The following is a 144,179-nucleotide window of genomic DNA, read 5'->3' as shown; positions in this document are numbered from 1 at the left end:
ATATTTTCGGTCACCGTACTTTCCGGTAGGCGCACACTGCGGTGACCGCTAAGAGGGGTGGCGGTATTGCACCTAGGGCGCCGTACGGCGGCGGTGTGGGCCGTTTTGGGGTCATTTCCGCCATCGCGGACTTTGCACTTCCGCCATGGCGTGGTGCTCGTGCCCGATGGGTCGGAATGGGCCGCACTTTGCTCCTTCGTGCAATGGCGGAAACGCTATTTACGCTGTGGCGGTCCGGTCAGTCACTTTCCGCCAGGGTCGTAATGAGGGCCATTGTGTGCATGGGACAATTTGGTCCAAACAAAAAGTATTTTTAGAATTGTCTTTGCAATATGATAAACTATGCATTTTATTGACATGCTTTTTATAAAATGAAAATAAAATTGATATTTTTAATAAAAATTGTGAGTAGTATGTTGTAATTTAATAGATAATAATACATACACATGAAACGTTTGTTAGGGAGAATTCTCTGTTTAGGCTGAATTTCCTAACCTAGTGAGTCCCCTAGCAGCTTTGCTGGATTTCTGGAGTTTGTTTTTTTCCATCCTGCCAAGAGTGAGACTCTTTTCTCCCACTCTTGGACATGTATGTGTTTATAATTCCTTTGAAATGTCAATGTGTTCGATGGGCTATGGGGTCTTTTACTCCATAGGGTCTCATATGTTTTTCTATGTGTGTTACACCGCACCCTACGTGCCGTAACACTGGGGCGTCCTAACTGACCTCCACCATAGACTCCATACCCGGGGACTGACTACTGTCTCCCCGGGCATGTAAAGTCACCATTGGCTTTACTAGACCTAAATTTACTAACAGGACTAGTACAAACCATCTTATTGTGGACGTACTAGTAGGGGTAATTTGATTACTCCTAAACCTGTTACTCGAGGGGGCACTGTCCCGTCCCCCCTCATCGAGTTTTGGCTGGTGGCAGTGGAAACTACTTGTTATGTTCGACCCCGAACCTAACCCTATGGGATTCGTCCCATTGTTGGAGATTGATACTTTTTCTCGTTAATCTCCAACATACCACCGGTCTACTTATCCTAAATAAGTTTATCGGATGGTATTTTCTGCCAGAACTCGGTTTTTAAAATGGCGTCTGTGTTCGTCTCTGTGACTCCTAAACCAAAGGTTGAGCCCTTTGTTCCACTTTTGGCGGGCCTCTGTACATAGACCCTCCAAAATGGTGCCATTCTGTCTGGGTTACCTCAGGGGTGTGGGAAGGGGTTTAGGCACCCTGGACCGAGTTGCCTTGCCAACTCAGGTCGCACTCTGGAGTGATTGGCCCAAGTGGTGAGCGTTCCCGCTCACCACTTAGCATGTGTTGATTGACAGCTAGGCTGAATGAATGGGGGTTTTCTGCATAAAAGCAGGGCTTTTGGGACTGGATCTTCAGAAGTCGCCACAGGACCTAAGAATCCGACGAGGGTAACGCTGAGCCGACCTGCACGACGACACCTCCGGTGGAGCCCTGCGGAACCGACTCACCACTTCCCGACGACAGAGGAGATCTCCCTGCCGGAGAGTCTCTTCCCCAGGCTGGTGGGAACAACCAGCCCCCTTTGCTTTTTATTCGCCTCAGGATGCAGTGGTCGAATTGCCGTGCAGAGCACCCCGGCAACCGGATAGCCACTACCCCTGTACCGCGACCAAAAGGTGGTGCCTTGTGACGGAGTACTCCGCGGCTGGTCTCTTCCCTGGTGGTGCACCGGACTTCCTTTTTCTTCGACGACGAGAACCTCTCTACTCTTGGCAAAGACCCGACGTGCATCCACCACCAGGAACATCTGCCCCCGCCAGAGCTGCTCTCCACAATAAGGTACCGTGTCCGCCTGGCTTCCCTTTCGATCGGATTGAGCGAGGTGTCTTAATCCTCTCCTTTCCGTTGGGTCGCCTCCAAGCTGTTCTCATTTATAGTTCTGAACTGGTTCAACCTGCCGATAACAATTTGCTACAAAGACTTGAATGCATCTTCTCTAGAGACTTTTTGGGACATCGCGCCTTGCCTCTCTCCGAGTGGGCCTGGCCTCTGAACTTTATGATCTATTGTGATTCTTGCCTTCCTGCCTTGCATTTTATCCGCAAAGGATTGAACTGTGTTGATTTCATGACCTGCCTATCTTTTTCTCTCCCGTCCTAACTAATGTTCGAATGTCATCTAGGTTGAGGTATACACCTCTGTCTGAAAATAAGTGGTACCGGTAGAACCTAGAGTTGTCGATATATTGCTAGGGGGATTGATCGTTTTCTACTTCGTAGAGTAATTGTGTTTGAGTTGTTTGCCGTGATTTTCCTTAGTGTTTTCCATAGATGTTTCGTTATAAATAAATACGTTAATATCTTTACACTAAGCCTCGTTGCGTGTTTGCTTGTCTTGCTGTGAAGAATTGCCCTATTTTGTATACTCCACATACTGCTCAACTTTTCTTGAGAGAAGTCTGACTGCTCAGCCACAGCTACCAAGTGAATCTGTGTGGTACAGACTGCTACCAAGTGGGTTCACTGCCAAACGCCTGTAGTCCTAAATCTTTTGCAGTGGTCCCAGAGGGAACTGCACAGGTTTCTGCCTAACACTGGTGTACAGCGATGGGATTTGTATTGAGTATCCAGTTTAGAGTGCTTTTCGACACTGTAGGATAACTAACCACAAAACTTTGCACAAAAAGCAACTTTCAAAAAACATGTCTACGATGGAAATTTACAGTCAAGAGTCTTTGTCAGGTGAAAATACTGAGAGTTTGCGAGCTCTCTGTAGGCAAGAGAATCTTCCTGTAAGAGGCAAGAAGTTAGAACTAATCGAGAGATTGCTGGCGAACCAAAGTCTGGGTACTGGTTCAGAGGAACCAATCTCCCCAGCAACTGTAGATAACAGTGATGGTGTTGATCTGAATCGTAAGTCTGATGATAGCGATGAAGAGGCTGACGAGGATGGCGAGGCTAACAAAACTGTCTCACCTGCTCCTCTACCCGCCTTACCAGCTGTGCCTACGGGGCCCATACCAGGTCCCACAAGTAACCCTGCTTATTTTGAACTTGAAAAAATGAAGCTCGAACTAGAATACAAACGGTTCTTGGCTCAATCTGAACGAAACCAAGAGCTCGAGTTCAGACGGATGAATGCCCAGGCTGAGCAGAAGCAAGCTGAGTTAAGACTCAGGGAAATAGAACTTAATCACGAGTTAGAGATGAAAAAGTTGTCTATGGAAAATGCTTCTCTCTCCTCTGGTTCCTCTAGGAGCTCCAGTCCCAAAAAACCCCGGATGCCGAAGGAATTAGTGGGTATGTATGAACCAAGATTGGATGTGTTGGATTGGTTGAAACTGTTTGAATACAATCATGGGCCCCAGGACATCACCGGGAATGCTTTGCTTCCCTGGTTGTTCTCTAGGCTCCCTCCTGTTGCGACTGATGTGGTAATGGAGTTGGGGGAGGCGGATAAGACGGATTACAAAAGTGCGAAACTAGCTTTAATAGCTAGATTCGGGAAGACCCCTTCCCAGTATCTTAAGAGGTTTAGAACCCTCAAAAAGCATGATGGTACCCCTTGGGCTACCTGGGTGAGTGAAGGGTTGAAAAACTTAGAGGGATGGATTAAGGGTTACAAAGTGAACACTTATGAGGGAATGAGGAATCTTTTTATGTTGGAGTCTATTTATGATGCCTGTTCTCCTGAGCTCAGACAGCACTTGGCTGATTCGAAGGAATTGGATTCCAGGGAGCTAGCTAAGGCTGCTGACTTGTGGGTTGCCAACAGGGCTACTCATAAGGATTCTGGGGCAACTCAGAAAAAGGATGAGGGAAAACAGCCTAAAAAAGACTCAAAAGAGAATTCTAATAACTCCCATTCCAAAGAGGGCCCCAAACAAAACCAGAAGAGTAAGCCACCGGGAAAACCACAGCAGAATAGTATGCCTTCTGGTGCCAAACCGGAAGGAGGGCAGAACAAGCCACCATTCCAGAAAGCATTTGGAAAATGCTTTGTTTGTGGCTCGACTGACCACGTGAAAGGAGATCCCAGATGTAAGGGTAAACCTTCAGGGGTCCAGCTTGTCTCCTTAGCCTTCGCTCCAGAGGAGGAAGTCCAAATGGCAAGTGGAAACTTTCTACTGCTAGCTGACGAACCCATTGGAGTCTCAGCCAGCGTTTCTTTATTATCTCTGGGGTTGTGGAAACAACAGAATTTAGATGTCTATAATTCTATCCCCGATAATACTAAAGAGTATTATAAGGACAGTGTCCAGGTGAATGGTCAGGAGACGCCTGCCATTAGGGACACTGGGGCCAGCATAACTGTGGTGGATAAATCATTTTTTCAGGCTGAGGATGTTGCTAAGGCACCCAAACGCCTCACCAAGTTAGCTGAAGGGCCTGTGCAGATGCTTCCCCAATTACCAGTTCTCATCCAGTGTAACAACATGACTGTGAAGATACCTGTCAGCATACAGAGTGAGGTACCAGGACGCGTACTGTTGGGTAACGATTTAAAAACTCTCGGAGTTGTATCGCATACTCCCAGACCTCCTAGTAAACGGTTACAGGAGCTAACCAGACCTGCAAGAGAGAGGACCATGCGCGGAACTCTCCAGGAGATGATGAAGAAAGATATCACTCCTGCTCCACTGGAATTGTCGGCCGCTGTCTCCAAGAGATCGGAAGCGAAAGGGAAACCTAAGACTTCTAATCCGAAATCAGCAGCCAGCATTGCCGTGCAGCCAACACGGACTTCCCAGAGGTTGTCCAAAGTTATACCCATAACTCCACCTCCAGCCGAGGCTGAGATGGAGGTACAACCCTGTGTGGTAGAATTAGACTCTGAGGAAGAGCTAATGGAAGGCCAGGAACTCATTGGAGGTCTGGATCCTGTTGACCATCCTGAGCTGCAGTCTTTACTGGCAGAAGGTGGACCCAGCAGGGCAGACTTCAGTAAGGGACAGAGAGAATGTCCAACTCTGGAAGGTCTTCGCCACCAGGCAGAAGCTCAGGCTGAAGGGCAAGAGCCTGGGAAACACAGGTTGCACTGGGAAGATGGCCTCTTCTACAGTGAACCGACCCAGTCTGCACCTGGAGACTACAAACGACTTGTAGTACCCCAAGAGAACAGACCACAGTTCTTGCAGTTAGCCCACGAGATTCCTTTGGCTGGTCACTTGAGTTTCAAGAAGACTAAGGAAAGGCTCTCTCTCTGCTTCTATTGGCCAAAGATAGGGGCCGAAGTAGAAAAACACTGCAGGAGCTGCTACACCTGAAAGATCTCTGGTAAGGTTGGTTCCAAGAATGTGGCACCTTTAGTGCCTCTCCCAGTCGTGGGAGTCCCATTCGAGAGAGTAGGAATTGACATTGTTGGTCCCCTTGAACCTCCTACCTCCTCAGGCAACAGGTTTATACTTGTTGTAGTAGACCATGCTACTAGGAATCCTGAGGCAATTCCTATGAGGACTGTTACAGCTCCGGCTGTGGCTAAGGCCCTCCTTGGTATTTTTACTAGGGTCGGGTTTCCGAAGGAAGTAATCTCTGACAGGGGGTCGAACTTTATGTCCCACTACATGAAAGCCATGTGGAAAACCTGCAGAGTTACTTACAAGTTCTCAACGGCTTACCACCCCCAAACCAATGGGTTGGTGGAACGGTTCAACCGAACCATGAAGAGCATGATAAGTGCTTTAGAGGAACCCCTTAAGCGTAAGTGGGACCTTCTACTGCCATGCCTTCTCTTTGCTTATAGAGAAGTCCCTCAGGAGGGAGTAGGTTACTCTCCCTTCGAACTACTCTATGGTCATCCCTTCAGAGGTCCATTGGCCCTGATTAAGGAGGGGTTGGAGAGTGCTCCTTCCCCCAAGCCAGTCAGAGTGACTGACTACGTGATAGGTCTCCGGAGGAGAATGTCGCACATGAATGCGGAAGCAAGCGATAACTTGAAAGCTGGACAAGCATAGGTCAAGCGCTGGCACGATCAAAAGGCTAACATGGTTCAGTTCGCTCAAGACCAGCTCGTTCTCGTTATGATCCCAACAAGGCAGAGGGCCTTGCAAGATAAGTGGATGGGACCCTTCCGAGTAGTGGGTAAACTCGAAGAGGTTAACTATCTGGTGGACGTGGGCAATCCCAAGGAGGCTCCGACAGTCTTTCACACCAACCGACTTAAAGCGTATGTCTCACGACCTGATGTAGGAGCGTTGCTTCTAGCATCATCCGAGGAAGAAGAAGAGAGTGAAGCTCTTCCGGATCTCCTCAGAGGCTTGCCTTTAGACGAAAAAATTGAAGGAGTAAATCTCTCCTCCAATCTGACACCCGAGCAACAAGAAGAGTGCAAATCGATGTTGAATCAGTTTGCCCCTCTGTTCTCGCTTTCGCCAGGCTTGACCCCTTGGGGCCAGCACGACATACTCACTGGTGACTGTCTGCCGGTCAAGAGCAGAGGATACAGAATGTCAGAGAACGTACGAACCCACATCAAAGGTGAGGTCAGCAAGATGCTCGATCTCGGGGTAATAGAGCCCTCTACTAGTCCATGGTCTAGCCCAGTTGTGTTAGTACCAAAGGCCGGATCTAAAGAACTTAGATTTTTCGTGGATTATAGAGCTCTTAATGCAGTCACCAAGACTGATGCCCACCCTTTTCCAAGAACAGATGAGTTGGCGGATAAACTTGGCGCCGCCAAGTTCCTCAGCACATTTGACTTGACGTCAGGCTATTGGCAAATAGCCCTGACAGACCATGCCAAGGAGAAAACTGCATTTTCTACCCCCGTTGGCTTATACCAGTTTAAGGTAATGCCATTCGGATTGAAAAATGCACCTGCTACGTTTCAACGGATGGTAAACCAGGTTCTGAATGGGATGGAAGACTTCTGCATGGCATACTTGGATGACATTGCAGTGTTCAGCAATTCCTGGGAAGAACATGTAACCCACCTAAGAGATGTTTTGCAGGCTCTTGGACAAGCCAATCTGACCATAAAGGCGAGTAAATGCCAAATTGGACAGAGTAAGGTAGTGTATCTTGGGCATGAGGTAGGCGGTGGAGAAATAAGGCCTTTGCTCAGTAAGATTGAAGCTGTGCAAAATTGGACAACACCGACTACTCAAACCCAGGTGAAAGCCTTCCTAGGCCTCACCGGGTATTACAGGAATTTCATAGAGAACTATGGGACCATAGCTTCTCCACTGAATGTCATCTCCTCGCCCAAATTCCCTAAAAAGGTTAAATGGAACGAGGAGTGCAATCAGGCTTTTGAAAACCTGAAAAAGGCTCTTTGCCAAGCCCCAGTACTCAGAGCTCCTGATTACCGCCAACACTTCATTGTGCAGACAGATGCTTCAAATGTAGGAATAGGTGCCGTACTCAGTCAACTGGATGGGAAAGGTAGGGAGCACCCCGTTTGCTTCATCAGCCGCAAGCTGAAGGATCCTGAAACAAGGTGGGCAACAATCGAAAGAGAGTGCTTTGCTATCGTGTGGGCTTTGAAGAAGTTTAGGCCGTACTTGTATGGTTCTACTTTCGTCATTCAGACTGACCACCAACCCTTGAGATGGTTAATGCAAATGAAAGGGGAAAACCCAAAACTATTGAGATGGTCGATCTGCCTGCAAGGGTTTGATTTCACCATTGAGCACAGGTCAGGGTGTCACCACCAAAATGCTGATGGTCTCTCTAGGATGTATGTCGTCGACTAGAGGTATGAGATTCATCCAGGAGTGGATTAAATCCTCCTGTCCCTTAGTCTGGGGGGGGCGAGTGTTAGGGAGAATTCTCTGTTTAGGCTGAATTTCCTAACCTAGTGAGTCCCCCAGCAGGTTTGCTGGATTTCTGGAGTTTGTTTTTTTTCCATCCTGCCAAGAGTGAGACTCTTTTCTCCCACTCTTGGACATGTATGTGTGTGTAATTCCTTTGAAATGTCAATGTGTTCGATGGGCTATGGGGTCTTTTACTCCATAGGGTCTCATATGTTTTTCTATGTGTGTTACACCGCACCCTACGTGCCGTAACACTGGGGCGTCCTAGCAGACCCCCACCATAGACTCCATACCCGGGGACTGACTACTGTCTCCCCGGGCATGTAAAGTCACCATTGGCTTTACTAGACCTAAATTTACTAACAGGACTAGTACAAACCATCTTATTGTGGACATACTAGTAGGGGTAATTTGATTACTCCTAAACCTGTTACTCGAGGGGACACTGTCCCGTCCCACCCTCGTCGAGTTTTGGCTGGTGGCAGTGGAAACTACTTGTTATGTTCGACCCCGAACCTAACCCTATGGGATTCGTCCCATTGTTGGAGATTGATACTTTTTCTCGTTAATCTCCAACGTACCACCGGTCTACTTATCCTAAATAAGTTTATCAGATGGTATTTTCTGCCAGAACTCGGTTTTTAAAATGGCGTCTGTGTTCGTCTCTGTGACTCCTAAACCAAAGGTTGAGCCCTTTGTTCCACTTTTGGCGGGCCTCTGTACAGAGACCCTCCAAAGTGGTGCCATTCTGTCTGGGTTACCTCAGGGGTGTGGGAGGGGGTTTAGGCACCCTGGACCGAGTTGCCTTGCCAACTCAGGTCGCACTCTGGAGTGATTGGCCCAAGTGGTGAGCGTTCCCGCTCACCACTTTGCATGTGTTGATTGACAGCTAGGCTGAATGAATGGGGGTTTTCTGCATAAAAGCAGGGCTTTTGGGACTGGATCTTCAGAAGTCGCCACAGGACCTAAGAATCCGACGAGGGTAACGCTGAGCCGACCTGCATGACGACACCTCCGGTGGAGCCCTGCGGAAACGACTCACCACTTCCCGACGACAGAGGAGATCTCCCTGCCGGAGAGTCTCTTCCCCAGGCTGGTGGGAACAACCAGCCCCCTTTGCTTTTTATTCGCCTCAGGACGCAGTGGTCGAATTGCCCGTGCAGAGCACCCCGGCAACCGGATAGCCACTACCCCTGTACCGCGACCAAAAGGTGGTGCCTTGTGACGGAGTACTCCGCGGCTGGTCTCTTCCCTGGTGGTGCACAGGACTTCCTTTTTCTTCGACGACGAGAACCTCTCTACTCTTGGCAAAGACCCGACGTGCATCCACCACCAGGAACATCTGCCACCGCCAGAGCTGCTCTCCACAATAAGGTACTGTGTCCGCCTGGCTTCCCTTTCGATCGGATACGTTAATATCTTTACACTAAGCCTCGTTGCGTGTTTGCTTGTCTTGCTGTGAAGAATTGCCCTATTTTGTATGCTCCACATACTGCTCAACTTTTCTTGAGAGAATTCTGACTGCTCAGCCACAGCTACCAAGTGAATCTGTGTGGTACAGACTGCTACCAAGTGGGTTCACCGCCAAATGCCTGTAGTCCTAAATCTTTTGCAGTGGTCCCAGAGGGAACTGCACAGGTTTCCGCCTAACAACGTTTTTTTTTTGGGAAGCAAGGGACCCTGTAAACAAATCTAATGTATCGTTGCTATTTAAAGAGGGTTGTTTAAAGTGGTCCAGATAAACATTTCCTCATGTCTCCCTGAAGTTTGTGAGCCACCAAGGATCTCTGCCTTAATGCCAGTAAGACAGAGATTCTCCTCATCAGCACACCTGCACCCTCCTTTCCAGTCACTCTCTGGACGGCCTCCCTTGGCCCTTTTCCTGATCCCACCTGTGAGGCTAAGAACCTCTGAGTCATCTTTGACTCCACACTCTCCTTTTCTCCTTACATCTCTGATATCTCTAAGAAGTCAAACTACCAACTGCACCTCCTCTGAGGTATTCTTCCTTTTCTCTCCTTCCCCCAGAAGCTCACTGTCTCTAGAACTCTGATTCTCTCTAGGCTGGACTACTGGAACAACCTATTCCTAAATCTGCCTGCTTCTACACTCCGCCCTCTGCAACTCATCCAGAACAGAACTGTGAGGCTTGTCCTTGGCCTCAAGCCCAGGGATCGTATCTCTCCAGCACTGAAATCTCTACATTGGCTCCCAGTGGCTGCGAAGATTAAGTTCAAGACCCTCTGCATTGTCCACAAGGCCTTCTGGGGCCTGGGTCCTTAATACCTCCAACTCTCTCTTCATAAATACCTTGCTACTCAAGCTCTTTGCTCCTCCACCTCCAACTCCCTCAGGTTCAGTCACTTCAACTTGGTGGTAGATCTCTTTCTTCAGCTAGGGCCTCCCTCTAGAACAGCCTCCCTGCCTCTCTGAAACTCGAGGAGAACCATATTTGTTTCCGGAAATACCTCAAGACCTTCCTCTTTGCTTCTGCCTTCTCTGTTCCTCGCCCCTGCTGATTTCCTGTCTGATACTGCACTGGTCACCTGGCTACCCTCTGATTTCGGGCCTAGGTCCCTATCCGCCCAGTTGCACAACAGCGCTGTCTCCCGGCAAAATTTGCACTTGGGTCTGTATCTGTAACTCTATAGTCCCCCATCTGCCGTTTTGGACACATGCTGTCTGTACTTACCCCTGCTCTTGCCACCTGCTGGCCGCACTTCTTGTTATTGTTTTGATCCCATGTACAGCACTGCCCCCCGCCCTTTGCCATGGCCCTTTTCCCCTCCTGCCTTACCTGCACTTGCGCGATCTCAACGTCACTTGGCCTAGTAAGATCGTTGTCTCTGTCCTCCCTCGGTTCCCCCTTCCTTGCCTCGTTGCTCCTTGAAACACTTGTGTATAGGCGTGTTACAAATGGTTTGAATCTCGGCAAGGCCAACTCAGCCTTTCATCCTTCCGAGGTCGATAAATGAGTACCAATTATTTGGTTGGGTTATATTGTTTATTAAATACATGCTCTGTAAAGCACTTTTGATTAAGGCGCTATATAAATAACACATCATTATCATTATCATCATATCATATCATACATCAACTGAGACTGTTTCCTTTTTCACACACTTACGACATCTTCCCATTGTGTACAGTTCCTGAACAAGGACCACACTTGGATGTGGATATGTGTGTCTGCTTGTTGCCATGTGTTGTAATTGCTCGTCACGGAGCCACATGGCGATGCCCATTTCACTGGTATTAGTCAACAGTTAGCTGTGCCATGGGCCATAATGTGCTTCTTAACAACCCTGTTTGTTGGCAATGTGTTCACTGGCAGCATGACCCTTATCAAGGAATGTTGTTTCCAGTCTGCATATGACATGCTCGGATAGCTTGTTGTACATAGTGTGTGGATGATGTATTTCTTATGGTGACATGCCCTGCATTTTGTTGCATGACACATGTTTACTCTAAATACTTTGCACATGATTCCATGCCGTTTTCTGTCCATGTGCAGGTGAGGAGGCACCAGATGCAGAAGAGGAGGAAGAGGATGAAGAAGAGACTGTGGTGCTACAGACCATCCTGAGCCATGCTGCAGTAACTTCGGACTCTTTGGACTCAAGTAGCTCTGATGCTGAACTGGATGTGCAGTCCTCAATGGTGGCTGAAGTGAGTGCACCAATCAGTGGAGCAGTTGGTCCCGTGAGTCTGCAGGGGATCAGGTACCTTCACAAGGCCAGTCAGTGGTGTCACGCCCGTCTGTGGTGGTTATGGCTGCAAGGCTACACTCCCATGTGTTGGTTTCGGGTCCTGGGGCAGATGTACATGGGAGTGTTGCAGTCTTAGAGCCAGAGACAGGAGCAACACAGCAAGGGCCATGCTTCCTTGGATCGGCAGGTGTGGGCCCCGCAGACGGGGCGGACGTGTGCAGCCTTGGTACACAGTGCGGGAGCATCAGATGTTGCATTCCGGACACCAACAGGGTGCTGCCTTTGATAGTTTGGTTGAGGGCATGGATAGGGTGGCCACTTCCATGATCCCTTGAGCAACACAGATGAAGCAATAGCTGAAGGTCATGCCACTCCCACATGCTGAGCATAGAGGCCAACATCAGGGGTCAATTGACAGATCTACAGTGTCTGCAGGCATCTTGCTTGCAGAAGGTTGGGCACACAGGGAAGCCCTGAGGTGTGAGTTGTTGCCCCTCCGAGCTGCATCCTTGAGAAAGATGCAGCCAGCAGAAGACTGTTCCGCCAAGAGATGTTATCATTGAGGCAGACAATCGCAGAGGAACTCCATGCAACCCCTGAGGTTGTGCATAGTGACCTACAAGCCCTCAGTCTGCTGGTTCCTTCATTAGTGTCATGCATGGAGGCTGCCGCTGAGAACCATGCCAGCACACTGCATGGTGAGCCACCAGCAGCACTTCCACTTTCTGATTCAATGCAGGATGGTGGTGCCAGCAGAGGCATGCCTCCCAGTCCTGATAGCTGTTCGGTCCTTGAGCCCATGGAGGGGAATTATACCTTTTTTTTTTATGTCCACCCATCTGGACGTTGACATGCAACCTGCCACTCGCTCCTCCTGGGTGGAGCCCCCCACCCCCCAGTCCATGATGGACATTTTTGAATTTTTTGTAAATTATTTGATACTTTAGTTCACCCCCAGGCCCGTATATTGGCGTTTTATTTTTGAGTTGCCCTTTCCATGTTGTATTATTATTTATTTTCCTTGATTTGTGCATTTAACCTCTCAAAGCCATGAAGTTTGCAGTGGTGGACATGCAGGCATGCATAGTGAGGTCAACTTGCATGTTTGCATGGTGGTTCACAGGATGGCATGTGGGTTCAGTGTTTGCCTCGCATATGTGTGCTGTGTAAATGGTACTTCACTATGCCTGTTGTAATGTCTTTCTCCCATGATGTTTCAATATCCCGTGATCTGGCAGTGACTGCTGCCCCGGCGGAGACACCCTGCACCCTTTGACATCTGTGCTCCGTAAGCCCTCCACCAGGTACAGACCCTCCTGTCACTAATTTGGTGACACAGTTCATGGTGAAGGTGATTCACACCAAGTCGGTGCAGTCAGCGGTTAAGCATGAGCACTGTCTTGCATGTTGAGCATGTGTCATTGGTCACCATGTTTGCCGCATGTGTAACTTTACTTATATGTGCTTTGTATGCTACCTACAAGGGTGGTTTTTTAAGTGGTACTCATGTCACTGTGTTACCTCCCTCGGGCAATTCATCTATGGCCACACCTACTGTGGTGTAGTGCATGTCATTGGCCATCTCCAATCCAGGCCGTGTACTCCTTGATGTGTGATGTGTGTTTAACTTGGCCTTCCCTCTCACTGACCCTCTCTCCCCCTCTCTCTGTTGTGTTATGCTGCCCTCATGGGCAGATAACAATCTATGTCCTGTCACCCTCTTGCACCCTGTGGTCCTTCTGCTGTGGGTTCTCACTGCATAATTCAGGATCCATTGATGTGTTAGATGTGCACATTCTTTTTGTTGTTACTATGCATGCCATTGCATTTAGGGGATGTGTCTCCCGGTGGGTTGCATCGTATGCAAGGTAGGTGGGTACCCTGTGCAGGTAAGTGAAGGGCATTTGTGTTCATCTGCATTTATCTATGGTTTAGTTAGCGTGGGCTAATCCATTCATTCATTCATTCATTCATTCATTCATTCATTCATTCAGCCATTCATGCATCCATTTAGTATGAGCTATGTTTAGCATTATAGTTTGTTTTCAGCTCTTGATCGACATTTGCAGGAAATCTATTCATATATATTTAGCTTGTTATTTTGTATAGCGTACATTCTGTGTTTTAAAACGCTATTGTGGGTTTTGTCCATCATGAATCCGGCTCATGTTGAGCACCGAGAGGGAAATGTGTTTGCAGCCGAACACAGTGTAGATGTTTTCATTCAATCTGTCTCTTGGCAGACTGTGCAAAAATAGCCTTGACTGCTTTTGTTTTAGTTCCTGCAGTTAAAACTATCTTGTGCAAAAAGACAGGAATGTTACACAATATGCTTGCTGTTCTTCTTAGAATAGAATATACAAGAAGATGTCATGTCATCGTGTTCCAGTACACGATGATGCTATGTTGAAATTATGCATGCACGTAGCTATAGAATGCACTCTACTCATGCAATTGTAAAAGGAATGCATCATCGCTCTGTATAATAGTAGATTGCTATTCTGTTCTGCGAGAGGAGGGGGAGGCAGTCTCACAGTCTCAGAGCTGGAGGCTGGCTGAGAGCTAGAGAGCTGGCTGTGGGGGTAGAGTAGAGGTGGGGGTTGGGGTGCTCTGAGGGTTGGGTTTGCTAAAAGCACTCATAGCTAGAGAGTGCTGATTGTTAGTGATTAGTGACTATTGCCATTTGCCATACATTAATAAAGATGCATTATTTTAGCAATATCCAAATTCTATGTCTTTATGATTTTCTTTTTGTTTCCATAGCATAGAATTTTTAGTCTTAAAAAATGATAGACACTTGTGTGGTGTTTCGCTTGGAGTCTTGCACTGTGGGTGATCGCTTGGGATTGACTTGCCTTGTGGGGCACCAGTACTACTTCATGGGTGCATATTTTACAGGGTGTGGTTCTGCTGATAGGGCATGTGTTGTTTCTATGGATTGGTAGGGCCACTGGTTTCATATTCCAAATTGTGGGAGATCCAACTGTGTCGGCCTTTCTTGGGTGTTTGGCAGTGGGTGGCAGGGCTGGCTGGTTGTGGCCTCTGACAGATGTTGATGGTTGTGTTGGTGTGTGTCTCATTGACCATGTGTACTGAGTGACACTTCACATTCCTTGCAATGTTTGTGGGGTAGTGGCTTGATGGCCCATTTGGCCTCTCTTGCTTAGGGTTCCCCAATTATGGGGTGCAAGCCCAGTTACAAGCCACAACTATGGGAACATTGATGCACATTTTTGGAATGCTATGTTGTGTAGCAGCACATTACATTTAGCAGTGTTGGTGGTTTCACATGCATGTCACATCCATGCTGCACCATAGCGTTTGCAGCTTCAAGTCGACCACAGCTGGGTGCATGGTACTGCTGCATTCAATTGAATGCAGAAATGGACCAATAGTATGCTGTCAAAATGAAGTCTGCATTGACCTTGCAGTTTTACTTTGCATCCTATGTTTAGAATGCTTTTATCCTTGCTTGCAGTATCACATTGCTTTGTCTTGTCTGCGTATGTCTTCCATGGCAGTTGCCTCAGTGGCCAGCCTTCCAGTCTGACATTGGCCTCTGTGAATTGATGTGTCAAGCGTTGAACCTGCCTGGAATGCAAGAGGTGAGTATTTGTGTACTTGCATTATTGTACTTTGCGTCACAGCTGAACTCATTCAATATTGACAGTGGGCATCATTACAACTCAGGCGGTAAGGGTTTTACGGCGGCGTAAACAGCGCCGACCCTTACCGCCTGAGTACGAGGTCCCTTAGCGCCATGGCGGACTTTAACACCTTTTAGCAGGTGTTAAAATCCATGGCGCTAAGGGACCATGGAGTTAATTTACGGTGGCGTAATTAACGCCTTCCCCACTCCCATTATGCCCTATGGGGCAAAATGGGAATGGGGAAGGGAAAATGGGAAAATGGGGATTTACCGCCCCGCCAAGGTTGGAATGGGGCGGTAAGTCCGCCTACCACCATGGCGTAAACGTAGTTTACGCCATGGTGGTAAAGTCACGGCCCAGGCGGTAACTTACCGCCTGGGTCGTAATGAGGCCCAGTAACTCTTTCAAGGTCTCCAAAGATGTTAAACCCTTGGCATCTACATCGACTCATCTCTAAACCTATCAAGACAGGTTAACGCATCGGCATCCTCTACAGCATACACCTTCAAGTTAATCACGGCCTGCAGACCATATCTCTCTACACCCAACTGTATCTCCATGGCTAGAGCTCTAGTACTTTCAAAGCTAGATTACTGTAAGACACTTTACCTTGGAACCAGTCAACAGAACTTGAAGAAGATGCACGTTTTGCAAAGCAATGCCATTAGGGTAGCATTGAATATCCCCAGATCTCAAAATACATCTGAGGAATTGGTTACCGGTCAAGCAAAGGATTGCCTACAAAACCCTTTCACTTACCCACAAATGTCTTGCTAACCTAGCACCAAGATACCTGACCAAGAACTTCACACGTAATACCTCAGACCACCCGATGCAATTGGCGTAGGCACACTGCATTAAAGACCCTTACTTTAAGCTACAAAAGGCAGGAGGAAGTAGTTTCCCTGTCCTTGCAGCCAAATAATGGAACACTTTACGCTTACCACTAAGAACTGAACAGGCCGACCGCCCATTCAGGCGGAATGCCAAAACTTGGCTCCTTGCCCAAGAATCTTAGATTAATTTCCCTTTAAATTCTGTCATTTTTTATCTCAGTCAAATGTATATTTTTTGTAATTTGTAAGAATCTTTAATCCTACAACCATGTAATTCTCTTCCTGTAAATTCTTTCCTCACTTAAATGTATTTTTTTAAATCTGTGTAAACAGTATTCATGCCACTGTACCTAATATAACATTCTATGTAAGAAATGCACCCAGATGCCCATGGGCTTAGAGCGCCATAAAAATAAATAAAATAAATTAAACTAAATTAAACTCTTCAAAATCTGCAGATAACTTGCCAACCCATCCATTATGGCCGTACTCCTTCCCAGGCCCTTTTTAATGCACTCTTCTCTCACTTCATTTCCAAAATCCAGGACATACTGAACAGCCTTGTCACGCACTCTTCCAACCCGACCCTCCCCACAACTCACCCTCCTCCTTCCTCCTACTCCTCCTTCGCTCCTGTCTCCCCTGAAGAAGTCTCCAGAGTTGTCAACTCCACGAAGGTCTCTTCCAAAAAGGGTTGCCCCATGCTACTCTAGATCCATCAAGGACAACATCTCCTCTCTCGCCCCTGCTCTTGCTGATCTCTGCAACCACTCCTTTGCTACTGGTTGTTTTCCATCCACCCTCAAGCACTCCCTTGTGTGCCCCCCCTTTAAACATCTGCAGACACTTCCTGCCCAGCCAACCTTCACCCCATTTCCATCTCATGCTTCCTGGGGAAACTGCTCGAGAATTTGGCTTTCCCACAACTCAATACCCATACCAAACTTTTTGCCGGACTACATGAACACCAGTCTCGATTCCCAGCTTTCAGAGGCACGAAACTGCTCTCCTGAACAACCGTGAAGAACTGCTTGCATCCATCGACTCAAGCTCCACTGCTGTCCTCCTCATCCTCCTTGATCTCTCTTCTGCATTTGACACAGTGAACCATTCCATCCTCATAAAAAGGCTCCATGATACCCTTGGTATCTCGGAGCAGGCACTGGACTGGCTTACCTCATTCCTAACCAACCGTTTCTCCAAAACCATTCTGGGACCTTTCTCCTCCCCTACTTCCTCCTCCACCTGTGGCATCCCCCAAGGCTCCATTCTTTTGCACTGGCTCTTTAACATAAACCTTTCCCTAGTGGCACGCCTCATTCCCTTCTTCTTCCCCAAGCTCCAGTGCTACGATGATGACACACGACTCTTCCTCAAACTTCCTACTGATGCCCTTGCACCTTCCTTCATCTCTGATGCTGCTCCACCATCTAGGCCTGGTGCATTGCTAATTACCTTTGCCTCTATGCCAGCAAAACAGAGATTTTCCCTATTGCATCCCCTGCACCCTCCTTCTTCCCTTCTCTCTGGCCTTCCTCCATGGGCTCCCCCCGTGTCCCCACCTCTGAAGCCAGGAATTTTGGAGTCATCGTCAACCCTTTCCTTCATCCCTCATATTCAGTCAAGAAGTCCCACTTTCAGTTCTTCCTTCTTAAAGGAACTCTACCCTTCCCCATCTTCACCCAGAGACCCAATGTTATCCATGCTCTGGTTCTCTCCAGGTTAGACTACTGCAACAGCCACCTCCTTAATCTTCCTTCGTCCACCCTGCGACCCCTCCAGCTTACCCAGAATAGGGCATCAAGACTTATCTTTGGCCTCAAGCTCAGGGACCGCATCTCTCCTGCCCTACAAAGCCTTCACTGGCTGCCGGTCTCAGCATGGATTAAATTCAAATCCCTCTGTATGATCTACAAAGCTTTCTGGGGCCAGGGACCACTCAATGCCTCCTGACCAAATACTCTCCTTCTATACTCCTGCATTCCTCTGGCACCAACTCCCTGCGTGTGAAGCGGGTTGCTAAACAGAGAGCTGCTGATCGATCACTTTCCTTGGCGGGCTCCCTTCTGTGGAATAGCCTCCCTCTCCCTCTGCATCTTGATAAGGACCTCCTTAAGTGCTGATAAACCCTCAAGACCTTTCTCTGCTCATCTTCCTTTTCCTCCTCTCTTCTCTGCTAATCATACAGTAGTGTGACTGATGTGCAGGGCCCTTATGTATCCTTGCGGCCCTGATCCCCCACATCTCTCAGCCAAACTGCTGTCTATATACTGCACTTGCTCCGGTTTACCCTCCCCATGGGAGGCTGCACTTACGTTTGTCTTTTCTTTTCATACCACCCCACCCCAAGCACTTCCCCATGAGCACCTCAGCACCTTTTTCCTTACCCCCTACCCTCTGCACTTGCATGTTCTGAACTAAATGATACAAGAAAAAAACTTTGTTTGCCCCTCGCCTTAGAAATCAATGCGTTGTTCAATCCCACGGGCACCTCCCTTGCGGGGATGCTCAATGAAATTGAGGATGTACTGGTAACCCGGTCAACTGACTGCCTGCATATGGGTGTTCTAATTGTGGGCGACTTTAATTGCCAGTGCTTGGTTAAGGATTTTGACTGGGGTGATCTGGATACCAAGACGGGTGTAGCCTCCACTTCACACATGACAGGGAAATCCAACAATCGGAAGATATGGTCAAATTGTCTTGCAAGATGGGCCTTTATTCAGACCAGTCGCTTAAATCACAGGGCCCTTAAAGATGTCCCCACCTGGTCCAATTCCTTTGCAGCTTCAATCATAGATTATAGCTCTGTGAAGAATGTTGATAATAATTTGATTGGTCCCTTAGATATTGTCAAAACTGAAACAAGTAATCATTCTATTCTAAATATTATACTTACTATTGCCCAATACAGTATACATTCTAGTACAATAGACTCTGGATTGAATAATTGGTGGCTTTGACTAAGTGTCAATGAGAAAATATCACAAACTGTGCCAGGTATCTTTCCAATATATTAGCGTGACTTGAGAAACCCAAGCAGAAAATGATATGTAAACCCATCAATGCACCCTTCCTTTTTAGTAGGGAAAAACATTACAATGAAAATCAGAAGCGGAAATGTGCAATGCACAAACAAATAAGACATTTTCGAAAACATACTTGTCTTGTATCTATGGAGAAAGAGAAACAGAGGAAAGAAATTAAGCAACAATATAGGCTTTGGTGTAAATCATATAGAATTCAAAAATATGACACACCTCACCTATGATCGGCTCTATATTAAGATAATCATCAGCAAACTAAAGAACTCACGTGCAAGTGGACCCGATGGAATAACTAACGGAATATTTTAGAACAATCCTGTACTTTGGGCAGACACCCTGTTCCACTTGTTTACGCACATCATGAGTGACCACATCTCTCTCATGGCGTGGTCAGGTGCAATATTAGGACCAATATTTGAAAAAGGGAATCATGCTGATCCCTGTTGCTACTGGTCTATTTCGCTTCTTGATTTTTCTTCAAAGGTTTTTGATAAGTTGGTGCTAAAGGAATTCCAGTATTGGGTAGAAAAAAATTAATCTACTTAGCCCACTACAGACAGGATATAGGAAGGGGGTTGGAACTATTATGAGTGGGCTGGCACTTAACGCCTGCCTCTCCGATGTAGGATCCTAATCAGGGAGAACATTGTGTGTAGTGGAAATCGATCTTACCTCCGCATTTGACAAGGTAGAAATTAATAGACTGTGGTCTAAAATGTTGAAAAATAGTATTGATCCAGCCCTATTGGCAATAATTCAAATACTCTACTACAACTATTTGACTACGGTGAGACTTAATACTCGGGGAGAACAATCACGAAAAATGTTGTTGACTAAAGGACTCCTGCAGGGGTGGATAGGCTCTCTTTTCAATATTATATAGCAGACCTTTGGGGCGCAAGTAAAGAGTGGGGAGGAGTTGTGCCGATATGGTCTGGATTAAAATAAAATTTTAATGCTTATGCGGACAATATCCTGTTAATAGACTACACACCTGATGGCCTCCAGCGCCAACTTGACGGGGTCAATCAGTACTTGACTGAGAATTCTCTACAAATAAACAAAACAAAATCGTATGATATGGTCAGTACCCCCAAGAAAAATTGCAGGGAATATATGTGGAAAATGAACAATGATCCCATACAGCGTGTCAATTCAATTCGATATCTAGGCTACAAGATTGGGGTGAAGAAACAAATGGAGAAGGAACTAGCTAGCTACTGCGTAGGCTGAGACAATGCAGAGTGTGTAATCTGACTGAGTCTCTGTTCCGCCTGGTTATGTTATGCCCCAAATTCAACCACCAGGGAATATACTACCTTGAACAATTTGTTCACTCAACATCTACAGTTTTGACTAATGATCTATGGTACAGGTTGCTGATGACCTCTCAACTGTCTTTATCAATTGTGTTGATAAAAATGTTCCTCGTTATCTTCGCTGAGATCAACAAAGTTGCTGAGCAAGGAATCTTGGATTTAAACAATGGGGGTCTTTATGACCCAGGGGTTAACCATGGCGCTATTAGCGCCATGGTTGACGCCGGTATTTTACCGATTGCGCCATGGTGGATGGTGGAATTACCGCCCCATTCCAAGGTTGGCGGGGCGGTAATTCCCCATTCACCATTGGCCCTTCCCCATTCCCATTTTTGCCCCCATAGGGCTCAATGGGAATGGGGAATGCAGTAATTACGGTACCGCAAATTAGGGTACCGTAATTACCTCGAAAGTCCCTTTGCGGGTTCCTTCCTTAACGGCTGGTTAAACCAGCCGTTAAGGTGGGGACCCGCAAAGGGACCTTGTAATTAGGCGGTAAGGGGTTAATGGCACTACCACCTTTTACCGCACCGTTAACCCCTTACCACTTGGGTCGTAATGAGGCCCAATGTGTGTTAATGCAAACTCTATCAACTGAATTAAGGAGGATCAGCATTGTGACTGTGTTTTCTGCAAGATTATTTCATTTTATTTGCATTTATTTATTTATTTTAAATTCCTATTTCTATTTTTTTGTTTGTCTTGTCGTTTTCAATTTATTATTGGTGAGTGTAGTGTTGATTTCTGTTATGAATTGTTATAAAAAATTGTGTAAAGGTACAATTTGTACAACTGACAAAAAATAAAATATGCATCGCTGCTGTAATTCAGTGTCTACCTTGCCCTGTCCCCACCCTGTTGCGCTCTGTGTGCTAAAACAGTTTTGCTACTTGTAAAAGCACTTAACAAGTGACCAATAAATAAATCACTACATAAATGGGATCCCATGACTGTGTTCAGTGCACTGTCCCAGTTCTACGCAAGTGATGGCATGCCTTGTCATGTCATATGTGATGTCTTCTCATTTCCATGCAGCATGTTGACTGATGTGTGTGTTGTGTATGTGCCATCGTCTTGTGAATGGGGATATGTGACATGCACATTTGCTGTATGTCATTGAGGGGGACAAGCAGTGTGGGGGTTGTTGTTTGTCAGTGTGTGTGTTTTGTGTGTTTGATTTGCATTCAGTGTGCATGGGTTGCTGCTTGTGTGCTGGGACACATGTTGATGGTTGTCTTGTGAGTTGTTGTTTGCATGTGTTGTATGTCACTGAGGGGGCCCGTGGGTCTTGAGTTTTGGGTGCATGGATGTGTAATCTGCACTCTGTTTCACGTTGTTAATTGCCTTCAGATCCTTCCGTCAGGGAATGATGCCTATTTCATGGGATGAAATTTGATTGTCGACTGCATGCCAAGGGGACAGGTAAGATGTGCATTTATCTTGACCTTTATGGAATGGCTACTTTAGTTGTTGCATGTCTGGATGTGGCAATTCGGGTGTGTCACCCTCTTTGTCACAATTCTAAATTACATCTTGTAAAACAAATTTGGGACAGTGTTTATTGTGGTCATGTTGCCTAATTGAGTAACCTGTGGATCGATACTGCACTGCTTTTCTACACCCCACAATAGTGACATGTTTGTGTGCATCATGTACACTATAGGGCATGTGTGCAGCTATATGGCATTGCGCTTGTTGTATTTTGTGTCCATGTAAAATTTTTGGACAATGTTTGGCTTGAAGCTCAGACATAATATTTCAGGATTTATCGCTGCTTACTCATTTGTAAGTTGATATGTTAGTTAGTGATATGGGATGTTTTTGGGGCCAAAGGGGTGATTTCATTCAACGGTTGGCATGGTGATAGTGGTGTCCTACCTCTTCAATGTGTTTCTCTTGGAAACACAAAAATAAATGTCTTTTTATTTCAAGGTAATACAAACACATTTGCACTTCCAAGGGCACTTTCTCAAGGTCGTTTTTTTTGGCACATTGGATTGGTCCTTTGTCATCATTGAATGGCCGCTGGGATTTGGCGGGATCGTGTGCACTCCACAGAGGAAGGATTTTTCAGTGAAATAAGAATGCACAACCTTGGTACGTGCTGCCTCTCCACATGCCCTTTGCCCAGCCAAGCGCAAGCAGTGTGCATGTGGGTGTGGATGGGGTGCCACCACCATGTCCACCGAGACGCCACGCCGTCACCTGCTGCCACAATGATCCTGCAGAAAAACCGGCATATTACAACACACCAACAGAGTGGTCAAGGGAGTGGAAACCTGACTTGAGCAATCTGAATGTGTGCTGCACTATGCCCGAGTTGCAATATGGGCAGTATTGTATCTTACCTCGGCAGGTATGTTGGGGTTGCATATGGGCATCATCATATATGTGCTCAGAGGGTAGGCACTGTCCCCTGTAGAGGTGATAATGGTCTTCATTGTGAATTGTTGATATAGTCTATTGGTCTGTGTGCAATGCATGTGCATGGCCATTCATACTCACCAATGAGCCATGTGTTGCCATGATTCCCAGCTTGAAGGGCCCAGTGTGGTGGGGACATCCTGAAGATGTAACTATCATGTGTGCTGCCAGGATAGTTGGCATACACTTCATTAATGATGCCCTTGGTATCACACACAACCTGAACATGGAGTGCCAATGTTTCCAGTTGCGGTAGATGTGCTCTGTTGCTCGAGGTGGACATAGAACCACATGGGTGCAATCATTGACACCTAGCACTGTTAAGAAGTCTGCCACCCCATAAAAATCCTAGACCACTGCTTGCCTTTCTGCCGGTGTTCTGGGTTTATAGATATGCCAGCAGACAGAAGGACGTGCAGTTATGATTGCCAACACCCAGTGTAAGCAGCGTGATTACGTGGCTTGGGAGATGCCGCCTACTCTATTGGTGGTCTGCTGGAATGAAACCAATGGCCAAAAAATGCAGAGCAGTAAGCTCCTTTTGCAAGAGGCTCAGTGCTTGGGAGCACATGGTGGGTGATGTGCGGTCATCTTCCCACTCCGTGACCAGGTCGAGGATGGTACGGGGGGAGCATCTATACCTGCCATAGACCTGGTCGTCAAGCATCCCAAAAAGACTGGTCCTTGGGTGGAAGATCTGGTCCCTGACCCTCCTCATCCTCCTGAGTTGTCCCTGGAGGATTGCTGCAACAAATGGTGCATTCATTGTGGCTGTATCTATGTGTTTGTAAATCGCACATGCTTTTTATGCATTTATTAATGTGTGCATTGACATTTACACCTGCTATCGCGTGGTATAGGGGTTTCTGGATATGCGCGTGCTTTTTCAAATACTGGTGTTCTCTGTTCAATTGCATGAATATGTTTGTTTTGCACGCTTATGGGTGCTGCAATTGTTTGAATGTAATGTCCCTCGTAATACATTTCCGCTTTTTCTTCTTCATTTCACGTGTTGCGCCCCCTTTTTAGGTGGCTGCACAGGCCTGGCCGTCCCTTCTCTTGCAGTCTCATGCAAGACGTTTTTCTGGTCTGAGTGAAGGGTGGACTGGCAAGCATTCCCCTCAAGTCCAGGGTAAGCTCTGCGCATTGTGTTCCATGAATCGACGAACGGGGACTTCTGCGTAATTTTTGGGCGCAAATGCCATTTTTTCCACGCAGATTATTCCATGAATCGGGCCCAAAGCCTCCTATCTCAACTGGTCTAGCATTTCTAATGACTCTTCTAATAGAGTGTTACAGTGCTGCAGGTGTTTGAAGAGTACGACGTCTTTTCGTAGACGGTTTTTTTAACACAACTTTTTTTTTAAACCCATTGAATTATTTAGGGGGGTTAGTAAATTATATATATGGGGTGTGGGTGTTTGGGAATAAATATAAATGAAAGAAAATGGGGGTTTATAGGAGAACCCCCCCAAAAATAATGAAAAAAAATGTGATGGTTTTTTTAGTAAAAGACTCGTGGTAAAATATCCTTTAAAAAAACATTGCGCAATGAAATGACATGGAACCGTTTGAAGACTCTGTCTGTTGCTTGCAGCACCTTTAATGGGTGTAGGTCAATTCTACACAACCACTAATCACAACTACAGTAAAAATATAAGACCACATATAAGCCCTGTATTAAATAGCAACCATCGAAAGGGTGAAAACACTTTCTATCCCATTCCATGGCAGAAATCTTTTTCAGTTGCAAAATGGTGGTGTGTCTTCCAACCAAATAAAGGCACTATTACTACTCTAGTCTGATGGGCCGCAGTCCTAATAACAATAAGTCCATAGCCAGGGGAGCATTCCTGCATCAGGTAATGCCCAGGCTCTTTACTAAAGCCCTCACGTTGGTCAGACCTGTAACTATGGGTATGCTAAATATTTGCCTTAAATCCATGGAAGATCTAGTGTGCCCTGTAAACTGCCATTGACAGCTGCCAGTATTTCTGTATCAAGTAGCAGTAGAGTAACAAGAACATTACACAAAATCAGTGTGTTTCCGATTTTAAACTGTTGCACATGGAAACTTCCAATAAACCATCCCAACATTTTACAACCTCTAATTTTGGTACTAAACCCATACTACACCTGTATTTATTGGGAAAATATGCATTGAAAAATCCATACAATTTCTTTTTTACATAATAGGAGTTTGCACAACTAATATCATTCCTATATTCTTTATGAATGTATATTTAAAACTTAAACCAATCAAATATATTTTTCATGAAATTAAACACTAGGTTTTACAAAACAACAGACAAATGAAATTAACAAATGAACATCTGAAAACAATGTACTTTCTCTTATAGATAAACTCACAGTAACCCACTTTAGCAAAATATTTTTTGTAAAAAACACACATTTTCAGATAAACCCACCCAGCCCAAAACATCTTTTTAAAACAAACAGAACACCCCAAAAAGCACTTTAACCTCACCATAAGTGACTATAAAACATTGTAAATAAGATCAGATTTCTACTGCTCTGTTATCATTCTTTTAATTTCAGTGCAGCAAGTATAATCACTGATTCTATATCATGCACCTCAGTGAAATTAATTTTCTTTCCTAATAAACAACTTCCAAGAATTGTTCCCACCGATTTTCTACAGCAGGACCACTTCATTGTTAATACATACAGTAAGATTTAAAAAAAATCACACAGTCCCATTATCAACATATAACTATATCTCAGGGTTTTACCCAAAACGGGGTGTTTTTAGAAATGTAAGATCTGCCATCTTGTGTTTTTCTTGGTCTGCGAGATAGCAGAGGTTATAGCCGAAGTTATCGGGAAATGAAGCTTAGGAAAAAAGCCATTTGCAGGTCAAATAGGATGCAAATGCCATCAGGCTTGAGGTGATGGGGCTAGAGGGCACCAAGTAAAATTTAGGAGTTGGAGTGGGTCTGGGGACTGAGTTTGCAACACAAAGCTTTCTGTATCCTCAGCTATAGCCGCAAATAGCGGACATCTCAAAGCAAACTGAGTCACAAAAACAGCATGTGTTGTGGAGGGAAAGGAAGAGGGCAGGGGTGGTGATGAGGGCATTTGTGGATGGGGGGAGCAGGCACACATGAGGGGGGCACTTGGTGAGGTCCTGGGGGGGGCAGGAAAGCTTTTTTTCAATGCTGTTTCCCAATAACAGTGGTTATAAAGTACTACAGATAGCTGAGGTTATGTGTAGATCTGCATTCGCGGTTACAGATTTTGTTTGAAGATATGTTTATAGCTATAGTGTTGTTGGGGTGAAAAATCACTGCCCATGGCCAGTGACATGATAGCCAACCAGGATTCCCATCCATGGTGTAACCAGGAAATACCCTGCTTAGTTTCAAAGTGAGAAAGAGGCCAGCATCCTCAGGCCATGTTGCCTGATAAATGAGCCAATGTTACAAGACCACTCTGAGAAATGGGCAGGGCTTTTCCTTGCTTTGAATCTAAGCAGGGTCAGTCCTGATTTGAAGCTAAGCAGGGTCAGTCCTGGTTACTTCATGGATGGGAGACAGGCCACAGTCCCGAATGCTGTGTGTTTTTCTAGTTTTAAATATCTTATAACACACAGCATTTTCATTCTTTTTTTTTAAACCGTGCTACTGTCGTTCCTTGAAAGTTTTGCACCATTTTGCCTTTTGCTGAATTGCATTCTGGTATTTGTAGTCTACCAGTCAAGATTGGGGAAATAATGTCACAATTGTACAGTTTTTGACTAGCATAGTCCTAAAAGGATTTATATATTTGAATGACACTATGGTATGTGTAGTTTTCAAGTGATCTTTATTTAGCACAGTATTGTTGAAATCCAGACATGGGCGTGAGACGGGGAAATGATGAGAGGGCAAGTAAGTCATGATTATTTGCCCACAATGTGGCAATAGAGTTTGCAATCCTGGACACTGGTGCAGTTATGTTCCTCTGATTGGGGCTTCTTTTCAGGGCACATGTTGGTGGACAGCGTAACTTTTTATCAGAGGGTGGACGCAACCCTGTGGGTTTTTTGGAGGTTGGCAAGCTTGCTCAAGTATTTGGCTGCCAGGATTTTACTGACGTTGTCATGTTCCCAGTGCAGACACTTACTCACAAGACCACAAACCCTTGCTTTTAAAATGGACAGTGGGCATGACTGAAGGCCTTAGCTAGTGGTCTAGTAGTGTTTGGCCATGGCTGAAGCCCATTGCTAGTGGCCTGGTAGTGTTCTAAAATATACAGTGGGTACAGCCAAAATCTATGGAATAACAAACCCTTGAAATTCAAGGAAAAAACTTTAGTTGCAGGGACGTTAAAGTGAGAACTTAACAAAACAAAACCCCTGAAATTCAGCTAAACCCACCATAACTTTGCACACCTGTTGCACAGCCTAAGACCACAATGATATCATCACATATGACATCACTGATGACATCAGTAATTACATTACAAGAATATCCAGCACTAAACGTGGCCTTCAGCCATGGCCAGTGTGCATGACTAAATATATTTTAATACATTAATGGGCACTAATAATGGCCTTCAGCCATGGACAGTGGCCACAAACATCAGCCATGTGCACTGTATATTTTAAAAAACAAACAGACCACAAACCATAGATGTTGTCCTTCACCAGTGGCTAGAGCCTTCAACCATGTCCACTGTATATTATATACACTAAGCAGCCACTAGCCATGGGCGTTAACCCAATTCTAGACAGTTTCCACAGCTGTTGGCTGTCCCCACTATATATTCTAACACATAAATAGACCACTAGACCATTAGCCATAGCCTTTGAGCATAAGTAGTTTGCACATCTTTTGTCCATGCCCACTGTATATTTTAAAATGCTAACATGCGGTTAGGTATGATCTTCGCATGTGTCCACTGTGTATTGTACAACACTAACCAGACACTAATTATAGCCTTCGGCCATGCTCACTGTATAACATATACACTAATCAGCCACTAGCCATGGACTTCAAAACAATACTATCCAGTGGCCACGGCCTTTGGCCGTGCTGACTGTATTTCTAATACATTAATGGGCACTAGCTATGGCCTTTAGCCATGGCCACTGACTACTGCTTTCAACCTTGCCCAATGTATATTTTAAAACAGTGACAGGCCACTAGGCATGCATTTTAACCATGCACATTGATATTTTACAACACTAACTGACCACTACCTAGAGTGTTTCATGATGGCCAGTGACCACAGCCTCCATCATGGCAAAGTCCACATCGAAATTGTTATTACAATTATCAAAGTTTTTATGAATAATGTTTACAGATTTACACATGTTAATAATTTTGAACTTCAGTACATTCTATACATCCTTCCACTCATCCTGTATGTTTTTGCCTGTATCTCCACCCACCCAACTTATTCCTATTGTCTTTATTCTCACACATTCATCTTATTTCCATGTACTGTCCCTGCACCAGCCTACCACTGTCTTTTGTATCCCCACCCACGAAATCTGTCCCCTCACTCTATATTCCCAACCGCCCATCCTCTACCCATTTTTGTTCCCTACTTCCCTTTGCCTAACATTAATTGTTTCTGCCTGTATTCTCGACATGTTCACTCATTCTACTTCCATCCTTTGTCTATCATCTTCTGTACTCACATCCTACCAATGCCTCTACTACCCCCACTTACCCTACCTATCTCCACACTGTCTATCGCCACCCACTCATTCTACACACAATCTTTCTTTCGCTAACCACTTGCCTTACATTCATTGTATGTACATTCATTTTCTCTATCCATAGCTATTTTATTTCCATTCTCTGTACCCTCATACACCCAGTGTACCTCTACCATATTTACTTTCAATCATCCTACCTCCACCGTATTTACTTTCATTCATCCTACCTCCACCATTTCTATCCCTATACTCTATATTTTCAACCACTATAACTAAATTGTCTCTGTTTCCATCTACTCATCCACCTTACCTAGTTCCTCTGTTTCCCCTATCTATCCTTTCTAACTCTATTTTCTCTCCCCGTGCCCACTTACCCTACCTGCAACCTCTGTGCCCAATCTATCTAATCTAGCCCCCTTCTCTGTAGCTCTATTCATTTACCTTATTTAAATGTTCTGTATATCCACCCTAACTCCACTGTTGATATCCCCAGCCATGCTTCTTATCTGCATTCACCATACTTCTAGCACCCTACTCTCACACTGTTTAATCCAACCCACCCTATCACTACCATTTATTCTTCTACACATACATCCTATTACCACCCTGTTTTCCTTCACCCACCCCACCCCATTCCTTTTATGCCTACCCACTGTACCCCACATTATTTACAGCCATGTACACACTGTACTTCCGTTGTCAATTTTTATCATACCCATGCTAGCTTTACTCTGTCTACAGTTACCTATTTATTTTGAGTCGATCTTCCTTTTATGGAATGTTTCTATTTTAGAAGACTAGGTATGTACGTAGTAATTATAAGAGGTATGAAGAATTTGCCAGGAGGAAGGATTGTTTGCAGGGAAGAAAATCATTCATATCTAGAACTGTGGATGGTCATGTTTCAAGTTTTGTACACACTAATTTCAATGGCAATATACCCATGGCTGTTAGTGATAATATATTTTTTTTAAATGTCCAAATTCAGGTAAGAGACATGTCAATGAATCAATTGAATGGGACCAAGCATATTTAAAGTAAAGGTTTTCAAATTGAAATGAAACATGTATCAATGCAAACAGTTGATGTACTTACAAGTGACAACTTCCATGAAGTGTTTGGCGGAGAGTGGAAACACACTTCTCATACCGAAAGATTTTTTCATGAAGAGAGTTACATTCAACAATGGAAATTAACCCTTGCTATTGATGAGAATGGACGCAGCTATGAAGTACAAAATGGTGTGATTTCTGAAAAAGAAGAAATCCAAAAGACAGTCAGTACTAAGCAGAAAGTTTAGGACAATCTGCAATAAAAGCAAGAAAATAAATTTTCGCATGCACGTGTAATTCTTTGTGCAATATTGATACGTTTTCTTGTAAATTCTCAAAGAGATTTTTTAAAGTTATTCACAAAAATTATACTGTTCAAAGACAAATCAAAATGTGGTAGAAAAGAGTTGCTGTCAAGTTCTTGAGAAAGAAGGACTTCTGGGTCACTCTCTAAGTTGTTTTGATAAAAGCTGATGTACCAGTCAGTTTCAACATATATGGTTGCAGGCTACACATACCAGCAAAATTAGATATCTTCTTGTTAATGTTTATGAGTGCAAAACACCATGTATGTCCCTTGCACTTTTAAATGAAATGCTAATAACTAGAGCTGTTGAACATCTACAATCTACACTTCAAATGATTAGCATGATACATTTAAAAGATTATGGTGTGGTAACAACGATACTGGTAAGCTTACCGGAACTGCTGTTACCGGACTGGCAAACTACGAGTTCTGCTCACGGGTGCCTTTTCTCCCACCGACTTGGCGGGTGGAACGGCACCCGCGAGCAGACAATGTCGGATGCACCGACACCATTCACGAATGGTACCGGCGCACCTGGCCTCCCCATTCCCATTGAGCTCTATAGGGCTCAATGGGGATGGGGAATAATGCATTCCGGCGCATGGCAATGGGCAAATACATGGTCTGCCAGGGCTATAATGGGAATAGGGAGGCCAGATGCACCGGTACCATTCGTGAATCTGACATGGACAAGGCGCCAGAAAAATTTGCAAGTTCAGTGGCAGCCTGCCGGTTTTACCGGCAAGGCTACTGCCGAACTTGTAATTAGACCCTTTGTATCTGTTGATGAAACACAGTAAGTAGAAATGATGATCCTATGCTTTCAAATGAACTAATTTGTCAAACGTTCAAAATAAGTATTGCAATGTTTGAGCTGTCTTCAAGTGAAAGACCTGACATTGTTTGTGTGTCTTGTAGACACACTTTCTATAAAGCACAAGTACAACTAGTGTACGTTCTGGAGAAATGTATTGTACAAGATGTATGGAAAGACCTCTCTCTTATTTGTTCGTAGACACAAGTGCAGAACAAGTGAGGAAATATATATTTTCAGACACTGTATTGGGTTTTACAAAAGAAAATGCATACCTTCTAGAAGTGTCCTGAATGACATGGTAGTGCCTGATATCCCTGTTGTGCTTCAACAATTGTTTGAAGTTATTGCATTGTAAAGTGTTTATCCTTTCCAAGTTATTGTTAGACTGCAAACAAAGATGACAAAACTGCCTAAGAAAACATTAGAGCAAGGTGTGTGAGGCAAAGTTGTGTATTTGCCTCTCAATTGGCAAGCACATGTTGACATTCTAGGAGTGAAACGTGACATTGCTGATTCTTTGTTTTAGTAAATGATGTTTCACAAAAGATAAGAAAGCTTGGCAACAGATTATAGACATCAGAAAGGTGAAAGAAGCTTTATAGTATCTACTGAAGCATAATGATTTGCACACAGGCAGTCTGACTGTACCAGATTTGTCTATGCTTGGTGTTGGATCATCAAGCAAGAGTAGTGAACGTCCCACATCTGCAACAAGTGTTGCGGAAGGGAAAAGTTTGAGTGAACAGTAAATATTTATCCTCTACATTCATGTGAAGTAATGAGCAACAGTTTAGAATTATACCAGGTGAAAGCAACAAAAGGTTCACCAATCAGTGTAATATTGTAAAGTCAAAGTTAGGTTTGTACATGGTCTACAACATGACAAACATGAATGTTCTTGTGTCCAATCTCAACCTCCATTGATGTTTGTTAGTGGACAAGTGGGAACAGGGAAATTATTTTTTAATTCATGCATTGGGAGCAATGATACAACATGTAACCGATTTCTTTCTGTCATGTAATGTAACTGCTCCAAAAGATTTAGCAGCATTCAACATAGGAGGTGTTACTACTTTACATTGATGGTTGATGCTACCAGTGGAGCCTGACAATAAGGGGCCGATTCATGGAACAAACATGCGCCGAAAATCTTGGCGCAAGCAGGCGCAAGCGCAAAAAAACAGGCGCACGCGCATGCGTGCGATTCATGGAAGTCCCTGCGCGTGTTTACCTCGGGATGTGCGCCAAACCCGTGCATGGCGCACAAGTCACTGCAACATCCTGAAAGGCGTGCGCGACGCGCACAGTGAAAGCGCACAACCTCGGCGCATACACCAGAAAGTGGGCGGGACACGGGGCGTAACGCGCGGAATGGGGAACAAAGCGCGAAAATAAGGGCGTAACTGGGGATGTACTGCAGGGAAACAGACGGAACACCCACACGCACTCGAACCACCCGTATTCATGGAATCGAATAGGGCAAAGCCACGCACAGCCAAAGACACGCACAACACGAAGGTAGGCGGTAGAGTCCCTGCGCATTACAAAAGTGGCAACATACAGCAATTGGGCCTGTGCGAGTGGGGCACATGTATTGCGGGGGTGCGCGGGAAGTTACACACGCGATTGAGCGGGGTACGTGTATTTCGGTGGTGCACGGGAAGTTACACACGCGATTGAGCGGGGTACGTGTATTTCGGGGGTGCGCGGGAAGTTACACACGCGACTGAGCGGGGTACGTGTATTTCGGGGGTGCGCGGGAAGTTACACACGCAATTCCATCAGGGTACGTGTATTCCAGGGGTGCGCGGGAAGTTCCACATGCAATTCCATCAGGGTACGTGTATTACAGGGGTGCGCGGGAAGTTCCACACGCGATCTCATTAGGGTACGTGTATTACAGGGGTGCGCGGGGAGCACCACACATGAATTGCACGTGTGGGTCCTCCCAGGTGTTCCCTCTACACCCTCCACGGCCCCTGCAGGTGGCTCACACCACAGGGGCCTACCCTGCACATGTCCTGCAGGCACCCCATCCACCATGGCCATGCCCCCCAGCCAACCCATATGTCAACTTGCACTACTGCCCACCAACGCATGTCCCCCTGCACCCCCAGCCACCAGGGGCACCCTCCACCAGGCCCCCACCCATGTCTCCCACCATCCCCCAGCAGTGCAGGGGCACCCTCCACCAGGCCCCCACCCATGTCTCCCACCACCCTCCAGCAGTGCAGGGGCACCCTCCACCAGGCCCCCACCCATGTCTCCCACCACCCCCAACCCCCAGCACTGTGGGGCACCTGCCAGCAGGCCCCCACCCATGTCCAACTCATGTTCCCCACCACCCCCACCCTCCAGCACTGTGGGGCACCTGCCAGCAGGTCCCCACCCATGTCTCCCACCACCCCCACCCCCCAGCATTGCAGGGGCACCCTCCACCAGGCCCCCACCCACATGTCCCACCACCCCCACTCCCCAGCAGTGCAGGGGCACCCTCCACCAGGCCCCCACCCATGTCTCCCACCACCCCCACCCCCCAGCAGTGCAGGGGCACCCTCCACCAGGCCCCACCCATGTCTCCCACCCCCTCACCCCCCAGCACTGTGGGGCACTGTTAGGCGGAAACCTGTGCAGTTCCCTCTGGGACCACTGCAAAAGATTTAGGACTACAGGCGTTTGGCGGTGAACCCACTTGGTAGCAGTCTGTACCACACAGATTCACTTGGTAGCTGTGGCTGAGCAGTCAGACTTCTCTCAAGAAAAGTTGAGCAGTATGTGGAGTATACAAAATAGGGCAATTCTTCACAGCAAGACAAGCAAACACGCAACGAGGCTTAGTGTAAAGATATTAAGGCATTTATTTATAACGAAACATCTATGGAAAACACTAAGGCAAATCAGGGCAAATAAATCAAACACAATTACTCTCTGAAGTAGAAAATGATCAATCCCCCTAGCAATATATCGACAACTCTAGGTTCTACCGGTACCACTTATTTTCAGACAGAGGTGTATACCTCAACCTAGATGACACTCGAACATTAGTTAGGACGGGAGAGAAAAAGATAGGCAGGTCATGAAATCAACACAGTTCAATCCTTTGCGGATAAAATGCAAGGCAGGAAGGCAAGAATCACAATAGATCATAAAGTTCAGAGGCCAGGCCCACTCGGAGAGAGGCAAGGCGCAATGTCCCAAAAAGTCTCTAGAGAAGATGCATTCAAGTCTTTGTAGCAAATTGTTATCGGCAGGTTGCACCAGTTCAGAACTATAAATGAGAAAAGCTTGGAGGCGACCCAACGGAAAGGAGAGAATTAAGACACCTCGCTCAATCCGATCGAAAGGGAAGCCAGGCGGACACAGTACCTTATTGTGGAGAGCAGCTCCGGCGGGGGCAGATGTTCCTGGTGGTGGATGCACGTCGGGTCTTTGCCAAGAGTGGAGAGGTTCTCGTCGTCGAAGAAAAAGGAAGTCCGGTGCACCACCAGGGAAGAGACCACCCATTGGTTTGGGGGTGGTAATCCGTTGAGAACTTGTAAGTAACTCCGCAGGTTTTCCACATGGCTTTCATGTAGTGGGACATAAAGTTCGACCCCCTGTCAGAGATTACTTCCTTCGAAACCCGACCCTAGTAAAAATACCAAGGAGGGCCTTAGCCACAGCCGGAGCTGTAACAGTCCTCATAGGAATGGCCTCAGGATACCTAGTAGCATGGTCTACTACAACAAGTATAAACCTGTTGCCTGAGGAGGTAGGAGGATCAAGGGGACCAACGATGTCATTCCCTACTCTCTCAAATGGGACTCCCACGACTGGGAGAGGCACTAAAGGTGCCACATTCTTGGAACCGACCTTACCAGAGATATGGCAGGTGTGGCAGCTCCTGCAGTGTTTTTCTACTTCGGCCCCCATTTTTGGCCAAAAGAAGTAGAGAAAGAGCCTTTCCTTAGTCTTCTTGAAACTCAAGTGACCAGCCAAAGGAATCTCGTGGGCTAATTGCAGGAACTGTGGTCTGTTCTCTTGGGGTACTACAAGTCAGTTCTAGTCTCCAGGTGCAGACTCGGTCGGTTCACTGTAGAAGAGGCCATCTTCCCAGTGCAACCTGTGTTTCCCAGGCTCTTGCCCTTCAGCCTGAGCTTCTGCCTGGTGGCGAAGACCTTCCAGAGTTGGACATTCTCTCTGTCCCTTACTGAAGTCGGCCCTGCTGGGTCCACCTTCTGCCAGTAAAGACTGCAGCTCAGGATGGTCAACAGGATCCAGATCTCCAATGAGTTCCTGGCCTTCCATTAGCTCTTCCTCAGAGTCTAATTCTACCACACAGGGTTGTACCTCCCTCTCAGCCTCGGCTGGAGGTGGAGTTACGGGTATAACTTTGGACAACCGCGGGGAAGTCCGTGTTGGCTGCACTGGAATGCTGGCTGCTGGTTTCGGGTTAGAAGTCTTAGGTTTCCCTTTCGCTTCCGATCTCTTGGATACAGCGGCCCACAATTCCAGTGGAGCAGGAGTGATATCTTTCTTCATCATCTCCGGGAGAGTTCCGCGCATGGTCCTCTCTCTTGCAGGTCTGGTTAGCTCCTGTAACCGTTTACTAGGAGGTCTGGTGGTATGCGATACAACTCCGAGAGTTTTTAAATCGTTACCCAACAGTACGCGTCCTGGTACCTCACTCTGTATGCTGACAGGTATCTTCACAGTCATGTTGTTACACTGGATGAGAACTGGTAATTGGGGAAGCATCTGCACAGGCCCTCCAGCTAACTTGGTGAGGCGTTTGGGTGCCTTAGCAACATCCTCAGCCTGAAAAAAAGATTTATCCACCACAGTTATGCTGGCCCCAGTGTCCCTAATGGCAGGCGTCTCCTGACCATTCACCTGGACACTGTCCTTATAATACTCTTTAGTATTATCGGGGATAGAATTATAGACATCTAAATTCTGTTGTTCCCACAACCCCAGAGATACTAAAGAAACGCTGGCTGAGACTCCAATGGGTTCCTCAGCTAGCAGTAGAAAGTTTCCACTTGCCATTTGGACTTCCTCCTCTGGAGCGAAGGCTAAGGAGACAAGCTGGACCCCTGAAGGTTTACCCTTACGTCTGGGATCTCCTTTCACGTGGTCAGTCGAGCCACAAACAAAGCATTTACCAAATGCTTTCTGGAATGGTGGCTTGTTCTGCCCTCATTCTGGTTTGGCACCAGAAGGCATACTATTCTGCTGTGGTTTTCCCAGTGGCTTACCCTTCTGGTTTTGTTTGGGGCCCTCTTTGGAATGTGAGTTATTCGAATTCTCTTTTGAGTCTTTTTTAGGCTGTTTTCTCTCATCCTTTTTCTGAGTTGCCCCAGAATCCTTATGATTAGCCCTGTTGGCAACCCACAAGTCAGCAGCCTTAGCTAGCTCCCTGGAATCCAATTCCTTCGAATCAGCCAAGTGCTGTCTGAGCTCAGGAGAACAGGCATCATAAATAGACTCCAACATAAAAAGATTCCTCATACCCTCATAAGTGTTCACTTTGTAACCCTTAATCCATCCCTCTAAGTTTTTTAACCCTTCACTCACCCAGGTAGCCCAAGGGGTAAGATCATGCTTTTTGAGGGTTCTAAACCTCTTAAGATACTGGGAAGGGGTCTTCCCGAATCTAGCTATTAAAGCTAGTTTCACACTTTCGTAATCCGTCTTATCCGCCTCCCCCAACTCCATTACCACATCAGTCGCAACAGGAGGGAGCCTAGAGAACAACCAGGGAAGCAAAGCATTCCCGGTGATGTCCTGGAGCCCATGATTGTATTCAAACAGTTTCAACCAATCCAACACATCCAATCTCGGTTCATACATACCCACTAATTCCTTCGGCATCTGGGGTCTTCTGGGACTGGAGCTCCTAAAGGAACCAGAGGAGAGAGAAGCATTTTCCATAGACAACTTTTTCATCTCTAACTCGTGATTAAGTTCTATTTCCCTGAGTCTTAACTCAGCTTGCTTCTGCTCAGCCTGGGCATTCATCCGTCTGAACTCGAGCTCTTGGTTTCGTTCATATTGAGCCAAGAACCGTTTGTATTCTAGTTCGAGCTTCATTTTTTCAAGTTCAAAATAAGCAGGGTTACTTGTGGGACCTGGTATGGGCCCCGTAGGCACAGCTGGTAAGGCGGGTAGAGGAGCAGGTGAGACAGTTTTGTTAGCCTCGCCATCCTCGTCAGCCTCTTCATCGCTATCATCAGACTTACGATTCAGATCAACACCATCACTGTTATCTACAGTTGCTGGGGAGATTGGTTCCTCTGAACCAGTACCCAGACTTTGGTTCGCCAGCAATCTCTCCATTAGTTCTAACTTCTTGCCTCTTACAGGAAGATTCTCTTGCCTACAGAGAGCTCGCAAACTCTCAGTATTTTCACCTGACAAAGACTCTTGACTGTAAGTTTCCATCGTAGACATGTTTTTTGAAAGTTGCTTTTTGTGCAAAGTTTTGTGGTTAGTTATCCTACAGTGTCGAAAAGCACTCTAAACTGTATACTTGATACAAATCCCACCGCTGTACACCAGTGCTAGGCGGAAACCTGTGCAGTTCCCTCTGGGACCACTGCAAAAGATTTAGGACTACAGGCGTTTGGCGGTGAACTCACTTGGTAGCAGTCTGTACCACACAGATTCACTTGGTAGCTGTGGCTGAGCAGTCAGACTTCTGCTGTGGCTGAGCAGTCAGACTTCTCTCAAGAAAAGTTGAGCAGTATGTGGAGTATACAAAATAGGGCAATTCTTCACAGCAAGACAAGCAAACACGCAACGAGGCTTAGTGTAAAGATATTAAGGCATTTATTTATAACGAAACATCTATGGAAAACACTAAGGCAAATCACGGCAAACAAATCAAACACAATTACTCTCCGAAGTAGAAAACGATCAATCCCCCTAGCAATATATCGACAACTCTAGGTTCTACCGGTACCACTTATTTTCAGACAGAGGTGTATACCTCAACCTAGATGACACTCGAACATTAGTTAGGACGGGAGAGAAAAAGATAGGCAGGTCATGAAATCAACACAGTTCAATCCTTTGCGGATAAAATGCAAGGCAGGAAGGCAAGAATCACAATAGATCATAAAGTTCAGAGGCCAGGCCCACTCGGAGAGAGGCAAGGCGCAATGTCCCAAAAAGTCTCTAGAGAAGATGCATTCAAGTCTTTGTAGCAAATTGTTATCGGCAGGTTGCACCAGTTCAGAACTATAAATGAGAAAAGCTTGGAGGCGACCCGACGGAAAGGAGAGAATTAAGACACCTCGCTCAATCCGATCGAAAGGGAAGCCAGGCGGACACAGTACCTTATTGTGGAGAGCAGCTCCGGCGGGGGCAGATGTTCCTGGTAGTGGATGCACGTCGGGTCTTTGCCAAGAGTGGAGAGGTTCTCGTCGTCGAAGAAAAAGGAAGTCCGGTGCACCACCAGGGAAGAGACCAGCCGCGGAGTACTCCATCACAAGGCACCACCTTTTGGTCGCGGTACAGGGGTAGTGGCTATCCGGTTGCCGGGGTGCTCTGCACGGGCAATTCGACCACTGTGTCCTGAGGCGAATAAAAAGCAAAGGGGGCTGGTTGTTCCCACCAGCCAGGGGAAGAGACGCTCCGGCAGGGAGATCTCCTCTGTCGTCGGGAAGTGGTGAGTCGGTTCCGCAGGGCTCCACCGGAGGTGTCGTCGTGCAGGTCGGCTCAGCGTTACCCTCGTCGGATTCTTAGGTCCTGTGGCGACTTCTGAAGATCCGGTCCCAAAAGCCCTGCTTTTATGCAGAAAACCCCCATTCATTCAGCCTAGCTGTCAATCAACACATGCTAAATGGTGAGCAGGAACGCTCACCACTTGGGCCAATCACTACAGAGTGCGAACTGAGTTGGCAAGGCAACTCGGTCCAGGGTGCCTAAACTCCCTCCCACACCCCTGAGGTAACCCAGACAGAATGGCACCACTTTGGAGGGTCTATGTACAGAGGCCCACCAAAATTGGAACAAAGGGCTCAACCTTTGGTTTAGGAGTCACAGAGACGAACACAGACGCCATTGTAAAAACCGAGTTCTGGCAGAAAATACCATCCGATAAACTTATTTAGGATAAGTAGACCGGTGGTACGTTGGAGGTTAATGAGAAAAAGTATCAATCTCCAACAATGGGACGAATCCCATAGGGTTAGGTTCGGGGTCGAACATAGCAAGTAGTTTCCACTGCCACCAGCCAAAACTCGACGAGGGGGGACAGGACAGTGCCCCTTCGAGTAACAGGTCTAGGAGTAATCAAATTACCCCTACTAGTACGTCCATAATAAGATGGTTGGTACTAGTCCTGTTAGTAAATTTAGGTCTAGTAAAGGCAATGGTGACTTTACATGCCTGGGGAGACAGTAGTCAGTCCCCGGGTATGGAGTCTATGGTGGGGGTCCGCTAGGATGCCCCAGTGTTACGGCACGTAGGGTGCGGTGTAACACACATAGAAAAACATATGAGACCCTATGGAGTAAAAGACCCCATAGCCCATCGAACACATTGGGCCTCATTACGACCCAGGTGGTAAGTTACCGCCTGGGTCGTACCTTTACCACCATGGCGTAAACTACGTTTACGCCATGGTGGTTGGAGGACTTACCGCCCCATTCCGAGGTTGGCGGGGCGGTAAATCCCCAATCCCCATTTACCCTTCCCCATTCCCATTTTTGCCCCATAGGGCATAATGGGAGTGGGGAAGGCGTTAATTACGCCACCGTAAATTACGGTGGCGTAATTAACAACATGGTCCCTTAGCGCCATGGATTTTAACACCTGCTAAAAGCAGGTGTTAAATCCGCCATGGCGCTAAGGGACCTCGGAATCAGGCGGTAAGGGTCGGCGCTGTTTACGCTGCCGTAAACCCCTTACCGCCTGGGTCGTAAAGAGGCCCTTTGACATTTCAAAGGAATTACACACACATACATGTCCAAGAGTGGGAGAAAAGAGTCTCACTCTTGGCAGAAATCCAGCAAAGCTACTGGGGGACTCACTAGGTTAGGAAATTCAGCCTAAACAGAGAATTTTCCCTAACAGGCACCTGCCAGCAGGCCCCCACCCATGTCCAACTCATGTCTCCCACCACCCCCACCCCCCAGCACTGTGGGGCACCTGCCAGCAGGCCCCCACCCATGTCCAACTCATGTCCCCACCACCCCCACCCCCCAGCAGTGCAGGGGCACTCACCACCAGGCCCCCACCCATGTCTCCCAGTACCCCCACCCCCCAGCACTGTGGGGCACCTGCCAGCAGGCCCCCACCCATGTCTCCCACCACCCCCACCCCCCAGCAGTGCAGGGGCACCCTCCACCTGGCCCCCACCCATGTCTCCCACCCCCCACACCCCCCGGCACTGTGGGGCACCTGCCAGCAGGCCCCCACCCATGTCAAAAAACCAACCCCACCCGCCAGCAGTGCAGGGGCACCCTCCACCAGGCCCCCACCCATGTCTCCCACCCCGCCACCGCCCAGCACTGTGGGGCACCTGCCAGCAGGCCCCCACCCATGTCCAACTCATGTCTCCCACCACCCCCACCCCCCAGCAGTTCAGGGGCACCCACCACCAGGCCCCCACCCATGTCTCCCAGCACCGCCACCCCCTACCACTGTGGGGCACCTGCCAGCAGGCCCCCACCCATGTCTCCCACCACCCCCACCCCCACCCCCCAGCAGTGCGGGTCACCCTCCACCAGGCCCCCACCCATGTCTCCCACCCCCCCACCCCCCAGCACTGTGGGGCACCTGCCAGCAGGCCCCCACCCATGTCCAACTCATGTTCCCCACCACCCCCACCCCCCACCACTGTGGGGCACCTGCCAGCAGGCCCCCACCCATGTCCAACTCATGTTCCCCAGCACCCCACCCCCCAGCAGTGCGGGTCACCCTCCACCAGGCCCCCATCCATGTCTCCCACCCCCCCCACCCCCCAGCACTGTGGAGCACCTGCCAGCAGGCCCCCACCCATGTCCAACTCATGTCTCCCAACACCACCACCCCCCAGCAGTGTGGGTCACCCTCCACCAGGCCCCCACCCATGTCTCCCACCCCCCCATCGCCCAGCACTGTGGGGCACCTGCCAGCAGGCCCCCACCCATGTCCAACTCATGTTCCCCAGCACCCCCACCCCCCAGCACTGTGGGGCACCTGCCAGCAGGCCCCCACCCATGCCCAACTCATGTCTCCCACCACCCCTACCCCCAGCACTGTAGGGCACCTGCCAGCAGGCCCCCACCCATGTCCAACTCATGTTCCCGACCACCCCTACCCCCCAGCAGTGCAGGGGCACCCACCACCAGGCCCCCACCCATGTCTCCCAGCACCCCCACCCCCCAGCAATGTGGGGCACCTGCCAGCAGGCCCCCACCCATGTCTCCCACCACACCCACCCCCCAGCAGTGCGGGTCACCCTCCACCAGGCCCCCACCCATGTCCAACTCATGTTCCCCACCACCCCCACCCCCCAGCACTGTGGGGTACCTGCCAGCAGGTCCCCACCCATGTCCAACTCATGTTCCCCAGCACCCCCACCCCCCAGCACTGTGGGGCACCTGCCAGCAGGCCCCCACCCATGTCTCCCACCACCCCCACCCCCCAGCAGTGCAGGGGCACCCTCCACCAGGCCCCCACCCATGTCTCCCACCACCCCCACCCGCCAGCGGTGCAGGGGCACCCTCCACCAGGCCCCCACCCATGTCTCCCACCCCCCAGCACTGTGGGGCACCTGCCAGCAGGCCCCCACCCATGTCTCCCACCACCCCCACCCCCCAGCAGTGCAGGGGCACCCTCCACCAGGCCCCCACCCATGTCTCCCATCCCCCCACCCCCCAGCACTGTGGGGCCCCTGCCAGCAGGCCCCCACCCATGTCCAACTCATGTCTCCCACCACCCCCACCCCCCAGCAGTGCGGGTCACCCTCCACAAGGCCCCCACCCATGTCTCCCACCCCCCCACCCCCCAGCACTGTGGGGCACCTGCCAGCAGGCCCCCACACATGTCCAACTCATGTTCCCCACCACCCCCAACCCCCAGCAGTGCAGGGGCACCCTCCACCAGGCCCCCACCCAAGTCTCCCACCCTCCCCACCCCCCAGCACTGTGGGGCACCTGCCAGCAGGCCCCCTCCCCATGTCCAACTCATGTTCCCCACCACCCCCACCCCCCAGCAGTGCAGGGGCACCCACCACCAGGCCCCCACCCATGTCTCCCAGCACCCCCACCCCCCAGCACTGTGGGGCACCTGCCAGCAGGCCCCCACCCATGTCTCCCACCACCCACCTCCCCCAGCAGTGCGGGTCACCCTCCACCAGGCCCCCACCCATTTCCAACTCATGTTCCCCACCATCCCCACACCCCAGCACTGTGGGGCACCTGCCAGCAGGCTCCCACCCTTGTCCAACTCATGTCTCCCACCACCCCCACCCCCAAGCTCTGTGGGGCACCTGCCAGCAGGCCCCCACCCATGTCCAACTCATGTTCCCCAGCACACCCACCCCCCAGCAGTGCGGGTCACCCTCCACCAGGCCCCCAACCATGTCTCCCACCCCCCACCCCCCAGCACTGTGGGGCACCTGCCAGCAGGCCCCCACCCATGTCCAACTCATGTCTCCAACCACCCCCACCCCCCAGCAGTGCGGGTCCCCCTCCACCAGGCCCCCACTCATGTCTCCCAACCCCCCCACCCCTCAGCACTGTGGGGCACCTGCCAGCAGGCCCCCACCCATGTCCAACTCATGTTCCCCACCACCCCCACCCCCCAGCACTGTGGGGCACCTGCCAGCAGGCCCCCACCCATGTCCAACTCATGTTCCTCAGCACCCCCACCCCCCAGCACTGTGGGGCAACTGCCAGCAGGCCCCCACCCATGTCCAACTCATGTCTCCCACCACCCACACCCCCCAGCAGTGCGGGTCACCCTCCACCAGGCCCCCACCCATGTCTCCCACCCCCCCAGCACAGTGGGGCACCTGCCAGCAGGCCCCCACCCATGTCCAACTCATGTCTCCCACCACCCCCACCCCGCAGCAGTGCGGGTCACCCTCCACCAGGCCCCCACCCATGTCTCCCCCCACCCCCTAGCACTGTGGGGCACCTGCCAGCAGGCCCCCACCCATGTCCAACTCATGTTCCCCACCACCCCCACCCCCCGGCACTGTGGGGCACCTGCCAGCAGGCCCCCACCCATGTCCAACTCATGTTCCCCAGCACCCCCACCCCCCAGCACTGTGTGGCACCTGCCAGCAGGGCCCCGCCCATGTCTCCCACCACCCCCACCCCCCAGCAGTGCAGGGGCACCCTCCACCAGGCCCCCACCCATGTCCAACTCATGTCCCCCACCACCCCCACCCCCCAGCAGTGCAGGGGCACCCACCACCAGGCCCCCACCCATGTCTCCCACCCCCCCCCACCCCCCAGCACTGTGGGGCACCTGCCAGAAGGCCCCCACTCATGTCCAACTCATGTTCCCCACCCCCCCACACCCCCCAGCACTGTGGGGCATCTGCCAGCAGGCCCCCACCCATGTCTCCCACCACCCCCACCCCCCAGCACTGTGGGGCACCTGCCAGCAGGCCCCCACCCATGTCCAACTCATGTTCCCCAGCCAACATGTCATCACAATCTAGATCCCTGGTCCCCATGGTCAGCCTCCAAATGCAAAACATCCACCCGAGTATTGCATCCACCTACTCATAATTGGCAATTACATCACAGAACACCAATTGCAAGTTCCGAAACAAACACACTTCCCTCACATACACCCAATGGGTGTCAGTGAATCTCAAAACCCATATCATGTAATGCATGAAACCAATGTGAATGTACAAAAATCAAAAGAAGCATGTCCGTGAAAAAAAGCAAAACCAAAAATCATATCCCAAAGTAATGGTGTCCAAAGTCACTGTCCACAAAACAAAATCCAATGGGAAATAAAAAAGAAAGCCATTGCTCCATGGCTAAAATGTGAAAGAAAAATACAATCCAACAGTGAACTATGTACATGGGAACAAGCCAGGGTCCATTATCCCAACAAAAGAAAGGAAACCTATCTAACTACACTAACTAATAAAATAAACTATATACAAAAATGTGGCCAATGTCCGAAAGGTCCAAAATAAATCCCCAAAAAAATGAAACCTAACACTACCTACATAACTATGTACAAGGGCAGCGGGCTAGTTTGACGGCTCACTTGTGGATGTCCCGGGCCAGGGCATCATCGAACTCCTGCTCAATGTCCCAGAGGCGGTCCTCCTCCATGGCCCCGAGGGTCTGCAGGGCCGTCGCCGTGTCCACCTCCAAACCTCTGCGGATTGCCTCAGGGCCCTCTGCATGGAGTTCTCCACCCTGACCATTGTGAGCCGTGCCTCTTCCGCCCGCTGCCGCTCTGCATCTATGGCATGGCCCAACCGCTGCCAGACGGAAGACACTCTCTGTCCTGGGTCCTCCTGCCCTCCGGCCGATGCCTGCCCCTCCGATGTTGAAGGCCCCGAGCCTTCATGGCTCCCACCACGTTGCTGCTGCTGCTGTGCCTCTGCCCGTGAACTGCCTCCTGCTGCCTGCACATCCTCTGTATGTGTATGGATGGTGTAGGCAGTTGCGATATGGCTGTGGTATGGCTCATGTGTGCGAGTTGAAATGACATGTGTGTTGGGGATTCTGATGACATGTCTGAGATTTGCCAATGCCACTCATGTATAACTGTCATGTGTGTATGTGTCCATTGTACAGTGCACTGATGCCTGTGTTTTGTTTCTCCCTGTCTGCAGCGTCAACTGATGAAGAGGGCGGAGAAGGTGCTGTGGAGCACAGCGGCGGGGATCCCACCGCCAGCCGGAGACGCAAGGCCCGGCTCCCCTCCCATGTTGTCATCTCGTCGGGGAGTGAGGAGTCCGGTGCCGCGTCCCAGGCCGCAGCTGCCGGGGGGAGGTCCAAGAGGCGGAGGTTGGAGTTGGACTCCTCGGCAGCAGAAGGGGCAGCTGGGACCCCACAGGGCCCAACAGGGGAAGATGCCACTTAGTCATCCAGGTTGGTGGGGGGTTTGGTGGAGGAGGAGGCCGTGCAAGCACCAGAGACGGGGTCTGGAGGTGGGGATCCCACTGGTGCTAGTGGTGCAGTGCAGGACCAGGGATAGGAGGCAGCACAGGCCGCCGCGGAGGTGCCTGTGTGCAATCCTGTCCCTGATCCTGTCCCTGCATCATCTTGCACCAGCAGGGATGCCAATGTCCAGACCCGTTTTCAGGCACGGGATGAGCTCACGTCAACTGGCCTTCCTCTGCCTGCGGACGTGGCTATCCGGGTCCGGGTTGAGCCTGTCCTGACTGGTGTGGCGTTGCGTCAACGGGCCATGCGAGGTGACCTGCAGTCTTTTCATGAGGAGACTGCACGTCATCTCGAATGGCTCGTTGACCACGTCAGCGTGCTGGGACAGGTCACCCAGGCTGGATTCCTCCGTTTGCTGGGGCTTGCTATGACCCCCTCCTCAACTGAACCCCCTACGCGCCAGTCGTCCTCCGTGCCATCTTCCCACCCATCAGTCACCTGGGTGCCCTGTGGAGCTGCCTCTGACGGTGCGGCCAGGCTGGTGGAGGAGGCATCCCTGCCACAGTCGGGAGTCGGACGTCCAGCAGGGGTGGCCACATCTGCGACTGCACCCCAGCCGGCGGAGGATGTGCAGGCAGCAGGAGGCAGTGCACGGGCAGAGGCACAGCAGCAGCAGCAACGTGGTGGGAGCCATGAAGGCTCGGGGCCTTCAACATCGGAGGGGCAGGTATCGGCCGGAGGGCAGGAGGACCCAGGACAGAGAGTGTCTTCCGTGTGGCAGCGGTTGGGCCACGCCATAGATGCGGAGCGGCAGCGGGCGGAAGAGGCACGGCTCACAATGGTCAGGGCAGAGAACTCCATGCGGAGGGCCCTGAGGCGGGCCGAGTGCCTCGAGGCAATCCGCAGGGGTTTGGAGGTGGACACGGCGACGGCCCTGCGGAACCTCGGGGCCATGGAGGAGGACCGCCTCCGGGACATTGAGCAGGAGTTCGATGATGCCCTGGCCCGGGACATCCACAAGTGAGCCGTCAAACTAGCCCGCTGCCCTTGTACATAGTTATGTAGGTAGTGTTAGGTTGCATTTTTGTTTTGATTTTATTTGGACCTTTCGGACATTGGCCACATTTTTGTATATAGTTTATTTTATTAGTTAGTGTAGTTAGATAGGTTTCCTTTCTTTTGTTGGGATAATGGACCCTGGCTTGTTCCCATGTACATAGTTCACTGTTGGATTGTATTTTTCTTCACATTTTAACCATGGAGCAATGGCTTTCTTTTTTATTTGCCATTGGATTTTGTTTTGTGGACATTGACTTTGGACACCATTACTTTGGAATTTTATTTTGATTTTTGTACATTCACATTTCTGTTTCTTTATTTTTGATTCTATTTATGTTTCCTTTAATACATATTTTTTTTGGTGAACTTCAATGTGTGGTATCTGATTGGTTTCATGCATTTCATGATATGGCTTTTGAGATTCACTGACACCCATTGGGTGTATGTGAGGGAGATGTGTTTGTTTCGGAACTTGCAATTGGTGTTCTGTGATGTAATTGCAATTTATGAGTGGGTGGATGCAATAATCGGGTGGGTGTTTTGCATTTGGAGGCTGACCATAGGGACCAGGGATCTAGATTGTGATGTCCTGTTGGCTGGGGAACATGAGTTGGACATGGGTGGGGGCCTGCTGGCAGGTGCCCCACAGTGCTGGGCGGTGGGGGTGGTGGGGAACATGAGTTGGACATGGGTGGGGGCCTGCTGGCAGGTGCCCCACAGTGCTGGGGGGTGGGGGTGGTGGGAGACATGGGTGGGGGCCTGGTGGAGGGTGCCCCACAGTGCTGGGGGATGGGGGTGGTGGGAGACATGGGTGGGGGCCTGGTGGAGGCTGCCCCTGGTGGCTGGGGGGTGGGGGTGGTGGGAGACATGGGTGGGGGCCTGGTGGAGGGTGCCCCTGCACTGCTGGGGGGTGGGGGTGGTGGGAGACATGGGTGGGGGCCTGCTGGCAGGTGCCCCACAGTGCTGGGGGTGGGGGGGTGGTTGACATGGGTGGGGGCCTGCTGGCAGGTGCCCCACAGTGCTGGGGGGTGGGGGTGGTGGGAGACATGGGTGGGGGCCTGCTGGCAGGTGCCCCACAGTGCTGGGGGTCGGGGGGTGGGAGACATGGGTGGGGGCCTGCTGGCAGGTGCCCCACAGTGCTGGGGGGTGGGGGTGGTGGGAGACATGGGTGGGGGCCTGCTGGCAGGTGCCCCACAGTGCTGGGGGGTGGGGGGGCAGGAGACATGGGTGGGGGCCTGGTGGAGGGTGCCCCTGCACTGCTGGGGGGTGAGGGTGGTGGGAGACATGGGCGGGGGCCTGCTGGCAGGTGCCCCACAGTGCTGGGGGGTGGGGGGGTGGGAGACATGGGTGGGGGCCTGGTGGAGGGTGCCCCTGCACTGCTGGGGGGTGGGGGTGGTGGGAGACATGGGTGGGGGCCTGGTGGAGGGTGCCCCTGGTGGCTGGGGGTTGGGGGTGCTGGGAGACATGGGTGGGGGCCTGGTGGAGGGTGCCCCTGCACTGCTGGGGGGTGGGGGTGGTGGGAGACATGGGTGGGGGCCTGGTGGAGGCTGCCCCTGGTGGCTGGGGGTGGGGGTGGTGGGAGACATGGCTGGGGGCCTGGTGGAGGCTGCCCCTGGTGGCTGGGGGGTGGGTTTGCTGGGAGACATGGGTGGGGGCCTGGTGGAGGGTGCCCCTGCACTGCTGGGGGGTGGGGGTGCTGGGAGACATGGGTGGGGGCCTGGTGGAGGCTGCCCCACAGTGCTGGGGGGTGGGGGTGGTGGGAGACATGGGTGGGGGCCTGGTGGAGGGTGCCCCTGGTGGCTGGGGGGTGGGGGTGGTGGGAGACATGGGTGGGGGCCTGGTGGAGGGCGCCCCTGCACTGCTGGGGGGTGGGGGTGGTGGGAGACATGGGTGGGGGCCTGCTGGCAGGTGCCCCACAGTGCTGGGGGGTGGGGGGGTGGGAGACATGGGTGGGGGCCTGCTGGCAGGTGCCCCACAGTGCTGGGGGGTGGGGGGTGGGAGACATGGGTGGGGGCCTGATGGAGGGTGCCCCTGCACTGCTGGGGTGTGGGGGTGGTGGGAGACATGGGTCGGGGCCTGCTGGCAGGTGCCCCACAGTGCTGGGGGGTGGGTGGGGTGGGAGACATGGGTGGGGGCCTGGTGCAGGGTGCCCCTGCACTGCTGGGGGGGTGGGGGTGGTGGGAGACATGGGTGGGGGCCTGGTGGAGGGTGCCCCTGGTGGCTGGGGGGTGGGGGTGCTGGGAGACATGGGTGGGGGCCTGGTGGAGGCTGCCCCTGGTGGCTGGGGGGTGGGGGTGCTGGGAGACATGGGTGGGGGCCTGGTGGAGGGTGCCCCTGCACTGCTGGGGGTGGGGGTGCTGGGAGACATGGGTGGGGGCCTGGTGGAGGCTGCCCCACAGTGCTGGGGGGTGGGGGTGGTGGGAGACATGGGTGGGGGCCTGGTGGAGGGTGCCCCTGGTGGCTGGGGGGTGGGGGTGGTGGGAGACATGGGTGGGGGCCTGGTGGAGGGTGCCCCTGCACTGCTGGGGGGTGGTGGTGGTGGGAGACATGGGTGGGGGCCTGCTGGCAGGTGCCCCACAGTGCTGGGGGGTGGGGAGGGTGGGAGACATGGGTGGGGGCCTGCTGGCAGGTGCCCCACAGTGCTGGGGGGTGGGGGTGGTGGGAGACATGGGTGGGGACCTGCTGGCAGGTGCCCCACAGTGCTGGGGGGTGGGGTGGTGGGAGACATGGGTGGGGGCCTGGTGAAGGGTGCCCCCGCACTGCTGGGGTGTGGGGGTGGTGGGAGACATGGGTGGGGGCCTGCTGGCAGGTGCCCCACAGTGCTGGGGGGTGGGTGGGGTGGGAGACATGGGTGGGGGCCTGGTGCAGGGTGCCCCTGCACTGCTGGGGGGTGGGGGTGGTGGGAGACATGGGTGGGGGCCTGGTGGAGGGTGCCCCTGGTGGATGGGGGGTGGGGGTGCTGGGAGACATGGGTGGGGCCTGGTGGAGGGTGCCCCTGCACTGCTGGGGGGTGGGGGTGGTGGGAGACATGGGTGGGGGCCTGGTGGCAGGTGCCCCACAGTGCTGGGGGTTGGGTGGGGTGGGAGACATGGGTGGGGGCCTGGTGCAGGGTGCCCCTGCACTGCTGGGGGGGTGGGGGTGGTGGGAGACATGGGTGGGGGCCTGGTGGAGGGTGCCCCTGGTGGCTGGGGGGTGGGGGTGCTGGGAGACATGGGTGGGGGCCTGGTGGAGGCTGCCCCTGGTGGCTGGGGGGTGGGGGTGCTGGGAGACATGGGTGGGGGCCTGGTGGAGGGTGCCCCTGCACTGCTGGGGGTGGGGGTGCTGGGAGACATGGGTGGGGGCCTGGTGGAGGCTGCCCCACAGTGCTGGGGGGTGGGGGTGGTGGGAGACATGGGTGGGGGCCTGGTGGAGGGTGCCCCTGGTGGCTGGGGGGTGGGGGTGGTGGGAGACATGGGTGGGGGCCTGGTGGAGGGTGCCCCTGCACTGCTGGGGGGTGGTGGTGGTGGGAGACATGGGTGGGGGCCTGCTGGCAGGTGCCCCACAGTGCTGGGGGTGGGGAGGGTGGGAGACATGGGTGGGGGCCTGCTGGCAGGTGCCCCACAGTGCTGGGGGGTGGGGGTGGTGGGAGACATGGGTGGGGACCTGCTGGCAGGTGCCCCACAGTGCTGGGGGGTGGGGTGGTGGGAGACATGGGTGGGGGCCTGGTGGAGGGTGCCCCTGCACTGCTGGGGTGTGGGGGTGGTGGGAGACATGGGTGGGGGCCTGCTGGCAGGTGCCCCACAGTGCTGGGGGGTGGGTGGGGTGGGAGACATGGGTGGGGGCCTGGTGCAGGGTGCCCCTGCACTGCTGGGGGGTGGGGGTGGTGGGAGACATGGGTGGGGGCCTGGTGGAGGGTGCCCCTGGTGGATGGGGGGTGGGGGTGCTGGGAGACATGGGTGGGGCCTGGTGGAGGGTGCCCCTGCACTGCTGGGGGTGGGGGTGGTGGGAGACATGGGTGGGGGCCTGGTGGAGGCTGCCCCTGGTGGCTGGGGGGTGGGGGTGGTGGGAGATATGGGTGGGGGCCTGGTGGAGGCTGCCCCTGGTGGCTGGGGGTGGGGGTGCTGGGAGACATGGGTGGGGCCTGGTGGAGGGTGCCCCTGCACTGCTGGGGGGTGGGGGTGCTGGGAGACATGGGTGGGGGCCTGGTGGAGGCTGCCCCACAGTGCTGGGGGGTGGGGGTGGTGGGAGACATGAGTTGGACATGGGTGGGGGCCTGCTGGCAGGTGCCCCACAGTGCTGGGGGGTGGGGGTGGTGGGAGACATGAGTTGGACATGGGTGGGGGCCTGCTGGCAGGTGCCCCACAGTGATGGGGGGTGGGGGTGGTGGGAGACATGAGTTGCACATGGGTGGGGGCCTGCTGGCAGGTGCCCCACAGTGCTGGGGGGTGGGGGTGGTGGGAGACATGAGTTGGACATGGGTGGGGGCCTGCTGGCAGGTGCCCCACAGTGCTGGTGGGTGGGGGTGGTGGGAGACATGAGTTGCACATGGGTGGGGGCCTGCTGGCAGGTGCCCCACAGTACTGGGGGGAGGGGGTGGTGGGAGACATGGGTGGGGGCCTGGTGGAGGGTGCCCCACAGTGCTGGGGGGTGGGAGACATGGGTGGGGGCCTGGTGGAGGGTGCCCCTGCACTGCTGGGGGGTGGGGGTGGTGGGAGACATGGGTGGGGGCCTGGTGGAGGGTGCCCCTGGTGGCTGGGGGTGCAGGGGGACATGCGTTGGTGGGCAGTAGTGCAAGGTGACATGTGGGTTGGCTGGGGGTCATGGCCATGGTGGATGGTGTGCCTGCAGGACATGTGCAGGGTAGGCCCCTGTGGTGTGTGCCACCTGCAGGGGCCGTGGAGGGTGTAGAGGGAACACCTGGGAGGACCCACACGTGCAATTCACGTGTGGTGCTCCCCGCACAACCCTGAAATGCACGTACCCTGCTCACACGGGCCCAATCGCGTGTGGAACTTCCCGCGCACCCCTGAAATACACATACACTGATGGAATCGCGTGTGGAACTTCCCACGCACCCCTGGAATACACGTACCCTGCTGATGTCGCGTGTGAAACTTCCCCTGCAAAACGAAATACACGTACCCTGATGAAATCGCGTGTGGAACTTCCCGTGCACCCCTGAGATACGCGTACCCTGCTCGCACAAGCCCAATCGCGTGTGGAAATTCCCGCGCACCCCTGAAATACACGTACCCTGCTGAAATCGCGTGTGAAACTTGCTCCGCACCCTGAAATACACGTACCCTGCTGAAATCGCGTGTGGCACTTCCCGCGCACCCCTGAGATACGCGTACCCTGCGGAAATCGTGTGTGGAACTTCCCGTGCACCCCTGAAATACGCGTACCCTGCTCGCACAGGGCCAATCGCGTGAGTTACTTCCAGCGCACCCCAGTGATACACGTAGCCCGCTTGCCGTGCTGGTACAGGGTTAGCGCAGCCCTATGCGCTGGATTGGGTATATTGATGGCTTTTCCCTGCGCGAGGGGCGTTCTTGGGGACGTAACTGGTGCTGCTGCAGGGTCGCTTCGCCACTGTGCGCCACGGCTGGTTTTGGTGGCTGGAATCCATGAATACGCTGTGCGTGGAAAAGGATTTTAGCGCACGCGGCTGGCGCAGGGATTCGCACGCGCACACTGTGTGCCAGCCGCGTGCACCACTTGTGCGCTGAATTCTATGAATTACCCTGCTAACGTCAGTATCGAAATTGTGTATCAAGTGAAGCACAAGAAGTAGGAAAGGTTCTAAGAAAATGAAATACCTTGATTGTAGATGAAGTAAGCATGGTGTCTCACTTGATGCTAGCTTTCATTCACATTTGCAAATGCAAGAGATCTTGAAGAGTGACTATGATGTTTTGTTTGGAGGTAAACATGTTGTTGTTTTCGGGGATTTGTTACAATTAACTCCTGTGAAAGGCCAATTCGTTTTCAAGATACTGCAATCTAAGGATAGTCAAAAAACTATAGGTAGTATTGGTAATTTCAACCTTTGTAATTGTTTTGCATTCCAGGAACCTACCACTAATACGAGTCAATCTGCAGACTTGGAGTATGCATACATTCTTCATAAGATTTGTATAGGTATCCTTGCGAACATAATGAAAACAGCCTTAAAAGGGAGACTGATTTATAACATGTTTCATGCAGTTGCATTACACCTGATATGTGCACTCTTCTAGTTCAACTCTACAATGCTGCTCTCTGTGAAGCAAGACATTGTAGGGATAACATTGTGCAATGTTTTAGATGGCCATCTTATGCCATTAGGGTTAGATACAAGAGCAAAAGCTCTATTGATGCTTTTCTACAGTTCAATTTCTAAAAATCAGTTTTATAACTGTGCATCAATGCACAAGTACTGTTAAAGAGGACCTTCAATGTAGACATCAAGCAATGGAGCAATAGGACGAGTGGTTGCATTTCACATGTTTTTTCACAGTACAAATATTGAACATATCCTTGTAAAGTGTGATCATGTAGAGGAACCTCATTTGATTTCTCGGACTGCTGCATGTTTCATGCTTTTTAAGGATACCTCTGTGAAAATAGCACAATGTCCATTGTGCTCTGCATATGCCATAGCTATTCATAAATCAAATTGGTTGACTTTAGACACAGCACTAGTTGAATTTCGTCATACAGTGTTCAAAGAAGGAATGTCCAATGCAGCCCTTTCACGTGTAAAACATATTGAAAGTTTATGTTTAATAAACTTTGATTATTCGAAAGTTACAGCTGACATTTCCTGCATTGAAAAATATAACAGATAACATGCACTGTATGCTCCTCACTTTGACCTTATACGTCTTCCTGCTAAGCACTAAGCAAGAAAGAAAATGGGACCAGTGAAGCTAAATTCAAATAAAGTGATTCCTCTTAATTATCAAAACAATGGAATCTAGCAGCGTTGGAAAGTCAATCAAATATGACATAACCCCACTGTAGATTTAGTAATCAAACTGGAGTTGAAAGCTATACAAATGCAGATTTGTGCATGTTGTTTCATATGACACCACTGATGCAAGAAATAGCTTCAACCGTAGACAAGCAACTATGTGTGAAACATTCAATTCCGGCAATGCTAATCCGAAGTATAGTAGCTACTGCAAGTGGAAGTGAACGTTTTCTCAAAATACACAGGAAGATAGTTAAGAATTTGTAATTACTATTTAGAGGTGCTAGTGCAGGAAAGAGTTAGTATACATAGATATGTAGACATTTCGTACGAGTGGAAGCATGAGTATCCACATTATTACAAAAACTAAATTACTCGAGATGTTATGGAAAGGTTTTTATACCTTCCTGTTCCTGATCAGAAATTGTTGTCTGATCTCGTAACAAAACTCTTTCATGATATACAATGTGTGGCTGTGTTTGGAATCTACAGACAACACTGAAAAATCGAGTTTTTAATAAGTACTTTGTAATAATGATTCAGAGATATAGGGGGTCATTACGACCCAGGCGGTAAGTATGCCAACTTTACCACCATGGTGTAAACTATGTTTACACCATGGTGGACGGTGGATTTACCGCCCCATTCCAAGGTGAGTGGGGCGGTAAATCCCCATTTCCCATTTTACCCTTCCCCATTCCCATTTTTGCCCCATAGGGCATAATGGGAGTGGGGAAAGCGCTAATTACGCCACCGTAAATTACGGTGCCGTAATTAGCACCAAGGCGGTTTAGCGCCATGGATTTTAACAGCTGCTAAAAGCAGCCGTTAAAATCGGAATTAGGCGTTAAGGGTTAACGACGACGTTAACCCTTAACGCCTGAGTTGTAATGAGGCCCATAGTCTAGATGGTGGAAAACAGCATATCGGTTAAGAATTGTGTAAATAGGCAGGTTTCTATTTGAAACAAATCTTTCAAAAAGCACACAATTATGTTTCATGAGCAAGCATCCGTTCACTGTGGACATTTCACAACATGTGTGCATACAGAGGTAGATTGGCTTGTCTGCAATGCCTCTATAGTCACACATCAAGCTAGATTGTGAAAGGGTTTAAAGAATGCTTACTTAATGTTGCTAGAACCAAAGGTTTAGAATATGTTTTATATTCTTTGTGAATAAAAACATGCAAAATGGATGTTTGAAACGGTAGGATGGGGATATAATTAATTCATGTAAACTAAAGAACAGATATTTGCTATGTTGCAATACATCATCACTACAAAATATATGTATATATTAGATTGTAAGGATTATATACATTTTACAAAATAACAGCATCATGCAATCTTCTACTTCTGTTTTATTGTGTAAAACACTGTGGCCCTCATTACGACCCTGGCGGAGATCGTGGTGCAATATGCACCATGGAGCACGGCGGAAAGCTGCCGATACCGCCATGGGGGTTGGCGGATTTACCGCCCCATTCCGACCTTGGCGGGGCGGTAAATCCCCATTCCCCATTTTACCCTTCCCCATTCCCATTTTTGCCCCATAGGGTATAATGGGAGTGGGGAAGGCGTTAATTACGCCACCGTAAAATACGGTGGCGTAATTAACAACAAGGTCCCGTAGCGCCATGGATTTCTCCGCCCGGAAAAACCAGGCGGAAACCGCTCCATGGCGCTACGGGAACTCGTAGTAGGGCGGAAGGGTCCGCCGCGAATACCGCTGGCGTAAACCCACTCCGCCAGGGTCGTAATGAGGCCCTGTATATTATAATATATTCAAGTGTTCCCTATAAGCACTGTGTTCTATAAGTGGTTCCATGTATATTATGTTAAAGGGCTAGGGAGTGTAGAGGTTGATAACTCTGAAACAAGTAAACAGTAGGAGGTAGATGCAAAAAAAAGAAAAGTGCAGAGTTTTAAAAATAAATTTGATCTGACCACTAATTCAAATTTAATGGGAGGATTGGGTATAGTTTCTTTTGCTTCTAATGTGTGTAGGTGGCCAAAATAAGGATGCACACAAACTGTACAAGAAGTATTGTAATTAAATTAAAAAGGAAAACAGCCACTTTAAGTACTAGTTGGGACATTCGCTAAAGTACTTCTATTTCAAGTGTGGTAGTTTCTGCAAAAGTCTGGGAATGTGTTCTGTCATTACACTGTGCAGTTTATTTGAAAATAAACTATGATAAAACATGTTTTTAAGAAATATCAATGTATTTGTATAGAGTTGATTAATCAAAACTGTTATTCACTTGGTATGTGTGAAGGTGGCCAATAAAGGATGCACACAGATTTGAACATATTTTTTTAATGAACATTTAGAGATTAAAAGAATATTTGAAAATGAACTTTGCTTTAATAGAAAAAAGGGATTCCACACTGCACACAGGTTTATGTGCAAATAGAAGTATTAAATAACAATATACGTTTTTAAAACATTTCAAAGATGATGCGTAGATTATGAAATGTCATTATTAACGTCTATATATGTATAGGTGGCCAAAACAAGGACATGCAGACTTGCAAAAGGTATTGCAATGACATTACTAAGAAACATAGTGTAGCTTGAATAATGTACTCATTTATTAACATTCAGAGAACTTTTTCTTGTCTTCCTATTATTTCAAATAATGGTACAGCTAGACATTAAAAAGATGTACACTCAAAATAATTGTATGAAGTTGGCATGTCTGTATATTTTTGACGGGGAAACAGATGACATAGGTTATATATTTTGCTTCCCTGGTTAAGGTTGCATAAACTGCTCTGTACATTTTAATATATTTTAAAATTAAATCCAAGTATGTACAAAAATGAAACATAGGCTTTGCGTATATAGTTATTTATTTTTATGATACTCTTAATGTGTATTTATTTGTGCATACAATGTATAGAAACAGCTTTGCGGGTGAAGGAACGTTTGAAATTTCTGTAAATCTATTTAGAATTTGCTGATGCAAAACCAGGTTTGTAGCCACCCAAATGTTTAGTGTAGCATATCTATTATTTAGCAGATTCACACCCAGGAAAGGGTGCTCAGCCAATCAGGTGGCTAAAACGATGGAAAAGAATACACATTCCAAACCTGTTATCCCAGCCACCTCAGGCCCTTCCCTGGGTGGCACCACTTATTTTTTTAATTCCAGGTAGGAAACAAGGAGACTCACCCTGTTGCCTGCCTGCCCCCACCCTGCCCTCAAAATACCCTGATGGTCTATGCCACTCTCTCCCGCCATCCCTACCTACTTGCAGATCTAAAAATCTATTTTCCAGTCCCAGTGCTCCTCCAGTCTCCAGGCCACCACCATAGACATGGAAAAGGAACGTAGTCCCTTTTTCATACGGTGGCAGCCATTTCACTCCCTCCCTTGGGAGATTGGCTATGCCCATCTTTTATGGGGAAAACAAACATTTCAGCTGTGATAAACTCCAGTGTCTGAATGACTTTCCCCCTCATGGTGGTGGGCTGAAATTGCCATTAACGGTCCACAGACATCATCAAGGCCGTTGCTGCACTTGGGCATACCTTGGCGAGGTGTTGCGGGCTATTACCAGCCATGTCAGATCCCCAGCGCAGGGGTGAAAGCTACACTCATTTATAGAAAATCCATGTTTTAGCAATACTTACTCTACATAGTACTGGCATTTTTAGGAAATGTTATTGGGTTCATTTATTATTTTGAATAGTATTGTTTTAGATTATTACTATTTTACAATTGAGTTTAGAGAGTAGAGGTCCTTTTATCTCTCGAATCGTAAGCTTCTTTCATCTACAAAATGATTATTAATCAGAACCTTAATTGGTTGAGTACTCAGAATACTTTTAGTATTCATACAGTAATATGATGAAAGTCACGTCAGTAATCTTTATATTTCTATTATGAAATATATTGTATTGTCTTTCATAGTTGTTATGGCGCTGAGCAGACAAATGAGGCACCCATTAAAGATATTTTGTAAGTTATTTTAAATTACACATCTAAAGAAAATGTTCACATTCTGCTATAAAAAAAACTTTAAATTCGAGGAAAAAACTTTAGTTGCACAGATGTGAAAGTGAGCAATACATGGTAACAAAACCCTTGCAATTTCAGGAAATTGTTTTAGTTACAGGGGTGTTAAATGAGAACTTAATCCAACAAAACCCCTGAAATTCAGCTAAAGCAACCTTAACTTCATGCTGCCTGTTGTGCAGCCTATGCCCACAATGATACCATCACAGATGACATCCCTGATGATATCATTGATAGCATCAATGGTGACACCAGTTCTCCACTCACAGCAGCAAGAATAGAATTCCTGCACACAGACACTGTTTTCTACTGGTTTATGGATGGTCCTACAATCTCAGACCCTGACTTTGTATGCTGGTGCTGTCTCTATGCTGGACTCTATGTTTCTATCCATGATGCTGCTGCACCCTGCTTCTGCCCCTTCTGTGGGATTCACTTTGTCCTCTATTGCCATTTCACATCCCTACTCCCTTTAAGCTCACCTTGTCTGCTGTGATTCTTTCATATGTAAAATTCATATATCATCTTTTATCAAACTACAACAAATCATACCTTCACAAGTAGTAATATGATGTATGTGAAGCTGTTGACTATTTTTCACAATATATGCATTGTTATGAACTATTCTAAGATGCTAATCATATATGTAGAAACTTAACGGTGGTCTAATAATGTGCAAGTACCTAGAGTTATCTTATGCCTGATGCCATCAGTTAAATAAACGTTGTTGTCATATATGATGTTATTAGTGATGTCACCAGTGATGTCATCAGTGATGCCATCACTGATGTCATCAGTGAAGTCATATATGATGGTATTAGTGATGTAACCACAAGATGACCACAATGATCACATCACAGTAGACCTGCCTGATGAAATCATTGATAACATTACTGGTGACATCTCTAATTGATATGATATGATATGATATTTTATTTATATCGCGCATGTACACAAGTGTTTCAAGGTGCGACGAGGCACATGAAGGGAACAGGAGGGAACAAGACAATGATCTTACTATGCCCAGTGACATTGAGATTGTGCAAGTGCAGAGGAGAGGGAAGGGGTGAAGTGCCAGGGGAAAGGGAGGAGGAGCAAGTGCAAGACATAGGATTAAACATTGGAACAAGGAGTGTGGCCACTAGGTGGCAGTGAAGTGTTAAGTGCAGAAAAAATAGGTGTCAGATAAGTATAAGTATGGGGGGGTTGTAGGGTTGCAGATACAGCCCCAAGTGCAGGGTTGCCAGGGGGGCAGTGCAGGTTTGCAACTGGCAGGGCAGGAACCTGGGTCTGTGGTTCAGAGTGTAGCCAGGTAACCAGTGCAGTATCAAACAGGAGATCAGCAAGGTAGTGGAAGAGAGAAGGCAGAAGCAAAGAGAAAAGTCTTGAGCTGCTTTCGGAACCAAAGATGGTTCTGCTCAAGATTCCAGAGGGAGGCACCAGCCGAAGAGAGAGATCTGTCCCCAACTCGTTGCTTGGAAAGGCAACTGACCCTGAAGGAGTTGGCGGTGGAAGAGGGGAGCCTGAAGGCGAGCTGGGTATCATCCGCAAAGCACTGGAAATTGGAGCATAGAGCGGAAATGCAGTGAGCGAGAGGTGCCAAGTATTGGTTGAACAACCAGTGAGAAAGGTTAGACCCCTGGGGAACACCACAGCTGGATAGAGAGATATAGGAGAGGAAGGACCCAAGGTGGACCTGGGAGGGTCTGTCAGGGAGGAAAGAAGTCAGCCAGGCTAGGGCCTGATCAGTGATACCCAGGTTATCATGGAGCCAGTTGAGCAGGATGGCATGGTTGACCGTGTCAAAGGCAGAAGAGAGATCAAGTAGGATGAGGACAGAGGGACGATTAGAATCAGAGGTAGAGAGCAGGTCTTCACGCATGTTCAGGAGAGCAGTTTCCATGCTTCTGTCTGCTCCTCTGAAGCCAGAATGATGGTCATGAAGACAGCCAACAGATTCAGTGTGAAGATTAAGCTGGGAGATAGCCAGCTTTTCCAGGAGTTGGGCCAGGAAAAGAGTGATAGAGATCGGGCGATAGTTAGCCGGAAGGGAGGGGTCGCTGAGGGTTTCTTGAGAGGGGCTGCACAAGAGAGAATGCTTCAGGCAGGAGGGCAAGATCCTGGAGGCATAAGGGTGGTTGCAGAAATCAACCAGGCTGGGGCAAGGGTGTCAATGTGGCCCTTGATGGTTTTGGAAGAAAAGGGAAGAACCTGTTTAGACAAGGTTTTAATAGATTGGAATTGTCTTGAAACCTCATAAGGGGAGAAGAGACGAAAGGCAGAGAAGGGAGGGGGGGTGGTTGCTGGGGGTCCATTGGAAGATGAGAGGGTGGAGGGAGAGGCAGGAGAAGCGGAGAGACTGTACAGTATGGCATGTTTTTTAGCAGTGAAGTGAGAATGCAGAGCTTACAGAGTGCCTGGGAAGGAACATGAGAGGTAGGGACTGCAGCAGGACTGGCCAGCTCCTTGCAGATTTGAAAGAGTTCAGCCGAGTTGCTAGATGCTACAGAAACACTGGCTTGGATGTGAGCTCTCTTCTTGGTGAGGACAAAGAGTCGATATTGCCTTTGGAGCAGGCGGCAGACCAGTTTGCCAGAGGATGTACACGATAGCAACCATTTCCTCTCAGCGACCCTACACTTGTTTTTAAGGGTGACGAAGTCTGAGTCGTACCATGAGTTGCACTTGATTTTAGGCTTCATGCAAATCCTCATGACAGGGGCAAGTACATCGAGAGCATCAGAGATAGCAGAGTGGAGCATGGAAAGGGCTGTGTCAGGGTGTGAGTTGGCCAGAGGTGCAGGAAGGGGAGAGAAAGATGCAGCGAAAGCCTCAACTGACACACGCTTCATTGTTCGAATAACTGAGAAGGTAAGAGGCAGTGAGGGGCTAGGCTTGTACAGAGGGCTAGAGAAAGATGAGAGGAAAAGAGGAAGTGGTCACTTCAAGAGAGAGGAGTGTTGAGAGGGTTAGAGAGGGGGAGGTCTGAGGAGATCAGAACATCAAGAGTGTGCCCTGCAGAGTGAGTCGGGCCAGAGGGAAGAATAGAGAGAGAAAGTCACAGAGGTCGCTAAAGAGTCCACTGGTGGGACAGGAAGCATCCAGGTGGATGTTGAAGTCACCAAGGAAGGGGAGTTGGGTGGTCGAGGTCAGGAGGGAGGAGGAGAGATCCGCCCACTCAGAGAGGCAGGAGGTGATCTGACCAGGTGGCTGGAAGATAGTAGCCACTGTGAGAGAGAGGCCAGGAGAGAAAGAAAGCCTACAGACCAGGCATTCAAAGGAGGAGTAGGCCTCTGTAGGAATGATAGAGGCAGGAATCCACACCAGGAAGATCAAAGCTACACCACCACCGGAGCAGTGAGGACATCAAGATGGAATCACTGATTACATTACAGCACTAACCAGCCATGTGAAGTGGCAACGACATTTGTCAGTGTCCACTGTATATTTGAATACATTAAGGGGCCACTAGCCATGGTGTTTTCCAACGGCCAGTGGCCATGGCTTTTGGCAATATCTACTGTATATTTCATAACATTAACCGGACATTACGAATTGCCTTTCGTCATGCCCACTTTATATTTAAACACATTTAGGGGCCACGAGCCATAGCCGTCATCCATGGGCGGTAGTCACGGCCTTCGGCTGTGCACACTGTATATTTCTCAACACTAACACGCCACTACCCATGACTTTTACCCATGGCCAGTGTCTACACCCTTCGGTTTCCCACCCTGTATATTTTGACACATTAAGGAGAAGTAGCCATTGCCTTCAGTCATAGCCAGTGCACACAGCCTTCAGCCATGCCACTGTATATTTTAACACATTAACAGGCCACTATCTATGGCCTTTGGTAATGGCCAGTGGCCATGGCTTTCGGCTGTGCACAGTGTATATTGTACAATACTAACCAGCCGCTAGACATGGCTTTTGTCCATGGCCAGTTGCTACCCCTTGGCCATGACAAAGGGCACGTACAAGGTGACAGCCTAAATTGTTAATCAGTTAATCAAAGTTTCGTTAACTAACTTATAATTGATGTTATGTATGATGGATATGTTTTTTTTTTTACATACTTCGAGATGTGTAAACCATTGTGTAAACTCACCTTTCAACAGTTTACTCTTCAAGACTTCCTGAATATGAAATGCTTAAGTTAAGTTTAAACAGCATTAAATCAGACGAGTGCGCATTATGTTTACAAAGATGTAACCGGTATGCCAAACCTTATGTGATTCTTTGGGTAGGTCTGCGAATATTCGTAAAAACTTTAAATCAAGATGTAGAACAGTTTTCAAAAAGGGATGTCCGAGAGAAAGAGAAAGAGAGAGAGACAGAGAGAGAGAGGGAGAGAGAGAGAGAGAGAGAGAGAGAAACAGAGAGAGAGAGGCAACTATACGTTATATTTGTATATGTGTACATTCTTCACAAAAACACATACGAACATTATTTTGGTAGTGGAGAATCACATTACAAGAGAGCCTATTTTTTTCATTATGCCAATGTTAAAAAAGTTGACCGGCTAAGGGGCATTTTTCAATTAACCATAATAAAATGAACATACTTAAAATCCAGTATGTGAAACTGTGTCTTTAAATTGATATTACATTTTAAATGTAGAAAGAACACTTTTTTAGAGAATTTGCTTTACAATTCTTTGGAAGTTCAGCATTTTGAACCTGCAGGCCACTTTCATAAAGAGATGCTAATATTGTCCCTTGATATTTATCAAGGAAAGAGGAAACTTGATCGATGCATCTACATTCATAGCACAGATGGGCCTTCTGCTCATTTCAAATGCATACAGAAGAAACTGTGAACTATATTATCAAATGTTCTCTTTTTATAAAGGTTCGGATCCTAGAGTGAATCACTTCAAGGTCCATTTAAAGTGACTTTAGAAAATCTCCAATAACAGATAGAACATACTACAATTAAATAACTTCTAGAATATTAAGAAAGTTATCATCACTCTTTAGAAAATATATTTCTAATATATATAAAATATATTTCTAATATATATAATATATTTAAAAAAATATCAATGTAATCATAAAAATGCATTATTTCGTTCACCTGTATGTGCTCACAGCAAAACCTACACTTCCTTAATTTACGGTTCAAGGGGCACTTATGGTCTCAAAGCAAAGAGGTAAAAAAAACGTAATTTTGAACAAGGAGTGTTCTGTGTTGTGAGGAAAGCAGTTACGAATATTTAGACCACCACTGCACTTGCCAACTGCAAGAGTTGTGGTTCAGGCAAAACATGGCATTTCGTCTTATCCTTCCTCCTCTTACATATACATTTCTAAGACACCATGCAAGTTGTGTAAATGATAAGATGCGCTTAGCTCTGTGTACATGAGTTTGTACTGTGAAGGCTGGCAGGACAGTCTTCCATGCACATAATTCCCAACGGTTATGACATCTGAAACGGGCCTGAATGCATATTTATTACGTGTTAATTCTCAATTGGCATTTCCTGCACTGTGGGCATGTTCCTGGATGGAAAATTCGAACACCACACACACTGCACGTGATTAAGTTATGTGCATGCGTTAGAAGCAGAAGCTTTTTGTGAAATTCAGAGCACAAATACATGGACAGTCAATATATCGCCCTCTGCTGAGTGCAGTGCAGTGATGTGTTAAACCACACCACAACCGTACTGCACGCCAATATTATGACTTAATGATGTATTCATATATTGCAAACATGCGTATTCATGTATTGCCCACTCCCTCTGGTCTTAAGCAGGATTTTCTTAAATTCCGGATGCTAGACTCCCCCCCCCCCCTCTACTCTGCTAATCTCACAGTTGCTTTCATTGGTGTTCAGGGCTCTTATGCATCTGTGGGGCCCTGACCGCCCACACTGCATCGGTCTCAGCTTCTGTCTACCCTCAGCCCTTGCCTCAGCACACCCCCCAAACTGTAGGCTCGCACTTACCGTACGTTGCACTTCACCTGCTGCTCACCACCAGCATGGGCACCCCAGCACCTAACGCCACTGCCCCCTCCCTTCTGCACTTGCACATTCTGAATACTCTCCAGGCGTAGTAGGTTCGTCCCTCTTTTCCCCTCCACTCTATTTAATATTTGTTTATGTATTTAATATGTATCATTCCCATATCCCTCCCAAGTGAACAACAATTAAATAAATAAATACATGTTCCTTACTTGTTCCTTTTTTGCTAACACATACAGTCCAAATCCACTTTCCTTTTCTTTTTCATTCACCCACCCCCCCTCACTTCCATTTGCTTGATTTTTTCAAATGTAAACATTCTCCTACTTTATTTACATGTGACCAATCTATGTAATTCTCACATATGTGTTCTGTCTTTCTGTGCTTCTCTCAAACTCTTACGTCTTCACTTTCTTTCAAAATGTAATATATCTGGTTCCCTGCATCTATAACCAAAAGAACATGATTTATGTTTTGACTATCAACAGGGCTCTACACGTCCTAAAGCTTAGAGCTACCATATCCTCTAAATGGCCTCATTGAAAGACTGAGGATGTTTCTGTTTTTCTGAGACCTCTGGGGAAGAGTTAATGCAGATGAAGGTGGTTTTCACTGCACGTTGCATTAGGGGTTGTGCAAGTATCTGTGTACACTAGGCACATGTGACTCAGGAGCCTTTCTGCAATGCAGGGCACAGCCAAGTGTGTTATGGTGACTGAATTAACGTGGACCTATGTGTCTCTGTCATACAGCAGTGCACCCTTCTAGACACTTCAAAATTAGATGCAGTGTATCTGGAGCGGTGTGTGTTTGTGTGTCAGGGGGCACTCACTCCAATATTTTATTTGGGACATACTATTGTAAGGCACGTCCCAAATCCAACAATAAAAATCAATCCAAAGAGCCAAAAAGGAATGCAGGAGATGCAAGATGCAAAAATGTATTACAACACCACCCGGGCTGGGAATAATAAAAAGACATTCAACATGGCTTCTGAAAATGGCTGCATTTATAGTAAATGTCAGAAGTGAAATGACAACAAATGTTACAGGTTATTCACACATCCCCAGCATGTGACTGGGCATCATCACTTGTAATATAGGTCAATCTATACAATACCTAGCCCTACTGGCATATCCTACCCTTGTGACCATGCTCAGACATCCGTTTATTAATTAATTAATTAACACTGAGAACATCTTCCATCTCATGATGCTGATTGGATGCTTCCCTTCATAAGTTGCATCCTTTAAACTAAATTGTTGATTGGCTGTTCCAGGAGGAATATTCATGGAGTGAGCAACTTTCAACTTAATAGATGCCATCCAATCCCTGTGTGAGATGTGACAGTGTGGCAACACAATGATAACTTTACATCCTTTCTCATTGACTTCATTGGTTGGAACCAACTTAATGTTCCCATCATTATGAACTGTTCATTGACAGTTTAACATTGCAACTCCTCGTTGGAAACATTACTCGCCTTCCCTTCAACACTTCCTTTCTCATTGCTAATGCATGCCTTCATTGGCTCTGTCTTTGTCCTTGTGAGCTGGGGGCTAGGGTGTCTGAATACATAATTTTCTTGTCATAATATGAATGTATATATTCAAGGAAACATCTTTAGTTGCAGGGACGTTAAGGTGATAATTTAACGCAACAAAACCCCTGAAATTCAGCTAAAGCCACCTTAACTTTGTGCCCCCTATTATGTATACTATGACGACAACAATGACATCACAGATCACATCACTGATGTCATCACTAATTACATTACAACACTTATTGGCATTAAGCATGGCCTTCAGCCATGGTCAGCGTGTACGGGCAAATATATTTTTAACACATGAATGGGTACTAGGCATGGTCTTCAGTTATGGCAGAAGTCACAACCTTTACCCATGTGCACTAAATATTTTAAAACAGTAATAGGCTGCCAACCATAGATGTTGGCCTTTACCAGTGGATACAGCTTTCAACCGTGTCCACTATATATTATATGCACTGGTCAGTCACTAGCCATGGACTTTAGCACAATACTGACCAGTGGCTATAATCTTTGGCTGTGCCCACTATATGTTCTGACATATAAATGGACCACTAGCCATGGCATTTGACCTTGAGCAGTTTGTAAATCTTGTGGCCATGTCCACTGTATACTTTAAAATAATAAAATGCAATATGTGATGGCTTTCAGCCGTGCCCACTGTGTATTATAGAACACCAAGCAGCCACTAGCTATGGCCTTTGGCCGTGCCCACTGTATATTATATACATTAACCAGCCACTAGCCTTGGTCTTCAACACAGTACTAGACAGTGGCCACGGCCTTTGGTTGTGCCAACTTTATATTCTAACATATTAATGGGCACTAGCTATGACTATTAGCTATGGACACTGAGTACCATTTTCACTGTTGCCCATTTTATATTTTAAAACAGTGATGAGCTACTCAGCATGGCTTTTAATCATGCACATTGGTATTTTTTAACACTAACCAGCCACTAGGTATGGCCTTTGGTGCTGGGGAGTGACCCCAGCCTTTGTCATAGCCAAATCCATGGTCTAAATCGTTATTAAGGTAAATAAAGGTTGTATGAGCTAACAATGAAGTGGTATTGCTTTATATGAAGAAAGTGGGTGGGAATAATTGTTGGAAGTTGTTTATTAGGAAAGAAACATTCTTGGAGAGAAGTGCTACATTGCAGAATTTTACTTCATTTTAGTAAATGGTGTTGCCAAAAAAGATAAGAACATTTGCCAACAGCTTATATATATAATGGAAACGTGAAAAATAGAATTGCGTTTCTACTGCAGCACAATTATTTATACAATGGCAGTGTGACTCTACCAGACTTGTGTATGTTTGATGTTCAGTAAACAAACTAAACTATTTTTGTTGGTGGATTCCATTGTGAGGACTAGGGATGAATGAGAGTGTTTGGGTACATTTTTCTTCTGATAGTTTCTTCGTAATGGGTCCCAACACATCCAGCATCTAGTAGCAACATTGTGGCATTCTTTCCGAACCAACAAACGAAGAGTTGGAAGGTCTGATCTGCTAGGAGTTCAGGTTCCTACCTGCAGTGTTTTTACTAAAGCAGCAGCACTGTAAGCAACAGTGCCAGTGCTTCAATGATTCCATTCCCATGGAATCATATGGGACTCCATAGGAACAGGAATGTACCATATGCCCATTTCCGCCACCTGCCATGATATGTTGGTGGCACCGGGAAGTATGACGGTTGAAACAGTGTTATATTTTCACTATAGCTGTGAGCGGTGGTTGTGCATAAATAACCTCCACCTATTAAAGGTGGGGCTAGCAACATTTTCAGTATTGCAACAGTATATTTGAAGAGTTGTTATTCACGAAAAGGGATCTTGATATATCAATGTATTGGTGTCCTGGGCCTGAGGTTGGTGTCGACTGCCTAGTGAAGTAACGGAGGTCCCCCCTTGCTCTGTTTTAATCAAGACAGTAAACAGGGATCTGAAAGCACTTCTTCACTTAGTAGGAAGTGCCAGCACACAAATAGTCAACACAAGGTAATTTTGAGAATAGTGTGTATTTGGTGTGCCCTTTTTTGAGACATGTGTTTCGGCGATAACTTTGCCTTTTTCAATCAGGGCTACATACATTAGAATACAGTGGGATGAGTACCATAGCCACAAGGACATTTTATAAAATAAAATAAGTGGTGAATTTAGGCAAACGATAAGTAGCAAATAGATGGTAGTAATTGAACACAATGTGGGTGTCAGCACAGAAAAAGAGGAGCGGGTAAGGGGGGATTGATTTAGGAAAAGAGAGAATACCAATGGGAAATAAAACAAAACATTAATTCAGAAAATATTACAATCTGAGTTTGGTGAACAAAATTAAAGCAAAGTAAATAATTATTTGTTCATGATTCTCGTTATGTAATGATGTAGGGCTTACCTAATAGGTGTGACATTGACTATTTTATTTACAATTTTCTGGTTGGTTCATGGGTTAAATCCCACCTGTAAAAAGGATAATTGGTTTAGCAATTTGCGTGTGTATTGGTAGCAATACTTTCAAAATAGAAATGCCATAACTGGCAATTTGGTTGAGCAATGAGTATTGGTAATAGCTCTCAGCCACATGTGCCCATCGGGTGTGTTGGTAGGGAAATTGTTAAAAGTGGGATGCGAGTGCTGCATACAAAACAAAAAACATCTATTTACAGAAAAGACAAGCACCCATTGATATGTTATAAGGGAAAATTCTTAGAAAGCGGGATGCGAGTACTGCATCCAAAATGAAACTTGTATTAGTACGATGTACAACAAATAATTATTCATAGGGTTTTGCTATAGATTAAACGTTGCGCATACATGTAAAATTGTAGTCTGGTACCAGATGACAGGAAGATTTCGTGCCTCTCGTTAGGCACGGTGCGTACGTGGGCACACTGTGAACCGGCACCAGAGGGCTCGTTTGCAGATATAGATAACAAACATAATTGCGGAATTATATTAAGTCCCTGCATGGCTTGCATCCGAGCTTTGTTCAGTGAGTGGTGCGCCGCTTGATCATATCATGCTTTGGTCTGCAGACCGATACTTCAATGGGTTTAGGACTTACCTTGAAAGTGTCCGTTCAGTCCTCAAGCATCTGCAACAGCTACCGAGAAACCGCGCTCGGTTTTTGCGCTGTGGTTGAGGTGCTGTGGTAACCATAGGCCTTTGTAGTTGTTCATGGTTTCGAAAGGCTAGGGGCCTTGTTTTTTTGCTCTGTAGGAGAGTATTACTGGTCTCTAGGCAAGCTAGTGCCCTGTTTATTTTAAAGGAACGGACTCATTAGTTGCTAGTTAAATCTGAAAATCATAGGAGAGGACTCAAATAAGTATTAGAGATCTCCCTCTGTGTTTAATGTTGTAATACTCGCGCAGTGCCGTTGTTTATGAAAAAAATATCCAATGTAAGTAGACAAAAATACAAAGTAACAATGGGCACCATGTTGAAAGTTTTACCACATTATCCTTCCCGAGTGAATGAAAAGAAATTAGTAATAGACATAACAGGATCATTGATCAAAAACACTCCAGTATCACTAATCCGTTTAAATAATAATAGACATTTCCAAAATGATTAATGGAATGTACAAAAATGCAATTCAAAGTTACGGATGAGTTTTTCAGAAATAGAAATGAGTAGTATAAGACCACAAAGTTTTGTGTCTTGTGTACAAAGTCGTTTTGGTCAGGTGACGTAAAATTATAGCTGCTGGGGATTGGGCACCCTGCTGGGGTGATGGATTAGGAAAAGGTCACCAGGTTGTTTAGAGCATCACTGAGTTGACACTATATAAGTGAGTTATATCTATAGAGAACACTGAATTAGCTATTTAAATAGTTGGCCCACAAATAATTTTCCGTTCTTGGCTCAGTTCAGCCTGCATCAGCTAAATTGATCTAGCACATTCTTGTCACAAAAAGGCTCCCATCTCATTATCAGAGTTCAGGCCCACCAAGGTGGATCTGAATTTACATATAGTTTGTGCCTCTTGTTGTCGTAGGCGTAATTCTTGATTTCCTCCACGTCTGCCAAGGCATATTTTTCTTAGTCCAATAAATGTGATGTTGCATTTATTGCCCATTTGGTGATGTATTTGCCAGTGGACTGTGAGTGGCAGTGTTGCATCTTGGCTGCCTACTGAGGCGAGGTGTTCCCGTATTCATATCCTTAGTTCGCGAATGGTGCTTCCAATATAAATCTTTTGACATATGCAGATGATTGCGTACACAACATATTTTGATTTGCAGTTGATGTTGTCCTGAATAGTTGTTGTTGTGCCATAGTTGTCTGTGAACTTGGTAGTCGGGTCATGCACAAATTTGCACATTGTGCATATCCCACATTTTCTAAAGCCTGATGTTGTCGTGTCTAGCCATGTATTCATTTTAGGTTTGTCTTCCTCCGGCAGCATGAATGGGCTGATGTATTTTCAGGGTCTGAGCCCTCCGATATGTAATAGTTGGGTGGTCATTGGTGTACTTGCCAATATGTTCATCCAATTTTAGGAGATGCCAGTTTCTTCGTAATATTGCACGTAAAATTCCATTATTGCTGCAGTACGTTGTGATAAATTTCACTTTGTTTAAATTACTGACAGATGGTTGTGTTCTCTGTATCAAGGTTGATTCTCTAGTTATGCTGTTTGCTTTCATACATGCAGCTTTGATGTGTCTGGCTGTATACCCTCTTTCTCTGAATCTGTGCTGTAGTAATTTGCATTCTTATTCAAAGATATTTGTCTCAGTACAGTTGCGGCAGGCTCTAATATAGTCCCCTTTCGGGGATGTTGTGTTTAACTCGGCCAAAATGGCAGCTGGTAGAAAAAAAGAGTCAAGTTGACCTCTGTGTGTTTCCGAAAGGTTCTTGTCAAGAGCTTAGTTTCTTCCACATAAATCATTAGGTCCAAGAAATTGATGTTCGTTTTGCTGTTAGCCCCCGTGAATATGATTCTCAATTAATTCATATTTGGCCTCATCCCTAAATTGGTCTAATTCTTCATGTGTTTGAAGAGTTATTAGAAATGCTATAGAGTTTCAGAGAGGCAACTCCATTTTTTGTGGCATTGTCTTTTTAGAGTTGTCATTTTTGTTATTTTATATTTTCTTTTCCAGTTGGACATTTGAATATGTTTAACATTGTGAAAGAAAACACTAAGCGGTGGCCTTTCTATGGTTCCATCAGAAAACTTGAGAACATCAATTATGATAAATCATATGGTGTGAGTATCCTGAGTATCCTGTGATGATGTGAATGATGTGTATTGGAAATTGCACAAGATGGTCTGGTAAACGGATTGCAAGTTGCGCTAACGAGGCTACACAGCTTCACATCTCTTCGCACCGCCCAATTGCATTGTGAGCTCCTCTCTTTCCTTGCTGCACCAACAAAGGAGCCAATGGAACACCGAGATGCATTTACGCGACTATACCCATGATGTTCCACAACACTCGCATGTTCAGAATCCTCCAATAGCACATTGAGTTACATTGACGCAGCTACGCATTACTCTCCAACCAATTATATCACATGCTGTGGCTTCGCTCCTATGCGTCATTGCTAGCTGTGTCTACGCACAGAGCAATCAAACGTTCAGATGTATTGACGTGGCTACTCCCATGCTGTATCATGACACATTACGACATCCATGTGTACGACACCTTCCAATCAGTGGGCGCGGAAGTCTGCAGGCACAAATAATCACAACACACATAAAAAAAAGAAGTTTACATGCACCATTGCTTTCTATACTTGCTAGTGAAAGGGTTTTTCAGGAACCGTCAGCACTTTTGGTACTTTGCCCCTAAATTCTTAATTCTTTTTACCCACTTTTCCCCTAATCCCATTTTCCTTTGTCTTGTGATTTGTTCAGTTTGTCTATTTTATGTTAAACTTTTTTTGTATGCAACTTTTTTCTTTTTTTTGAGGCATTGGGCCACATTATAAATATGGCGGTAAGGTAACAACGGTGCCAGTAGTGCTACCAGCACCGTTGCTACCTTACCGCCATACTTCAACCTGTGCTCGTGGGTGCCTGACAGCCCGCCGGGTCTGCCCTGACAGACAGAGCAGCACCGGCAAGCACAGCAAGTCGGATGCACCAGCACCGTTGTAAACGGTACCAGTGCATCTGACATCCCCATTCCCATTGAGCCCTACGGTGCTCAATTGGGAATGGGGATGTACTGGTTCTGGCACCCACAAAAGGGCAATTACCAAGTCCGGGGAGCGGAATACCCCAGTAATTGCCCATTGACAGGTGCCGGACCCGGTTGCAAGTTTGGAGGTAGCCTTGCCGATTTTACCGGCAAGGCTACCCGCAACCTCGTAACGAGGAGCATTGTCTTTTTCGTGTTGTCATTTTTATTGTTTTACATATTCTAACCACGAGAGTACCAGCAGTGATGACGTTATCATTTGGGTTTTGAATCCATCGCCACTGAGGAAGAAGGCAACTGGGATGAAACCCACTGCTGACAGTTGGTGTTTCTTTAAAGTAAAAGAACACTGTTCTAGAAAAGAGGCAGAGGAGGTACTTTGCACATTATGCAACACAACTCTATGTTGTGGGCCTTCCAATGTTACATCTCAAAGCCTGGGAACATCTATTATGATTAATCATCTAGTGTGAGTCCACTGGGATAATACCGAAAGTGCACACAAATAATAAAAGAAAAATGCATGGGTCCCATTCTGTGTGTAGATGGACATCAGCACCACCTGCAGCACTTCCATTCACCAGTGCAACAACATTACAAACTGCAAATGAAGACTCAACTTCAGCAGCAGTGTCAACTGCACAGACTCCTGTTTTACCGACTCATCTTTCCATGGTGCAAGTAATGTGTAGACGATGTCTGCTGGAATTGGTAGTCAATGGAGGTGCCACATTTGAGGAATGAGAGAAGTTAATCACTGAATACCAGATTGGCTGTCATTCCTATTTTAAGTGCCACATTTCCCCCCTCTTTTTTCTAACAAAAAATAAAAACAAAACAAATAAAAATTAAAATATATGTTGCTTATTAGTTTAATTCCCTTTGTTATATGTTTCATCCGTTTGTGTTTTCCTCCCCTATTGCACCCCCCTCTTTCCTCCCACAAAATGGCCTTTTTAAGTTACAAAAATAGATCAAATTGAAAACAGATTGCAAATATATATATCACAATATCTATTGTAATTTTTTTAATGCAGTTTCAGTAATTAAAATCTCCCAATTGTTTGTGGCCACGGTTACACTGTTAACAGGGTCAGTAGTTCAGCAGCGAATAAACGCACTCCAGTCATTGCTCGTGTTTTCTGCATTAGTGTGGTAGATAGAAATTCAGATTGTCACTTCAAACATTGGAATTAGAAACAGAAAAACAGTTCATGAGAACAGATAATCGAATATTTATATTAACTTGTTGATTCATTGTTCATTGTCTATGTCGTGGGTAGCTTCCAATAGCATGTCAAGTACATCAGATGCTGTTGAATTATTGAACCTATCACAGAATGTATTTTCTTGAGTGATGTTTATATATGCCAATAAACTGTAGATTATATTATATAATTCTATTAAGATTTTTTCTGCATAGTACAAATTTATTAGATGAGAATGAGGTGTTGTTTTAGGAGATTGTGCTATTTTTAGGGTACATTAATTAATGGAGTAGATATTTCGAACATGCAGTCAATTTTAGAAAGAGAGGATTTTCATTGTTCAGAACACTTAAACATTGGCAGACGGTAAAATTGGAACATGTGGAGTTGACACTACTGTCAAAGTTGAGGGTTCTTTAACTATTGGTGTCATCACATTCGTGACATCACCTACTCGATGTGCAGGCAATTTCCATAGACCCAAGCATTTTTATTTTGTGGTGCTCATGCCATTTCCAATATGCATCATCCACATCAGCCCAGGAAACTTACACCAGATTATTTATCATAATTGATGTTCCCAAGCTTTAAAACAGTAGAAGGGCCATGTCTTAGTGTTTTCTTCCATAATGCACAGTGGACATCATCTGCCTCCATTTTAACGCACTATTGGTTCACCTTAAATATCTCAAACTGTCTACACACATTTATATTCTTATGACTTTCTACTTGGTGTTGATGGATTGGGGACCTAGATGGTATCATCAATGCTGTTGCTGCTAATCTCATGAATAGACATGTTGAAAAATGGCACAGCGACCATTTCTCAACAAGAAAAAAAGCAAACAAAAATAGTGACCCTTTCCATAGCAACCATACAAATCAATGTAAAATAAATAAACAAACAGGAATTAAGTGCTAGTTTGAGACATAGGGCCTCATTACATGGTATGCGGTAACCATGGCGCTATTAGCGCCATAGTTGCCGCCGGTATTTTACCGTGTCCGCCTTGGTGGATGGTGGAATTACCGGCCTACTCCAAGGTGAGTGGGGCCGGTAATTCCCCATTCACCAAGGCACTTCCCCATTCCCATTTTTGCCCCCATAGGGCTCAATGGTAATGGGGAAGGAGGTAATTATGGTACCGCAAATTGCAGTACCGTAATTAGCACCAAGGTCCCTTTGCAGGCCCGTTCCTTAACGGCTGGTAAAACCAGCAGTTGAGGTCGGGTCCGGCAAAGGGACCTCGTAGTAAGGCGGTAAGGGTTTACCGGTACCGGTGCCCTTACCGGTACCGGTAAATCCTTACCGCATACCGTGTAATGAGGCCCATACTCCTCCTGTATTAAATAGCACCAATTGAAAGAGTGAACAGACTTTCTATCCCAGAACAATGGCAGAATTCTATCTCAGTTGCACAATTCTGGTCTGTCTTCTGAGCAAATAAAGGCACTGTTACCAATCCAGTCTAATGGAACACAATCCTAATAGCAATACATCCAAAGCCATGGGGGCATTCCTGCATCAAATAGTGCCCCAGGGTCTTTATTAAAGCCCTCATGTTAGTCGGACATGTAAGTATGGGCACGGTAAATATTCACCTTAACTCCATGCAAATCAGTGTATTTCCTATTTTAAACTGTTGCATAGTTTCATAATGTGTGATGGAACATTAGAAGGACCACGTCTTAGTGTTTACTTGCAGAATGCACAACCAAGTATGGGCCACACTGTCCAGAAGACGTTACATACTACTATAACACATAGTTCACAGCATCAATCCCTCATACAGAATTAGTTAAAATGCTCACAAGGCATGGACAAGATCAGAAATATTGCCTAAAAATATTCTTAGTTCTCAAAGTATGCACATGACCTCTTATATTAAAAAGCAATAATTGAAAGGGTGAACACACTTTGGGCCCGATTCATGGAATAATTTGCACAGACAATAGAGGGCTTGTGTGCGAAATCGCACGCAAGCACCAGTTTGTGTATTCATGGAACACAATGCACAGGTATTGCCAGGGTCTTGCGAGGAATCTGCGCTGGTCCACCACGTCACTGTTACACCACAAACTCCTTGCACGAGACTCATAGCGAAGGGGCGTTGGGTTCATGGCAGTCACCTAAAAATGGGGCGGAACAAGTAGAATGGGGAACAACAAGTGAAAATATGGGCGTAACGAGGGATGTACCAAAGTAAAATCCCATACGGGTGCTAAAAACCCATATTCGTGGAATTGAACAGGCTCGCCAGTGCGCAGTAAAATACGTGCAAATCCTGAAGCATGTACGCCATGCGATAGCTGGTGGATATGTCAATGCCCACAAAAATAAATGCATAAAAAGCCTGATCGATATACAACTGCGTGTATACAGCTACGATGAATGTACCATTTGTCGCATCAGTGATTGTGGGACAGCGCAGGGGGAGGAGCATGGCCAGGTTTTTCTACCTAGGACCAGCCTTTTTGGGATGTCTAATGACCAGGTCTATGGCAGATTTAGGTTTCCACCTCATATCATATTAGACCTTGTCATGGAGTGGTAGGATGACCTTACATCACCCACCCTGTGCTCCCAAGTACTGAGCCCCTCGGAAAAGGTGCTCAATGTTCTGGATTTTTTGGCCACTGGGTCATCTCAGCGGACAACTGCCATAGTTGGGGGCATTTCATAGCCCACGCAGTCACGCTGCCTACACCAGGTGTTGGCAATAATGACTGCACGCCTCTCAGTCCGCAGGCACATCTACATGCCCAGAACAACTGCAGAAAAGCAGGCCATGTTCCAGGATTTTTATGGGGTGGTGCACTTCCCTGGAGTGCTTGGTGCCATTGATTGCACCCATGTGGCTCTACGTCCTCCTAGGGCAACACAGTGGCCCTCATTAGGACCAAGGCGTTAAAGGGTTTACGGCACCGTAAATGGCGCTGACCCTTAACGCCTGATTCCAAGGTCCCTTTGCGGGATGGTGATTTTAGCGCCTGCTTTTTGCAGGCGTTAAAACCCATGCCGCAAAGGGACCTTGGTGATAATTACGCCACCGTAATTTACAGTGGCGTAATTAGCGCCTTTCCCCATTCCCATTATGCCCTATGGGGCAAAAATGGGAATGGGGAAGGGTAAAATGGGAAATGGGGATTTACCGCCCCACTCACCTTGGAATGGGGCGGTAAATCCGCCATCCACCATGGTGTAAACGTAGTTTACACCATGGTGGTAAGGGTACGACCCAGGCGGTAACTTACCGCCTGGGTCGTAATGAGGGCCAGTGTATATATCGCAATTGCAAGCATTGGCATTCCATCAAAGTGCAAGTTGTATGTGATGCCTATGGTATCATTACTTCTGTATATGCAAAGTATCCAGGGTCCACCCATGATAGATTCATATTGAGAATGTCACCCCTACACCAGGCCCTGGAAGCTGGGGGGCATAGCAACACATGGCTCATTGGTGAGTACAAATGCTTGTGCACATGCATGCATGTCACACACACATACAAAGACACACCAATGACAAACATTTTTGCCTCAACGAGGTCAGTGCCTACCCTCTGAGCACCTAGATGATGACGCCAATACGGAACCCTGCCACACCACCCCAGGCAAGATCTAACACAGCCCATATTGAAAGCAGAGAATAGTGGAGCGCACATTCAGAGTGATCAAGTCACGTGTCCGCTCCCTTGACCACTCTGGGGGTGAGTTGCTATATGCACCACCAGTAATGTGCAGATTCATTGTGGCAGCATGTGTCCTGCATAATGTTGCAACACTGAGTAGCATACCAGTGGACATGGTGGTGCCCCCTCACCCGCAACCACTCAGCCGCTTGCGCATGGCAGGTCAAATCACACATGGCGAGGCTGCGCGTACCCAGCTCATGGCTACATTTTTCACCTAAAATCCAACCCCTGCAGAGTGCACACAACCCTGGCACATTCCAGGTGCCATGAAATGATGACAAAGTGCCAATCATCTGTGCACACCAAACCACCCTGAGCATGTGTCCTTGGGAGTGCAACATTGTGTGCATCCCTTAGAAATAAAACTAATTTAATTTTGGGTTTCCAAAAGAAACACATAGAAGAGGGACTATGCCACTATCACCATGCCAAACTAGACATCCAATTGCCTGTGCGTCAAGTAAACCATCCCATATGTCATGTTAAAATATTACCAGACTGTGCTATGGTATCTAATGTGAAAGGAGATGTATAATGATATGACATGATATGGCATTTGTAAAGTGCCTATACACAAGTGTTTCAAGGTGCGACGAGGCAGGGAGGGGGGAACAAGGGGAAGACAGACAACGATCCTACTAGGCCAGGTGTCATTCAGATCGTGCAAGTGCAGGGGTAGGGGGAAGGAGGAAAGTGCATGGGGAAGGGGAGGGGGGAAGTGCAGTACAAGGTAAGTAGAATAAAATAAATAAAGGGCCAGCTGGTGGCAAGTGCAAGGTAAGTGCAGACAAGTGCTGGGAAGGGGGGGCTGTAGGGATACAGAGACAGTCCTGCAGTGCAGGGGTTACCAGGGAGGCAGAGCAAGTGGAGAGTGGCTGGGCCCAGGACCGAGGTCGGTGAGAGTGGCCCAGTTGCAGATTCGGTGCAGTTTCAGCGAAAAATTAGCAGGGGAGAGGGAGAGAGAAAGCAGAAGCAAAGAGGAAGGTTTTGAGGTGCTTCCGGAACCGGAGATGGTTCTCAAGTTTCAGGGAGTTTCAGGGAGGCAGGAAGGCTGTTCCAGAGGGAGGCCCCTGCCACAGAGAGAGATCTACCCCCAGCTCGTTGCTTCGAGAAGCGGCTGACCCTGAGGGAGTTGGAGACGGATGAGCGAAGGGCTCGGGAAGGAAGATATTTAGGAAGAGAGAGTTGAAGGTATTTAGGCCCCAGGCCCCAGAAGGCCTTGTGGACAATGCAGAGGGTTTTGAACTTTATCCTCGCAGCCACTGGGAGCCAGTGTAGAGACTTCAGTCCTGGAGAGATACGGTCCCTGGGCTTGAGGCCAAGGACAAGTCTCGCAGTTCTTTTCTGGATGAGTTGCAGAGGGCGGAGAGTGGAGGCAGGCAGATTAAGATAGAGGCTGTTACAGTAGTCCAGCTGTGAGAGAACCAGGGCTCGTGAGACTGTGAGCTTCTGGGGGAAAGAGAGGAAGGGAAGAATACCTCTGAGGAGGTGCAGCTGGTAGTTTGACTTCTTAGAGACGTCAGATATATGAGGAGAGAAGGAGAGTGTGGAGTCGAAGATAACCCCAAGGTTTTTTGCCTTGCAGGTAGGAGCAGGAAGAGGGCCAAGAGAGGCCGGCCAGAGAGCTGCAGGGAAGGAGGGAGTGGGTGTGCCGATGAGTAGAATCTCAGACTTATTGGCATTAAGGCAGAGGTCATTGGCGGCACACCATTCCTGGATAGCAGACATACAGTCAGAGATGAGGGAAGGAGAGGAGGAGGCCGAGGGTAGCCTGAAAATGAGCTGGGTATCGTCCGCATAGCACTGAAAGTTGGAGCAGAGAGCAGCGATGCGGTGGGCAAGGAGTGCCAGATACTGGTTGAACAGCCTGGGGGAGAGATTTGATCCCTGGGGGACACCACAGGTGGAGAAAAAGATGTCAGAGAGGAAGGACCCCAGTTGGACCTGGGAGGGTCGATTGGAGAGGAAAGAGGTCAGCCAAGCCAGAGCCTGACCAGTGATACCCAGGTTATCACGGAGACAGTTGAGCAGGATGGCATGGTTGACAGTGTCAAAGGCAGAAGAGAGATCGAGCAGAATGAGAACACACAGAGTGTTGGAGTCGAGGTTCAAGAGCAGGTCCTCACGGATGTTCAGTAGAGCAGTTTCTGTGCTTCTGGCAGCTCTGAAGCCAGATTGATGGTCATGAAGACTGCCAACAGATTCAGCATGGAAGTTAAGCTGGGAGATGGCCAGTTTCTCCAGGTGCTTGCCCAGGAAGGGAGTGATGGAGATTGGGCGATAGTTAGCCGGGCAGGAGGGGTCAGAAGAGGGTTTCTTAAGAAGAGGGTGCACAAGGGAGTGCTTAAGGGGGGATGGGAAGACTCCAGAGGCGAAGGGGTGGTTGCAAAAGCCAGCCAGGGCAGGAGCCAGGGAGTCGATGTGGTCCTTGATATTTTTGGAGGAACAGGGGTGAACCTGTTTAGACAAGACTTTCATAGATCGCACTTGTCTGGAAACCTCGTCGGCAGAAAAAAGGGGAAAGGCAGAGAAGGAGGGAGGAGGGGTAACTGCAGAAAGGCCAGAGGAAGAGCCATGAAGAGAGGGAGGGAGGTGATAGGAGGAGAGTGAGGACAGGATGTCCTGAGTTTTAGAGATGAAGTGAGAGGCCAGTGCAGTGCAGAGGGCCTGGGAGGGGACAGGAGAGGTAGAGACTGCAGCAGGGTTGGCAAGCTCCTTGCAGATTTTAAAGAGTTCGGCCGAGTTGTTAGATGCCGCAGAGATGCAGGCTTGGATAAGGGCTCTCTTCTTGGTGAGAACGGAGAGACGGTATTGCCTTTGGAGCAGGCGGCAGGCAAGTTTGTCAGAGGATGAACATGAAGCACGCCATTTCCTCTCTGCCACCCTGCACTTGCGTTTAAGGGTGACAAGCTCCGAGTCATACCAGGAGTTACATTTGGCTTTGGGCTTCAGGTGGATTCTCATGACAGGGGCAAGGATATCAAGAGTATCAGATATAGCAGAGTGGAGCATGGAGAGGGCTGTGTCAGGGTGGGAGTCAGCCGAAGGGGGGGGGGGGTGAGAAGGTGGCAGCGAAAGCCCCAACTGACACGCGCTTCATGGGTCGGATGACCTAGAAGGTGGGTGGCAGTGATGAGGGTGGCTTTGCCTGTGGGGTAGGGAGGGTGAGGTGGGAGGATAGAAGAAAGTGATCACTCCAGGAGAGAGTAGTGGAGAGAGGGACGGAGAGGGGAAGGTCAGAAGAGATCAGAGCATCAAAAGTGTGCCCTGCAGAATGAGTAGGCCCAGACGGGAGAATAGAGAGTGAGAGAGAGTCGCAGAGGTCATGAAAGAGTCCCGTGGGCGGACAGGAGGCATCCAAGTGGATGTTGAAGTCACCAAGAAAGAGGAGTTGAGTGGTTGAGGACAGGAGTGAGGAGGAGAGGTCAGCCCACTCAGAGAGGAAGGAGGAGATTTGACCAGGTGGCCGATAGATAGTAGCCACGGTAAGGGATTGGCTAGGTGAGAGAGAGAGAGCGACGGCAGACAAGGCATTCAAAAGAGGAGTAGGTCTGCGTAGGAGTGACAGTGGCAGGAATCCACTCAGGGAAGATAAGGGCTAAACCCCCGCACGGTTGGGCCTGGGCACGGAGAGGATCTTGTAACCGTCAGGTAGGAGTGTGTCAAAGCTGGTGACAGAGCTGGCTGTGAACCATGTCTCAGTTAGACCGAGGACGTCAAGGTCCAGTTCCTCAAGAAGGTGATAGATATCAGAAGAATTCTTGATTGCCGAGCGAGAGTTAAGAGTGGCAATGTGGAGAAGGTTCCCATCCTTGAAGGACTTCCGGGGAGGGGTACAGATCAGAGGTACGCCCTGTGGAGGTGTAGAAGAGGGAGGTGAAGAAGGAGCAAGAGAGGGGGCAGGGAGGGAGAGTAGAGGCAAGGTAGTCAAGGAAAGAGGAGGGGGGAAAGCAGGAGAGGAAAGGAAGTTGATGAGGCGTGGGAAGCGTCTATCAAAGAGGTGAAGGTTGGCCTGAGGGCCTTGGGCTAAGACGGTCCCATTAGCGTAGACATTAATGATGGCCTTAGAGGAGTGGAAGGAGGCCAAGAGGACATCCCAACGGGTGCCACCATTAATGGGAGAAGAGGAGAAAGGAGAGAGCACAGAGACCATATGAAGGGTCCATATGTCAGGCGAAGGCACGAAAAAGAGGATGTCAGTGAGAGTTTCCTTGGAGCAGCCACTAGTGTAGGTGTCAGCGATAGGGAGCCCTGGTTTGGAGACCAGGATGTCCTTTTTAAACTTTTTCCTACCAGATTTAGTGAGGAGAGCAGGATAGCCAATAGAGAAGCAGTTAGAGAAGATAGGCGAGATAGAGAGCACCATGGAGTAGGAGGGAGTGAGGGGGAGGGAAGACAGACGATACGAGAGCACGCAGGCAGGAAGTGAGCGGCAAGCCCTAGTTTACCACATTAAGAACAGTGAGTGCGTATTAGGTACAGAGGCCGCCTAAATTTGAGAATCCTGCGATGGGAGAAAAACCCTAGTTTGCCACATTTCAGAACAGTGAGTGCGTATTAGGTACAGAGGCCACCTAAGTTTGAGAATCCTGCGAGGGGAGAAAAATCCCTGGTTTACCACATTTCAGAACAGTGAGTGCGTATTAGGTACAGAGGCCACCTAAGTTTGAGAATCCTGCGAGGGGAGAAAAAATCCCTGGTTTACCACATTTCAGAACAGTGAGTGCGTATTAGGTACAGAGGCCACCTAAGTTTGAGAATCCTGCGAGGGGAGAAAAAATCCCTGGTTTACCACATTTCAGAACAGTGAGTGCGTATTAGGTACAGCGGCCACCTAAGATTGAGAATCCTGCAAGGGGAGAAAATCCCTAGTTACCACAACTGTGGGACACAGTGAGGTGAAGACACCATGCGAAGAAGTGACCAGGAATAGATGGGGTGGGCCGGGAGAAGGTGGAGAAGAAGTACAGGTGCCTGGCATCCCCTGCAGACACCTGCAGACACACAGGGAGCTGCAACTGTAGGAGCCGCCCTTTGCCTAAGGGGCCCTCAGCCGAGGGGGCTGCCGGGCAGGGGGCTGCCCAGGAAGGGGGTGGATATAGGCAGAGCGAGGAGGGGAGGAGGGTGTGGGTGGGCAGGGAGGCGGGAAGGGAGAGGAGGACCAGGAAGTGGGAGGGGGGAAGCAGGCACAACAACACGCTCAGAGTGCGAAAGCAAATTAAAACTTTCTGCAACAAATGAACTCACGGAGGCCCGCAGGGTCAGGCAGGGCTTCCCTTAGCCTGCAGATCCCTCAGGCTACTGGCGACTGCTCTCCCACGCTCCGATGAACAAAGAAGCGAGCGGGGGGAGCAGCCGTTGAGTAGGCCAAGAGGGAGGCAGCCAGGCAGCCAATCAGAGGGGGGGGTGGGCGGGCAGGGAGGCGGGAAGGGAGAGGAGGACCGGGAAGTGGGAGGGGGGAAGCAGGCACAACAACGCGCTCAGAGCGCGAAAGCAAATTTAAACTTTCTGCAACAAATAAACTCACAGAGACCCGCAGGGCCAGGCAGGGCTTCACTTAGCCTGCAGATCCCTCAGGCTACCTGCGACTGCTCTCCCACGCTCCGATGAACAAAGAAGCGAGCGGGGGGAGCAGCCGTCGAGTAGGCCAAGAGGGAGGCAGCCAGGCAGCCAATCAGATGGGGGGGTGGGCGGGCAGGTCGGCGGGAAGGGAGAGGAGGACCAGGAAGTGGGGGGGAAGCAGGCACAACAACGCGCTCAGAGCACGAAAGCAAATTAAAACTTTCTGCAACAAATAAACTCACGGAGGCCCGCAGGGCCAGGCAGGGCTTCCCTTGGCCTGCAGATCCCTCAGGCTACCGGCGACTGCTCTCCCACGCTCCGATGAACGAGAGTTCATAAATGGCCAATATATAATACAGGTGTCTCAACGCGCTCAACGATATATGGAACAACTACAGGAATAACACCCGCTCATAGAGTTTCATAATATTCTGGACAGGAACAGTAATTGCATACTACACTATCAACAGTGCATGTAACAGTGAATCTGTCAGACAGTGATTCATCATATTTTCATAAGTGCATCAATATGCCATCATGCATGGACCAAGGACAGGATGGAACAGACAGACACTGTATCTGCATGGTGCAATCAGAAGGAGCAAGTGCACACATGTTTAGAGGGGTGTGGTATTTGGAGGGTGGTAACAAGTTCAGGGGGGGTTCAAGTGCAACCAGTCAGTGGATGCTTGGGTAAGTGCAGAGAGATGCAACTCTCTCCGGTCATTCCCCAAATGCAGTGATGATGACACTAGCACACGTCACAGAGGCAACTGCCCCACAAAATGCTGGGGTAGACAGGCATGTGTGAGACCTTGAGGCACATCAAGCAGACAGTCTTCAAGCAGCCAGGACAAAAGGAATGGAGAGAGTGAGAGAGCAGAGGGATTGCTTAGCAGGGAAGAGGGAGAGAGAAGGAAGAGTAGAAGATAAAACACATGGGTAGGTCATGGAAAGCAAAGAAATGAGTCCCCAAACCAAGGGCGATGTGTCCCAGAGGTTGGCCCCTGCTGACGATAAAGTTCCTCTGCAAAAAATCTCCATCAATAACTGGCTCGCCTGAAGAAGGTCAGAATAACATGATGAAATGGCTCTGGAGGGACAGCAATGAGGAATGAACATTAGCAGATAGGGAGTAAGCACACATTAATAGTTGAACCATAAATTCGACCCAGCAAATCTGCGAAACATTCCTAATCCCACAAACCTTGATAGGGGTCAGATGTGCCACTCATTAGACCTGATAAAAGTTAAATGAGGCACACCTCAACTCAAACATCTGCCACTGTCACAGTCCACAAACAGTTGACCATGATACACACTCACAACCAACCATGAAAGCTGGACACACAGTCAGAAAGCACAGTTATCATAATCAGTGAACAGTGGCCCCAGCAAATTATCAGATTAACAAGACCATAACCATCATTGACATCACCCCTGGGTGAGTAATACAACCCTCCAGCAATAGGGACAGAGGTAAAGGTTAGTAAAGGCAGAGTGAAAAACACAGTGCCTCTTTCCCATGCAAACACCACTGAAGTGTTGTCAAATGCCATGCACTCACCTGTCCATGGAACTCACCTGTCTTGCATACGATACACTTCATACATAAAAAAGAGGTAGGGATCGTCCCTTAAAGCATAATGTGGATTGGGACATGTAAAAATTGTTATACCAGTAGTATCCACTATGCTATTGAAGAGAAAAATCTAATATAATTTGAATCAGATTAAGTTATGGTGTATCCTGACAGCGGATATCATATTTACTTTACGCCATTATAAATACTGAAAACATTACTTCTTAATTTGAAAAAAGATTTTTTAATGGGATATTTTTTCTTGTTACTTTTTAATTTTTGATCAAACCATTAATGGCACAGAAATTGGTGAAACAAATTATTTTTCTTTCTAAGAATTGCTTGAACTCAAAATCAATTGAAAGCCAATAGTTTAGGACTTGCTTAAACTCAAAATCACATGAAAGGCAATATAACAAATTTAAACACAAGTGCAAAAAAGAGCTTAAAAACCAAAGATTAAGCAAAAATTAATGAAGTAAAAAAGTTCATCAAGGCATATCTATTCAAACTGGATTTGCACACAGAGAAAACAGAAAAAACAGAGAAAACAGAGAAAACTCAGAAAACTCAGGAAAGCCTTATTGAATAAGGCACCAAATATTTTGGAGTAGATACAGGCAAATGTGAGTGAGAAATGAAGAAAATAGAGCGACCCTGCAGCCTAAATTAGTATTCCAGATTCCGCAGTTCCATAATTGCAGGTCTGCCGACGTGTGCGTGTTTGTAAGATAGCCTGAAACCTCACTATATAGAGCTAGCTCAAAAACTAGTTTAAAATGTAGGCCCTTCCTGTTTATTATGAAAACAAACATCCAGTTCACGTTTCGGATTTTACCCCCTGCCAAGCAAATTGATTATATTGCAGCCTTGCTCAGGGCGGGAACAGGGAGAGAGATTACACTTGACCCAAGTCATAGGTAGGGACTAAAACAAGCCCATGTAGGTTGGGGTTGGAGCCCTCCACTGATAAGGAGAGCGCAGCACGTACCTCCGGGCAACCAGGAAACCAGCCTCTCAGTATTCGGACCGGTACTTGATGGAAGGGATTTAGAGAGCCCTCAAGTTGATGAAAGTCGGGTTGTCGTATGTCTGCCGGCTGAGCTAGTGAGGCACTAAAGCCAGTACGACTCATGCTTGTGTAAGCACTCAAGGGGATGTATGTCTCTCTGGGAAGAATTGCCATAAATGATTCAGCTGATGTGCCTGACTCACATCGAAGAGAGGGCAGGCAGACTGATCAGATTAACAAGACCATAACCATCATTGGCATCACCCCTGGGTGAGTAATACAACCCCCGATCAATAGTGACAGAGGTAAAGGTTAGTAAAGGCAGAGTGAAAAACACAGTGCCCCTTTCCCATGCAAACACCACTGAAATGTCGTCAAATGCCATGTACTCATCTGTCCATGGAACTCACCTGTCTTGCATATGATACACACCATCGGGAGACACTCTACCTACATGGAATGCAATGCAGAGTAACAGCACAAAATACATGCACATACATAATCACAGTTCACACCAGAAAGAAAATATGCATACAGCACAGAGTGCAGGAGCAACACAGGGTGACACAGGGTGAATGGCCATTGACATTGAGTTGTACAGGAGTACAGTGTACCATACCAGAGAGAGGGAGAGAGAGAGAGTGGCACAGAGAGTGAATAACAAGGAAATGACAGAACAAGGAGTCCATGGACTAGCTTACCGATGTACAATGACATGCTGCACAGCACAGTCAGTGCGCCCATTGAGGTATCCATATAGGTATCTTACACAGTGACATGAGCTCTAATCAATTTACCACAATGCCATGTGAGCATGAAAAGGACTTATAAGAGAACCTCCACTTGCAGAAAAGAGGCACAACAATGAAGCATGCCCAACATGCAAGACAGTGCAAATGTTTGCCAAATAACTGGGTCTGCATGTTGTAAATCCCACAGGACCTTCACCAGTATATGTATTTCCTAATTTGTTAAAGGAACGACATTGTCTGGTGCAGGGCATGAGAAGTGTGTGGCTTCAATTTGGTGCAGGATGTTTCACATGGGACAGCAGTCACCCCCACATCACGGATTACTGGAACAACATGGGCAAACATATTAAGTAGTATAATTGACACAGCACCCATGTGCCATGGAAAAACAAAGCTGTGATTAGCTGCACATGCCATCCTGTGCACCCCCATGCAAACATCTAGATGACTTCACTAGGCATGCCTGCATGTACACCACTGCACATGTATTGCCCCTGATGAGTTAATGGCACACCTCAAGGGCAATCAATACAAATAATAACAAACACCAGAACAAGATAAGGGGAAAATACAAAATATGATATGCCAACATCTGACCAGGGGGGTACAAAAAAAGAAAATAAATGTCCATCTTGGGGGGGGTCTTCCTTGGAGGGGGGAGGGGCAGGGTGCACGTGAACACCCACATGTGTGGATTTTGAAAACGACTATTCCCTCCATGGGTTGATGGACTGCATGTCTATAATGGATTTGGAGGGCTGTTGCTGCAGTCATCACCTTCCAGTGTAGAATGCAAAGGTGGTAGTGGTAAGTGAGGTTGACCACGTAGAGCCCTGGCCTGATCCTCCATGGCAGAGGCCAGACGAGACCCCGATGAATGCATGCATCTATAACATGAAGCCTTGGAGGTCCGCATGCAACACCTCACAGGATGCACTGAGTTCTACCAAGATGGTATGAGTCAACAGTTGCATCTGCTGTTCGTACTGTGTTCTGTGGGATGTCTCTAACACTTCCATTGAAGCTCTGAGGGCCAGAAACTCTTGTCTCAGGGCTTCCCTGTGCGCCTGACCCTCTGCAAGCAGGGATGCCTGCAGAGATGTCATTTCGGCCCGTCGGCACCTGTTGCTGGCCTCCATGTGCAGCCTGTGTGAGTGGCATGTAGACCACAATGCCTGCAGCTGGTGCTCTGTGTTTGTTGGGAGAACATGGTATTGACCAGCCTATCCATGCCCTGAGCCAACATCTCATAGGAATCACCCTGTTGCTGTGCAACACACAACATTGACTGCTCCCACACTGTCTCCCCAGCCATGAAACATCTACCACATGTACGTGCCCCACACCTGCTGATCCCAAAGGGAGCATGGCCCTTGATGTGAAGCCACTGTCTGGAGCTGCAGGACTGCATCACCCCCTTTAGTTATCCTTCCCAGGACGGGAAGCCAATACATTGGAGCGTGGCCTTGTAGCCATAACCACCTCAGACGGACGTGGCAACACTGACTGGCCCTGTGAGGGGATGTGATCCCCTGCAGATGCACAGGCTACAACAGCTCCAACACTTGATGCCCTCACCTCCGAAAGCTGAGAGGAATGGACATCCGGTTCACCACCAGAGCTACTGCTATCATCGGAATCAGACTCAGACTGAGTCATGGCCCGGATGGCCTGTAGCACCAGTGGATTCTCATGGGTAGCCACAACACGTCTTCCACTGGGGCTCTCTCTGGGCTCAGGCTCTTGTTCATCCTCTACCTCCTCGCCTGAATCTGGTGGTTCATTACCTGCACATGCATGCATAAAGACATGAAGAATCATGTTAATTGCATCTACTATATGCATTTTCATCACAATGCTGTCCTGCAACACATTGCTATGCATGTTAACATGCCATAATTTGCATACATACACTATGCACAAAAATACCTGAGATCATGGCGTTTGCAGACTTGCCACCACATCCCATGTCCCTGACCATGTAAACACTGTACACATTGCCACCAGACATGCATCTGTGGACGCACGCCTTGTCCCATGGCACAGCTAATAGTAAACTAAAACATGACATTTGTGACTCATTAAGTTTATATGCAACATAACATAACCTACAGGAGAACATGTGTACACCTAATTACAGCTAAGTCAACTACAATTACATCTAACACCAGTGTACCACTGGCACAGGGAGTGCACACAATGTGGAAATGCTCTGAGCGGTGTGTCCCAGGTGTGTGATGTGGAGAGAGTGATGGCATGTGCTGGGAGATAGGAAGAGGAGACAGTGACACACAAGAGGCACAGGGCTGTGGACCCATGCAGAGTGTGTTGAGTGTGGCAGGTCCATATGCATGACTCCAGACAAAAATCTTACAAGGGGCTCAGTGCCATAGCTGTGGCAGGGATTTGCCCAGTGTAGTAAAATACTATGTCACTCATAGCACAATATCCTGCCCGCTGACAGTGTTCATGGAAGGTATGGGTAGCAGGAAACCACCTATGGACATGTGTGGATGGAATTTCTACTACTTGTAGTGCATGATGTGTAGCACGTGCTTCAGACACAAGCACTTGACTGGCATAGCTGAGTCACTAACATCACTGATGTATATAGCCAGATGCCACCTTGTGTTGGCATGCCGGAAATGTCTTTTAGTGTCTGACGGTTGTGGATGACTACTGTCCCAAAGCCATGTTCAACTGATGTGCAGCACACGGGTTGTATGAACTCTGCAGTACAATAAGCATGGGTCAGTACACCATGACATGGTTCACTCATGGCAGTCATACAAATGCAGACAGAAGTGCTACAGAATCATAAACATTTATTTAATCTACATACACATATTCATGTCATGATTCCTGCCCCTCATGTCCCCAGCCCTCCCAGATATCAGGCTGGAGCCAGGCCACAATCACCTACATGGCCCTCAAGGGCCTCTCCATCCCTCCAAAGACCCACTTGGAGTCAGACTTGGCGCTTGTGGCACCAGACTCAATCACTCCCATCGGATAACATTGGGGATTGGACTTGTAGTGCATTGATGGGGACAAGATGGATGCCCCCACATATTTCGGTTCCCAGAACTGCAAGTGCGGTCTAGTCTTTTGGGTGTGGTTCAGCTAGGAGACACCTGGGATACCCAGAGACTATTTAAGCCACACCCAGGCTGATAAACATGCTTTGAGTTTTCTGCACCTGCAGCGTGACACTCACCGTGTTCGGATCGGTCTCCAATAGGCCTGCATCTTTCTTCTGCGCTCAGCTCCTGCAAGAACAAGAACACTGTTAGGAACAGCCTTACCTTGCGGTGCTTCTGCCCATCATTCATCGCTCCTTCTGTTCTGCGGGCATCTTCGGCGGTGTCATTCCTATCCCGGCATGCCACTTCCTAAGGAAAAGGGAAAAGAACAGAAAAAGGCATTAGTAAGCATTCTGAAAATCTTCGCTTATTTTTAAATACTGTACGAGCTTCAAACGCTTACCGAATCCCAGCCTCTCTGGGGGAACTTTGTCTCCGGAACTTCTCATCCATCTGCAAGAGGGAAAAGACACTCCAGGTTAGCGTGGAAACATCTAGAGGCGCTGCATACCGCGCTTACCCACCGGATTTGTTCTTCATAACCAGCATCCACGCTGAAAACGTCGCGGCACCTAAAAGACACAGATAAAGAACTCAGTTCAATGCAAATACGAAAGGGGTGCATCGCGCATCATGCTCTCATTCACCTTCAGTGCTACTCATCTCAGCAGCACGCTGCCATCCCCGGATGCCGGCCATCATCTAAGGAAGGAAAGGAACGAAGTTAGAGAACTGTTCAAAAGACTCATTGTACTTACCTGTCGGACTCTTGCCAGTGAAGTAACTACGCAGCAACGAGCCCGCATCAATCAACGCGCCCCTGCACTGAATGCAGGACAGAGAGCGCACTATCCAAGAAAACAAGTTGAGCTGTGGATCAAAGGGAAGGGTTGGACCCCGGGGAAGAAGGGGTTCAAGCACACAGAGACAATAGGGAGTTAAACTCTACCAATCCTGTGTTTCAGGCCCAGTCTCCAGTCAAATAGCCTCCAGGGAAGGGTTTGAGGTCTTAAGAGGACAGAACAGGCTGAGTGACATCCCCGTGGATATCAGGTGAGCGTTACAATTCAGGATACACACGCTTCATCACTCACCGGACATTTCCTCATAATCTGGCAGGCCTCCCATGCATTGCAGCTGATCCACATTAATGAACTTGCTCATGGACTCTTCATGTGGCGTGAGAACCTGCTCCTGTGGTGACCCACCTCCAGTCACCAGAGCAGAAGCAAGGTTGGCACCCAGCTTCGATTTGGTTTGACGGTGGAGGTCATTCTACCGCTTCATGACCTCACGAGCGGTACCCCTCCATTCCCTGCGGCATTGATGCCATACGTGACTCACTGCCAGTGGACATACGCTGAGCAGGTGTATGGGTGCTCCCTGGCCGCATGCTCATGTCACAGTGGTGTTCGCGCACATAGTCCACAAGGATCTTGAGTTCATCATCATTGAAGCTCCTCTTACACGACGTGCAGTCTCCTTTTCTTTGCTTTGGGTTTGAGCCTTTCCCTGTCCTGTATGCTTCTGCCTCTTGGAAGGTGGTCAGACCCGGTGTGGCTGGGACCACTCAGGGCATTAGGGGCTTGACCACTAGTGGCCTGGGCCATGCCATCACCCACTGATGTTGGGGCAGTTACTGGCCCGCCTAGTCCCTCAACATGGGAGCTGGGTCCAGGGCCTTTAACTTTATGCCCCTTCCCCTTGGAAACACAGACATCTGATTCTGCTGCATGCCCATGTATGGGGGGGACAACAGCAGATACTGCTGTATCTCTCTGACCTGGGCGGTTGGGGGCAGCAGCTGCATCTGCAGGTGCCTAAACCTGGTTGCTTGGGAGAGCAGAAGACCCTGCAGATCTCTGACCCAGGGTGCTGGGGTCAGGTGTTTTGCAGGGACATCCCTTCCCCTTGGACACATGGACATCAGCTGCCCCTGCGTGTCCGTGTACCTGAGGGGGTGACAACAGATACTGCTGTCGCTCCTTGACCCTGGTTGTTGGGGACAGGAGCTGCCCCTGCAGCTCCCTGAACATGGGTGGTGAGGTGAGCAGCATCACCGGCAGCTCCCTGACCCTGGGTGCAGGGGACTGCATCATCACCTGCAGCTCTGTGACCCTGTTGGGGGTGGCTTCAGCTCTCTCTGCACGTCCTCGACCTTGGCCACCTCGGCCACCTCTGCAACCTTTCCCTCTTGGGGCCTTCCCAACCATGGTACAGATGGATTTGTACAACGGGAGGCCCAACAAGCAATTGTCCTGGAAAATAGGAGTGAGGGGGCAATGTACTAGTGTGGTCCAGCAAGGCTCAATATTACCACTGGTGAAAAAATGAATGGGGCGTGTAACGCACAGGCACCCCAAATATCAAAGATGCGTCTACGCGACCCCTCGGTAGCTCTCATGAAAAGAAAATGTGTTACGCTGTGGCACCCAGCAAAACAAAAAATGCATACGCGAAGCCCATGAAATCCACTGTGATGTTAACAACAGGGGTACGCGATACACAGGGGCACTCAGAGTATGAATAATGTGTACGCGACTCAATGTTAGCCTCAGAATAAAAATACACAGAGGCAAATCCCCCACCAAAATAAGAAGTTTGCACTGTCACAGTAGTGAACAAATTGCATGGCACCCTAAACAACTCCAAAGTCCACACGTCCGACCACTCCAACTCACACATGTGATGTAATGTTCTCCAACGCTCTCCATTATCCCGAATATGAACGCCAACACCCAACAGCAAGCGTGTGTCACGTAACTTATGCAATTAGGTCCTTTTTTTTCTGATTTCAGGTTTTTATGCTAATTTCGCATGCAAGGATTAACCGTCACTCTGTTTCCGGCTGCCCACTCGAGAAATATGGAAGACCAACTTTCCTGATTGCAAGCCTTTTTACCTGCCTCCTACTGCCCTGAGCTGGCTCCTATTAGCCATCTGCTGCTGCCTGTCCACTGTGTGTGCCTGCTGCCCACCTGCTCTGCAATTTGAGTGCCTGCTGTCAAGTCATTGCCAGTGCTCCTGTCCTTGGCCCTGTGAACACCTCAGCTGATCCCGAAGATTCCCAACGTGCCATTCCATCACTGCCATTCCGCAGCCCAGCCCCAGGACCACCTTGCCCACCGACACCTGCCTCGGGGATTGCCATGTCTCAACCAACATCTTCCGAGGTTAGTGGCAACCCCATGGCAGCGAGGCAGAGGGCTGTCAACTTCACAGCCAGGGAAGTTGACATCATGGTGGAGCATGTCCTGGGGCATTATGATGCCCTCTTCCCTGGACCAACGCAAGTCGGCAATTATGGACGGAAGCTGATCTGGGACCAGATTGTGGGAGCCATCAATGCGGAGGGGGTGGCACCCCGTGACTACCACCACGTGCACAAGCACTGGAAGGACCTCAAATCTAGGACCCACAGCAAGGCCCTGTGCTTCCTCCATGCTGATGCGAAACGGGGGGGCACAGGCCAGATTGACACCACTGACATGCAGTCCTAGAGAAATTCTACCCGGCACTCCACACACAGATCAGCGATTTGCAGCTCCATCTGGAGTCGGCAGGTGAGTGTCCATGTGTTGCTGGCCTCCACAGTGCATGTGCATTTTGATGCACGGTCGGAATGTGCACCTTAGCCTTACAGCAAGCATGCCTCTTGTACGAATTTCTGTGTGCATGTCGCAGACAGTGCTCTACTTGTGTTCTATGAACCATGTGTAATTTTAATGGTCTTACTTTTGCATTGTGTGTTCTACTGCAGCATTTCACAACGTGCACGTGGTTTATCACATGTGTCTGAGACGTGCCCGTGTGAGAGGTGTGACAGATGGGAGGTGTTGTCAACATCATGAACATGCACAGTGTTCATGTGGATGTGTCTAAGATGTGACTGTGTGACTGGCCATCACTCCTTGATGGGTGTAACAGGTGCATTTCAATGTGTAACCTAGTCTTGTTGCGTGAGGGGAGTCTGATGTGATAGCTCAGTGCACTGCTTGAGGACTGTCAGGTGATGTGTGTGCATGACATGTGTATGGCCCATGGCCCATGATGCATCTGTGTGTAGCATGCACAATTGATGCGCAATTGATCGGTTGTGACAGTGCCATGTTCATGGATGTGATTGTCTGTTGTGAAGGACAGACATTCATGTGTATGTATGTACATTGCATGTACCTTGGTGTTGTGGATGGTGATGATGGGTGTAACCTTTATCAGTGTACTTCGTGCACATATTTTTGGTGCCAAACACACATCGGTGCAGTATCCTGATGTTTGTATTCTATGTCTCCTTATCTACAGTTGTGTTGGAAGAAAAGGGCGGAGAAGGTGTTGTGGAGCAAGGCAGCAGGAATGCCTCCTCCGGGCAGAGACGCAAGGCCCAGGCACGCTCCCTGGACACAAACAGGCCGATTCATGGAATAATTAGCGCGGCGCAAGTGGGCAAAAACGTGCGAATCGCAGTGGAATAGCGAAAATCGCAGTGCAAGTGCGAAAATCGCACGAAAAGCAGCGCACGTCGATTCATGGAAGTCCGTGCGCGAGAAAACCAGCGGATGTGCGATAAAAAGTGCGCCGCGCACGTTAGCGCACAGGCCATCTAACAGCGTGCGCCAGGTCACAGCGAAAATCGCACAGGCCACAGCGAAATTCGCACATAGCGCGGCGCACGCAACAAAAGTAGGCGGAACACGGGCGTAACACTCGGAATGGGGAACAACTTGCAAAAACGTGGGCGTCACGGGGGAAGTACAGGGCACAAGTGCGCGGAACGCCCACACGCTCGCCTACAACACGTATTAATGGAATAGAATAGGGCAAAAAAGCGCACGCTCAAACCAGCGCACAGGCACAAACACGACCGTCACAAGAAAGCAGGCGGTAGCGTCTCTGCGGCTGTAAGAAATGTGCGCCAAAAGGTGCGCCAACAAATAGCACCCATATACTGCCATGATGAATGTCCTATACTGTGGCCCTCCAGGACAAATGACGTGCAAAGGGGTACCCACAAACATGGACACGCTGACAAAAAATACGTGTGCGTGTATACCGGGGTGCGCGGGAAGTCTCACACGCGATTTGGCCGGGTACGTGGATTTCAGGGGTGCGCGGGAAGTTCCACACGCGATTCCATCAGGGTAGGTGTATTTCAGGGGTGCGCGGGAAGTTCCACAAGCGATTCCATCAGGGTACGTGTATTTCAGGGGTGCGCGGGAAGTCCCACACGCGATTACAGCAGGGTACGTGTATTTCAGGGGTGCGCGGGAAGTTCCACACGCAAATAGCCTGGGCGCGTGTATTTCAGGGGTGCGCGGGAAGTTCCACACGCGAATAGCCTGGGCGCGTGTATTTCAGGGGTGCGCGGGAAGTTCCACACGCGAATAGACTGGGCGCGTGTATTTCAGGGGTGCGCGGGAAGTTCCACATGCGAATAGCCTGGGCGCGTGTATTTCAGGGGTGCGCGGGAAGTCCCACACGCGATTACAGCAGGGTACGTGTATTTCAGGGGTGCGCGGGAAGTTCCACACGCGAATAGCCTGGGCGCGTGTATTTCAGGGGTGCGCGGGAAGTTCCACACGCGAATAGCCTGGGCGCGTGTATTTCAGGGGTGCGCGGGAAGTTCCACACGCGAATAGCCTGGGCGCGTGTATTTCAGGGGTGCGCAGGAAGTCCCACACGCGATTACAGCAGGGTACATGTATTTCAAGGGTGCGCGGGAAGTTCCACACGCGATTAGCCTGGGTGCGTGTATTTCAGGGGTGCGCGGGAAGTCCCACACGCGATTACAGCAGGGTACGTGTATTTCAGGGGTGCGCGGGAATTTCCACACGCGAATAGCCTGGGCGCGTGTATTTCAGGGGTGCGCGGGAAGTCCCACACGCGATTACAGCAGGGTACGTGTATTTCAGGGGTGCGCAGGAATTTCCACACGCGAATAGCCTGGGCGCGTGTATTTCAGGGGTGCGCGGGAATTATCACACGCGATTTGGCTTGGTACGTGTATTACAGGGGTGCGTGGGAAGTTACACACGCGATTAGGCTGGGTGGGTCCTCACAGGTGTTCCCTGTACACCCTCGACGGCCCCTGCAGGCAGCCCACAAAACAGGGGACTACCCTGCACACCTGCTCATGTCTCCCACCACCCCCACCCCCCACCATCCAGGGGCACCCTCCACCAGGCCCCCACTCATGTCTCCCACCACCCCCACCCCCCAGCAGTGCAGGGGCAGCCTCCACCAGGCCCCCACTCATGTCCCCTATCACCCCCACCCCCCCGCCACCAGGGGCACCCTCCACCAGACCCCCACTCATGTCTCCCACCACCCCCACGCCCCCAGTCACCAGGGGCACCCTCCACCAGGCCCCCACTCATGTCTCCCACCACCCCCACCCCCCACCATCCAGGGGCACCCTCCACCAGGCCCCCACTCATGTCTCCCACCACCCCCACCCCCCCCAGTCACCAGGGGCACCCTCCACCAGGCCCCCACTCATGTCTCCCACCACCCCCACCCCCCACCATCCAGGGGCAGCCTCCACCAGGCCCCCACTCATGTCTCCCACCACCCCCACCCCCCACCATCCAGGGGCACCCTCCACCAGGCCCCCACTCATGTCTCCCACCACCCCCACCCCCCAGCAGTGCAGGGGGGTGGGGGTGGTGGGAGACATGGATGGGGGCCTGGTGGAGGGTGCCCCTGGTGGCTGGGGGTTGGGGGTGGTGGGAGACATGGATGGGGGCCTGGTGGAGGGTGCCCCTGGTGGCGGAGGGGTGGGGGTGATAGGGGACATGAGTGGGGTCCTGGTGGAGGCTGCCCCTGCACTGCTGGGGGGTGGGGGTGGTGGGAGACATGAGTGGGGGCCTGGTGGAGGGTGCCCCTGGTGGCTGGGGGGTGGGGGTGGTGGGAGACATGGGTGGGGGCCTGGTGGAGGGTGCCCCTGGATGCTGGGGGGTGGGGGTGGTAGGAGACATGAGTGGGGGCCTGGTGGAGGGTGCCCCTGGTGGCTGGGGGGTGGGGGTGGTGGGAGACATGGGTGGGAGCCTGGTGGAGGGTGCCCCTGGATGCTGGGGGGTGGGGGTGGTGGGAGACATGGGTGGGGGCCTGGTGGAGGGTGCCCCTGGATGCTGGGGGGTGGGGGTGGTGGGAGACATGAGTGGGGGCCTGGTGGAGGGTGCCCCTGGTGGCTGGGGGTTAGGGGTAGTGGGAGACATGGGTGGGGGCCTGGTGGAGGGTGCCCCTGGATGCTGGGGGTGGGGGTGGTGGGAGACATGAGTGGGGGCCTGGTGGAGGCTGCCCCTGCACTGCTGGGGGGTGGGGGTGTTGGGAGACATGGGTGGGGGCCTGGTGGAGGCTGCCCCTGCACTGCTGGGGGGTGGGGGTGCAGGGGGACATGAGCAGGTGTGCAGGGTAGTCCCCTGTTTTGTGGGCTGCCTGCAGGGGCCGTGGAGGGTGTACAGGGAACACCTGCGAGGACCCACCCAGCCTAATTGCGTGTGATAATTCCCACACACCCCTGTAATACACGTACCTGGCCAAATCGCATGTGAGAATTCCCGCGCACCCCTGTAATACACGTACCCAGCCGAATCGCGTGTAGAACTTCCCGTGTACCCCTGTAATACACGTACCCAGCCAAATCGCGTGTGATAATTCCCACGTACCCCTGTAATACACGTACCCTTGCCAATCGCGTGTAGAACTTCCCATGCACCCCTGTAATACACGTACCAAGCCAAATCGCGTGTGATAATTCCCGCGCACCCCTGTAATACACGTACCTGGCCAAATCGCATGTGAGAATTCCCGCGCACCCCTGTAATACACGTACCCAGCCGAATCGCGTGTAGAACTTCCCGTGTACCCCTGTAATACACGTACCCTGGCTAATCGCGTGTATAACTTCACGCGTACCCCTGATATGCATGTTACCCGCTTTGCGTTCCTTGTTTGGCAGCCCTGTAGACTGGTCCAGGGTTAGCGCAGCCCTTTGCGATGATTTAGCGATTTTGATGGCTTTTCCTTGCGCGAGGGCGTTCTTGGGGGCGTTACTGGTGCTGCTGCAGGGTCGCTGCGATACTCTGCGCCACGGCTGGTTTGGGAGCCTAAAATCCATGAATACGCTGTGCGCGGAAATCGGTTTTAGCGCACGTGCCTGGCGCAGACAATCGCACGCGGACACTCTGCGCCAGCCGCTTGCGACACTTTTCTGCGAAATTCTATGAATTACCCTGAAAATCTTCAGGAGGCAAGGAGACTCGTGCTGCGTCTCAAATATTGGCCACAGCTGCATAGGGGGTTCAAGATGGCGAAGGTGGATGTCGACTCCTTGGCAGCATGGGGGACAGGTGAGCACACACAGGGCCATCCATTGCAGAAGACTCTGGGGAGGCATCCAGGTTAGCGGAGGAGGTATAGGAGGATGTGCCTGTATTAGCCCAGTCCATGAGGCCTGGCAGGGGTTGTGAGGTGGGTGTGACTGATGCATTCCTGACCCAGGGACATGAGGCTGTGCAGGTCACCGTGGAGGTACCTGTGAAAAAATCCTGGCCCAGTGCCTGCAGCAGTATGCACCTGGCGGCATGCCCTAGGTCGGACCCATCCGCAGGTGTCGGTTGTTTCCACTCAGACCGACACCCCACTGCCTGCAGATGTTGCCATTTGGGACAGAGTGGTACCCCTACTAGTCGGTATCGGGAAGCGTACCGGCGCCATTGGTGATGATGTGCAGGCTTGCACTTGTGTGCTTGCACATCATCACAATGACGTCTGGCCTCTCCTGAAGTGGCTAGTGGCATTCGTGGTCTCAAATTGGATGTGTGGGCAGGCCACATATCTGACCCCTTCCTCGTCTTGTTCTTCTGTGTGCCAGTCGTCCTCCCGGTTGTCTTCCGGCCCAGATACCACCATGGCCCCCTGTGCACTAGTCCCACTCATGTCAGCCCATCTGGTAGAGCTAACATCCCTGCATGAGTTGGGAGTTGACAGTGGATCAGCTGAGGTGGTTACCATGCCAGTGCAGGGAACAAGAGGAGTTATGAAAATGGAGGCACAGGGTGATTTGACAGCAGCAGTCTCGAAGTAGGAGGCTATTGTACTCAGGGCTTCCCATCTCAAGGAGGCAGGTATCCGGTGTCAAACAGGATGCAAATGTGGACGTCAGAACGAGGATGTCTTCCGTGTTCGTGGGAAACGGGCAAGGAATATGGGCACAGAGGCAGTGGGCTTTGGAGGTGAGTGTCACCATGGCCAGGGCGGAGACTGCACTGCATCGGGCAGAAAGGATGGCTGACATCCTCGAGGATACTTGCAGGGAGTGGGAGGGGATGGAGAGATCCATGCTGGAATCCCTGCAAGCCCTCGAGGAGAGAGAGCGGAGGCCCACCTAGGGGAAGTGGATGCAGTCTTTGATGATGACCTGGCCGAGACATTGAGTGACATTGCTGACAAGGAGGACTAGTTCGCTGCCTGTGAGCGTGGTTTTGTAGATATAAGTTTCCTTTCTTTTCTCATTAATATTTGGCGCTTGGATCACTGACATTACTCAATTTATTTGTACATAGTTCTGTAGTTGTAAGTTTCCTTTCATTTTTTATTTGTTTTGGAGTGGACTCTGGACCCTCCATGTTTACTTGTACATAGTTTTTAGGTGTATTTGATGTGTTTTATTTGAAATTGTATAGATTTTTTAGTGTAAACATTTTTTATACACATGGAAGTCTTTATTATTCTATTTTTACATGGACATCTTTTAAGATTATGATTTATGATTTATGATTTTATTGACAGTATGTATAGTTCAAATACAACTGTTTAATATATTTATTTTTCACTCTCACAGTCATTGTCGGTCACAGTTATTTCTTGCAGTGTGCCTGTTTGGTAGTCCATTATCCTGCCCATTATTAGTGATGTGTGTGGTTGCTTACTTGCATGTGTTATGTTCAGGGTTTATTTGCGGGTGACTATACACATGGGGCGAACCGGTGGTGGTGTGTGAAGTGGGATTTGGTGTGTGCACTGTCAAATGGCATTTCCTTTCACATGTGCAGCAGTACTGTGTATTTTGCCCTCACTGTGTTTGTGAATGGGGTGGGGTGACTGTGGGAGTGTTACATGTTCAGGACATTTGCACATGATTTGCTTGCTGCTTTGTAACACACATGTGGTGTTTTCCCCTTTACCAGCATGTGTTTTTACAGTTATCATCATCTCTGGTGTTGGTCAACCTCTTGCACTGGGATACACTATTGGCATTTTTTGGTATTTACACATTGGCTGCACATTGCTGCTGTCTCAGTTTGTGGTACACTGTCTAATTGCCATTTGCTTCACACATGGGCAAACCAGTGATGTGTTCATTTGGGATTATCTTCTAGGCATCACAGCTGAATGAAGCTCAGGCTGTGGGACATCTGGCCAGTGTTTTTTTTAATGTGGCAAACATTGAGGGTGGTTTGGAATCTGTCATTGGTGAACAATTTGTCCCTGGGGATTGATGCCATGACATTGTCACATGGACAGCTGTCATGATGCCTACCCCCGGGGAACCAGACCAGGTCCAGCAACCCCGGAAGCAGGCATCAAGTTATTTTGAGCAAGCCCAAAAACCCCTGCTAGGGGCTGTTTGGGTGCGGTCCTGGTGCCTATGGCACCAGGCTCATAGGGAGAGTCAGTCCTAGCGCCATTGGTGCCAGGCTCATAGAGTAGAACTTACCTGATGCAGACCATGCTGCAAGCTTACCTGATGCAGACCATGCTGCAGAGCTCCAAGCCAAATGAGGCTTGGAAGGGACTATTTTACCTAGGGACTATTTTTTACTCGGGTGGGGATGGGGAGGAATACTTAACTGGGACTACTTTGGGGCTATTTAAACCACGCCCGAAGAGCAGCACACGCTTCGCGTTATTCTGCATCCAGCAGCGTAACGCTCACCGTGTCTGCAAGCCTGCATCCAGTCTTCTGCCACTGCCGCCTCGAGTCTGCAGCTCCTAGAAAAAGGGAGGAACAGAAGGAGAAGAGGTTAGAATAAGAGCAAAACCTTTGATCCTTAATTGAATCCCAGATCCACCGCGCCTTCGAGCTGGAAGAAAGAAGCATTTTACGCGCGCCGCCTAGCCTGCTGCAGCGCCGTGCTGAACTCACCGGCCTTTGCAGCATCCTCACGATCCACCGCATCCTTCTACACGTTCCCGCTACACTCCACTACACTGCACCTAAGAGGAACACAAGAACAGCAAAGGTGAGCCAGGGGATTAAACAGAGGAAATAGTAACACAGTCTCCATTGCATCCTCGCCGTACCCCGGCCCCTAAGGGGAACAAAAGGACAACAAGGTGAGACGAAGGGACAAACAAGGGGAACTCTTCTCACCACAATAGACTTACCTAATTTTACTGCCGGAGGCATTATTCCCCGAACTTCATATTTTCTCTCCACACCTGAATAAGGGAGCAAGCCACAGGTTACTTTCTGGCCATATTTTATTGAACTGTGTAGGATAAGCCAAATCCTTACCTGAACTTTGTCAGCTACCACGAGGAACTCTTGACTGGGGTCAAGCTGCAAACTGCAAGGAATTGAACAAGAGTGAAAGTCAAATATGTGAACTCTTACGAACTACATACTTTTCGGAGTCAATATTGTTCTGGAACTCACCAATTCCTTCGAGCCAGTAAAGCAACTGGTTATCAACGCACCCCTGCGCTCAATGCAGGATGGAGAGCTCATCTTTTCAAACCATCAGGTGAGACTATAAGAGGGGACATCAAAGGTGATCTATGAGGAGAACAGTGGGGGTGGGGGGATTTACGCTCAACCCCATGGGTGGTTAATTCCCTTTTTCCATTTACAGGAGAATATTCCTACGGGCCAAGCAAACAAGGCTAGGTGGGCCAGTCCAGTCCGTCATCTCGGCCCTACGCGTCACATTGGTGGAGACCGCAGCTGTCCAGTTCAGAACGACGCCTCTGTGGGAGCCAGGTGAGTGTAACAGAACGCAAAGCCTACCCACAAATTCCCACCTGGGCGTTATGGATACCTCAGAGACTGACAAATTGGCCCAATTACTAGGGGAACTGAGGGCTGAAGTGCATTCCGCCCGTCAAGAAACCAATGCTCTTAGGAGAAAACTGATTTTGTCAAAGGAGCGAACTGATGACCTTGCTAGGCAACTATTGCAAAGCCAGGCTGGACAAGCACCCCTACCTGGTTCCGGGGGAAATCCAGCTCCTGTGTTATCAAGTAACCCTGTGCAAATAAACCTACCAGGAAATATTCCACTAGCCCCACCTGTTAATGACTCCAATCAAGCATTCCCACTAAGTCAGTGCCTTGTCTAGGATTGCTCAAGGGAAGCCCTTATTTATATATTTTTATGACAAGTTATAATCTGGATGATGAACCCTTGTATAACACCCCTTACCCTTACCCCACTGAGCCAAGAAGTAGGTTTGTTTTGCAAATTAAAAAGGTTTATTTGAAAAATGAATGATATATATATATATCACACTTTATAATAAATTAATATTTGATATCACACTTATGAGTATAATCTTACACTAGCACACTTATATTATTACTTAGGAGTTGGTATGGAAAGAACAAGGTAGCTGGGAATGGTTTATGGTTTCAAGGAGATGCAAAGATGAATAAAAGGCAGTACAGAAATAAACTTGATATGATTTCAGCAAAAGATAATATTATCACTTTTTCTCTGACAATTCACCCCCCCCCCTTTATGCAATATAAGGAAATGGAAGAAGATCACAAAGTCTTCAAGAATACCAACAAAAATGCAATACAAAGTTCCAATTCCCCCCCAGCAAGCTTAGAGAAACAGGGATGATTTTAAACACAGGCAAAGTACTTTAAATGTGGTATGCAAAGAAGGTAAAAATATGCTTAAAATGATTTTAATTCCCGATAAGAGATTCAGGATGGGTTATAGCTACTTTAAATTAGTTCAGGATCACTTTAGCAATGCTCTATGAATGATTGTCAGGTTGCAAACGAATTTCAGCAAAGGAAAGCAAGAAGCTGCTATTTCGACAAGTGAAGAAATTTGAGCCAAATTTCAAATCGCAGCACTTTTTCCGAGTGCGTTGAGCGCGATTACAGAAAAAGTATAATGAATAGAAAGTCGCTTCTGGATTCGTAGGAAAGCCTAGAATCTTAGCTTTAAAATGAAAGTTAGAACTTGCTCCTAGAGATACAGAAGATTTCGTGAAGGTAGTTTTTCAGAAATTAAATAAGGATTCAAAATGGCAAAATGACACTTTACAGGTTTAAAATCGGAGAAGGGACACACGATTCCTATGATGCAGTTCTGGAGACAGGTTCAAATGTTTTGAATCAGATTGTTTTAAGCTAAGAGATGGGTTCTGCACAGTTCTAGCTGGGTACTCACACTATAAATCTGAAAGGAATGGCCTCGTCACGGATCTGGTCAACAAGTTTAGCTGCGGTTCTCTCTGCTCGGCGGGTCAATCAGGCACCGGTTCTGTTCACAGCAGTCTGGTCTGGTCTGCGGTTCTGGATACACAGGACTCTTAGCAAGCAGCAAACCGCACAGCCTGGTGGTTGAATAGTTTGCAAAAGATTTTGAGGCCTGCTGAAGAGTTCAGCTCTTTGGAGTTTTTGTTCTGGAGTTAGTCTGGATCTCTGGAGTTCTGGCTTCTGCAGTTCTGGATTCTGGAGTTCTCTGTCAGCGTGCTGCGCAGGAATTCAGTTGAAGGTTGCAAAATGAATGTCCCTGTCTAGCTTCCAGTGGCTCTTTTTATGTCTTTTGAAAATGGGTGTGGATGCTAACTTTCTTTGCCCACCCCACTCATGATTTGATAGGTCAAGGATTTGTCTTTGACCTGATTTGAGAAGGGAGCAGTGAGTCATCCTATTTCATCAGGTGTCATGTTCATGGCTCCAAAGAAAGAACACTCCCCTTTGCTTTTACCTTAGAAATTTTCATAACTAAACACATTTCCCAGATACACAAGTGGTTGACATTACATATACACATCATATATCACATAAGGTAGTTTCTGTTCCAACTCTGATGTTTCTAAGAGCTTGGATTAAGAAACGACAACATTTTGCTCTTTTTGGTTGGTTTACCAATATTGGATTTTTACCAAAAATGACATAGATGTACACCGCCTTTCTACACATATTCCAGTAAATTTTCATTTTTCTAGCGTGAACCCTTTGTCTGCAATCTCCATAATTCATGGGGTTTTGCCTCAGAACATGGTACAGAGTTCTAACTCCTCTTAAAATGTGCACAGGAAAATCACAAGACTAATGATATTAATTATATAATTTTGACAAGTCCGTACTATGAATTATCCATCTTTTTAAAACGATGCTCTGGCCCAGAAGGGTGTGGTTTCCCAAAGCACATGGTGGAATTTCTGGTTTGTCCACTTCCTCCAGCTCCGGTTGCTCACAAAGGCACTGCTCCTCCCAGTTTCTCTCAAGAGGAAGCCATTTACGACCCCCCCTAATTTAACATTTGCCTGAGCCAAGCAAGGCTCATTGTTCAATTTCCTGCAGTCCCCAGCTGCTCCTCCCCTAATCCAATCAGAGTGGTGTCATCTCCCTTTGGTGAGGGCAGGAGAATGCAGGCCAGGCCTGGGAAGAGTGGCTGAGCAAGTTTCAACTCCTGTCAGGGGTAGTTGCCAGGCAGAATTCAATCTCTTTAAGCCAGGCTTCAGCTAAATGTCACTTTTGTTCACAGTTTGTCTTCATCCAAATCAAACTTACAATTTTTACACATGCAGCTAGAACGCTGATTCTAAGTTCAAAACTATGACATTTAAAAGTTGCATACTATGTGACACTCAACAGTAGGTCACTCATTTATTTTAAACATTTAGATTTTAGTGTCTTTCAGTCCAATTTCACTTCAGCTGCTGCCATCCACAGCTCAGCCAGTTTTGTTATAAACATTGTTTTGGGCTCTTTCTCTTTCCAGATTTTGTATGCACACAAGAATACATTCTGCCAAATGTCTGCTGGTGTTCAGTGAGATTTTTGAATATCTTGCAATGTTTAAAATAGGCATTTTTAGCTTGCATTTCAGAGAAACAAAGGTGATTTCAAAGCGCTTTTTGAGCCAACAGGCCCTGCTGTTTTTCATTGGGCACCACTTTTACCCATGGCGCTTCCGGTCCATCACGCTCACACTGGTGGGTGGCAGGTTAGGTGACCATTTTGGTGTGCGCAAAAACTGCTTGGTTTTCCTGGATCCTGGCGCAAATGTGGGCTTTTCCGCCATCTTGGATTTCCTAAACCCACAGCACCAAATGTTGCAGCATAATAGTCCAAACTTGTGTCAGGACACCCAACACACCCGAACGCTTTGCCAGAGATCCCAAAAGGTTCACTGTGTTTATGAACCAATGCCGCTTGCACTTTTTATGCAGACCTGGAGCCTTCCCAAACGATCAAGCAGAGGTAGCCTTTGTATTGTCATATCTCAGCGGCAATGCAATTCCACTAGTTACTCAGGATGACCCAATTCTTCGGGATTTTCAGGGATTTAAAACTAGCATGGAAAGACTATTTGCCCGGCACTCCCAATTACAGGCCCTGGATAACGAACTTTTGTCCCTACGACAGGGTAACCAGGACCTTCTATCCTACATCTCGACCTTTAATAGGTTAATAGTGGAAACTGGATGGCCTGAGGTAAAACGAATCACGTTATTTCATCGAGGGCTTTGAGGAGAACTCAAGGATGTCTTGGCTCAAGTCGTGAACCCACCTCAAGACTGCGCTGAGTATATAGACTTAGTGGACCAGTTAGATCACAGACTTCAGAACAGAAATGCTGATCGAGCCAAGTTTGAGAATCGGGTGTTGGTCTAAACCCACGGTAACCCCAAAGGAGCAGATGCTTCAGAACCTATGCATATCAGAGGGGTTAAAGGACCCTTAACCCAGAAGGAAAGAGAAAGGAGACAGTAAATTCAATTGTGTCTATATTGTGGAACTTCTGTCTGGACATTTTCTACAGGATTGCCCAGTAAAACCACCCAAGAAGGTGGTAGGAGCCGCTGATAAAAGCCATATGGAGTCAGACTCGGGAAACGACATCGCCCGACAAGCGTAGAGGTCCGCTTGCCGAGCTTGAAGAAGGATACTCAGACCTCGCATTTCATGATACCAATGGTCCTCGTAGATCCAGGGCAGCCATCGCGTATGCACACAGTAAGGGCATACATTGATAGCGGGGCCATAGGAAACTATGTGGACTATGAATTGGCTTCCAGGATGAATCTACCTCTCTGCCAAAAAACCACCTCAGATGTCATCACCACATTAGATGGAACTGAAATTGCCTCTGGGTATGTAACTCATTCCACCGCAGAGATGACACTATTGGGTCAGGATGGGCATCGAGAGACTATTCTGTTTGATCTAATCAAAGCCCCACAGTTCCAAATAATACTGGGGATACCTTGGTTGGAAACACATAATCCTTGTATTGATTGGCGAGAGAAGAGAATAACCTTCCCGGATTGTGCACAAACCTGTTACCCAAAGAAAAATCTGAACGCAGGGCTGGCCACAGTAACCAGAGCAGTCATGCAACTACCTCCAAAATACCAAGAATTCCAGGATGTCTTCCAAAAGGAACAGGCAAACACCTTACCTCCTCACAGATCGTACGATTGTCAAATCGATCTCGTACCCGGTGCACAACCCCCTTGTAGCAGGATCTATGCCCTTACGGAACCTGAGAACCTTCACCTACGACAATACTTAGACCAGTACCTCGCCAATGGCTTTATTTCGCCCATCCAAGACCCCTGCATCTTCAGCTTTGTTCTTCGTACCCAAAAAGGAAGGTGACCTCAGAACGTGCATAGACTACCGCGCATTGAACCAGATAACTGTTAAGAACCAATACCCATTGTCTCTGATCCCTGAACTACTAGACCAAGTGAAGGACGCTTGTATATACACTAAATTAGATCTCCGGGGAGCATACCATCTGGTACGTGTAAAAGAGGGTGACGAATGGAAGACTGCTTTCCGCACTAAGTATGGGTTATTCGAATACCTGGTGATGCCTTTCGGGTTGTGCCTAAACAAATACCGCCCAACTGTATTTGTGTTACCATCCACCCATCCAGCGTTTTTACTGTGGATCACAGGTCGGGAGGTAAACATTATTCACCATTGTGGACTCATTTGGGAATTCTTCAGCCAAATTACAGCTGGAGGAATTCCTGCACGGTAATTGCGCCATAGTCATGATTGGGCAGAGCCTTAAATGGGGCAGTAACCCTGTTACCGCCGCATTGAAGGGCTACCACCCAACTCGTGATGAGGCCCTTTGAATGAGAAACTTAATAAAACAGTAAATTACATATTCATTATTTCAAGTGCCTACATTACAGGGTCTACCGTACTGACTCATTAATTATGGTTAAATTGCTCAACCCATAGGAATAGCAGTTTTTGGGCAGCTTATAACTTTGGCACCGGTTGACAAATCCTCATGAAACTTTGCAAACAAAGTAAACACCCAGCTCATATTAGTTTTGCAAAAATGTGTGTGAATTTCTCTAGGAGGGAGTTGTAAGGGCATCCCAAAACATTTGATTCCGGATAGACATGAATGAGAAAGATTTTTGCTCGCGCCTTCAGCCTCAACCATTGGACAAATGTGCACCAAACTCGTTTGAAGATTGGCGGCCTGGTCCTGAAAGCATGCTTTTGCAAATTTGGTGTTCATCCGTCCAGTCGACTTTTAAAAGTAGCCAAAAGTATGTCCCAAAAAATGTGTGATATCTTTGTGCGGTCCGTGGACTCACTTCCCGGTTCGGTGTCTGCAGATGCCTTAGGGCGATAACAGGCTATGTAAAGTTCCTGGGCGTGAGGTGCGTCAAAACCTTTGAAATGGTTACCATATTGGATCTGCGACCTAATACCTTTGTTTGTGGATAGAATGGTACAAAATTACTATGATCAAAAGAAAAACAGAGTGGGGTCCACCCTGTAAAGCCTGGTGCTCCTTGTTGCTCCTTGAAAGGAGCTCAATTAATTTATTCTCATGTTCCAAAATTTAAAGCTTTTGTTTGTAATATGTTTGCTTCAATCTTCGATTATATTATTGCTAATTTACTTGCTTCAATGATCAGATGTTCAAAATATACTCATTCGAAAATATGCTGTAAAAGATTTGTGTTTTAATCACACAATTATCCCAAGAGAATCAACAAATCCTCAGTTAACAGCACAAGCTCTTTGGCCAATGCATTTCGGTGCAAGGCACCTTCGTCAGGGCTACGTTAGTTAAAAAAAAAACATTAATTCAAACAAACATTCCAATCATGTAATTAATTGTAAGTATTTACATACCCCCGTTTGAGCGTGTCACAAAAGATGCATGGTTGTATGCCGATGAACAGGTCAGGAGAAAACAGAAAAAGACAGAGTACCCTAATTAGAATACTTGAGCACATATTTGCATTATGTATCATACCTTTTAGCAAATTCAGTAACTCGCGTCCTGTTTAATAATTACCTTAGCTATGTCTTGCGGGAATATGTGTCTCGTGTTCCTTCAATTTCAAGTATACGGAGTAGATATCTCTGCGGGAGAAACGGTATGCAATGAATGTGTTGAGCTTCATGGTGTTGCTGTGTGTGTTTCAATACCCATGCAGGTAAAGCCCTTACCTCTATGCCGTATTCGTTGAACCATTCTGCTCGTGCGGCGGGCTGCAAATGCAACCGCTCACCCGAGCTTCGTGTTTAAACGTTGCCATGATGACCAGGGCGGCGCCACACGTCCAGGATTGGACAGTGCAGGCGCACCTCCGGTCCCCCTGCCCAAGGAATTGGAGGGGCGGGACGTGGTCAACATCATGACAACGCTCTGTCTGGAAGTAGACACTTCGTTCCGGGTCAGTGAACCATATAGTTATGTGTGACTGTACACACAGAGGTTCAGATTATCCTTAAATACAAGTGTGAGCCAGGTCACCCGACTCACACCATGGTAAGAAATCGCATTCAATAGGGTCTGGTGTGTGTTAAAACGAGATAGAAATGTGGATTGGGCCACCCATCCTTAAAGGGCCCCTACGTCATATCACCATGGTTCCCTAAATAGGTGCTAGTGCATCGTCTGTGTAGCGTCAACACCATTATCCCTAGACAGATAGGGACATGACAACCTCATGGTGTGGTTACAAAAAGTTAAACCATGTTCGCAGTCAGAGTGCACGCTTAATCTTCCCGCATGTTGATTGTATATTTCTGCATCCTTTGACCAGAGGCATAATTTCTTAATCTTATGACCTTCCCTCAATTCTCTTTCTTTGTAACACATATCTGCAAAAGACATCAACTTTGTCAGCAGATTCTAACAGTGGATTTAGAAGCATTAACATTAACATCCAGAAAAAAAACATCCAGAAAAAAACATTTAGAGAAAAACACAAACAAACAATTGCCCATCATTCTTAAAGAAAGCAAGCACAATTTAACTCTTCATTTAATCCACTTGGTGTCAGAGTTCTCAATTTGTCAATCCAAAAAGACTCGCGCTGGTCCAATCTCTGTTGTATATTCATGTGCGGATCCACTTTCTTTACCACTTCCAGTATCTGAAATCTGATCTGGGATAAATTATGTTAAATCAAATCCCAGTGTCTTGCCACTGCCGAATGTTTGTTATGGTTACGAATGCAGGAGCGATGCTCGTTCCATGTTACTTTTGCGGTACGTGTGGATTGTCCCACATAGTATAGTCCGCAAGGACAGCTTATGGAGCAAATCACATTGCTTGAATTGCATGTTCCAAAACATCTGAGCTTTATTTTTTCTCCTGTGTGCGGATGGTGTACTATATTTCCTTTAAGTATATATCCACAGTTCGTGCAACTCAACATGGGAATGTTCCGGTTTTGGTGGTGTCCTTTGGGGAGATACTACCCCTTGTTCGTACTAATTTGTCTTTAAGATTTTGACTCCTTTTGTATGCAAAGGTTGGCACTTCCTTGAAAAGTGATTCTACCCTCTCGTCCAGGGCTAGTATGTTCCAATTCTTTTTAATTACGTCTTTAATGTGTTTACTCTGTTTAGAGTATTTTGAAACAAACACCAATGGCGGTTTCTCCTTTGTTGTGGATTTTGTTTTCAACAGATCTTGTCTTGTCTTGTTTGTCAATCTTCCTTCTGCCTGCTCTATTTCAGAACTTGTGTAACCACGAGTGAGAAATGTATCTCCCATCTTGCTGATAGCCTCTTCATAGTCTGTTGGATCACTCACGATCCTCTTTACTCTCAACATCTGACTATATAGTAAATTCTTTATCAAGCTTGGTTGGTGAAAGCTTAATTTGTGAAGAATGTTATTCCTATCTGTGGGTTTTTGATAGATGTTTGTCCTGAAACCCGTAATTACTTTGGTAATCTTTACATCCAGAAAATGAATTGTTTCTATGGAGTGTTCTGATGTAAATTGTATGCGTTGATCGATGCTGTTCAAATATTCAAGAACATTCTTCAATTCTTCTTCAGTGTCGTGCCAAATTCCCAAAATATCGTCAATGTACCGAATCCACAGCCTCATCTTGTTGTTCCATCTCTCATTTTTCAAGACGTGGTCTGTTTCGAACTTGTGCATAAAGGCATTAGCGTAAGATGGTGCCATAGTGGCCCCCATTGATGTTCCCGATGTTTGAAGAAAAAACTTTTTGTTATATTCAAAATAAGAGTTTTCACTAATGAATTCAAGTAGTGCCATGATGAATTCTTTTTGAGCTTGGATATTGTCTTCATGTAATAGTAGCCATTCTACTGCTGCTCTTCCTTGGTCGTGTGGTATAGATGTATAGAGGCTTTTTACATCTATTGTGAACATGATGTCTGTTGTGATATATTCGCATTCTTTAAGCTGTTGCAAAAAATGAGTAGTGTCTTTCACATATGTTGTGGTTTTCTGTAACAAGGGCTGTAAAAAGTAATCTATGTAGACTATCAAGGGTTGTAATATGCTATTGGTGCCAGCCACTATGGGTCTCCCTGGTGGATCAATATGACTTTTGTGCAGCTTAGGCAATGTATAGAAGTGAGGAATTTTCAGGAGCCTGTTTGTGAGAAATGTCTTGGTATGATCATTAATCCAGTTTAGTTCTTCAGCTTTGACCAGTAGCTCTTCCAAATTACGTTGAATCTCGATTGTAGGGTCTTGATCTAGTGTTGCATACGTGTTGCAATCCTTCAATTGTCTCTGGCATTCTGCATCATATTTTGTAGTATCTAGGAGCACTAGTGCTCCACCTTTGTCCGCACTTCTTATGGTTAGTTTATCGTCACTGTATAATCTCTTGATTAGTTCCCATTCGTGGGGATTCATGTTCCCACGTGTTCTAGATTCAAATTTCATTTTCTCAAGGTGTTTCAGGGTTTGCTTTTGGAAAATTTCAATGGATGGTACATTTATGGGTGGAATGAATCCACTTTTTCCTCTGAACTCTTTAAATTCTTCTTCATCACTTTCTCTCCTTTCGGGTGCCTCCAATTTATTGAACAAGACTTTTAACTTCATTTATCTTATCAATTTGAAGAGTTTTTTTACAAAATTACTATGAAACATACATTTGGGGTTATATTGTGGCAATAAGACCCAAAGCGGCGGGCCAATACCGCCCCAGGTAATGCCCCGGACCCCTAGTTACTTAAGAAGGCCCTAGGGGCATTACCATGGGTGGTATTGACCCACCTCCGAGGGTCTTATAGCCATTATAGCCATTAGTACCCCAGCCCATTAGACCGGGGTACTAATGGCATTTTTTTCTTTTCCGTGTTTTGAAACAGAAAAACAGAAAAAAAATTAAAGTCAAATAAAACAGCCGCTGTGAAAGGGAAAACGTAGTCTGTTTTCCCTTTCCATGGCGGCCATAGGGAGCGGACGCGCTGGGAACAGAAGTGTTCCCAGCGCGTTTGCTTCTGAGAAAAGAAAAAAGAAGGTAAGTGGGGTTGGGAGGGCGGGGAGGGGATAGTTTGCAGGGGTGGTGAGTGGAGGGAAAAAAAATGTACGTGAGCCCGCGGCGAGGGATGAAGACAGCCTTGCCAGGTTTCAAGACTCCTCATTGGCTAAGGGGCTGCCACAAAGCCACCGGGAACAAATGCCGGCACGCTCCTACGTCCACGGGAATAACGTGTGGTATGGCTCGGAAAAGAGACAATCCATGTATAGTATTTCCAATGGACAGCCCGTGCAGGGTACTAATGACAATTAGAACATGCCAGGGAAGGGTGGGGGAGAAAAAAGATGGCAAAGTGGAGCGGCGTTATGGTTGAAAAAAGGCTGTGGGATTGTTGCAGAGACAGTGGTCTTTTTTATTGTCTGTGACCGTTACAAACATGAACATTGCTCCACAGGCTTATTTTGTGGCGCAGACACAACTATATGTCTGCTTTCTTTTATTGGTATTGGGGGGTGTTGTGTGCTATGCTACAACAGTAACCATTTTTTAATGTATAGTTATGTAATGAAATTAATGAGTGTGACTAATATTTATGTGTGTTTATCATACAAAAATATAGTTTTGTGGTTATACAGTTTGCAGAATATCTGTGATATGATTGAAGTATACAGTTTAAGTGTACATTTCTCTTTCCCCTGGTGACATTCTTGGCATTTTCGCTTTGTTCCGCTGTACTTCATTTAAGCAGTTTGTGGAGTACAATAGTATTTTCATGGGATTCAGACAAGAATGAATGGAGTAGCCAACCGTTAGAGGTTCCTTCACTTTCCTGCATGTTCAAACTACTGTAATACACGGTGTATAAGCACCATCATATTGAATGCACTACACATTTTCCTGTACTTAGAGGATGGCCGCCTCATGTGTGCTCTTCCTCTTACAGCCTGGGGATTGAATCACTGTATACTCTTGGGTTCTACCAGTGCCCATCCATTTTCGCACAAACTAGGAATAGAGTGCGCAGCCCTACATTTGTTCCTATTGAGGTAAGAGGACCATCACCCCTGACGCTGAAATGTCTATTCCATCATGAGAATCTTAGTTCCACGTTTTCAGTAGTCCCACAGTCTTCCAACCCCGTCTTTGTCTTCTTAGGCAGCTGGGTCTCTTCACATCCACCAAGTATCTGGTGACTCTGTTCTCCGTTCTCCTACAATCACAAAAGGGGAACAGCTCACAAGCCCTTCACCGTAGCAAAGGTTTGCATACGGTAAGCCCAGCGATGTGTTACCCCAACACTATCACCCCATTCATTCCTAGTACAGTATTAATAGCTAAATATTTTAGATCACATCCTTTCTAAACCACACATCTCTTGTCATTATCTTTTGACAGAGACCCACAGGACACTCTCCTTACTACCAGTCCTACAGTCCTGATGAAGGCCAACCACATGCAAGCTCGACCAAGCAACTTTTTTGGGCTAAAACACAATAGTGTCAACGACTTTTCCACCATTTCTGTGTCCACCATTAACACTGATATTTGTTCACTGTAACTTTTGTTTTGTGCTTACATGTTATTTGTAAATCGAATTCCGTTGATCAAAAAGGAAAAAAACATGTTCTATGTTCACTAATATCCAGTCTATTTGACTGGACTGTACAAATGCGTATTGTGTACAAAATTGTAAATTGACAAGTGTCCTTGGTTGCTTTTTTATTATGACAAACAAATGTATATTAAAAACTGTGGGGTCTAAAAAAAAAACTTTTGACCCTTGTAAAACCTAGAGTTTTGTTTCGTTATGTAGGAGTATAGTCATGAAAGTGTGTGTGTGATCTCGCACCCTGATTATTGTGTAAGTTTAAAAGTATATACCCACCTGGTAAATCAGGGCCTAGCTAGGTGCCCTTTTGTTATTTGTTCTAGTACAGCCCATGGCTGTGGGCCACATACAACCTCCTAGAGAGGATTGGTATCACCTAGCATTACAACAAACTTGTAAAATTGTGATATACAGTACCCGGTATGGATAAAGTTAATATAGTATCATACACAGACAAATATTTTCAGAAGCTACTAGGGAAAACTTCGTCTCTCAGCTCTGATGAAGGAGACCTAGCAGAGGGTTTCAGCAAAGTTGAGTTAGACACCATCAACCAACGTAAAAAGAAGCTTATACGGACAGAGATGCATGGAAAATTCATGCTGGAATATCTCAAAGCAGGAATCATCCCAGACGGCCTACAAGTCAAGAACATCCCCAGGGTGTTCACTGACAATCGCAGGTTCGAGAAAAACTTCAGTGGAGTCGGAAATAAGTGCATTCGTGACTGGATCATCCTGATAATCGATACAGCTGAGGAAGAATGCTAGAAGCAGGGAGAAGAATTACTCGAGTTTGAGAAGAATTTTACTGAGAAAAAAACCATACAAGACACCAAAAAGAAACTTGAAAAATTAGGGAAGAAGTCGCCAAATTCAAGATCATAACAATTGAAAGAAAGGTACAAAAATTTGGAAAAGGATTTACAGAATTACGGAGAAGAAAAGACCTACCCGTACCTAAGGGAATCATACTACACGGACCTGCAACAACAACAGCAAGGCAACTTCAATAGACTCAATAGGTTTTTTACCTTCTCAGGCAGCTTAGCATCATAGAGCAACAGAGATCCCAGCACATCATGAAGCAGCAACACAGGTCCCCCCAACACCCTTTTTTTCAGAGGGGCTGGCAACGAGGATGCCCGAAGAAGAGATCACCCATAACATGGCAACAGATGAAAACCCTCCAGTGGTACTCAAATCAACCATGAACCACCACATACCGATTTTCATCCTCTCCTCCAGAGACATCAGTCAACCAGAGAGAAGACTTCTGGAAAGAGGTTAATCCTTTGCATCCTCTACCAAAGCAGATCCATTTCAAGCGAAGCTCGAGCTCAAAAGATATTTCAGAAACATCAGTCTCAAATACTTCTTTGAGGTATATATAATGAAGAATCAAACCACTGCCTAAACATCAGACTAAACTGGGGGACATTACCATTGAGAACACCACAGGCTTTGAACCCAAGGCAACCTTCATGCCACCTCCACATACTATACCTCTAGAATTCGACACCTTTGAAAAATTGGTCATGAAAACACTGTCAGTAGGTCTGAACAAAAAGAACTATTATCAAGAGAACCTGAGTCAAGAAGAGAGAACAGCAGCAACAGAATTGAACCAAGACAAATCCATTACGATAAAACCAGCAGACAAGGGAGGCAGTATTGTCATCATGGACACCTCAAATTACAACAGAGAATGTCTACGGTTACTCTCAGATACAACAGCCTACAGAAAACTTGACCGAGACCCTACAAAATACTAGAAGAGGAAATCATCAATCTAACCAAATACGAAGGAGACGAAGGATGTATCTGCGAGAGCGAAAGCCAATTCCTGAACAAGACATACCCCAGGATACCCGCGTTCTACACCTTACCTCAGATACATAAAAATGACACGCAGCTGCCATGAAGACCGATTGTCTCTGCCTGTGACACTCTGCTTAAACCACTCTCCCTCTACACCAACCATTTCCTACAACCTTTAGTAGGAAAAATGTATTCATACATCAAAGACACCACAGACATTATACAGATTCTTTGGGAAGTGGTCCTACCACAACAATGCATTCTAGATACAATGGACATGGAAGCATTGTATACCTCCAGCCCCCAACAAGAAGGGCTGGAGGCACTGAAGACCTGTCTCAACAAAAGAACAGACACCATCACCACCCCCACCAACTTTGTCTTAGAATGTGTGAGGTTATGAATATCGGAGAATGTCTTCCTTTTCCAAGAACAACTTTACCAACAAATTAAGGGAGTCAGTATGGGGTCGACTTTTGCCCGCGATGTCGCCAACCTATACATGGCACAATATGAAGCAGATTACATCACCGCTAATACCAATCTATATAAGGACAGCATTGCACTTTGGCGCCGCTACATAGACAATGGGGGTCATTACGACCCTGGCGTTAAAGGTTTAATGGCCCCGTAAAAGGTGTCGGCGCCGTTAAACCCTTAACACCTAATTACGAGGTCCCTTTGCGGGACCCGACCTTAACGGCTGGTTTTACCAGTCGTTAAATTAGGGTGCCGCAAAGGGACCTCGGTGCTAATTATGGTACCGCAATTTGCGGTACCGTACTTAGCGCCTTCCCCAGTCCCATTGAGCCCTATGCGGCGAAAATGGGAATGGGGAAGGGCCATGGTGAAATGGGGAAATACTGCCCCGACAACCTTGGAATGGGGTGGTATTTCCCCATTCCAACATGGCTGACTCGTTACAACACCAGCACCAACCATGGTGCTAATAGCGCCATGGTTTAGCGCCGGGGTTGTAATGAGGGCCAATGTCTTGTTGATATGGTCGGGCACCAAAGAAGACCTTGAAATCTTCCACCAATGGCTCAATGGACGCAATTGTCATATGCGCTTTACCATACAGTGGGATTACCAAACTGTGGATTTTTTATACCTCCACATTTACAGGTCAGGCAATACTTTGAAAACAGCGCTTTTCAGAAAACCTACTGACAGAAATAGCTTACTCCATCTCTCGAGCTATCATCCACAATGTCTTAAGTTCAATTTGCCCTATGGACAATTTCTCAGGATTAGAAGGAATTGATTTGAAAAAGAAAAATATGAACAACATGCCAACAACTTACAGTCTAGGCTTGTGAACAAAGGTTGCCCTAGAAAGTCCATTAAGACTGCACGAAAGAGAGCCGCCAACACGGACCGCGAGGTCTGTCTTACACCAAAGACTAAAACATTGATGAATCAATTATATGTGTTACTATGTACAGTCCACTCAGTAACCTCACAAAATGTACCATCAACAATAATTGGCACATGATCAGAAATGAGGGTATCCTTGACAAAAAACCTGTTTTTGCTTTTAAAAAGAATAAAAATCCAAGAGATACTTTAGTACACACCTACATTGAACTGACAAATGAACCGAATGCACTGTGGAGCTTACCTCCTGTGGTAGAACACTACAGATGTGGACAATGTGTTGCCTGTCGCTACACCCATCCCACAAAAATGTTCATCCATAAGGACCTCCTGTGGAATCTCAAGACCCATATCAACTGCAATAGTAAATTTGTCATTTACGTCATCAAGTGCCCATGCAACCTGATACATGTTGGGAAAACGATCAGACCTATCAAGCAGCGCATTTCAGAACACAGGTCGTGTATCAAAATAAAATACCGGATAAGCCCCTAGTTGAACACTACAACCAGATTTGACACTCCAACAAAGACATCAGATGGTCAATAGTCCAACAGCTTACCTCACAAAAAAGAGGTGGTATATAGGCTAGACACAGTCAGGAATGGTTTAACATTGCAGTTGAATGGAAACAGCTTTGGCACTAGGTGTCAACACTTAAGGGCACCTGTGACTACTCATCGCCATTGACACAGATCCAGTCATAGCAGATGTGCATCAGTAATCATGGTGCTCCATATACCCTCTCCACATAACATCATGAAGCCTACACATTTGTCACACAAATTTTGTTCAGACATACATCAGAAATGTGGGTTGCTGGTTCTTTTTCATTGCTCCCAAACATATTTGCCATATATATGAGTATTATGTGTTTGACAAACGGGTTGAGCTCCCTTTAACATTTATCTGAATGCCATACAAGAGGCCTTCTTTTGGGGTACACTTATTGTTCCATTCATAAATTGCAGACAGCTGCATTGGCTGGAGATCTCCTACGGAGACAAAGAACAGCTGAAAATTCCAGCAAACATCTGCTACCTTCAGAGGCATTTTTGCCTGCTGTTTTTTCAAAATTTTGACGACACAATTGTTGGGCTCCTCCCATATTTATACCATTAATTGCAGTTCACCTTACCACGATTTGATCTAGGTTATGACAACATACCCATTTTGCTCGGGCGCAAGCTTCCCTTTTCCGCAATCTGTTTTTTGTTAGGGGCTCACCTCGTAACCACCTTGAATTATGCCAGTTGGTTAAGTGACAATATTATCTATCAATTGTCAGTGTATAAATGATAACATACTAAGTTGCATGGATGTTTGCACAAACACATGGTACCCTTTCACCATTTAACAGCTCTGGTACACATGCAAGCGAAATAGTGCCTCATAATAGAAACCAACACCAACATAATTTCACACAGTCTTTATTCATTCTGATCTTTTGATTGTGTTGCCTGTCCAATCCGGGATTTGGTCCCTTTGCATACACCTCCACGGACACAGGACATGGCGGCATGCCAATGGCTGGCTCCATGGCAACGTGTTGTTTTGCCTGCAGCCAGTCATCCCAAAATGGCCGCCACTGGTATAATAACAAAATGTCTCCCAGGCAACGCTGCACGGCGGAGAACTTGTCTCCTCCCCTCATTTCTGGCAGCATCTAGAACCCAGCAACAGTGTACCTTAGCAATGCGCTAACACTGGCGATTCAACTAAGTGCCCTGGTTTTCATACGGTAAGCCCAGCGATGTGTTACCGCAACACTATCGCCCCTTCATTCCTAATACAGCATTCATAGCTTTATGTCACTGAGGAACTAAATATTTGAGATCACATCCTTTCTAAACCACACATCTCTTGTCATTATCTTTTGACAGAGACCCACATGACACTCTCCTTACTACCAGTCCCATCGTCCTGATGAAGGCCAACCACATACAAGCTCCACCAAGCAGCTTTACTCTTTTGGTCGAAACACAATAGTTTCAATGACATTTCCACCATTTCATTGTCCACCGTTGACACTAATATTTGCTCACTGTAACTTTTGTTTTGTGCTCACATTTGATTTGTAAATTGAATTCTGTCGATCAAAAAGGAAAAAACATGTTCTATGTTCACTAAAATCCAGTCTATTTGTCTGGACTGTAGTCATGCATATTGTGTACAAAGTTGTAAATTGACAAGTGTCCTTGGTTGCTTTTTTATTATGACAAACACATTTATATTAAAATCTGTGGGGTCAAAAAAAACATTTGACCCTTGTAAAACCTTGAGTTTTGTTTCGTTATGTAGGAGTACAGTCATGAAAGTGTGTGTGATCTCGCACCCTGATTATTGTGTAAGTTTAAAAGTATATACCCACACGGGTAAATCAGGGCCTAGCCAGATGCCCTTTTGTTATTTGGGCTTACATACATTAATATGTTTATTGGGGGTGTAATAGGAGTACATTACATAAGGTAAGGAAGCTATAATGAAAAGAAATATAGTTAGTTATAGAGCATAGTTTGCAAAATATAATTAGTCAAAGTTTTACACATATATCAACTTTTCTGACCCTCATATGTTTTGTACAATATTTGTGCATGGCTGGTTTAACATGTAGTAATCATTGGGTCATTGGGAAATAATCCAAAGTGGATCAACATTTTTTTTATAGATTTAACATTTCTGACATTTATATTGTGTACACTTTGACTGTTACATTTAGGAAGACCAGAAGCATTTTGTATGTGCAGAAAGTTGTACAGTGGTAGTATGGGTGAATTCAGACCATGAATAGTTGATTTTGTGTTGCAAAGGTAATTAATTATGGAATATTACTTTTGGTTTTTGATTCTGTGTGACATAAATAGACACCCATTGGCGTATTATAACTTTATAGTATTCTGAAGTTAGTATAGCATTAGTATGGATGTATTACCTAATTATGGAGAGATGCGGTCCCTGGGCTTGTAGCCAAGGATAAGTATTGCAGTCCTATTCTGGATTTGCTGAAGAGAGCGAAGAGAGCAAAGAGGTAGATTAAGGAAGATGCTTTTACAATAGTCCAGCCTGGAGAGAACCAGAGCTCTAGAGACATTGAGTTTCTGCGGGAAGGTGAGGAATGGAAGAATGTCTCTGAGGAGGTGAGCCTTCCTGGCAAGGTCAGAAATATGAGGTGAGAAGGAGGGAGAGGAGTTGAAGATGACCCCAGGATTTTTGCCACACAAGAGGATGAGAGGAGGGGGCCCAAGGAGGGGGGCAGATATTAGAGGGTATAGAAGGGAGGAGTACCAATGAGAAGAATCTCAGTCTTACTGACATTAAGACAGTGATCATTAGCAGCACACAATGCTTGAATAACAATCAAGTATCTGGAATGAGAGAGGAAGGAGAGGAGCTAGAGGAGGGAAGCTTAAAGGAGAGCTATGTGTCATCCACATTACACTAGAAGTGAGGAGAGAAGGTGGATATCAGGTGGGCAAGATGAGCAATGGAAATATTTTAAAAAAGCCATGGTGATAAGATAGAACCATGAGGCATGCCGCAGGTAGAGAGTGAGGTAGAGGAGAGAAAAGGGCACATTTGAACCTGGGAGGGCCAGTTTAGAACGAAAGAGGTCGTCCAAATGAGCGTCAAGTTTGTGACGCACAGAGTATCAGAGAGTCAGTTAAGGCGGTGGCATGATTGACCATATTGAAGGCAGAGGACAGATCAAGGATGATGAGAACAGAGGGAGAGTTGCAGTCGAGGTTAGAGAGCAAGTCTTCACATGTGTTCAGGAGATCAGTTTCCGTGCTTCTGGCTGCTCTGAAGCCAGACTGGTGGTTGTGAAGACAGCCACCAGATTTAGTGTGATGGATTATTTGGCAGATGACCAACTTCTCCAAATGTATGCCCAGGAATGGGGTAGTGGAGATAGGGTGGTAGTTCGCAGGGCACGAAGGGGATGCACAAAGGCAGTGATTAAAAGGTGATGGGAAGGAGCCAGTGGCCAAAGAGTGACTGCAGAACTCAGCCAGAGAGGGAGTGAGGTGGGAAATGTTGTCCTTGAAAGGTCTAGAGGAGCAGGGAAGCACCTGTTTGGAGGAGACTTTCATGGAGCAAACTGTCTTTGTGACCTCCTCTCGTACTATGGGATAGAAGGAGGAGAGTAGCAGGGGTTGAGGGAGAGGGGTCAAGGGAGGGTTAGGTGCAGTTGGAAGAGGGAGGGGAGTAGAGGTGAGTGATGACAGGATGTTTGGAATTATTTTTGAGAAGTGGGAAGCCAAGGCCATGCAGAGGGTCTGAGAAGGAAAAGGAGAAGTAGAGACTGCAGTAGTATTGACAAGTTCCTTGCAGATTTTGAAACATTCAGCTGTGTTATTGGTGGCCTTGTAGATGCAGGCTTGAATATGAGCCAGCTTCTTGGACCGGATCGAAAGTCTGTAATACCTTTGGAGCATGTGACAGGGCAGTTTGTAAGAAGATGTGCGCAAAGCAGGCCACTTCCGTTCCGAAACTATGGACTTGCTTTTCAGCAATTCTAGTTCAGAACCATACCAACTGCTGCACTTGGAGACAGGCTTCATGTGGATCTCATGGCAGGGGCAAGGATATCAAGGATGTTGGAGATGGAAAGGTGAAGGTTAGCAAGGACTGAGTCAGATCAGAGTGAGAATCAATAGCAGGGGTGGAGGGGGAATAAAAGAGGCAGCACAGGCGGCAACTGACACTCACTACATTGGTTGGATGACAGAGAAGGAGGCTGGCAGTGCCTGCAGATGCTTAGCCAGGGATCCCAGGAGCTCCAGGTGAGAGGAGAGGAGAGAATGATCAGACCAAGAGACAGGTATACTCATAAGGCTAGAAAGAGGTCAGCAGAGATAAGTGCATCCAGGGTGTGCCCGGCTGAACGAGTGGGGCCAGAGGGAATAATGGTGAGGGAGAAAGAGGCACAGAGGTTGGGAAAGGTAAGGACGCATCAGGAGAGTCAAGATGGATATTGAAGTCTCAGAGGAGGAGAAGCTTAGAGGTAGAAGTCAGGAGAGAAGATGTGAGGTTGGTCCATTCACATAGGAAGAGGGAGAGTGGCAATGATCTAAAGGGTAGGAGTGATGCAAAGCTTGCAGACCAGTCATTCAAAGTAGAAGTAGGATTCGATAGGTATGATAGAGGCAGGGATCCAAAGGTCCACTCTGCCTCCTGGCTGGTTAGGCCTGGAATTGGAGAGGATCTTTTAGCCCTCAGGAAGAAGAGTGTCAAAAGCAGTGACAGAGCTGGCACTGAACCAAATCTCGGTGAGCGTGAAGACGCCAAGGTTAAAGTTTTCAAGGAGGTGACAGAGGTCTGAGGAGTGCTTGACGGCAGAGCAAGTGTTGAGAGTAGCTAAATGTAGCTGGATGCCTCCTTTTAGCATTTTCCGAGCAGGAGTACAAGGATGAGGTACTATCACCCGATGGATGGGGAAGTCAGGGAGTGGGGTGAAGGAAGACATTTTATGAGAGATGGTAGACACTTGTCAAGAAGGAGGAGGTTGGGCTGAGGGCCCTGGACCTTGATAAAGCCATTCAAGTAGACAGTGATGATGCACCTGGATGATGGGAATTGTTGCCAAGAGCACTTCCCATCTCGTTCCACCATTAATGAGTGAGGAAGAAAAAGGGGAGAGGACAGAACCATATGTGGAGTCCATAGGTCTGGAGAATGATAAAGAAAATGTCAGTAATGTCTGCCTGGAAAGAGCATTGCCATAGGTGTCGGCAATGGGAAGACCTGGATTAGAGACCAGGAGACCCTTCTTAAACATCTTACTTCCAGGCTTTGAAAGAGAGGGGGGTGGGTAATAGAGAACCAGTTAAAATAGATAGGGGAGATGCGGAGCGCCATGGAGATGGGGGGCAGAAGATCCCAGGGGCAGTGAGGGGACAGCTGCACAGTGCACAAAGAACTCACAGGCAGCTCTGCAGCCAAGTAGAAACAGATAAAGTAGGTGTTTGAAACACGATTTGCACAACAGTAGCAGAATTTTAAATACCCAGAATGCAGGTTTAAAAGCACATCTGAATGCAACGTTCAGGCAAAGTACTCCATGAAGCAGAAAACAGTCAGAGTGCAGGTTTAAAAGCACAACCAGATTCGAGTTGCAAGCAGTACAGTTACTTCAGAAGTTAAAAGGGGCTTTATGAATCAAAGCAGACATTCAAAGCATAGAGGGCATCAAATATTTGAATTCAGAATAAAGAGAAAGAGAGGCATGAAGTGAATCAAGGGAGTGGTGGGGGAAATGGAACACACGTGGAACATACTTCAGAGCAGGCCGGTGAGCAACTAAGGGAAGGAGGCCCAAAGAGGAGGTAGCAGGTCCAGTAGCTTATAGTCAGTAATTGAAGAAGAAAGTTTAACTGTGCCGGGGACGGGGGACACAGGAAGGGTGAAGACTGTTCCGGATAGAAGAGGAGGAGGCTGCCAACCTGCAATGAGTCATTAGGTTCAGGTTGCAGGCAGGATGAGCCAGCATGAGAGAGGCAGCAACCGAGAAGTTGTTGAGTAATGGGCCCACAGGAAGCTGGTTTATGGTACAAGGACTGATTTGTGAACAGGAGGGTAGCTGCAGAGGGTGCAGGACGCAAGTGAGGCTTGACGAAAGGGAACCAGAAGCGAATTGATGAGGTGCTGGCCAGGAAGATGTCAGGAATAGTGTGCCAGGCATCCTTCTTACCCTCACAGCAGAGGGTTGTGAGCGAGCGAGAAAAACAGATCACAGAGTGAATGAGGGGTCCCACGCCCCTGTGGCCACGGCATGTCAGGCCAGACAGCGGCCTTAGTATGAGCCTTTGTCGGGGGGCCTGCTCAGCCTGCTGGCTGCCTAGATTGGCCTTAAGCGTAGAACACTGGCAAATCACTGTAGCAGTGGGCAGGGCAAACAAGGCACTCCGGTGCCTTTAATGGCGGCGACCATGATTGAAGAGGGAGAAGGCCCAGATGTAACACAGCACGTCTGGGCAAAGGAGAATAATATATATGCTCTCAATGAAAAAAATGAAAAAGCAGAGCACATAGAACATTTTAGTAAAGCCTCTGCATGTTAGGCACAGATAGTAGGCTATTCGAGGTCAATTCTGTAAATTCTGCCAAAGGAGAGCAGCACATTAATCACAGCCCATTGGGCTAACCTAGGTTGGCGAGCTAGGCTCTCGGGTGCTGGCTGGGACCAGGGAGAATTAAACTCATAAAAATATGATCAGGGTGGCACAGTCGCATCAGTGTCAAATTGCCCCTTGACAGGTGGGCCTGGGAAGAAGGAGGTGGGACGAGGGGTTTATACGGTAAGGGACCAATCATGAGGTGAGTTTTGGTATCCCTGAAAAGTAACAACTATATTGTGTTCTTGCTGATGTGCGCAAGGTTCCTCATTGACCGGATGCTGTGTGAATGTCTCCCCTTCCCTCAAACTCAGCATGTCTCATGTTTTTAACCTCTATGTGTGCTGACCAATGGCAGAATAATAAAGTCCTGGAGGTCAGCACAATTTTGCATTAAAATAAAGAAAACGATTAATTATTGAAGTTGAGTGGAAAGACATGGGTACCACAGGGGAGGTGATGAACGAGGAGTCAAGATCATTTGCTCCAATCGACATTTTATGTAAATATGTCTAGCTATACGGGTACCACTAATTAGCTTAGTAGGATGTCTAATACTTTATAATATTAATTGCAACTGCTTTTGAATATGCAAATAACCTTTTAACAGTATAAAATATCAACTGCAACCATTTCTGTTCCACTGCTCCGTTTGATTCATGCTTGCCCAGCTGTAATTACAGTTTATTATTGCCTGGTGTATGCTCATTTTTGGACTACTTTTTATGCCTTATTGAATACAGCTGAATGCAAAAAAAAAAAAAAAAGCGATCAGGTGATAGTAATCCCCCTGCCACGACTGTTTATCCTTTCTTGGCTACTCACACAGCAGATCCCACCAACGTCCACCATCTTTCCACACATCCTGATGAAGGCCTGCACACACAAGCTTCACTGAACTTCTTGACTTTAGGCCGAAACACCATAGTGTCGACGATTCCTTTACCACTCCAGTGTTGATATCACACACTGTCATACTTCTGTTATGTTCACTGAAAGTTTTTCTGTGTTCACAGTGTATTTGTAAAACATAATATGTCGTTGAATGTAAGCAAAACATGTTGTTTGTTCATCTAAATGCAGTCCATCTGACTGGGTTGTACCCACCTGTATTGTATGCTTTGTAAAACCAATTTTGAATGTCTCCGGGCACTATATCTCCACATTTGTTTTTAAGAAAAAGATTTGAATTAAACACACAAGGTCGAAATACTTGTTTGCAATCAAATCCCTTCTTCCACACACATTATAAGTTTCCATGAAGTAGATATGCAATATCTGACCTCTCACCCTGATTTCTACAACTATTAAAGCAGTTGGGTAGGAGACATGTTTAAAAGATTACAGCCTGTTTTAATGGGTGTGCCACTCCATAACATAGAATTGCAAGTTCGCTTTCGAACAGGAGCTGGAAAATGTGTTCAACATTTTGTCTGAATCGGGGGTCTTCAGAATACATTGGTAAAGAGTGATATTCTGATGATCTAATTATTTGTGTAGATCTTTCATCATATCTTCCTCCTTTTCCTGCAGGAAAGAGTAGAGGAAATGAATGTGCTTCTTCACTTTTCTCCCATATGCTCATTGGAGATCCTTTGGCTTGACACATTTGATAGGTTTCTAACGGATTGTCTATGGTGTCTTTGTAATGTAGTCGGTGAAGTGTATACTGCCCCAAAATGTTGACTGCAGTAATAGGATCTACACATTCAAATTGGCCAGTTGTTGGTGTATCCTGAATTATTTGGCTTGTTTCTCTTAGGTTCTCCTCTATATTTATATCTTTGCAGTATTCATTGTTTTCTTTTAGATATTGTAGGGATTGACTAACGTTGTTTAAGTCGAATTGTTATTGCCAAATGTTTTGGTCTTTTGTTGGTACACCATTAACTAGTACAACCAGAGCTTGATCTATTGGATGTTGAACTCCTAGAGTTTCTACATTTTCTTTAAGTTCTGATGGAAAATATAGAACTTTGCCACAAATTCCTTTTAGTAACTCAGAAGGAGAAAATATGCCTGTTTTGGGTTGAAGACATATTACAACGTGAAATGGGAGTCCTGTTAGGATTTTAATCCTTGCTTATAAGTAAAGATGTCATTATTATTGACTGCACGTGATGGCATTTGGCTATTGTCAAGCTTCATATTACAGTACGTGCAACCTATTGAGGTGTCAGTTATTTTGTATTTATTTTCTGTTGTTAGATGTAAAGCTAATTGGAACCATTGGGATTCCTCATTGTCCTCTATTTTGTAGGAAATATCTACTATTTTTGTGCTGTTTTTATAAAAGGTGCTGCAACAACAGACATATATTTGGTCAGGTATTTAAGCAGATGAGTTTTGAAACTTTGCTATTTCTTTGTTATATGTGTTTGTTAGGATGTTGGTGTTTGTAAGGTTTCACTAATGTTTTCTGAAGGTACTACATTTTCTAAGTGAACTTAATTTCCAAAATATTAACTTTGGATGTGCTCTATTTCTTGACGGAGTTGTTTGGCTGTTCCATGTAGGAGAATGCTATTTAAATGTTGCAGTTGCAGAGCAGGACTTTTTGCATAGTAAAATCTATGCACAAGATTCTGTAAAGTGGAAAGGTATGTTGCTGATATTTTGATGAGGTGGAATGATGTGTTGCTAACATTTTGATGTGGTGGAATGTGCTTTTGCAAGCAGTTCCCAAAAAGCAGACTAATGAATGTCATCACAGTGCAGTGTGGCTGTGCACTGGACAGGAGTCCATGGTTTGAAACATTTTTATTCTATTTTTGTCTTGTAGTTTATTGAGGAATTGTCATAAAGATTTGAAGGATTGTTGGTGTATTTTGCATGTTGAGCTGCACGTCTATTCGTATAATGGATGGATTGTTTGGGCGCAAGGAACTCTTGGTTAAATGTTTGTTAGGGATGTTTTTTTCGATAATGATTTCTTGTGCCATAATGGTTTGTCCTACCATTTCAAAACCTCAGCCATTACTGTGTATGGCAATAGTTTTTTTGTTGTTCTTGTTTATAAGCCTCTTCATTGAAATATGGTTCTGTGCTGCTTATGTGAATGAATTCACCCTCACAGACGTTTTAAAATGTATCTATATTGACATTGTGCATGTTTAAAAGTACGTTTTGTAATTTACTGATTCATTTAGTTAGTGTTTTCATTCTGTTGAAAAATAATTAAAAAAACTTTCTTTTCAGTAGAAATGTGCTGTCAATTAGAGCATTGAGGATTAGTCTTCTGGGGTAGGTTTTAGGGTAGATTGTGACTTTTCCGCTGTCTTCATAAGATTGTGAAGCACTCTACGATGGAACATTTTTTGTAAAATGTAATTTTTGGAATGCTTCACTCTGGCTATGTTAACATTAGGTTCACTAGCAGGTTTGGATTTGGTTGTAAAAAAAATGTTGTTTTAGTTTTTGGAAGAGGGGCTTTACTTTTTTTTAGTGCTCACTGCTTCAGTTTTGTTGAGTGACACTATTAGCAGTTTTGCTTTAATGTGCTCAATAAATTGTTTTAGAGGTGGATGACTATATGGCTTGCTTTTATTCTCATCTGCTCTATTTTTTCTTTGTTTTCTACAGAGTTGCTTTTTAGTCGGTGTTCTGTTGTGTCTTCTGGAAAAAAAGAAAGTTTGGGTGTGAAAGTTGTGGAAAGTATAAGGATGTATTGTAAATGGGTGTGTGAATGTGATGATAGAGCTGAATAGAGTGCTGTGTGATTTTGCTCTGGTATGATTTTTATGGGTGGGAAGGTTGTAAGTGTAAGAGTGTATAGAGGTGTGAAGGGTTTGGGTTAGTGAGTAAGAGAGTGGTGTGTGAATCAATAAGTAGAGACATGGGGGTAATTCATAGAATTCAGCGCACAAGTGGCGCACGCGGCTGGCGCACAGTGTGCGCATGCGGCAGTCTGCGCCAGTCGCGTGTGTCAAAACCCATTTCAGCGCACAGCGTATTCATGGATTTTAATATCCCTAAGCAGCCGTGGCACAGAGTGGCGCAGCAACCCTGCAGCAGGGCCAGTTATGCCCCCAACCCCGCCCCGTGTGTCATGAACAGCGCACAAATCCAGTACATGGCGCACAGGCCAGTGGACCAGCATACAGCCCTCCCAACCACTAAAACGCATGTAAAACTCCCCATGCACCCCTCGGAATACACGTACCCTGCTCGCGCTATGCCAATCGCGTGTAAAACTCCCCGCGCACCCCTCGAAATACACGTACCCTGCTCATTCGCGGGAAGTTTCACACGCGGTAGGCCCCGTGCAAGCGCGGTATGCGTATTTCTGGGGTTCGTGGGGACTTTCACACGCGGTAGGCCCTGTGCGAGCGGGGCACGTGTAATTCTGGGGTTTGCAGGGACTTTCACACGGGGTAGGCCCTGTGCGAGCAGGGCACGTGTAATTCTGGGGTTCGCGGGGAGTTTCACACGCGGTAGGCCCTGTGCGAGAGGGGTACGCGTATTACTGGGGTTCGTGGGAAGTTTCACATGCTATAGGCCTTGTGCGAGTGGGGTACGTGTATTACTGGGTTTCGCGGGAAGTTTCACACGCGATTGGCCCTGTGCGAGTGGGGTATGTGTATAACTGGGGTTTGCAGGAAGTTTCACACGTGATTGGCCCTGTGCGAGTAGGGTACGTGTATAACTGGGGTTCGCGGGAAGTTTCATACGCGATTTGAGCGGGGTACGTATATTTCAGGGGTTCACGGGAAGTTTCACACGCGATAGGCCCTGTGCGAGTGGGGTACGTGTATTACTGGGGTTTGCGGGAAGTTTCACACGCGATTTTGCTGTCAGAGCAGGGTACGTGTATTTCGGGGGTGCACGGTGAGTCCTACACGTGAATTGGCAGTGTGGGTCCTCCCAGGTGTGCCCTCTACCCCCTCCACAGCCCCTGCAGGCAGCCCACACCACAGGGGACTACCCTGCACCCCTGGTCATGTCCCGCAGGCAGCCCACCCACCATGGGCATGCCCCCAGCCAAGCCACATGTCACCTTGCACTAGTGATCACCAACTCATGTCCCACAGCACCCCCACCCACCCACCATTGATGGGCACCTGCCAGTAGGCCCCCACTCATGTCCCCCAGCACCCCCACCCACCAGCAGTGAGGGGAACCTGCCAGCAGGCCCCTACTCATGTCCCCCAGCACCCCCAACCGCCAGCAGTGAGGGGCACCTGCCAGCAGGCCCCGACTCATGTCCCACTCATGTCCCCCAGCACCCCCACCCCCTAGCAGTGAGGGGCACCTGCCAGCAGGCCCCCACTCATGTCCCCCAGCAACCCCACCCCCCAGCAGTGAGGGGTACCTGCCAGCAGGCCCCCACTCATGTCCCACCCATGTCCCCCAGCACCCCCAATCCCCAGCAGTGAGGGGCACCTGCCAGCAGGCCCCCACTCATGTCCCACTCATGTCCCCCAGCACCCCCACACCCCAGCAGTGAGGGGCACCTGCCAGAAGGCCCCCACTCATGTCCCCCCCTACATGAAGTAAAGATGCATAATCATGGCCCACTTCTACACCAAAATACCACAGCACGCCACCCCATTCTTGAGACGCTATGATTTCCCAATTCACCCCACACTGACATGCCTATCTCAAGACACAAACCAAAAGTCAACTATGTACATCAACACATGTCTGTCACACACACACACTGGTTGTCATTGATTGTGTAAACCCACATGTTCACAAGCATTAACCCAATGAGTGAATCCCACACATGGAACTAAAATATGAAAATGTATTGGCCCTCATTACAAGACAGGCGTTAAGGGGTTAGCGGCGCCGTAAAGAGCGTCGGCGCTGTTAAACCCTTAACGCCTGATTACAAGTGTCCCTTTGCGGGTTGGTGTTTTACGCCTGCTTTTAGCAGGCGTTAAAAATCCATCCCGCTAAGGGACTTTGGAGCTAATTACGGCACCGTCAAGGGTCCATGAGCCCAACGAAAGAAATGAAAACTACCTAAGAAACTACCTAATGAAAAATCTATATACAAATGTGTGTGGCATAGTCCATTCACCACAAATCAAAGGAAAAGGAAAAGGAAACCTAACTCTAAAAACTGTTTACAATGGCAGCAGGCTAGTCCAATGGCTCACTGTTCGATGTCCCGGGCCAGGGCATCATCGAACTCCCGCTAAATGTCCTGGAGGCAGTCCTCTTCCATTGCCCAGAGGGTTTGCAGGAACGACGACATGTTCACCTCCAACTCCCTGCGAATTGCCTCGAGGCACTCGGCCCGCCTCAGGGCCCTCCGCATGGAGTTCTCCGCCCTGACCATTGTGAGCCGTGCCTCTTCCACCCGCTGCCACTCCGCATCTTTGGCCTGGCCCAACTGCTGCCACATGGAAGACACTTGAAATCCTGGGTCCTCCTTCCCTATGGCCGATGCCTGCCCCTCCGATGTTGAAGGCCCCAAGCCATCATTGCTCCCACCATGTTGTTGCTGCTGTGCCTGTGCCTGCGCCCTGGCTCTTGCTGCCTGCACGTCCTCCTCCGGCTCGGGTGCAGTTGTTGTGGTGGCCACCCCTGCTGGACGTCCGACTCCCGACTGTGGCAGTGATGTGTCCTCCACCAGCCTGGCCGCTGGGTCAGAGGCAGCTCCACAGGGTACCCAGGTGATACATGGGTGGGAAGATGGCATGGAGGACGACTGGCGCGTAGGGGGTTCAGGTGAGGAGGGGCTCGCAAGATGGTACAGCACACGGAGGAATCCAGCACCAGTGACCCGTCCCAGTAGGTCAACGTGGTCAAAGAGGCATGCGAGGCGACGTGCTGTCTCTCCATGAAAAGACTGCAGGTCACCTTGCATGCCCCGTTGACGCAACGCTATCCCAGCCAGCACAGGCTCACCACGGTCCCGGATAGCCACGTCCGCAGGGAGAGGAAGGCCAGTTGTTGTGCGCTCATCCCCTCCCTGAAAACAGGTCTGGACGTAGGCATCCCTGCTGGTGCCAGATGATGCAGTGACAGGATCAGGCACAGGATTACACACAGGCACCTGCACGGCTGCCTGTGCTGCCTCCTGTCCCTGCCCCTGTACTGCACCACTAGTACCAGTGGAATCCCCACCTCCAGACCCCGTGTGTGTCCCTTCCGCGGCCTCCTCATCCACCAAACTCCCCACCAACCTGGATGACTCCGTGCCATCTTCCTCCGTCGGACCCTGTGGGGTCTCAGCTGACCCTTCTGCTGCTGAGGAGTCCACCTCCAACCTCCGCCTCTTGGACCTACCCTCCGCAGCTGCAGCCTGGGATGCGGCACCAGACTCCTCACTTCCCGACGAGATGACAATCTGGGAGCTGAGCCGGGCCTTGCGTCTCCGGTTGGTGGTGCGATCCCTGCCACTGTGCTCCACAGCACCATCTCCGCCCTCTTCATCAGTTGACGCTGCAGACAGGGAGAGATAAAACACAGGCATAAGAACACTGTACAATGGACTGATACACACATGACAGTTGTACATGAATGGCAGTGTCATACTTCAGACATGGCATCACACTCCCCAACACACATGTAATTTGTACTCACACACATGAGCAATTCCACAGCAATATTGCACCAGCCAGCACCATCCATACACATACAACAGCATGAGCATCCGAAGGTGAGCCTGACGTCACATGAAACACGGGGAGTGCACAACACATGCGCACATGCCACCACACTTACATGCATGTGTACATGTCCACCAACTGTCACAGTGATGAGATCGCCATCCATGTCAAATCTGGCATTCAGCCTTCTACATGTCAGTGTCACATGCATCCAAGTTGCATCACAGTTGCACACTTGTCAAATACACACACATGTACATGTACACAGTGCAGATACATGCAGCAGGAACCACCATCCATGTGTGACACCACAACCATGCCAACGTACATACACAGAAATTCAAACATGTGTGCTGCAACACCTGCATTTGCCCAGCTTGCTTACCAACACATACACCATCGATGTGTCTCACACCTGAGAGGACTCACATGTGGTGGCCGCACGCCCATGTTCATACACATCCCTACAAGGCCCTACAAAAACACATGTGCAACCTGCACACTACTGGCACACCATGAAAAAGCACAGCATCCAATAAGTATGCATGTGCACTTACCGCTTGACTCCCGACGGGTCTGCCTCTCAAGGGCCTGGATGTGGAGCGCTGGGCACAAGTGTTCCAGGACCCTCATTTGGTGGTCAGACAGGTTGCCCCGGCGCCCCTTGGCATCCACTGCCTTTGAGAGGTGCCGGGCCTTGTTGAGGGTCCTGGACCTGAAGTCTTCCCAGCGCTTCTTGACATGTTGTAAGTCACAGACTGCCACCCCCTCCGCATTGATGGCAGTCACGATGTCCATCCAGATCCTGGTCCGTCCTTCATAGTCGGCGTGAAAACTTCCAAAGAGGGCATCATACTTCCCCAGGACTTGCTCCACCAGGACACCAACTTCCCTGGCACTGAAGCCGATGGCCCTCTTCCTCTCTGACTGGGGGTTGCCAGTGGTGCCAGATGGTGTTGTGCCCGACATGGCAACCCCAGAGGCAGGAGTGGGTGGGCAACTGGGTCCTGGGGCTGGGCTGTGGAGCGATGGTATCCCAGTCGCAAGTCTTCGGTTCCAGCAGGGGTGGTCACAGCAACTGCACCCCTGACTGATGTGCAGGCAGCAAATAGCAGGGCACGTGGGCAGCAGGCAGTCAGGCAGCAGCAGGTGGCAGGTGGGAGCGTGCTCGGGGCTCCGGGGGGCAGTAATTTGACCTTCTGGGCAGGAGCGTCGTCTTCTGTGTGTTTTCACGTGGCCAGCTTGATACGGAGTTATTTGGCACGTGAAAAAATTGCACATCAGCGTGTAATTCGAGGAAAGGCCCTTAGCGCGTATGAGCATCGGTGACGTTATGAAAAAACTGCACGTCCGCGTGTGAATGCGTGTAATCCGAGGAAAGGGCCTACGCGCGTAAGTGGCGTGACGCGCACAGGCGTTTCCCTCAGGACGGGTTAAAGGTGAGCGGGGCCAGCAGTTCACTGTACGTGCCTTTCGTGGAGACCGACATGTGTTGCTGCTTCGTGTTGTTTCGCGCGCCATCACAACTTCACAGCTATCAAGGATGTATCTCTTCTTTTGGCGGGGGTATTGGCTACGCGTGTTTTTCTGCATCACGCTAGTCAGACGGTGAGTCAAGCAGGCTATTTTTCCCACTGCGGGTGCCCCTATGTATCGCACCCGTTTACCAGTTTATAGTAGCCTGCGTGTCCCATGTATATGCGTTTTTCGTGTTACTGGGTGCCACCGCGTACTGCGCGAGGTTGATTCCACACACGTAGGCTGCAGGGTTTCATGCTCGGTTTTACTGCAGTTTTGGGGTGCCTGAGCGTTGCGTGACGTGTCACTACATCACCGGGGTCACATACAGCCTTGCAGGTGCAGGGGGGCTGTTAACATCTTGCATCCCACCCCCTTCACCCCAATTGCCCAGGTCAATTGTGGTGTACACCTCCCATTGGCACTACTCCATCTCTGCCGGCACTACTACATCTGTGCCATGGTTGGGAGGCCACCAAAGTGAGGGGTGCCTCAGCTGGGCGTCCTCCTCGTGGCGGCATCGTCAGGGACGTGGCCAGGGTGACCAGTGAGTAGGGGGACTCCAGGGTGTGCAGGGTGGCCGCAGAGGAGGAAGAGGCAGGGGTGCGCCACTTGAGCACGATGTTGTGCCATGTGTCGGTGCAGTCATGCCACCACCCCCTGTGGTTCCGGGAGATGCAGCTTCTGCTTCTGGCACTGGCGCCCATGTGACCCAGCAGTCCGTTTCATCGACTGCCACTGGCCCAAGGCCAGTGGTAGCTGCAGGTGCAGCTCTGGACACCACCACCCAGGGTCAGGGTCTGCCAGCGCAGGCTGCGTTGGCACTTGAAGAGCCCTTGGAGGATTTCCAACAGGCCAGGAGGGAAACCGTAGGGGCATGCAGGGCTGCCCTGACCAAGACACGTGTCCCTGGGGCAGTTATGTCATCTGCTGCCCCGAACAGCCGGGTGTTGGCAAGTGCAGGAGCAGATGCACCCAACAACACCCTGGTTGTGAGTCTGCCAACCAGGACAGTTGTGGTCAATGACCCTGCCACAGCGGATGTTGCTGCGCAGGGTCCATTAGAGGGCACCCAGCTGCCACTGACACAAGTCAGGCCTTTGGTCGTCCCTCCACCTGCCACTCCCTTGGCTCAATCCACGGAACCCACTGGCCATACTGATCAGGGCAGCATAAGCCAGCCAGGGTCTGCGCCACAATCCAAGAGGAGGAAGGTTGCACCTGCGGCACAGGCTGGGACCCCACACACAACCATGACCTCCTGCACGTCGAGGAAGAAGCCTTTCTGCAACGAGGAACTGGACTTCCTCATGGACTACGTGCGGGACCACAGCCGTGACATGCTAGTGGGTGCTAATTGTCAGACTACGGCTGCCCACCGTGATACCCACTGGAAGCAAGTTGCGGAATATGTGAGAGCATTCGGCCATGAGGTGCGCACGGTGCAAGAGTGCAAAAAGCATTGGAATGACCTCAAACGCAGCGCTAAGGCTAAGCGTGCCTCAAATTACAACTTGACTCTGGTGACTGGCAGTGGGCCTGCAGCAGAGGAGGAAGACCTCACTCCGCATGAGTCACTCGTTGCGGAGTTCATACCATCTGAATCGGTCGAAGGAGTGGGAGAGATGCCAGACTTTAATGCCCAGTCCAGTGAGTGTTGATGCGTGTTTGTTGAGGACGTGTGTGTTTTACTTGTGTGATGTGTTGTGCATGACTGCCACTACATGTCACATGTACATGGTTCTGATGTGCAAGTAATGCAATGCTTCCCTGATGCATGTCTGCTCTGCTGGATGGTGGACATGTGGAGCAGATGGGGACAGTCCACATCACCACTATTGCACCCTACTCACATGCAGGTTACCAGTATGACCCTCCGGTCCATGTTCCAGCTCACTGGCCCTTCTGCATGTAGCGTGGGGTGACTGTCCTCTCAGCCCATGGACAATGTCATAGCATGAGTGACGTGCATGTGTCCTCCGCCTGCATGCGGGTACTCCATGTAGGCATGCTCCCTTGCCCCTCCACCCACCGCTCTGCACCCCAATTCCACCTTTGCACTGGTCTGCTTCAATATTGCTGTTGGGTACTTCCCTGTTCATGCGTCCTGTGTACATGCTAACTTCCAGCAGCCAATCTGCCAGACATATGCTGTGTGGTACATCCTTAGTACTTGATGCAGGGTATCTCACTTGTACTGTGCAGAGGACAGATGCCCCGCAGGGACATGAGTGCCCATTCATGCTCCATATGCATTCCTCGCATGCCCCTATGTGTCCTTGACTGGATGATCACTGTAATACAAGTCCAGGGTGACATACATTGCATGGCATTTCACCAGCCTTCCCATTTTCACTGTGGCTCAGCACTGCATTGCACACATGTTTAGGGCCTGACAGTCTGTGGGTGTCACAGGCCTCAGCCTGTTTAATGGCGTATGACTCTGTCCAACTGGTGTAGTGTCTTCTTCACACGTGGGTGTACTCCAGAGGTTTCATCATGTGTCCTGCTTACTGTCCCATCATCATTTGCTGTGTTGTCACTTGATTCACATGATGCTGTTGATGCTAGTTAACACTGTCTGTCAATACACAGTTCTATGTTCGGCCTTTATGATACCATGCTAGGCATCCCTGCATTTGCACTTGGGGGGAGGGGTGGTTTGTTTGTAGACATGCTATCCATTGAATGCACATTGCACGTGATGCCTGAAGTTGACCTTGCAATGCCTTCACATTTTATGACACACATCATGAAGTTCTTGTACATGTAGATAGTGAGTAACGTACATATTTCCTGCACTGCATTGACCCACTTCATTGCAAACTGACACCTTTTGACATGCCTAATCACAGAAGCAATTTCAAGTTGACCCAGCATGCATGGCAGGCTCTATTTTGTGTGTTACATGTCTGCTTGATGTGTTTGGTGTCTGTGTGTGTGTGTTGTGTGCTTCTAACATGTGTAGTGACCTTATTTCTCTCTACTTTTCAGATGATGACGCAATGGAGCCAGAGGATGGTGTTGTCATGCTAGGCACAGGGTTGTTATCATTACAGCAACCCGGCACAAGTGGGGGTTGTGGGGTGGTAGGCCACGAAAACCCACATGTGCTACAGTCCATCTTGTCTCTGGCTGGCAATGAGTCCAGCCCTGATGACCACTCTGACGTCCATGTCGAGTTGGACGAGCATCAGGTCCATATGTCAGGGGTGAGTGATTCTGATGTGGACACTCCTCTGTCCACGACACCTGCACTGAGGGCTCAGACAGTCTTGGAACCTCCACCTGTGGTGGATCGGGACACAGGGTCACCCTCCACACCAGTCACTGATGTGCCTGGGCCATCACGTTGATGGGGGCATGTAGTCGTGCAGCCGCGGGCATTGCCAACACAATGAGGACACCCAGTCCTTGGGTCCCGCAGGGGTCAAGCCCAGCAATGCGGTCGCCACGCGCAACCGCAGTATACTGAGTGGGAGCAAGACATGACTGCCAATTCTAAACGGCAGGTGGCAGCAATGGAGAACATCGCTGAGAGCATGGAGCATGTGGCCCAATCCGTGCTCCCCCCTGCTAGGCAGGTGCTTCTCCAGCAGCAGGCGGCACAGTCCATGGCCCGCTCGCTCAGGCTGGGCATGGCAGCCACAGACAGGGCACGCCAGGCTGAAATGTCGACTCTGCATAAAGCAATTGCTGCTCACGCAGAGGAACACATTGAGGCCCTGAGGCAAGAGTATGCTTCCCTCAGATCCACTCTGGGTGTCCTTATGATGTCCCAGAGGGAGCGGGCAGAGGAGAGGTTTGCGTAGTTTGAGCGCATCATCTCGGCTGAGCTACATGCTTGCCGGGAGGTGCAGCAGTTGTCCATCCAGGGCTTGCAGGAGGAACTCCGTGTTACATGTGCTACCTTACAAGAGGAAGCACGTGTATCACAGGATGTTCTGCATGCAGACCTACATGTGATCGCCGCACAGAACCAGGTTCACCCGTCCGGCAGACTTGCTGCCGACGAGGGCTAGCTGCGGCTAGGCGTGGTCAGGCTCCTGTGCCACGTACTCCTTTCCAGGAAGAGCCAGACTCGGACGACAGTCTATCCCCCACATAGGTCGGGCTGTGCAGGCGTTGAGCCCATCAAGATTTTTGTTTGTCCTCAACATCAGCGCATGTGGGTGTTGAGCAGCACCCTGTACCTCCCCCCACCTGGGTGCCTCCCCCTGGGTCGTATGTGGCCATTTTTTTTTTCTTTTAGTTTAGTTAGTTTAGTTTCAATTTGATAGTTAGTTTAAATAGGTAATGTAGGTTTTTCATAGTTAGTGTAATTAGTTAATATAGTTTAAAATTGTTTGTCTATTGTGCTTTCATGTGACAGTGCGGTGCTTTGTGGCTTTTGAGAGCATCCACTGTCTGTTCCAGCTGGGCCCTTCAAGCTTGTCTTGTGTATGTGTTTGCAGCTTGGGATCCTTGACTCATATATGCCACTCCTGCTTCCCTTATCCATGGGCTCGCAAGGATGGTTTGGTGTAACAGCCTATTACACAAGGGCTCTGGACTGTCATATCTGTGGCATGTCTGCTGCTGTGAAACTTGTGTTAACACCCCTACTGGGGATGATAGGGGTGCTATTGACCACTGTTCTTCATTCGCTAGATGGGAGGTTTCATGATTGATGTGTAGATTCATTGCTATTCATTGTCTAGTATGTTTATTATCTATACTGTACATGTGATTGTTGCAATTCATGGCGTAGATGGTGTGTTCAGCAGTTTGCCTGTGAAAGACGGTCTAATGGTGTAATTTGTGATGTACGTCTCTGACATGGTCCAGTCATGTAATGCCTGTTGAGACACACACAGATGATTTTAAAGCATTAATCATGTGTGTCATGCACTTTCTGCAGGGGGATGAGCCTCCAGACCACCTTTGCCAGCAGACATGGGCCATTGGACGTCTGGAAGCTGGACAAATTTGGTGGTGCTGACATGCGCATGTGTGCGCAAGCAGAGGCACAGGGATTGCGCTCATGCATCCGAAAACAGCAGACGTGTTTCAATGGATTCCAGGCAAAGTGAGAATCACAGGGGGGCCACAATGCAGCAGACCTTCCACCTGGCCAGTTGCACATGCATGCTTAGTAGCAGCACTGACGGTGGGCTTGGACAAATATTGGTGTTGAAGCGCACAATACAGCTGAGATGCATTGGTGGAATAATGGCTAGTTGATGGGAAAGTTGTCTGGGGCACCTGCAGGGCCAGTGGCACATACCTTCCGGTCCACCATGGTCCATTGAGGCACTTGTATTTGCCATGTAGCATTGCAAGACATGGAAAGAAGCAGCTCACAGGGACAGACAGCAAGCGACAGACTCGTGTGCAGTGCATTTCATTACCATGTAGAATTTGACACATGCACTACCTACTTTGTTTGGGTCATGGTGGAATACGACTTGTTCTGAAGTCATACCTTGCTAATTTTGTCTGGCTGCTTACCCAGGGAACATTGCATGTTGTCTGATTCGTGACACATTGGTCTTCCATTTGCAACGCACCCAGCGGCGCATGACTTACTGCATTGACTGAGTATGAACCATCACAGGGGTAATGTAACGTATGGGTACGAAGCATCCACACCAGATTGTTTGTTTGTAGAGTATTTTGTTACTTTGGGGCATATATGGTGGTATGTTTGTGTGTTATGGGCACGCACAGATTAGTAACTGTGGCTCTCTTTGGAGCATTAAACTGCTCCTGTTACCGGACCTGAGAGTGCGCAGGCAGGAGGCCAGCACTCACCCCAGAGATAAGTTTCTCTTTGTCTTCCATTTGAGTAATTTGTTACTATGTGCATGATGATCAGGTTTGGTGTACTTGTGTATGTGTATATGTGAGGAGTACATTTCTGTGCATTTCCTACTTTCCCGTGTGAATCCTACTCCCCTCTCCTGCCCCTCATTCTGGTTATCCAGTATAGCAATGCCTGTCCCGACTGCATATCCCTAACCCTCCTTCCCCACCAGGGTCTCAGAGGCCTGTGTGAGTTTGACCTTGCAGGCACCCCGACCACGGTGGGGGTGGTTGGTTCGTGCCACTCCTGCACCTGTACACGGGAGCTGTGACAGTACACATCAGTTTGTGGTGCATTATTCTGTGTTATGTACCACACATGGTACACATATTTTGTGACATTGTTTTACTGTGCTACCTTGGTTGTTACGTCATTGTGGTAGTACTTGGGCTTTGTGATGTACTGCTACTTCAAGTCATCTACAGGAGGCTCTTCTGGTTTGTTTTGCTGCCTGCAGGCTTTTTGCTTGGCTTATGTGTTGGCCTGCTTTCAGTTCTCTTTGATTTTGTTTTTTGAAAGTCAAGGTGGCCTCTGAGGGTGCTGGACACCTTTTGCACACAAGGTGGGAGATGTTGACAAAATGGAAGGGTGATCCTGTGGCCAGGTGAACTTCAAGGATGAAGGCTACATAACCCAGGTGCTGTTGTTCAGTGGGTCATGGTGATTTGTGAGGGAGGGGGGTGTTTTGTTGTTGACAGTTGCCCTGCCCTACAATGTAATGCGCACCCTGACATTGTAATTTCGGTATCCTATGTACATGATGTATTCTGCTGATCAATGCCTGTTCATGTGTTGTGTTTAGCTTTCAGGTGTGAGGGAATAGTTGTGGCTTGACATGCTGGGGTGTACACATGGTGAATGTTCACATGTGATGTGTAGAGGACACTGATGGTCACTTGATTGCACATGCATATAATGAGTGCATGTCCCTACTGACCCACACACTCGGACTATGATCCACATGTACAACCACCCTTCCATGTCCACATGTACACTCTGTTTGCCTTCTGGTGCCCACTGTGTGCCTGCAGCACATGATCTATGACCAATTGTGGATCCTGTACATGCGTATTTTTCTTTTTGATGTAGTTTGTCGCTTAGATGTGATGCTTAGGGTATGCGTCACACACAATGGCTGTTCACTATGCTGTGCGCTGAGCAGTGTGTTGCATGAGGTGGACACGCACACAGAAGGTACAGTGTTGATTTTGCTATGCACAATGCGCATGTAGGCAGGCATTCATTGTTATGTTACAACTACAACTGTTGGAATGCATTTGGGTATGACTTCTTTTGTGTGGGAGGTTGTTGGTCCATCATTTCATCTGATTCACATGTCAATGTCAATGTGTACCTTATTGGTACTGTGTTGGTGTATAGCTATTGCTTGCCATGTCCTGTTGTGGTTTGGGAGGGTTTGGGTGACATAACAGTGATAGTCATGGCCTGTTTTCCAGGTCTGTGTGATTCACAACTTGCATGTGTGCCGTGTGGTCACACAGGATTGTATTATGTTTAAGTAGCTAGGGATGCACACAATGTGGCACTTCCATGGCAACATTCTCAGGGTGGTAAGGTTGTGACAGTTGACTGTCTCTTTGTCATCATCGATTGTCACCTGGTATGTGCCAGGCCTGTGTGAACTCCGCAGGGGTGGGAATTTAGGTGAAAAATGTGGCCACAAGCTGGGTCCGAGCTTCCTCACCAAGTGCCCTATTCCCTCCCATGGGCAGCTCCTGTGCCTGTGGTTGGGGATGTGTGGGCACCACCATGTCCACCGGTACGCCCTGCCATGTTGCAACATTGTGCAGGACACATGCTGCCACAATGATCCTGCACACTACTGGGGGTGCATAGAGTAGCTGCCCGCCAGAGCGGTCAAAGGAGCGGAAGCGTGACTTGAGCACTCCGAATGTGCGCTCCACTATGGCCCTGGTTGCAATATGGGTCGCGTTGTATCTTACCTGGGGTGGTGTGGTGGGGTTCCGGATTGGCATCATCATGTGGTTGCTCAAAGGGTAGGCACTGTGCCCTAGAGAGGTGATGATGGTTGTGATTATTGTGGTTTGTGTATTTGTGTGTGTGTGACATGCATGCATGTGCACGGGCATTTGTACTCACCTAGGAGCCATGTGTCGCCATGCTGCCCAGCTTCCAGGGCCCGGCTCAGGGCAGAAATTCTGTATATGAAACTGTCATGGGTGGAGCCAGGGTAGTTTGCATAGACAGAGGTTATGATTCCCTTTGCATCGCATACCACCTGCAAGTTGATTGAATGCCAGTGCTTGCGGTTTCGGTAGATGTGCTCAGTGGCCCGAGGTGGACGTAGGGCCACATGGGTGCAATCTATGGCACCAAGCACTTTGGGGAAGTGTGCCACCCTGTAAAAGTCCTGGACAATGGCCTGCCTTTCTGTGGGTGTTCTGGGCATGTATATGTGCCTGCGGACTGAGGGGCGTGCAGTGATGATTGCCAATACCTGGTGTAGGCAGCGTGACTGCGTGGCCTGTGAAACCCCCCCCACTATGGCAGTAGTCCGCTGAAATGACCCAGTGGCCAATAAATGCAGGACATTGAGCACCTTCTCCAAGGGGCTCAATGCTTGGGAGCAGAGGGTGGGGGATGTAAGGTCATCTTCCCACTCCCTGACCAGGTCTAGGATGATACGAGGTGGAAACCTATACCTGCCGTAGACCTGGTCATCAGGCATCCCAAAAAGGCTTGTCCGGGGTGACAAAATGCAGGCCTTGGCTATTCTCCTCCTCCTGCATTGTCCCACGATCAGTGCTGTGACAAATGGGGCATTCATCGTAGCTGTATATATGTGTTTGTTGTTTCTGTGCACTTTTATACTGTGCTCGGGATGCTTCCACCTGCCTTCGTGTGGCGGATGCGTTGACACCTGTGCGCGTCTTTTGATGTGCGTGGGTTTTCCGTTTTCGAATCCATGAATACAGGTTGTTCGCGTGCGTGTGGGCGTTCCGTGTAGTTCCCTGCAGTACTTCCCCAATTACGCCTTCTTTTTCATGCGTCATTCCCCATTCCGCGTGTTACGCCCACTGTTCCGCCCAATTTTGTTGTGTGCACTGCGCTATGTGCGCTTTCCCTGTGTGTGTAGCGCACGCCGTTTGATGACGTGTGTGCCCGCGTGCGCCATGCACGGATTTGGCGCACAACCAGTGGAAAACACCGCAGCGCCTTCCTTGAATCGCACGCATGTGCGTGCGCTTGCTTTCTCACTCTTGCGCCTGCTTGCGCTGGGATTTTCGGCATACATTTGTTCCATGAATCGGCCCCTTGATGTTTTGTGGAGAACAGTGGGTGTTGTAATGATATTGTTTAGATGAGAATGGAAAGAGTGTGCATGTTGGAATGTAATGAGTAAGAGTGAAATAAATGTTGTTGATTTTAAAGGAATACTGTATGCTAATATACAGCAAAACTATACTGTCTTTTGTTTGTTTTTATTCAGTATTGAATAGCAAACTTTTACAACTTTCTGTTTTCATTTCAATTTCCAATTTTACATTTTCACAAAATTACCGAAGGTTTTCTTTACATAATCATTTTACAAAGGTTATTCCTATAGAATATTATATTTTAAAACACTTAAAACGTTCTACAACCACAAAAGTAAATCTCATGAGGTTATTTCACCATTTTCTTTCGCTTCTACATTTTAGTTACCCTGATACAACCCCAAACATGCAATCAATCACGACACTTGTTTACTATTAGACAATATCACATTGTCACTACAACCTTGTTGGTAATTTTGACATAATTTCTAGTATTTCCAGGCCAATGTATCAGTAAGATTTGGGTTTCTCCTCACATTCAATTGCTGTTCAGCACAGGAGTACCTACAAGATGGACAGTTTGTTTAATCAAATCAACTTTCAGTATGGATAAGAAACGCGTAAGCTGTAGGATAGCTTTGGTAGTCGAGCCCCACATACATGCCAACCACAGCCATTCTCTCGAGGCGACCGAGTCATTCACAGGTTCAAGTTTCAAATATTTCATTGTGTTGGGCTTCAAAATAAGCACGATAGATGGTCAAGTGCTTGAGCGATTCCTGCAAGTTGGACACTTTACAGAATCTACATCTGTCTCCAGACAATGCTTCAGTTGACTTAGTCCAATTTTTTGTTTTTTCTAGAGTTATAAATTGGTTTAATTTGAACCATAGGCACAGATCGTGGGCTGTAGGGCATGGAAATTGCAATAGAGATAGTTTGCGTGGTGTGCGGGCAGTAGCAAATTTGGCTGCTTCTTTGTAAGTTTTACATTTTTCCAGAGCGTTTACTGTTTTACACCAATCGCAGGCAAATAGGCAAAGTTTGACATGTGCTTGGCGGTATTCCAAGTCGGCGGGGCGTTAGTGCTATCTCTTCCAATAGAGCTTCCATTTTCCTTTAGAAGTTGTTAATGGAAGAAGGGTTGAGATCGTTAATCATTATCCCCAGATCTTCATATAAGGAATTTTTAGGGGGATATAGCATTTTTCCAAGATGTGTTAATTGGCGCCAATTGTATCATGCAGACAAGTAAGTCAATCCCAGTTCCTGCCTTAATACAGCATTGGGAAGGGAGTTAGCCAGACGCAACACACCCTTCCAAATACGTCCTTGCAATTGGTTGAGAAACTGGTCTAGGTTAGCCAAGCACATGTCAAGAGCATACAATATTATCGCCTCAACTTTAAGAGTATAGAATTCAAACAATGGAAGCAGGGAAAACCTGCAATATTTGGCTAATATCATACGCATTTGAGTTGAAAGGATTTTTTGCTTTTTTGATTCTAAATGCTCTTCCACATTGTATTTGCATTTGAGTCAGAAATTGAATAGCCCAAATATCTAAGTGTGGATGTCCGTGGGATGGTAGAGCAGCCAATGGACCACTGCCATGAACAGGAGCTTCTCTTTAAGTTCTTAAAAAGGAACATTTATGATTTACCTACGCTGAACAGCAAATTGTGAGATAAACAGTATTCAGCAAACAAAGATAGTTTTGTTTGCCGGCCTGACGGTGTTCGGTCAAAGATGACAATATCATCAGCGAATGCAAGCCACTGAATTTTTAGAAGGCCTAAACGAGCTGGGTAGCTGATTTGTTTCTACCAGATGTCATTTATACCGCAGAGATATAAATTAAACAAAGTGGCAGCCAGGTTGCAACCCTGTTTAACACCTAGTGAAATCGGAAATGGACCCGTAGTGGCTCCAGTTTGGTTTACTTGAATATAGTACACAGAGTTAGTGTGCAATTTGGCAATTAGGTATTTGATGTGAGTTGGTATACCCATCTCCCGCATGTTCTGCCAAAGAAGTCCCCTTACTACACAATCAAAGGCAGCTGTCACGTCCACCAAGGCCATATATAATGGACCTGTGTCATGAGTCTTTGTTTTGGCAATCAAGTGGGCCATAAGCGTTGCATTAAGGGAAGTCCCCATTTGGGCCCGAAAGCCAATCGGAAAATGAGATAGAGTATTATGATTTTTCAGGAAAGCTTGGAGATCCCTTAGTAATAAAATGGCAAAAACTTTGGCTATTGCGTCTATGAGTGCAATGGGCCGATAGTTTGCGGCATTATCCCTATCCCCTTTTTTGTGTATGGGTACAATAATTGAGCCCAATCATGAAAAGGGAATGACTAGAGATCTTAACACATTGTCGAATAGGGATTTCAGTAGTTTGGCCCAGAGTGTTGGATTTTGTTTCAAGACGCAAGGGGGAATGCCGTCGGGACCAGCTGCCTTTGAGTAGTTTAGGGTGTTGATTGCGCACTCTATATCTTGAAGAGACCACAAGGGTATAGGTGATTTAGGGATAATGGGTTCCAGTGCATTGATGTTAGAATAACGCATAGGAAGCACACATTTGTTCGCATAGAAGTTAACCCATGTTGCCGCAGTTATCGTAGAAGCCTGATTCGTGGATAGTTTACTTGCATCGGACCTGAGAATTGCCCATGTCGAGCGCCGGTCATTGCGGCATAGAGCACTTATTATCTTTTGGTTGTCAGAGTTGTAGGTATGTAATTTTACATTTTTGCAATTATTTCGATATGCATTACAAATTATTCTTTTCAACTTGACATATTCATCTGTTGAACAGCATTTATTTTTTGAGTTTACGTATTTCAGCATTTTTGATTTGTTTTGCAAGGAGGAGTTTGTGACTATCATTCTGTGGATTTTAAGCATGTGAACTGCTCATTTCGTTTTGGATAGTGGCCATAATGGCCGCTATCCTTTTCAGATATTGAGATGGATCTATGTTGCTTTTTTGGTGCAAAGTTGAGGTGCACTGAAGCCCATCAAGCCAGTTGTCAATGCATTTATTTTATCGCATAAACAGTTGTTCCATCTGACTGAGATCCGTGGGCGATCTCCTTCCAAGAGTCCCTGATTAGGATCATGGTCAAGGACAGCAACAGTGATGTAAATAGGCAACATGTGATCGCCAAGTTCTGGGTCTATTGTTTGTATGTGTTTGCAGGAGTTTTGTAGGTTTGTTGAGATAGCAAAATGATCAATGCAGGATGATAGTAGTCCCCTCTTCCAAGTATACCCAAAGCCTTGGTTTTGTGTAGGTTGAAATGCTATATCCCAAGATGCTAGATAAGTATTCCACAAACGACCTCTACCACAAGATGATAAAGCTAGGCCGTAAAGCGCACTGGTGTCCAATGGCTCCCAACATTCGGCATTAAAATCTCCACCAATTATTTTTTGACATGCCCAGTATTTTATGAGTACCTTATCCAGGATCATGTCTAGTGAGTCAAATGCACTGGCAATTTTTTGTCGGGCAGGGTTATGGTATAATGATAAACATAAGTAGAAGTCAGAGGAGATTGCCTGTAATGATACTACAAGAGCTAAATACAGTAAGGATTCATGGACTTCATGTGTGATTGTATTCAGTTTCGTATTTATGCAAATGGCTATACCGCCATGGGGGAAGTCACTTTGACCACGGACCGCAGGTGCTTGATAGACCGAGAAACTAGGCAATGCAATATTTTGCATTGCATGGTTTCTTGACAGAAAAGTATATCACACCTACGATCGTCATGCATTTTATTGAACCAGGAATACAGATTTTTAAATCCACATGAGTTCCATGAGTAAATAGTCAGCTTGTGTGTGTTGTTAGGCGGGGACGTTGTCCATGGCAGGATTCAAGGTAGAAGCAAGGGAGGTCAACCATGACCAATCCTTACTAGCATTCGAGAGAGCAACCAACTGACTTATTACTTCGGGTTGAATACCACCCTGATCATTTGAAACAGCAGCCGGTGGTATGCTTTGGACAGGTTGAGTCAGAGGGGTTTCATTGAAAGCAATAGCATCATCAAGAATTACGAAAGATGTGGGCATAAGCCCAATTATTTGCAAATCTCGCCTGTGTTGCCAAATCAGGTCGGTAATGATGGTGGTTTGTACTTTGCATACCATCCGATGGATGGGCGTTTGAGGAAGGGTGATCCATTCTATATCATCCGAATGGAGAGTTCAAAGTGCCGGGATTTGTCTAAAGGCCTTCAACAGGGCAGAGCGATTGAGTCGTTTGTTGCCATAGATCTCTGGATCACACTCCCAGCCTAATATGGTAGATGAAGGTGTTGACTCTTTGTCTTTTGATTTGGATGAGCATAAATGCTCTTGTGGAGGCTCTGCCTCTGTTGTCCCATCCAGTTGTGAAGCATCCTGCAAGGATTCATATTCGGGTTGGTCACAACATGAAGCCCATCCCTGGGATGAGTTGGAATGTAAGTGCTCTGTTTGTGCATTAAGGTGTAAATTTATATTTTGTGGCACTTCGTGCTTGGGAGGGATTGGACATGCTGCTTTCCCTGCTTGGATGGCTTTGATGGGAATGGGCTTGAAAAAAGCTGATAACTGAGTTTGAGCGGTAATTGGTGTTTTGTCGAGGGAAGGAGGGAACCCACCAGGGATTATCCCTGCAGTATCTTTCCGGTTCGTCACATTATTCTTTCCTTTGTAGTTTTTACAAGCCATAGCCTTCCCAGTAACTTGAGACGGTGGATTTTGAACTTTTTTTCTTTCATTGCGAGGAGCTTCTAGGGCAGGTCCATGCTCTGCAACTGGTTGGTCCTCTTGTTGAGAGGTGCCAGTTACATTGGACATAGG

Source organism: Ambystoma mexicanum, chromosome 1p (assembly GCF_040938575.1).
Source record: "Ambystoma mexicanum isolate Mex_15411 chromosome 1p, UKY_AmexF1_1, whole genome shotgun sequence".
Classification (NCBI taxonomy): Eukaryota; Metazoa; Chordata; class Amphibia; order Caudata; family Ambystomatidae; genus Ambystoma; species Ambystoma mexicanum.
The sequence above is the reverse complement of the archived record's forward strand: the minus strand, read 5'-3'. Positions refer to the sequence as shown.